This window comes from Ranitomeya imitator, chromosome 1 (genome assembly GCF_032444005.1).
Source record: "Ranitomeya imitator isolate aRanImi1 chromosome 1, aRanImi1.pri, whole genome shotgun sequence".
Classification (NCBI taxonomy): domain Eukaryota; kingdom Metazoa; phylum Chordata; class Amphibia; order Anura; family Dendrobatidae; genus Ranitomeya; species Ranitomeya imitator.
Window position 1 is genome coordinate 360,605,775 of NC_091282.1, and position 144,179 is coordinate 360,749,953.

General features: G+C 45.3%; 1 protein-coding gene across 2 annotated transcripts; it reads right to left on the reverse strand.

Annotated features, from left to right (window-relative positions):
• Nucleotides 1–25,834: 25,834 nt before the first annotated feature.
• LTB4R (leukotriene B4 receptor) lies at nucleotides 25,835–111,643 on the reverse strand. 2 transcript variants are annotated; one of them, XM_069761063.1, is made up of 3 exons: nucleotides 111,559–111,632; nucleotides 33,791–33,880; nucleotides 25,835–27,163 (listed from the first exon to the last, which is right to left on the reverse strand). In XM_069761063.1, exons 1-3 carry the CDS (start codon nucleotides 111,595–111,597, stop codon nucleotides 26,075–26,077), a joined length of 1,218 nt encoding a protein of 405 aa, XP_069617164.1. In that variant the 5' UTR covers nucleotides 111,598–111,632; the 3' UTR covers nucleotides 25,835–26,074. The 2 variants fall into 2 exon arrangements, with proteins under 2 accessions (XP_069617164.1, XP_069617174.1); XM_069761073.1 differs by lacking the exons at nucleotides 25,835–27,163; nucleotides 33,791–33,880 and adding an exon at nucleotides 106,521–109,107 and having other exon boundaries at nucleotides 111,559–111,643.
• Nucleotides 111,644–144,179: the final 32,536 nt, after the last annotated feature.

Below are 144,179 nucleotides of genomic sequence, written 5' to 3' on the forward strand. Positions count from 1 at the left end.
GGAAAGGCAGTAATACCATCAGACAAAGATTTTGTACCCAGGTGTTCTGCCCACCTATTGGGTTGCTTGGCTGCCATGTGCCTTTGCATGCTGATGGTGCCCAGGTTGGCAGTGTTCTTGCCTCTTTTTAGCTTGGTTTAGCAGATGATGCAAATTAAAGTTGTTTTGTCTGAAGGAATTTCAGAAAAAAACTGCAATACAGAGGAACAAAGTACCCTTGGCCTGTTATCTAGCCGAGTGGGGGGGTCTCTATGGAACAGTTGACCGAGTGGTCAAACCACTACCTCTTCATGCTTGTTGTTGTGCTACGGACTAATACTTGTCTGCACTGCTATGCTCGCTAGGTGTGCCACTGTGCCAGGATAGATCAGTGGCCTCATCATCAACCACGTCATCTTCCAATTACTCAATCTGATCCTCCTTCTGAATTGCAATTTTAGGCTGACTTGATGGCAACTGTGCAACATGATTATCCTCCACCTCTCTTGAGACATGAATTGACCTTACCCAATGTGGCTTTCTCCTGGCCATGGGTGCTCAAATGTTTGGGCATCACTGCACTCCACCTCCTCATGACCCTCTTTAATTATGCTTGTTGAGAGGCCTTACAAATTACAATGGAATGTAAACAGTTCCTCAGAGTGGCCAGCGTTGTGGTTATACGTCCCCTGAGACTCTTGATGGTGGGAGGAAGGAGGACCAGGTTGAGGATTCAGAGGCCCAGCCTCTTGGCTACTGAGACTGGATCGTGTGGAAGACTTCGTGGTGCTGCTTTTCAACACACTGGAGCCTTTGTCTGCCATCCAATCCACAACATCCTGTCAATTGTTTATCAGTGGTGTACCGCGCTGACCACATTTTGACAGGAAACTAGAACAATATCTAGTCACCTTCTGATCTGTAACATGGCCTTTGTGGACACCACCATACCCACATCCCTTAATGTCACCCTTTCTTATATTGACTGCAGTATGCTTATGAAAAAAAAATCCTGGCTTTATTTTTGACAAGTGATGGGGCTACCTCACAGAGGTGTTATGTACAAAATCAATATATCTAGCAATGGGTGGCAATTTTTTTAAAGATATCAGCTTAATTACACTCCATAACAGCAGACTTTTAAGAAAAATAGTCACGTTTGTGTATCTCTGCAGGCTTTGCGCCAGTCGCACAACTGCTACATAAAGATACACTATTAAACCAATTGAAAATGCGTAGGCTTCTGCAGTTTGGTCAATGGCACTGCTGTCTCTTTCCCTTGAGGAGGCTGCTTCCAAGTAAAATGAGGCTTGTACATGTTCCTGACATGGGTTTCAGACCTGACAGACACTAAAGTATTAGCCCTCGCTTGTATACATTCTATTCAGAATTTTATTCTAATGCTTTTGATGTCTGGTAAATCCAATTTCCTTACATTGATCATACAGCTCCTCCAACTCCTGTATTATATTCACCTTACAGCGGCTTCACCCGCTATGACAGTGGTTCCATTGGGATCTGGTGACAAAGATGAACTGTGGGCCTTACAAAACGTAGGTTTAACAGCACCTGGTGGCCCTCTGAAAACTAAAAGTGAGGGCCGTGTTATAACATGGCGGTGGATATGGTGGTGGTGGCGGGCAAAGTAAAAAATTCAAATAGGCATGTGTTAGCTGACATTGTAAAGTGATGAGCAATATGTATTCCACTATCTGGCTAACTATATGGCATGAGGTAGGGACCTCCTGAAAGTAGGAGTGAGAGCTCTCCCAAATGTATGATACTGGGCCACCTGCGGGCCCTTACCAAACTCAGGTTTCACCTGCTGGTGGAGCGCCCCCAGACCCAGGGCCACGGGTTACTCGGTACCGGTCCTCTCTGTCCTGATGCTGGGGTTGTCACAGTGGCTGGACCCGGTCCGTGACCCTGCTAAGGGGCGTCCAATAAAAGGGGTGATGATAGTTTGTCAAGGGTTTGTGACGCCACCTGTGGTCTTCGGTCTGGGTGACCGACGCTGCTTAGGGGTCCGCTGGGGTGATGGAATGGCAGCTAGATGGTATACCTTTCCACAGGTGAAGTATATCCCCAGGGCTTCCCAGTAGTGTAGGTGGCGATGATGCGAGGCGCAGTTAATAACGAGGACACAAGGTTGCAGTCTCTTTACCTTTTACTGAAGACTTCAGGATCCGCAATCCAGAGCACTGCTAACAGGGCTGGCTGAGTCCGGCCGGTCCGAAGGCACATCCAGAGTTCCCTTTGCAGGTGGAAATCAGTGCCTACCAACTTGCACCTGTGTGTTGTAGTTCTTCCCTGCTGAGCATTCGGGATAGTCCTCACAACTATCATATCTATTCTTTCTCTTTCTCTCCATCCCCCAAGTTATTGTCTGGATAGGACGCACCCGTTTGACGGGAAGGCTCGGAGCTATTCTGGGACCCTAGAGACGCCCCTCTCCAACTTTGCCCCCTATATCTGCTTAAGTGATGTAAGGTAGACAGCCAACCTAAAATCAACTGTCCTGCCGCTGTTTGAAGTAATGCTTGGAGTCTGTTACTTCCTCGGCGTTCAGGCCACCGCCTCAGTAGGATGTTGCCGATCACAGGGCACGACTCCTACTGGATATCTCCTTGTGCTGCGATTTCGTTTCTCACTTCTCCACAGTATCCTTTGCTTCGTGTCCTTCCTTAGGATGCCGCCGCAAGGTAGTGCAGGCGCGGCTCCGTACGTTCTGTCCTTTCTGCTAGGTACCTGCCAGGAACCCACCCCTGACAGGTCCTCCCTGGAGCTCTCCCAGGCTGCGTTCTGTGCCAACTTCCTATCCAACCCCCAGTTTTACCAAAGTGTGAGGAGTGGCCTAATACATAGTGCCTTTTGCTCGCCCTGGTGGCCGGAGTGTGAAGTGTAATGTGTGACTGTGATACCTGGTCAGGTGAACTCCTTTAGTGCTATTAGACATAACATCACTCCCCTTAGTGGCAGAGCAACATTACTGCAACGACCAGGACTCTGGGGCGCTGCACTGGCTAATTGTCAGCGATGGCCGCATAATCATAATAGTGGAGTAATGTATTCTACAATATGGCTAACAATTTGGCATGAGGGAGGGACCTCCCAAATGTAGGGGTGACAGCCCTCACAAATGTTAAAGTAAAAAATAAAGTCAAGTCTCTCCGTGTGAACATATGGTAAAGGGGAGGTATATATATTTTTTTCATTTTTATTGTGCATTATTTTGCAATATTATTTAACCATGCACCCAGAACTGTTTTTTGGGTCCAGCAGAAAAATATTCGGCTTTTCCATTGATTTGCATTGGATTCGGTATTTGTTACGAATACACAGATAAGGCTGGTTTCACATTTGCGTTTTTTGCCACTGCGTTTTAACGCATATAAACGCATGCGTCTTGTTTTCCTATGTTTAACATTAAAAACGCATGCGTTCTTTTTTACGCGTTTGGCCGCATTTGACGATGCATGCGTAGTTTCGATGCTTGCATTTTGGTGTGGAAATGCAACATGTAGTGATTTCTAGAGGTTTTTTTGCCGCAAAAAAACGCATGCGTTCGATTGCGTCAAAAAAAGTATTGCTGTCTATGTAAACGCATGCGTTTTTAAGCACATGCGTTTGGTTGCATTTTTGAACGCATGCGTTTCAATAGAGAAAAACAAGTGTAGACACTGATAAGCCACCCCCACCATCAAGGTGATAAAGGGATCCAAACCCTAACCCTAGCCCTAACCCTACCCCTAGCCCTACCCCTAACCCTACCCCTAACCCTACCCCTAACCCTAGCCCTAACCATAATGGGAAAATGGAAATAAATACAATGTTTTAATTTTTTAATTTTTCCCTAACTAAGGAGTTGATGAAGGGGGTTTGATTTCTATTTATAGTGGGTTTTCTAGTTGATTTTTATGATTGGCAGCTGTCACACACTAAAAGACGCTTTTTATTCCAAAAATATTTTTTGCGTTACCACATTTTGAGAGCTACAATTTTTCCATATTTTGGTCCACAGAATCATGTCACACGCCCTCTGTAGTCCCATTGGCGGTGTCTAGATCTTGATTTTTCTCTTGTGAAATTTCTCATCATGCGTACCAAAAGCGCAAACGCAGGAAAAAACGCATGTAAACGCGTACAAACGCGGCATTTTTTTTAAACGCATGCGTCTAAAAAACGCAGCGTTTTTACGCGTTTACATGCGTTTTTTTCACCACCTGCGGATGCGTTTTAAACGACGCGTTTTTAAACGCAAATGTGAAACTAGCCTAATAGAAATTATTTGTGCCGATTTTCCCGAATCCGAATATTTCACTATTCGATCATCACTACTCAGAATTAAGTGTTACAAATTATTATGCACAAAGAACTGAATTTTCAGCATTATGGGGTCATATTTACTGAAATAAAAAGCTTTTTCAATCAGAAACATCTTAACAGGGCCAAGATACATGTTAATATACGCTAGGATCACTTCTTTGATATCACCTTCACAAAACTTCACAATTCTTGCATCCATTGAACTTGTGAGTTTTTATATAGTGTTACGTGTATGAATTTCTTTGCAGAATATCAGAATAGCCTTCCAGAGCTGTTGTTTTGATTAGAGGTGAGCAAAATTTTAAGAAAATATTCGCCAATCTCAAATTCGGCACAAACGTAGCTCATTCGGATTCATTTTCAGATTCCAGAGCACTTTTCCTAAAAATCAGCAAAAGTGGGAAGAGCCGGGCAAAGATCCAGAATTGGTGTATCAAATAGATGCACCTTTTCTGGGGCAACTGTGGGCTGCTATTTTTAGGTTGGGAGTAATATCCATGGTCCCTTACCAGCCTGAGAATACCAGCCCCCAGCTGGCAGCTTTATCTTGGCTGGTTGTCAAAAATGGGGTGGACCCCTTGCCGATTTTTAAATTATTTATTTAAATAATTCAAAAAACAGCGTGGGGACCCCTATATACTTCATTACCAGCCTTGCTAATGCTGACAGCTGAGGGTTGCAGCCCGCAGCTGTCAGTTTTGCTGGGTTGGTTATTAAAAATACAGGGGAATCCACATCATTTTTGTATTATTTATTTATAGCGCAATTGATGGGTCAATTGATGCCACTTCTCCTGGTGTCTATCCCTTATTTTAGCTGTTTTGGCAGCTTTTTTGAACCCTGAAGGTATTGTCTATGCGCTTGATTTTGCTTCCCATTGAAGTCAGTGGGGTTCGAGTATGTTTGGTGATCGTCGGGACGTTAGCCTATCTGAACTGAACCTTGAAAAGTTCACTGATCTCAAGTTTTGATGTGATCTGCCTCCCACACTCATAGTTCTTTTGCCTGAGGTCAGGGGAGTATGGTGAACACACCATGAGTTTCTCTCCTTTATGACCATAGCAGTCAATGAGTCAGAGGTTCTTTGCAGGATGAGATGGTGCACTGTCATGAATGAAGTTTATTTTGTTCTTCTTTTTGTATCACGGAAGAAAGTGGTTAGTCAGAAACTTTGTATACTTTTTTTAGGTCATTTTTACATCTTCAAGGACCCTAAAGGGACCTACCCGCTCTCTCCCCATGATTCTGGCCCAAGACATGACTCTCCCACCTTGCTGATGTTGCAGCTTGGTTGGGACATGGCCATCCACCAACCATCGACTACTCCATACATCTGGACCATGCATGGCTGCATTGTACTCATCAGTAAACAAGACTGTTTGAAAATTAGTCTTCATGTCTTTGCTAACTGAAATTGTTTCTTCTTGTGAGCACTTTTTAAGAATCTACAAATATTAGGTTTATGCACAACTGCAAGTCTCTGCAAGAGACTCTGCAAGATGATCCTATACATTGAGGTTCGCGGGACTCCAGAGGCACCAGAAGCTTCAAATACCTGTTTGCTGTTTTGTTACTGTATTTTAGCAGCTGCTCTCTTAATCTGATGAATTTGTCTGGCAGAAACCTTCCTCATTATGCCTTTATTTGTGGTACGTGGCGCTTGGCTGTAGCTGTGGATGAGGTACTCGTGTTTCACACCCTAGCACGCAAGATGAAAATGTGGGTCCTGGCTATGTGTATGTGCTCTCTTGTTACCTGGGCGATGCGCCTTTGCAGACTGCATAGTGCTAATAGATAGGGAAGGTTACGACCAGATGTTAAAAAACAAATTGAGGGAGACAAAAGTCCAACATTAATCTTACTTTTACTGAACATTAACTTGAAATATATACTTCAGATAATAGGCATGTTTCTTCACAACGTTTTCTCTTGCTTTTAGCAGTCATGGGCACTTTTCAGCTACATTTAATAACACTTAATTTCTCTTGCATTTAACACTCTTGCATCTGATGAAAGTCCAGCAAATGATTATGAGAGACTTTGTCTTCCCCTGTGAGGACCGCTTGGGTCGAGGTGTACTGCTACAGCTGCTCCCAGCTACTCTCAGTTCCCAGATGACTAATGAGGACTTCACTGCTTGGGGTATGTCAGCATGACTCTTCACTAGAACCTTGAAAGTCCACTGTACTCCATAGGAGAGTTTAAGTCCCAATATGGTGACCATTGCTTGCTTTCAATGCACACAATTGAATTTCCTTTCATTGTAGATAACTGTTCACTAAAATCCTACAGTCCTAAGTGAGCCTTTCTGCTTTCCTTGGGTTAAGTTTCTTACCATTTAGGTGGCCTCTCTTGCCTGGGTTTCAATCCATCAAGTCTCTCCATCAAGTTTCTCGGTGATGTTTCCTTGGTCCTTAGAAAGTATTATTTGATACACTATGATCTTTGCTCTTCATACACAAAACACTATAGCATGTCAGTCTGCCAACTTGTTGGACCTTAATTTTGTCTTTGCTGTACACTAGGATCTAACTAACTCACTATCAGGAAGTCATCTTCTGTCTTCCTATACAGCCCTAGCCATTTTGGGCCTGTCCCAACTATTAACTCTTCCCAAACTTAGTTGTCCCCTAACTAAGTGCATGCAAATTGCTAAACAGAAAAAAAATCATATTTAAAAGTGACATGCATTATATGACAACACATATCCTCAAGGGGGGGGGGGGTAGCATCTCCACTCCCTTACATCTGCACAAAGCCGTATGTGCTCTGTATCAGCTACAGATATTGTATCTTCACAGAACGATGATCATGCTTAAGTTTTCATGAAATAGCAAATGTTTTCATAACCTGTTCAAGGCATTGCACTATTTCCTGCTTTTTGGCAGCAGAGAGATCCTTTTTCTTTTGCATATTGCTTGAAACTTGTGGCTTCTTAATAATGTGGAACATCCTTCTTAGGCATTACCCTTGCAGCACTTTCTGTGCACATCGCAGGCACCTAATACTGTGAGCTAACCAGCTCAAATTCCCTACATGCTGCGTGCAAGTGCGCTGCACCACGAATGCTTATACAAGTAAGTAACTATCAGTACCTACAAATTAACTTTATCATCACCACCTTGTACGCAGAGGTGTGATATTCAATTCTCAGCACCACCAGCATTCTTTTAGATTATAACTATTGTTTGTCTCACAATATGAGTTAAGTCCACTCACCCTAAATAGCCAGGTGACTGACATTCGTCTATGCATACAGTGTAGTGAGCATTACTTATTATCTCTACATTTGACTCCACACAGCAATTCTGGACAACAACTAATTCCGCAAGGGCAAACCGCTCCAACAGGGATCTATCTTTACTAGCAATTAGCCTAGTAAGTATTATTTCTTTGATATTTTCGTAAAAATACAACATACAGACCACTGGATATTGATCCCATTACTTCCAGCAGTACTAGGTGGGAGATGTTCTAAACCATTGAAATCTCCCTACAGACACCGAGCATCTCTTTTTATCATTAAAACTAAGTACACCTTTAACCCAACCAGGTGTCAGTTCAAGGTCCTACAGCACAATAACTGCTATTTCTCACATACCTTTTTAGCCACTCTACTTGCTCACTGAGCCATTCGATGTGTTTCTGGTTATACACGGACAGAGCAACATCATCAGTATGGGTATCTTACAGCTTTGCTTGCTTCAATCCTGTGTACAATATTTATATTTTTTCCACATACCGCAGCCTTATTTCAACTCAGTCTAGCGCGGTGTTTATAGAATATTTATTTCCACTTTTTACCATTTACAGGTAACAACACAGAACCTGTTTTAAAACATCAGCTTCTTTTGAGCTTCCTCTCCCTCTCCTTCTCGGGTGAGAAGCGCCAGTGTAAATCTTCTCTATCATATCCTTCTTAATTAGTTTTCCTTTAATTGGACTCACCTAGAAAACTAATTATCACAGGTGTTTAAGATTGATTTAAGTCATTCAAAGAGGCCTGAGACACAATACCATCTGTGGAGACATGAGGGTCAGTGGGTGCTCTCGTCCACTTGCCCAGCTGACTTTAGAAAGACCACATGGACCAGGGCTCATCCCTCTGAATATATAGTACAGTCCCAGCAAATACACAAGATGGTGCAAATTACAGAATCTCCCCTTCCCCTTGCTCGTAGGGATTAGAGCACCTGCAACTTCGGGGCTTCCATGGCCACCTACACTAACCAGTGGCACCCCAATTTTGGTAAGCATTCACAAAGAGGAGGTATCAGCAAAATTAGGAAGCTGACAGTTCATTGAGGTATGTGTCCAGGTGACCTGATTGTCCCAACCTGGGTGCTCCAAACATCTCCATGGGCTTAGTGATTGGCAGTGGATCCAATCTGTATTCCTCTGGTTGGAGCCATGGTGCCTGTCTGCTGTTCTGTAATGTCTCTGTGGAAACAGAGAAAGATCACCTTTTATAGTTCACAGCTGTCCTTCTGGCCAACATCCACAGGTCCGGGGAAGGTGGGATAAGGTCATCTCTCATTGTTCGAGTATTTAATCAATCTGCATAGTTTGTCCTTCACTGTTTGCAGATCAGCAAGCTGCATGGACTAATACAATAGGTATTTAACATATTAGCAAGCATCAATTGTTCAATTACTCTGTGTCCCTGTCTTCCAAGGATAGCAACACAATAAGTTGCAAGGAAATCAATTCAAGAGTCAACATTCAGGCTCATATGAACAACGGCGTAATCTGGCCTAATCAAGAACAAATGCTGTGTCATCACACCATCCATGAAATTATTTGAAAAACAAAACATTACATCTTTATGACATTTAAATCCAATTTCCATAATAATTTGGGATACGTTGTACAGTGCACATTTATGTGCATCTTCACATTAGGCACACCTACATAAAATAAATTCATGCATATTATTACAATATCTTATAATTTATAATGTATTATATTATAATGCATTACTGGCAAATTTTCACATTATCATGCATATACAGTGGGTATGGAAAGTATTCAGACTCCTTTAAATGTTTCACTCTTTGTTTCAATGCGGCCATTTGGTAATTCACAAAAGTTCATTTTTTCACATTAATGTACACTCTACACCCCATCTTGACTGAAAAAACCTCCAGAAATGTTTACAAATTTAATTAAAAAAAACTTAAATATCACATGGTCATAACTTCATAAGTATTCAGACCCTATGCTCAGGCACTCATATTTAAGTCACATGCTGTCCATTTCCTTGTGATCCTCCTTGAGATAGTTCTACTTCTTCATTGGAGGCCAGCTGTGTTTAATTAAACTGATAGGACTTGATTTCGAAATGTACACACCTGTCTATATAAGACCTCACAGCTTACAGTGCATGTCAGACCAAATGAGAATCATGAGGTCAAAGGAACTGGCCAAGGAGCTCAGAAACAGAATTGTGGCAAGGCACAGATCTGGCCAAGGTTACAACAGAATTTCTGCAGTACTCAAGGTTCCTAAGAGCACAGTGGCCTCCATAATCCTTAAAAGGAAGAAGCTTGGGACCACTAGAAGTCTTCCTAGATGTGGCTGTCCAGCCAAACTGAGCAATCGCGGAAGAAGAGCATTGGTGAGAGAGGTAGAGAAGAACCCCAAGATCACTGTGGCTGAGTTTCAGAGATGCAGCAGGGAGATGGGAGAAAGTTTCCCAAAGTCAACTATCAATGCAGCCCTCCACCAGTCGGGCCATTATGGCAGAGTGGCCAAACGGAAGCCTCTCCTCCGTGCAAGACATATGAAAGCCGGCATAGAGTTTGCTAAAAAACACATGAAGTACTCTGTTATGATCTGGTGGCCTAGGAGCAGCATGAGACGTACTCTGGAGAAGGTGGTACCTTTACTGACCGCAAACCCTGAACTAGCAGCGTGACTAGAAGTAGCCGTGGGGGGTACCTAACACTCCCTAGACCCCTCGACACCGCCTAAGAACTAACTACCCCTAAAGACAGAAACGGGAAAACTATCTTGCCTCAGAGAAAATCCCCAAAGGATAGACAGCCGCCCACAAATATTGACTGTGAAAGGAGAGGGAAATAACATACGCAGACATGAAATCAGGATTTAGCATAGGCGGCCATACTAGCTAAAAAGGAAGAATAGGACAGAGTACTATGCGGTCAGTATAAAAACACTAGAAAATATCCACCACAGAAAATACAAAACACCACATCTGACTAAAGACATGGAGGGTATATCTGCATCTCCAGAGACACAGCTAGGCTGCAAAAAATCCTTCACAGACAAAGCTGGACAAAACAAAACAAGAAAATGCACAGACTATAAGGTCCACAGCAGGTGGACAGAAAAAGCAAGGCCAGAACTTATCTTTGAAGAAATAAACAGCAGACCAGGAGAGACCAGGAATGGATGTGAATCCTCCAAAAACAATGAACAACTGGCACTGACAAAGGATAAAGCATGACTTAAATAGCCCAGCCCAAATTACAAAAAATGGATACACCTGATAAATGCTGCGATCCAACTACCACTCATAACCACCGGAGGGAGCCCAAGAGCAGAATTCACAACAGTACCCCCCCTTGAGGAGGGGTCACCGAACCCTCACCAGAGCCCCCAGGCCGATCAGGACGAGCCAAATGAAAGGCACAAACCAAATCATCAGCATGAACATCGGAGGCAACAACCCAAGAATTATCCTCCTGGCCATAACCCTTCCATTTGACCAGATACTGAAGCTTCCGCCTCGAAAAACGAGAATCCAAAATCTTCTCAACCACATATTCCAACTCCCCATCAATCAACACCGGGGCCGGAGGATCAGCAGAGGGAACAACGGGCACCACATACTTCCGCAACAAAGACCTATGGAATACATTATGGATGGAAAAAGAGGCTGGAAGCGCCAAACGAAAAGACACCGGTTTAATAATCTCAGAAATCCTATAAGGACCAATAAACCGAGGCTTGAACTTAGGGGAAGAAACCTTCATAGGAACATGACGTGAAGACAACCAAACCAAATCCCCAACCTGAAGCCGGGAACCAACACACTGACGACGGTTAGCAAAACGCTGAGCCTCCTCCTGAGACAACACCAAATTGTCCACCACATGAGCCCAAATCCGCTGCAGCCTGTCAACCACAGAATCCACACCAGGACAGTCAGAAGGCTCAACCTGTCCTGAAGAAAAACGAGGATGAAAACCAAAATTACAAAAAAAGGCGAAACCTTCTGAGAAAAGAAGGCACACGGTTTCATCAAGGAACCATCAGAATTCCTCTGAGACAAAACGGCCCCTGCCCCAATCTCAGACGCGTCAACCTCAACCTGAAATGGAAGAGAAACATCCAGCTGACGCAACACAGGGGCAGAAGTAAATCGGCGTTTAAGCTCCTGAAAGGCAGAAACAGCCGCAGAGGACCAATTCATCACATCAGCGCCTTTCTTCGTCAAATCGGTCAGAGGTTTAACCACACTGGAGAAGTTAGCAATGAAACGACGATAAAAATTAGCAAAGCCCAAGAATTTCTGAAGGCTCTTCACAGATGTGGGCTGAATCCAATCATGAATGGCCTGAACCTTAACTGGATCCATTTCTATAGATGAGGGAGAAAAAAATGAAGCCCAAAAAAGAAACCTTCTGCACTCCAAAGAGGCACTTCAACCCCTTCACAAATAAAGCATTATCACGGAGGATCTGAAATACCATCCTGACCTGTTTCACATGAGACTCCCAATCATCGGAAAAAATCAAAATATCATCCAAATATACAACCAAGAATTTATCAAGATAACTCCGAAAGATATCATGCATGAAAGACTGGAACACAGATGGGGCATTAGAGAGTCCGAATGGCATCACCAGGTATTCAAAATGGCCTTCGGGCGTATTAAATGCAGTTTTCCATTCGTCACCCTGTTTAATACGAATAAGATTATATGCCCCTCGAAGGTCAATCTTAGTAAACCAGCTAGCCCCCTTAATCCTAGCAAACAAATCAGTAAGCAAGGGCAAAGGGTATTGAAATTTGACCGTGATCTTATTCAAGAGGCGATAATCAATACACGGTCTCAAGGAGCCATCCTTCTTGGCAACAAAAAAAAAACCTACTCCCAATGGTGAAGAAGATGGCCGAATATGCCCCTTCTCCAAAGACTCCTTAATATAGCTCCACATGGCGGCATGTTCTGGCACAGACAGGTTGAAAAGTCGACCCTTAGGGAACTTACAACCTGGAATTAAGTCAATAGCACAATCATAGTCCCTATGTGGTGGAAGGGAACTAGATTTAGGCTCATCGAATACATCCTGGAAATCTGACAAAAACTCAGGAATTTCAGAAGAGGGGGAAGAGGAAATTGACATCAAAGGAACATGATCATGAACCCCCTGACAACCCCAACTAGTCACAGACATGGATTTCCAATCTAACACCGGATTATGTAGCTGTAACCATGGAAAACCCAGCACAATATCATCATGCAAATTATGCAACACCAGAAAATGACAATCTTCCTGATGGGCTGGCGCCATGCGCATGGTCAGCTGTGTCCAAAACTGAGGTTTATTTTTAGCTAACGGTGTAGCATCAATCCCCCTTAAAGGAATAGGGTTCTGCAAAGGCTGCAAGGGGAAACCACAACGTCTGGCAAATTCCAAGTCCATTAAATTCAGAGCGGCGCCTGAATTCACAAATGCCATGACAGAAAATGACAATAATGAGCAGATCAAGGTCACAGATAACAGAAATCTAGGCTAGGCTGCAAAAAATCCTTCACAGACAAAGCTGGACAAAACAAAACAAGAAAATGCACAGACTATAAGGTCCAGAGCAGGTGGACAGAAAAAACAAGGCCAGAACTTATCTTTGAAGAAATAAACAGCAGACCAGGAGAGACCAAGAATGGATGTGAATCCTCCAAAAACAATGGACAACTGGCACTGACAAAGGATAAAGCAGGACTTAAATAGCCCAGCCCAAATTACAAAAAATGGATACACCTGATAAATGCTGCGATCCAACTACCGCAGCACTACCACTCATAACCACCGGAGGGAGCCCAAGAGCAGAATTCACAACAGTACTCCCAGACAATGAGAAATCAGATTCTATGGTCTGATGAGATGAAGATAGACCTTTTTGGTGATAATTCTAAGCGCTATATGTGGAGAAAACCAAGCACTGCTCATCACCTGCCCAATACAATCCCAACAGTGAAACATGGTGGTGGCAGCAGCATGCTATGAGGGTGTTATTCAGATGCAGGGACAGGAAGACTGATTGTCAGTGAAGGAAACATGAATGCGGCCAAGTAGAGAGATATCCTGGATGAAAACCTCTTCCAGAGTGCTCTGAACCTCAGACTTGGCCGAAGGTTCACCTTCCAACAAGACAATGACCCTAAGCACACAGATAAAATAACAAAGGAGTGGCTTGAGAACAACTCTGTGACCATTCTTGACTGGCCCAGCCATAGTCCTGACCTAAATCCCATTGTGCATCTCTGCAGAGACCTGAAAATGGCTGTCCACCAATGTTCACCATCCAACTTGATGGAACTGGAGAGAATCTGTAAGGAAGAATGGCAGAGGATCCCCAAATCCAGGTGTGAAAAACTTGTTGCATCGTTCCCAAGAAGACTCACTGCTGTAATAGCTCAAAAGGTACTTCTACTCAATACTAAGCAAGCAAAGGGTCTGAATTATGACCATGTGATATTTCAGTTTTTCTTTTTTAATAAATTTGCAAAAAAAAAATACGTTTCTGTTTATTTCAGTCAAGATGGGGTGCAGAGTGCACAATAATGAGAAAAAAATGAACTTACTAAAATGGCTGCAATGAAACGAAGAGGGAAAAATTAATAGGGGTCTGAATACTTTGCGTACCCACTGTACAGTGAAGAAAATAATTATTTGATCCCTTGCTGATTTTGTAAGTTTGCTCACTGACAAGGACATGAACAGTCTATAATTTTAAGGGTAGGTTAATTTTAACATTGAGAGATAGAATACCAAAAATAAAATCCAGAAAATCACATTGTAAAAATTATATAAATGTATTTGCGTTTTGAAGTGAGAAATAAGTATTTGATCCCGTACCAACTATTAAGAGTTCTGGCTCCTACAGACCAGTTAGACACTCCTAATCAACTTCTTACCTGCATTAAAGACAGCTGTCTTACATAGTCACCGTTATAAAAGACTCCTGTCCATAGACTCAATCAGTCAGACTCTAACCTCAACAACATGAGCCAGACCAAAGAGCTTTAGAAAGATGTCAGGGACAAGTTCATAGACCTGCACAAAGCTGGAATGGGCTACAAAACCATAAATAAGACGCTGGGTGAGAAGTAGGCAACTGTTGGTGCAATAGTAAGAAAATGGAAGAAATACAAAATGACTGTCAATCGACATCGATTTGGGGCACCATGCAAAATCACACCTCGTGGGGTATCCTCGATCATGAGGAAGGTGAGAGATCAGCCTAAAACTACACTGGGAACTCGTTAATGATCTCAAGGCAGCTGGGATCACAGTCACCAACAAAACCATTGGTAACACATTATACCGTAAAGCTTTAATATCCTGCAGTGCCCACAAGGTCCCCCTGCTCAATAAAGCACATATGCAGGCCCATCTGAAGTTTGCCAATGAACACCTGAATGATTCTGTGAGTGATTGAGAGAAGGTGCTGTGGTCATATGAGACAAAATGGAGGTCTTTGGCATTAACTCAACTCGCTGTATTTGGAGGAAGAGAAATGCTGTCTATGACCCAAAAAACACCTTCCCCACTGTCAAGCATGGAGGTGGAACCATTATGATTTGGGGTGTTTCTCTGCTAAGGGCACAGGACTACTTCACCGTATCAATGAGAGAATGGATGGAGCCTAGTACCGTAAAATCCTGAGTGACAACCTCCTTCCCTACGCCAGGACATTAAAAGTGGGTCATGGCTGGTTCTTCCAACAAGACAATGACCCAAAATATACAGCCAAGGCAACAAAGGAGTGGCGCAAAAGGAAGCACATTATGGTAATGAAGTGGCCTAGCCAGTCTCCTGAGCTTAATCACATAGAAAACTTATGGAGGGTGTTGAAGCTTCGAGTTGCCAAGCGGCAGCCTCAAAATCTTAATGATTTAGAGATGATCTGCAAAGAGGAGTGGACCTTATTTCTCACTGCAAAATGAAAATATATTTATATAATTTATACAATGTGATTTTCTGGATTTTATTTTTGATATTCTATCTCTCAATGCTAAAATAACCTACAAATAAAATTATAGTCTGTTCATGTTTTTGTCGGAGGGTAAACTTACAAAATCAGCAAGGTACCAAATAATTATTTCCTTCACTGTACATGCTACATACTTTCACACAAACATATGGAAAATTCATGTCTACAGATAACACATGTATAAAAACAATTTCATTTTCAGACAGACACACATATTTTTTATTCACTCACTCATAGTGACAACAACCAAAACATTTATTTTTCTATCACATACTCTTTCTTGTAGTAGGTCTTGAATTTTACGAGACAAGCGTTAGTTTTTTAAGTGCCATTTTTCCAAACATGCATGTTACAGTAGTATACATTTTTATGGGTTTAGAAGGAGAAAAAGAAATTCAAGCAATTTTTTTTTAAACGATGTATCTTTAAATAATCTTTATCCTGTATTGTACAGGTTGGTTCAATCACAAAAACAGCTAAATACGTTTTTTGCTGAATTGTGATTATTTTTCAAAAGTATACTAAAGAGGTTATCTGGACGTTGCACAAATTTCTGAAGTCTCTCGATGTGCAAGCTGTCACGGTACCCCTGTATTTCCAGTACGAATAAGTGGACATGTGATTGCAAGTACCGTATATACTCGAGTATAAGCCGAGATTTTCAGCCCAAATTTTTGGGCTGAAAGTGCCCCCCTCGGCTTATACTCGAGTCACGGTAGCGGTGGGGTCGGCAGGTGAGGGGGTGAGGGCGCTGAGGTATACTTACCTAGTCCCAGCGATCCTCGCGCTGTCCCTGCCGTCCCACGGGCTTCGGCGCTGCAGTTTCTTCCTCTCTTCAGCGGTCACGTGGGACCGCTCATTACAGAAATGAATAAGCGGCTCCACCTCCCATAGGGGCGGAGCCGCTTATTCATTTCTCTAATCAGCGGTGCCGGTGACCGCTGATAGAGAATGAAGCTGCGGCACCGAAGACCAGGCAGAGGGACAGCGTGAGGATCGCCAGGACTAGGTAAGTATAGCATAGTCACCTGTCCTCGTTCCAGCCGCCGGGCGCCGATCCATCTTCCCGGCCGGCGCCTCCATCTTCCCGGCGTCTCTGCTCTCTGACTGTTCAGGTCAGAGGGCGCGATGACGCATACAGTGTGCGCGGCGCCCTCTGCCTGATCAGTCAGAGCAGAGACGCCGGGAAGATGGAGGCGCCGGAACGAGACGCCGGGAGCTGCAATCAAGGGAGGTGAGTATGTGTTTTTTTTTCTTTATTGCGGCAGCGGCGGCACAAATTTATGTGGAACATCTATGGGGCACAGTGAACGGTGCAGAGCACCGTATATGGCACAGCTAGGGGGCACAGTGAACGGTGCAGAGCACCGTATATGGCACAGCACAGCTATGGGGCACAGTGAACGGTGCAGAGCACCGTATATGGCACAGCACAGCTATGGGGCACAGTGAACGGTGCAGAGCACCGTATATGGCACAGCACAGCTATGGGGCACAGTGAACGGTGCAGAGCACCGTATATGGCACAGCACAGCTATGGGGCACAGTGAACGGTGCAGAGCACCGTATATGGCACAGCTATGGGGCACAGTGAACGGTGCAGAGCACTATATGGTTCACACCTATGGGGAAATATGAACGGTGCAGAGCACTATATGGCACAGCTATGGGGAAATAATGATCTATTTTTATTTTTGAAATTCACCGGTAAATGCTGCATTTCCACCCTAGGCTTATACTCGAGTCAATAAGTTTTCCCAGTTTTTTGTGGCAAAATTAGGGGGGTCGGCTTATACTCGGGTCGGCTTATACTCGAGTATATACGGTATGTAATATGTACATACGTTCAATCACATGCCAACTAGATTCTCATCCACTACTCTCAATAAAACATTTAGAGAAACAGAAGAGAATGTAGTCAGCACCTGACCAAAAATATGAAAATTGTCTTTAACTCAAGACTCTATAATACATGGTGTAGTATTTGAAAGAGCTTTATAAACTAAATTCAGTTCAATTTAGATAATATATTACAATACAAATAGCAAAACAAACAATCAATGCTTTACAGACATAATATTAATTTCCTTATTACTACTTATTGATAGAACAGAATTATTGCTGCCTCAAGATATCAATATCAACTTATTCTGAGAAACTTGGTTTGGAAAATATTTATAAATTTGTGATAGGAAATTAATGCAGTACTGAAAAAAGTTATAAAATACTGTATTTTTCGCTTTGTAAGACGCTCCGGATTATAAGACGCACCCCAAATTTTGAGAAGAAATATAGGAAAAAAAACTTTTTTTTAATAAATTGATGGGGCTTCTTATAATCCATGCGTCTTATTGCTTACCAGGGGTTGTGGCTGCGATGGATCAGGGTCCCAGGGTCGTTGCTGGAGGCAGGAGTGGAACATTGCTGCAGGCTGGGATGAGGGGGTCTGCAGGGGGGGCTCCTGTGCTGCAGGGGGACTCCTGTGCTGCAGGGGGGCTCCTGTGCTGCGGGGGTATCTCCGGTGCTGCACGGGTGTCTCCGATGCTGCGGGGATGTCTCCGGTGCTGCGGGGGTGTCTCTGGTGCTGCAGGGGGGGCTCCTGTGCTGCAGGGAGGCTCCTGTGCTCTGGGGGTGTCTCCGGTGCTGCGGGGGGCTCTGCCGACATTTTGTGAAAGGCCAGAGCCCCCGGCAGTTCGTCCATACTATCCTGTGCGGTGGACTCCGGGAAAATGGCTGCCCGGAGGCGGTGCATGCGCAGATGGAGATCTTGGGACCAAGATCTCGAGAGATGAGATCTCAGCGCTGAAATCTCATCTCCCGAGATTCCGGCGGTCATTTTCAGTCCATCACACAGGAAAGCATGGACGAACTGCCGGGGGGCTCTGGCCTTTCACAAAATGTCACCAGAGCCCCCCGCAGCACCGGAGCCTCCAGCATCACCCTGGGCAGCAGCGGACAACCGCAGCAGCGGTGGCGGGCGGCAGCGGTGGCGGACAACTGCGGTGGTGGGCAGCAGCGGTAGCAGACAACTGCGGTGGCGGACACCCCTCATCCCAGCCTGTAACAGTAACGGTATATCCGCTTTGTAAGATGCACCCCCATTTCCCCCCCAAATTTGGGGGAAATAAAGTGCGTCTTACAAAGCAAAAAATACGGTATATAGTTAATTTCATTTCATCCTCTCTAACAGTAACATAGTTAGCAAGGCCGAAAAAGACATTTGTCCATCCAGTTCAGCCTGTATTCCATCGGAATAAATCCCCAGATCTATATCCGTCTAAAGAACTTAATAACTTTAAGATACAATATTGTTACACTCCGGGAAGACATCCAGGCCTCTCTTGAACCCCTTGACTGAGTTCGCCATCACCATCTCCTCAAGCAAGGAATTCCAGATTCTCACTGCCCTAACAGTAAAGAATCCTCTTCTATGTTGGTGGAAAAACCTTCTCTCCTCCAGATGCAAAGAATGCCCCCTTGTGCCCGTCACCTTCCTTGGTATAAACAGATCCTCGGAGAGATATTAATAATAATAATAATAATAATCGTTATTTTTATATAACGCTAACATATTCCGCAGCGCTTTACAGTTTTGCACACATTATCATCGCTGTCCCCAATGGGGCTCACAATCTAAATTCCCTAACAGTATGTCTTTGAAATGTGGGAGGAAACCCATGCAAGCACGGAGAGAACATACAAACTCTTTGCAGATGTTGAACTTGGTGGGGTTTGAACCCAGGACTCCATGGCTGCAAGGCTATCCACTGAGCCACCGTGCTGCCCTATATTGCCCTTGCATTGTCCCCTTATACGTGGTTATTAGATTGCCCCTCAGTCGTCTTTTTCTAGACTGAATAATCCTAGTTTTGCTAATCTCTCTGGGTATTGTAGTTCCCCCATTCCCTTTATTAATTTTGTTGCCCTCCTTTGTGCTCTAGTTCCATTATATCCTTTCTGAGCACCGGTGCCCAAAACTGGACACAGTACTCCATGTGCGGTCTAACTAGGGATTTGTACAGAGGCAGTATAATGCTCTCATCATGTGTATCCAGACCTCTTTTAATGCACCCCATGATCCTGTTTGCCTTGCAAGCCGCTGCCTGGCACTGGCTGCTCCTGGTAAGTTTATCATTAACTAGGATCCCCAAGTCCTTCTCCATGTCAGATTTACCCAGTGGTTTCCAGTTCAGTGTGTAATGGTGATATTGATTCCTTCTTAACATGTGTATAACCTTACATTTATCATTGTTAAACCGCATCTGCCACCTCTGAGCCCAAGTTTTCAACTTATCCAGATCCATCTGTAGCAGAATACTATCTTCTCTTGTATTGACTGCTTTACATAGTTTTGTATCATCTGCAAATATCGATATTTATAGTGCTTTGGAACAAAGCACTATATTGTTATTCCCCCGTAGACAACTTCTTATTCTTCTTATTCTTATTATTATTAGGCTTTTTTCCGCAATTAATGCGGCCCAAACCGCTGCACGCACAGACTCCAGTGAGGTGTCATTTCGAAGCCAGCGTCCACGAGAGGTGTGCTAAGTATTTTTCGTGTCGATCGGATTTGTAGTTTTGGCGCAATTAACGTTTGAAAATTGTTTTTCTCTCATTGGAATGCATTGCCAATGCATTTCAATAGGGAAATTTTGCCATAAGGTATAATGGCTGATTACTGAGGCAATTTAAAAAATAACTGCCAACTGCCACCTGGCTGATCAGCTCATTGATATGCGAAGCCAGACCCAGTTACTATGCCAACGCCTACGAACTCTACATGACCCCACCAGGACACAGTTTTGCCAGATAATATTAGCTCTTAAAGTGACCCGCACACCAAATCTGACCCTGAGGTGCCCAGTGCACCCCCGATCCCGTCTGTGAAAAGTAAGTGCACCCCGATCCCGTGTGTGAAAAGTAAGTGCATCCCTGGTCCCGGGTGTGAAAAGTAAGTGCACCCCCGGTCCAGTGGGTGAAAAGTAAGTGCACCCCCGGTCCGGTGTGTGAAAAATAAGTGCACCCCAGTCCCGTGGGTGAAAAGTAAGTGCACCCCCTGTCCCGTGGGTGAAAAGTAAGTGCACCCCTGGTCCTGTGGGTGAAAACTAAGTGCACCCCCGGTCCCGTGGGTGAAAAGTAAGTGCACCCCGGGTCCCGTGTGTGAAAAGTAAGTGCACCCCCGGTCCTATGGGTGAAAAGTAAGTGCACCCCCGATCCCGTGGGTGAAAACTAAGTGCACCCCTGGTCCCGTGGGTGAAAAGTAAGTGCACCCCTGGTCCCGTGGGTGAAAAGTAAGTGCACCCAGGTCCCGTGTGTGAAAAAGTAAGTGCGCCCCCGCCCCCCAAATCGGACCCAGAGTGACCCCGCCCCCCAAATCGGACCCAGAGTGACCCCGCCCACCAAATCGGACCCAGAGTGACCCCGCCCACCAAATCGGACCCAGAGTGACCCCGCCCACCAAATCGGACCCAGAGTGACCCCGCCCACCAAATCGGACCCAGAGTGACCCCGCCCACCAAATCGGACCCAGAGTGACCCCGCCCACCAAATCGGACCCAGAGTGACCCCGCCCACCAAATCGGACCCAGAGTGGCCCCGCCCACCAAATCGGACCCAGAGGGGCCCCGCCCACCAAATCGGACCCTGAGGGGCCCCGCCCACCAAATCGGACCCTGAGGGGCCCCGCCCACCAAATCGGACCCTGAGGGGCCCCGCCCACCAAATCGGACCCTGAGGGGCCCCGCCCACCAAATCGGACCCTGAGGGGCCCCGCCCACCAAATCGGACCCTGAGGGGCCCCGCCCACCAAATCGGACCCTGAGGGGCCCCGCCCACCAAATCGGACCCTGAGGGGCCCCGCCCACCAAATCGGACCCTGAGGGGCACCCAAGTGTGAAAGTCTTGCAGGGGTAGCCCGGGCACCATTCCAAAGCACTATCTGTAGTTCCTTCAGGAAATACACATCTAGTTTACTGTGTAAACCTTCTACAAGATCGTTAATAAATATGTTGAAGAGAATAGGTCCCAACACCAACACCTGCGGTACCACACAGGTCACAGCATAACATACTTGGTAACTTTATTTTTTCCTAAGCGATCTCCATCATGGGGTGCAATTTTTAAGGGTGAAAGTAATGAAGTAAAAAAGCAAAGAACAGCTAATTTTGCTATTTAATAGAAGACTTTTCCTTCCATTTTTACAATATGGGAATATAAGCGAATGTCCACTGATAAGTACCATTATCTATATTTAACACTGATAAATACCATTAACTTCCCCTGTCACCAGTAAAAAAAACACTATTAGCCTGCAGATATAGGGTTAATCTGCAGGTTTATAGCGTTAGTAACCTGTCCGGCGCCTGCACGCAACCGAATACTCCAGAGAGAAAATTAACTTTATTCTACTCGACAGCATTCAGATTCAGTCATGAGAGTGCCACCAGCATTTGCTCCGTCACCTCTCTGAGAATACAGAGCTGCGGCTGTAACCGCGCCCCTGGCCCTGACTGACTCTGGCTATCCATTAGACTGGCTGTCAGTCAGGGCTGGGGTTTTGGTTACAACTGCCTCTATATTCTCAGACAAGTGACTTAACAAGCGCCGGCACGACCTCTGTGACTGCATTTCAAAAACCTGACCGTCACATCCAAACATAGACTAAGTGTGAACAGGTGCTGAACCTAGAGTTGCCAACTCGCATACAGTCAAGTAAATAAGGCAGCACACTGCAGCGCTAAAACATGCAAATATGAAACACGAAAATTGAACTGCATTACTGCACTAGAAATATGAAAAAAGAGAGCGTTTTGCGCATAAAAATGGCCAATTTTATGTGTACCTGGTAGCCACTTTACGGCATCTCTCTTATACCAGGTCCTACACTTGCCTTTCCTCGCTGAGAATAAACGTCTCCATCTGAATGGGTACCTGTGAAACCTCTTCTTAGACTAAAATTCTCTCTTTCTGTGGAGGGGTATTGGACCTGCTGTAATTAATACACCTGTGGCTAGGAGGTGGACCTCTGTGACTGAACCTGAATGCTGCCGGGGAGAATAAAATTAAAATTAATTTTCTCCACGGAGCATTTGCTTACATGTAGGCGCCGTATAGGATAGTGATGCTATTAACCTACGGAGTAACCCCATATCTGCAGGTAATAGCATTTTTAAATAGGTTTAAAAGTCTGTGCTGAATAATTCCTTTATATATTTTTCTGGAGATCTGAGCTTGTTTTTTTCTGAAGCACAACTCCAAATACCCTGCAAAGACATATATTACAATTGTATTTTGATTTATAAGACAGCATGCTGGCTTCCTGGTATTGCATATAAAGGGGTTTACTTCATACTGCTGTACATTGATGTCAGATATTGAGACACTGTGTGGTGACTTTCTTTCAGCACCCACTGCAGTGAACCAGCAAGTTAGGGTGTCTACATATTGTTTTCAGGGATTCGGACATATGTGCTGATGGGGCAATAAACTATATTGGTGCTGGCAGAATGAACGTGCTCTCTGACGTGCATCATTTTTGGGCGTGTACGCGTACTGGAGGCCGACACTCAGACGTAGTAAACTGCATCTGAGTGTCGGCCTCCAGTACGCGTACACGCCCAAAAATGATGCACGTCAGAGCCCATGTTCTCTTTGTTGGCACCATTATGGTTTATGGCCCCATCAGAGGATATGTCTGAATCCCATTTTGCTGGGGGTTTGGACGTAAAACCTGACGGGGCCACCGAACGGGTATCGGAATGCAATGAGAAAGCACGCTTAGATTTTAAAACTATGTCAGAAAAAAAAATCAAAGCTCCAAGTCTAAATGCTGTAGAATTATATAATGAAATGCATTTGGCAAGAATTTTGGACCTAAAATACCATTCGAAAAAAATATACGGTAAATATTCTGATCCAAAAACTAACTCCACTCCGAAATAAGGATACACTTTGAGATCCAACACTACATGTATGATATACTGTATTTTTCGGACTATAAGACGCACCGGACTATAAGGCGCACCCAGGTTTTAGAGGTGGAAAATAGGGAAAAAAATATTTGAAGCAAAAAAATGTGGTAAAATATCTAATAACATACTATTATATATAATAACACCACATATAATAGTATGTTATTATGTTGGAAGCTGCGGGACCAGTGTGGTGTCTGTAAAGTACTGTATGAAGATGCTGGAGGGTGAGTATAAGAATGGGGGCACAGGGCTTATATTTAAAGCACCACTCCAGCACTGCAAAATAACACTGGAGTGCTGCTTTAAAATCCAATGGGAGAACTATAACTCCCAACATGTCCTGCAGATCCTGCTGGGAGTTATAGTTCACTAAAGAAGTGGCAGAGCGCTTTATTTTATTTTGGAAAGACTAACCTCTTAATTGTGGCAGCCAGCCACACTGTGGTGAGGTAAAAGCATCCCATGACTGCACACAGAGCCCTCCCTCTTGTTGCCTTTCCACAGCACAGGTAATGGAATCCAGCAAATTCTAGTGTTGGAGTCTGAAGGACCTGTGATGATGTCAAGAAGAGGGAGGGCTCTGTGCTGCCATGTGATGCTCCAGTCCCCCACTTCTGACATCATCACAGGTCCTCCTTGTGCACACTGCACAGCACTCAGCTCCAGCCCTGGAAGGTAAGCTGCGATCTCCTCTCCCCCGGACCCTGCTGCAGCCTCCTCCTGCCCCGGACACACAGATCTCCCCAGCTGCTGCAGAAATCAGCGCTGGGGAAGCCATGTGTGTCCCTGCTTAAGTGCAGTATTCATTTGCCTCTCCTGGCTCACTGCTCAGCTGATAGGTGGGGGGGAGTAGCTAATGAATATTCACTGCACTTAATCATCGGGACCAAATGGTTTCCCCAGCACTGATTCTGGGCAGCGGGGACATCCTGAAGTGGGATAACAGTGTGATCCCACTCACTGCTGCCCCCCTCCCCACATGCAACATCCGTACCATAAGACACACCCACACTTTCCTCCCAAATTTGGAGGAAAAAATGTGAGTCTTATGGTCAGAAAAATACGGTAGGTTATATTTCATTAGTAAAGTTCTGGGCACAATCTACTTTGTCTACATAGTTGGCTGAATTAAGTAGCCAAATGTATTTAGCTTAAAAGCTTTGCCCACCATGTATCATCTTTTAAATGCTCCAATACATCTAAGATAGAAAAATGAGGCAAAATTGTGAATAACAAAGCCTTGGAATCTGATACTGTAAACCATACAACCTTCCATCATTCCTGAGTGCCGTGGCTTCTGGCACATGGCACTGCTGACACAAGCACCGATTCCACCAGTCTTCATCAAACACTATGTCACCTTTGTTGAGTGACATTAATTTATGAGCAATATATATATTGACTAGCTCTACCACCTTTAGCCTGGCCCATCTGAGGAAGTTAATGTGAAATGTTTGTTGGGGAACAGTCTGGCTTTACCTGGTGGTTTTGTAACTACGTGTTTTCTGTTGGTCACTTTTTTATATTTACTTGGATATTTGTCCCATTGTAGGTCAGAAGGTTTATTGAGACAAAAAAATAAGTGTTATTGCATCAATCCAAACAAAATCCTAATGGGACTCTTTGAGTCTTAGAGATAAGTCCTTCCATTTTAGCGGGTTAGGTACCTTGTCACCTGGATTCATCCACTTTTCTTCATCTGAATCATGATGTTTACAGGGATACCTGCTGTTTCACTATGGATTTTCTACTGGACTGATTACTTATAAACTTATAAACCAAGGACTCTGTTCACATTGTCCTTTATCTGTAATAGGTGGTGAGCTTTCTCCAATTTCTTCCCAAAGTTGTAGTGTAGTCTTTTTTATTTTTGAAATTTTACTTGAAAGGTTTATTGGACCACTATATTTATTAGTATTATATTTATTATTATATTTATTTGTTGTTACCTTTGTCCTTTTGATATTATGATGTTCTTGATTAATTTGCATGCGTTTTTGTATTTTTGGCTATTTTGACCAATATTGCATTTGGCTATAGTTTACTATTATTGTTTAGTTGATATATTGGGGCACAAGGCCAGAATTATCTGCTGCAGTCATAATATAAAGTATTGAAACTTGTGTGTTTTTGACAATGTCTGTCTACAATTAATTAATACGTATATATATATTTTTTAAACTAAATTAAGTACAGTCTGCCTTATCGTTTTTTGATTGGCTCCATATACTGTAGTTAGAATAGTTTTTTTAACTGTATTTTTCTGTGTTACAAAGATCTAGAGGGCAAAGAAGAGTGAGAGTCACTTCAAGATTAAACAACGCAAGATTTATTTGTGGATCATAATCATGGCGATGCATATGTCTACATATGAGCTGTATACACAAAATGGTAGGATTTCTTTTATCAACACTTTGCATATTTGCTTAATTTTTACTTGAGATACAGTGGAGCAAATAAAAAAATGCTTATTTGCCTGTAAGGGTAGACATAGGCTCAAAGATATTGTGGTTTAAGCATAAAAATCTTTACAGCATATTGTATTCTCATGATAACTCTTTTTCGTTAGTCAACATAGCCTTACTTGGTTCTGCTTGATCTAAACATTTTTCTAATTCGACAGATTCTGTATGACTTTTTTGGCGAAAAACCTGAGAAATCTTGCGGAAACTTGATGACTCTGAAGCTGTCCCTTCAAAGAGTTTGGCCATGAATCCCACCCCAGCTGTTCTAATGAAGTTGCCACCAGCAAAAACATATAAGATAGGGTTAGCGCTACTACTAAAATATGCAACAGCTATCACAGTAGGTCTGGCTTTTAGAGCTGTATTTCTAAGAGATTCTGATGAGAGCATTTCTCCTGATACTTGTAAAATGTTCACTACCTGATATGGAAGCCAGAAGAGGGCAAAAGTTACAATAATCATGATGACCAAACGACTTGTCTTTTGTTTTGCCTGAAACTTTGCCTTACATAACCGAATTCCAATATAGACATAGCAAAACACTATGATTGTGAATGGTATAGCAAATCCAGTCAAAGTCTCAAAAATATAATGAAAAATCGTGTGTTTTGGACTAATATGAAAAACTGTACATTGTGGCTTATCATCTTCGTATGTTACCGCACGATAAAAAAACATAGTGATAGCTAGCAGAGATGCTATTAGCCATATTGATGCAACTATGCCTCGGACTATCCGCTTTGTTCGCATCTTCTGAGAAGTAAAAGGAAATGCCACAGCCAGAAAGCGGTCCATGCTCATGAACATGATCAGGAATATACTGGCATACATGCTCAAACCACTAATGTAATGACACATCTTACACATGAAGTTCCCAAATGCCCAGTGACCAGTGGAAAGTAGATGCAGGAAAAATGGGGCTGTGAGGATGACAATGATGTCTGCCATGGCCAGATGTAATATCAGGAGGCAAGTCACTGTTTGTTTCTTCATTCGTGTCAAAATTGTCCAGATGATAAATGCATTTCCTGGAAATCCAATGATAAAGGCGATTGAAAGAATAGCCATTCCAAGACCGGCAGATTTTGCAGAAGGTGAATATGGAGGCTTGGTTGTTGATGCAAAAGAAGTGTTCATTCTGTACATTGTTGTCAGGGCAAACACTGTATTCTGTTGTAGGAAAAACATACTGTAAAACATGTATCCAAAAGCAAACTTAAGCTAACTTAATAAGATGACCAGTGTCTGCTATTATAAGATCATAGGTTATCATGGCTGTTTTGTCGGAAGCCAAACTGACTCCAAATCCCCAATTATTCCACACTCCAACTTCATATCTCCATAAATGAATGAAGTTTTATAATTGGTAGTAACACAGTTATACTGCATATATTTCTATTCTTAATATGTTTAAAAAATATTTCTACATTCTTATGAAACTATAAATGTAGTATCCTATGCATTTAGTAAATTATATATACACACTCCTCAGCACTGAGATTACAACACCAAGAGGTAAAAGTCATGGAGTTATTAACCATTTGAGACGATGCCTGTTTTCACCTAAATGACCCGGTCAAATTTTACAATTCTGACCATTGTCAATTTATGAGGTTATAATTCTGGAACGCTTCAACAGATCCCGGTGATTCTGACAGTTTTCTCGGGACATATTTTACTTTATGATAGTGGTAAAATTTCTTCGATATGACTTGTGTTTATTTGTGAAAAAAATGGAAATTTGGCGAAATTTTTGAACATTTTGCAATTTTCAAAATTTTCATTTTTATGCCCCTAAATTAGAGAGTCATATCACACAAAATAGTTAATAAATAATTTCACACATGTCTGCTTAACATCAGCACAATTTTGGAAACATAAGGTATTTTTGTTAGGACGTTATAAGGGTTAAAAGTTGACCAGCAATTTCTCATTTTTACAACAAAATTTGCAAAACCATTTTTTTAGGGTCCACATTTGAAATTTTGAGGGGCCTATATGATAGAAAATGCCCAAAACTGACACAATTCTAAAAACTGCACCCCTCAAGGTACTCAGAAACACATTCAAGAAGTTCATTAACCTTTCATCTGCTTCCCAGGAATTTTTGGACTGTTTAAAAAAAAATGAATGTTTAACTTTTTTTTCACCAAAAAATTATTCAGATCCAATTTCTTTTATTTTACTAAGGGTAACAGAAGAAATTGGACCCCAAAAGTTGTTGTGCAATTTGTCCTGAGTACGCTGATACTCCATATGTAGGGGTAAACCACTGTTTGGGTGCATGGCCGAGCTCGGAAGGGAAGGAGTGCCGTTTGACTTTTCAATGAAAAATTGGCTGGAATTGAGATCAGACACCATGTTGCATTTGGAGAGCCCCTGATGTGCCTAAACAGTGGAAACCCCCCACAAGTGACACCATTTTAGAAAGTAGACCCCTTAAGGAACTTATCTATATGTGTGGTGAGCACTTTGAACCACCAAGTGCTTCACAGAAGTTTATAATGTTGAGTTGTAAAAATAAAAAATCATGTTTTTTTCAAAAAATGATCTTTTCACCCCCAATTTTTTATTTTCCCATGGGTAACAGGAGAAATTGGACCCCAAACATTGTTGTGAAATTTGTCCTCAGTTTGCTGATGCCCCATATGTTGGGGTGAACCACCGTTTGGGCGTATGGTAGAGCTCGGAACGGAAGGAGCGCTGTTTTGGAATGCAGACTTTGATGGAATGGTCTGTGAGCACCATGTTGCATTTGGAGAGCCCCTGATGTGCCTAAACAGTGGAAACCCCACACAAGTGACACAATTTTAGAAAGTAGACCCCATAAGGAACTTATCTAGATGTGTTGTGAGAACTTTGAACCCCAAGTGTTTCACTAAAGTTTATAACGCAGAGCTGTGAAAATAAAAAATAATTTTTTCCCACAAAAATGATTTTTTAGCCCCCAAATTTTTATATTCCCAAGGGTAACAAGAGAAATTGGACCACAAAAGTTGTTGTCCAATTTGTCCTGAGTATGCTGATACCCCATATGTGAGGGTAAACCACTGTTTGTGTGCACAGCATAGCTCGGAAGGGAAGGAGCACCATTTTACTTTTTCAATGCAGAATTAGCTGGAATTGAGATCGGACGCGATGTCGCATTTGGAAAGCTCCTGGAAAAACCCCGAATTCTAACTCCAACCGTAACCCGAACACAACCTTAACCTTATTCCCAACCTTAACCATAACCCTAACGACACCTCTAACCCGAACATGCCCCTAACCCTAATCCCAACCCTAACCACACCCCTAACCCCAACGCACCCCTAACCCCAACACAACCCTAATCCCAACCCTAACCATAACCCTAACCACTCCCCAACTATGACACACCCCTAACCCTAGCCCCAACCATAAACGTAATCCAAACCATAACCCCAACTCTAGCCCCAACCCTAACCCTAACGTCTTCCGCGTCCTCTGCACTGACTGTTCAGGTCAGAGGGCGCGATGACGTATTAATGTGCGCGCCGCCCTCTGCCTGAACAGTCAGTGCAGAGAGACGGGACGCTGAGGAGCAGCGGGCAGCGGTGAGAGGTGAGTATGTAATTTTTTTTTTTAGTGCAGCAGCAGCATTACATGTGGCAGAATGTTATATGGAGCATCTATGGGGCCATTGTGAACTGCATGAAGCATTATATGGAGCATCTATGGGGCCATAATGAACTGCATGGAGCATTATATGGGGCATCTATGGGGCCATAAAGAACTGTATGGAGCATTATATGGGGCATTTATGGGGCCATAAAGAACTTCATGGAGCATTATATGGGGCATCTATGGGGCCATAAAGAACTGCATGGAGCATTATATGGGGCATATTTGTATATGAAGCATCTTATGGGGCCATAAAGAACTGTTTGGAGCATTATATGGGGCATACTTTAATGTGGAGCATCTTATGGGGCCCATCATAAACTGTATGGATAATTATATGGGGCTCCTGATTCAATATGGATATTCAAAAACACTTAAGCTACTGATGTCTCAATTAATTTTACTTTTATTGGTATCTATTTTTATTTTTGACATTTACCGGTAGCTGCTGCATTTCCCACCCTAGGCTTATACTCTAGTCAATAAGTTTTCCCAGGTTTTTTTTGCAAAATTAGGGGGGGTCGACTTATACTCGGGTCGGCTTATACTCAAGTATATACGGTATATATTTTTTTCTATATTTGGGGATTTTTTTTCACAAAATATTTTTACACATTATATATATTTTTTACTTTATAACATTGTCTTAGGGTGGGACATCACTATATTACATAAGATTCCTCCATCTCGCATATCTTTCATACCTGATCTATCTATCAAAAAAATGAAATCACACTTTCATATGTCACCAAAATCTGCTGCCTTGGAGTAACCCAGAACTCTGCCTTGTCTTTCAAACCACACATCCAAGCTCTCGCCACCTCCTGTCGCCTCCAGCTCAAAAATATTTCCAGAATCTGTCCTTTCCTCAACCCTCACTCTACCAAAATGCTTTTGCATGCCCTAATCATCTCCCGCCTCGACTACTGCAACATCCTCCTCTGTGGCCTACCTTCTAACACTCTCACACCCCTCCAGTCTGTCCTTAACTGTGCTGCCCGACTAATTAATCTCTCTTTGCAAATCCCTTCACTGGCTCCCAATTTCCCAGCGTATCCAGTTTAAATTACTAACACTGACCTACAAAGCCATCCCTAACATTTCTCCTCCATATATTTCCAAACTAATCTCTCATGTAATCTCTGGTCCTCCCAAGACCTCCTTCTCTCCTCCACACTTATTCGCTCCTCACCTAATCGCCTCCAAGACTTCTCCCGAATATCCCCCATCCTCTGGAATTCAGTGCCCCAACACATCCGGTTATCCACCACATTTGGATCCTTCAAAAGAAACATGAAAACCCACCTCTACAAGGAAGCTTACAGCCTGTAAAGACCACACGGCCACCTCAACACCATTGGAGCTACTGCAACCCTCAACCTACTGTCTCCTTCACCATAATCCTGTAGAATGTAAGCCTGCAAGGGCAAGGTCCTCGCCCCTCTGTATCAGTCTGTCATTGTTAGTTTTGTTTTCTGTAAGTGATATTTGTATTTTGATGTAACCCCTTCTCATGTACAGCACCATGGAATGGTGAAATGCAGTGCCCGCAGCGCAGTACTAGTACGGCGGAGGTCGCGAAGGGGTTAAACTCACAAGATTGATAAACATGTTCATGATATGCAAATGATGGAAACTAACTGAAGTCCAAAGTAATTTTCCTCCTTAATCCTTAGCTATTTAATGCCATAATCTAAACTATTTAGAAACTAAGCTTCTGCACCTTTCCTGAGGTGAAGCGTCATCAGTGATGCTCGTTTCAGGAGCTGGGCTAGCCGCTGCTCTGCCACTGTGCGATGTGTTGGAAGATTATCCTTATCACATATTTTTCTTATAATTGCGAATGCATGCGCATATATATGTCTTGTGATGATTTAATTATTATTTTTTATAACTATTATTACATTTTTATGTGTTAATATGTTAATTCTCTATATTCTTATCTTAATAATTTGACATTATTTTCCTGAATGGATAACTTATTGCCATTTATTGATATTGGTTGTTTGTTGTAGTCACTTAATAAAGTTTTTTGTGCTGAAACCTGATTCCAGTGAGGGCATATCCCCACAGTTATTATAAGGACTGTAGTGAGTGCTATTTTATTTATGTCAAGAAGTCAGAATATATCTATTTTGTTTTGAACTGGTTAATGAATCCTGTTTTAATAAACCAGTTGCTATTTAAGTAGAAAGCATTCCTGTGACTACCTCGTTAAGAAGCCAAGTGAGCCATCTACCACAATATATACTCTTTAAACGGGTTGTCTGCTACTAGGAAAACCCCTTCTTAAACTAGATGTTAAGCCCAATAAAATAATAATACCTATACTCACCTCCTGCGCCTGATCGATTCCAGTGGTGTCAGCACTCGTGGTCTCAGGGCTGTGATGCGGTGAAATGACACATGATGCCCGGAGACCAATCAGTGCTGGTGTCATTGTCTCCACCTTCGGACAAACTGAACAAGAAGAAGAAGTCTTCATGTTCAGGTAGTCCAAAGGTAGAGACAGTGACTCGAGCTCTGATAGGGTGCCAAGCATCACGTGGCACAACATCGCATCCCAGACCAGTGAAGAGCCGGACCAGTGCCGACACCACGAGAATGGGAGTGTAGTCTTTATTACTTTATCGGGGCTGAATATTTATCTTAAGAAGGGGTTGTCCTAGTAGTGGACAACTCCTTTAACTGAGAAATTGTAACCCCCAGAAGGAAAAGTTTTGTAAATGAAAATCACAAGATTGATAGACATGTTCATAATATGTGAATAATGAAAAATTGGAAACAAATTTTTCAGAACATCTCGATTCATTATTGAATGTAAGCACTATGCACAGAAATGTACATAATTACATGTCTTGGCAAGTTATCAATGTGGCTATTAATGATTGACTGAGGAATATTCTCCCATGCTTACTGCACTTGGGCATGAAAACCAGCAAGATCCACTGCTGGCAACTCCCTCTACAATACTTAACCAATAATGTCCCAGATGTGCTCTGGTCCGGATTTACTGTAGTCCATGGTAGCATACTTATTCCACTCAGGCCACTTTCTGTAGCACAAACATGTGAGGACATGGTGTTGTGTTGAAAAATGTAACCCCAAGCTGTTAGTGTACTGGGAATAAAGACTAGAGGTGTCCAGCTACTGTCCATTATGCCACCCTACACCATAATCCTGGGACTCGGTCCTGTGCAACTGGACCTCATAAAGGCCTCTTCATTACCCTATGCCACCACTCTTGAAGACTATCATGGTGCAGAGAAAGATGTTAATGGAGGTCTATCTATCTATCTATCTATCTATCTATCTATCTATCTATCTATCTATCTATCTATCTATCTATCTATCTATCCTATTCAGCTATGTGTCCTGCTTTTCTGTTGGATACAATAATAGCTGGAGATTCATTTGAAGACCATGTGGGTAACATGATGAAAAGACCTTTACGAAGCAACATCACGTAGGTATGGTTTATAACTGTTATTTGTACCACAAAGTGGTATAAAAAAAAAAAACATCAGTTTGTTCTGCAAAAAACAAGCCCTCACACAGCTCCATCACGTAAAAATAAAAGTTACAGGTCTTTTAAAGTGTCGACACAAGCAAAAAAATAAATGTACAACTTTTCAAAATTTCTTTCACCACTAAAATAATAAAAAAACGAACAAGTTTGGTATCATCATCATAATTATATTGACATGGTGAATCTTATTGCCTGGTAATTTTTACCACTCAAGGAATGCTGTAAAAAATAAAGCCCAATTCTGTTTTATTTTTCATCACAGTTTCACTACACTCGGAATTGTTTCCAGTTTTCCAGTACATTGTGTAGTAAAATGAATGGTGCCTTTCAAAAGTACAACTAGTCCTGTAAAAAAGTCTATCTAGATGTAAAAAAAAAGATGTGCCTTTAAAGAAGGGGAGGAGAAAATGAACCCAAAAAACAGTGAAAAGGGGATAAATAATATAAAATATGTCACACTATGTGACAGAAAATATTAAGTTACACGCTTGAAAATATTTTCTTTTGTCCTTGTAACAGTGATTTTTAAGTGTAGACATCTATTGACATCTCCACTCTGAGGTTTATGTTGAAGTAGTTTCTCCTACATTTTTTTTAAAATATATATTATTCAACGTATTACTTACCATCTCAACCATAATGGTGCAGAGTTGCTCAGGTTGGGATATACTTGTTCTTTCCAATATATTAGTCCATTTGTTATGCTTGAGGTGAAGCTTTGTAAATGACAAAGGATGTTACAAAAATCTAAGTACCATGGCAGTCAAGTTTCCTGTTGTCACAACACTTTTGTGCAAAAGATGATTGCAAAATTATTTGCTGGTATATTATGCAATGTGACAATGTTCTAATAAAGTGTTTACCCATCTTTGACACATTAAAATCATCTGTAATACCTTTTTACTAAACAATGGCTAAATCTGACCCCTTATTATAATTATTATGTATTTATATAGCACCATTGATTCCAAGATGCTGTACATGAGAAGGGGTTACATACAAATTACAGTTATCACTTACAGGAAGCAAACTAACAATACAGTATCTATTCATTGAAATGTACTACTAGTATTGAGATAGTAGTAATCTCACGTTTTACTTTGCTAAACATAGCAAGCTATTTCATAAGGTTCAGTAGTTTATAGTAAAAATAAGATTATAACAAAGTATAATAAAAGTAAAAAGATATAAGAAAAATGGTATAAGAAAGTAATAAAGTGTAATCATGAATACAATATACATACAGTACCTTTTTTTTATTTCCTGAAGATAACTGATAACTGTTACCAGATTTTCTGTAATCAGGTCAATCATGTTATGTCATGTGTAGTAGGGTTGAGCGACCTTGACTTTTTAAGAGTCGAGTTGGGTTTCGCAAAAACCGACTATCTCAAAAGTCGGGTCGAGTGAAATCGGCCGATTATGTCGTAAAATCGGGATCGACCGAAACACGAAACCCAATGCAAGTCAATGGGGTAGCATAGTCGGCAGTGAGTGGGGGCCAGGAAAACACCTAGAGTGCCCATTTTAATGGCAAAAACATCCATTCTTCTTAATGAAGCTTGTCAATCTTAATTTCCCTTAAAATAATAGTTAGGCATTGGAAATTGGGGGTCATTTGGCTAAAGTTGTTGGGGGTAGGGCTGGTTCAAGTATTTTGTGGGCCCAGGAAATCTGGACCACGTCACGGCAGTGGAGCAGGGCGAGGTAAGTATTTCAACTTTGCAAGTGCTGTGATCCTGAGCAAGCAGGGGGGGCCCACTGTTTTGCATTGGCACTGGCACAGGGCCCCTCAAAGTACGGCGGTGTGTTTGCATGGCAGGGGCGCCTCCCACCGGCAGCGACACTTTTGCGTACTATGAGGGGCCCTGTGCCAGTGACGTCGCCAAAGAAAATCCCCCCCCCACACCTGATGAAGGAACCTGCACATTCATCTGCACCTTCCTCTTTGTCCCCGTGTAAGGTGGTATGGTATGCGGGAAGGTGAACCTGACTTTCAGCAGGGTCACATTCTGGCTGTGTAGCGTGTATGGGGAATGTAGCGTTCTGGGTCAATGTACCAGCAGACTCATCTATCACTGGCTGGGCAATGGGCAGGATGAGGAGGAAACACAGATATAGGCTCAAATAATAAAGTGGGCTAAATGCAGTTCAAAATTGCTAACAGGACTAACCAGGGGGCATTGCTTTGTTCAGTGGAGTACAACTGTAATGAGAGGCTGACACAGTGAGTAGGCCCAAATCAGTAAGTAGGCTAAATGCAGTTCAAAATTGGTAACAGAAGTAAACAGGCAGCACTGGTTTGTTCAGTGGAGGAGAACATCAAGGAGCGGCAGACACCATTAGTAGGGCCAACAAAACAAGTAGGCCAAATGCAGTGTTATATTAAAAACAATTTAACAAGAGCCTAAAGATAGAATTTAGGGAGAGGCAACCTGGAGAAGACCTTGGAGCGGCAGACACTGGTAGTAGGCCCCAACCCAAGTACTAGCCCCACTGCAGTTTGATTAAAAAACTATTTAACAAGAGCCTGAAGATCGAAGCTCAGGAAAGGCAACCAGGAGAACACCTTGGAGCGGCAGACACTGGTAGTAGGCCCCAACCCTAGTACTAGCCCCACTGCAGTTTGATTAAAAAACTATTTAACAAGAGCCTGAAGATCGAAGCTCAGGAAAGGCAACCAGGAGAACACCTTGGAGCGGCAGACACTGGTAGTAGGCCCCAACCCTAGTACTAGCCCCACTGCAGTTTGATTAAAAAACTATTTAACAAGATCCTGAAGATCGAAGCTCAGGAAAGGCTACCAGGAGAACACCTTGGAGCGGCAGACACCATTAGTAGGCCCTACCGAAATAGTAGCCCCAATGCAGTTTTCAAATTCCTATAGGCTGAAAACCAGACAATTGACGCTCAGCTTTTTTCAGAGGAGGACAGCTGTATTGAGTGGCGCAGACAGACACAGGTAGTAGGCCTTAAACAAAAAATTGGGCTCAATGCAGTTTAAAAAAGGTTACAGGGGTACACAGGCAGCATTGTTGTGGTCAGCGGAGGACAATTTGAATTAGGGACTGCAGACAGACTTAGTAGGCTGTCCCCTGTGGACCATGCATCCACCATATTAACCCAGTGCGCCGTAATGGACACGTAAACTTCCGTGGACATGCCTACTGGTCCATGCGTCTGTTGTCAGGTGCACCTGTCTACTCTTAGATTGCCTGAGTGCATGGACAATGCGGACTTTTACATGCTGGTGGAGGGCTGGGATGGCTTTTCTCGCAAAAGAAGTGACGACTGGGTAGCTCGTACCGTGGTACAGCGTAGTCCATCTGGGCTTTATAAATATAAAATAAAGAAAAAAAGTAGGCTCTATGCACTTTCAACTAGGTTCCAGGGGTACACGGCCAGCATTGTTCTGGTCAGTGGAGGACAATTTCAATTATAGACCGCAGACAGAGTTAGTACGCCTACAATTAAAAAAAGGATGCTCTATGCAATTTAAAATGGGTTCCAGGGGTACACAGCCAGCATTGGTCTGGTCAGTGGAGGACTATTGGAAGGAGGGACCGCAGACAGACTTAGTAGGCCTAACATAAGAAAAGTAGGCAGTAGGCACTTTAAAATAGGTTCCAGGGGTACACGGGCAGCAGTGGTGTGGTCAGTGGAGGACATTTTCAATTATGGACCGCAGACAGAGTTAGTACGCCTACACTTAAAAAAAGGATGCTCTATGCAATTTAAAATGGGTTCCAGGGGTACACAGCCAGCATTGGTCTGGTCAGTGGAGGACTATTGGAAGGAGGGACCGCAGACAGACTTAGTAGGCCTAACATAAGAAAAGTAGGCTGTAGGCACTTTAAAATAGGTTCCAGGGGTACACGGGCAGCAGTGGTGTGGTCAGTGGAGGACAATTTCAATTATGGACCGCAGACAGAGTTAGTACGTTGTTATGACCTGGTGGTTAAGAGGCCACACTGATATGACCTGGTGGCTAAAACGCAACATGGAATGAGCTCTGAGAAAGTGGTATCTCTACTGACCGCAGTCCCTAATCCTAACAACACAACTAGAAATAGCCGTGGGATGTTCCTGACACTCCCTAGACACCTCGTCACAGCCTAAGATATAACTACCCCTAAAGAAGGAAATAGAAAGCTATCTTGCCTCAGAGAAACCCCCAAAAGGAAAGACAGCCCCCCACAAATATTGACTGTGAAAGGAGAGGGAAATGACGAACACAGAAATGAAATTAGAATTCAGCAAAGGGGAGGCCAATACTAAACTAGATAGACAGAGAGCAAAGGATACTGTGCGGTCAGTATTAAAAACTACAAAATCCACGCAGAGTTTACAAAAATGAACTCCACACCGACTCACGGTGTGGAGGGGCAAATCTGCTTTCCCAGAGCTTCCAGCTAGCCTAACTAAGACATAGTGACAAGCTGGACAAAAGAGACAAAATGCAAAACAATAGAGTCCAAACAAATGGACAAACAAACTAGCAAAACTTATCTTTTGCAGACAAGGACTGGCCATATGAGAAATCCAAGGGAAGAATCAAATCCAACCAAGAACATTGACAGCAGGCATGGACTAAAGCCCAGAGCAGGTTTAAATAACAAACCAGGCAAGGCGATTAGTGAAGGCAGCTGCTACAGCTACCTAACGGAGCAGCAGTTCCACTCGAAACCACCAGAGGAAGCCCAAGGGCAGAACTCGCAAACATACCATTAGCAACCACAGGAGGGAGCTCCAGAACGGAACTCACAACAGTACCCCCCCTTGAGGAGGGGTCACCGAACCCTCACCAGAGCTCCCAGGCCGATCAGGACGAGCCAAATGGAAAACATGAACCAAATCGGGAGCATGAACATCGGAGGCAACAACCCAAGAATTATCCTCCTGGCCATAACCCTTCCACTTGACCAGATACTGAAGCTTCCGCCTCGAAAAACGAGAATCCAAAATCTTCTCTACCACATATTCCAATTCCCCCTCAACCAACACCGGAGCAGGAGGATCAACGGAGGGAACCATAGGTACCACATATCTCCGCAACAAGGATCTATGGAACACATCATGAATGGAAAAGGAAGCTGGAAGGGCCAAACGAAAAGACACTGGATTGATAATTTCAGAAATCTTATAAGGCCCAATAAAGCGAGGCTTGAACTTAGGGGAAGAAACCTTCATAGGAACATGACGAGAGGACAACCAGACCAAATCCCCAACACGAAGTCGGCGACCAACACACCAACGACGGTTAGCAAAACGCTGAGCCTTCTCCTGAGACAACGTCAAATTGTCTACCACATGAGTCCAAATTTGCTGCAACCTGTCCACCACGGAATCCACACCAGGACAGTCAGAAGGCTCAAGCTGCCCTGAAGAAAAACGAGGATGAAAACCAAAGTTACAAAAAAAAGGCGAAACCAAGGTAGCCGAACTAGCCCGATTATTAAGGGCAAACTCGGCCAACGGCAAAAAGGTCACCCAATCATCCTGAACAGCAGACACGAAGCATCTCAAATAGGTTTCCAAGGTCTGATTGGTTCGCTCCGTTTGGCCATTTGTCTGAGGATGGAATGCAGAAGAAAAAGACAATTCAATGCCCATTCTAGCACAAAAGGACCGCCAAAACCTAGAAACGAACTGGGAACCTCTGTCAGACACAATATTCTCCGGAATACCATGCAAACGAACCACATGCTGAAAAAATAATGGAACCAAATCAGAAGAGGAAGGCAACTTAGGCAACGGCACCAAATGGACCATCTTAGAAAACCGGTCACAAACCACCCAGATGACAGACTTCTTCTGAGAAACAGGAAGATCAGAAATAAAATCCATGGAAATATGCGTCCAGGGCCTCTCAGGAATAGGCAAAGGCAAAAGCAACCCGCTGGCACGGGAACAGCAAGGCTTAGCCCGAGCACAGGTCCCACAGGACTACACAAACGAACGCACATCCCGCGACAAGGAAAGCCACCAAAAGGACCTAGCCACCAAATCTCTGGTACCGAAAATCCCAGGGTGACCAGCCAACACCGAACAATGAACCTCAGAGATTACCCTACTAGTCCATCTATCAGGAACAAACAATTTCCCCACAGGACAGCGGTCAGGTTTATCAGCCTGAAACTCCTGAAGTACCCGCCGTAAATCAGGGGAGATGGCAGAAAGAATCACCCCCTCCTTGAGGATCCCAGCCGGCTCAAGAACTCCCGGAGAATCAGGCAAAAAACTCCTAGAAAGGGCATCAGCCTTCACATTCTTAGATCCAGGAATATATGAGACCACAAAATTAAAACGTGAGAAAAACAAAGACCACCGAGCATGTCTAGGATTCAACCGCTTAGCAGACTCGAGGTAAATCAGATTTTTGTGATCAGTCAAGACCACCACGCGATGCTTGGCTCCCTCAAGCCAATGTCGCCACTCCTCAAATGCCCACTTCATAGCCAACAACTCCCGATTGCCGACATCATAATTACGCTCAGAAGACGAAAATTTTCTGGAGAAGAAGGCACATGGTTTCATCAAAGATCCATCAGAATTTCTCTGAGACAAAACGGCCCCTGCCCCAATCTCAGAAGCATCAACCTCAACCTGAAAAGGGAGAGAAACATCTGGCTGACGCAACACAGGGGCAGAAGTAAAACGACGTTTAAGCTCCTGAAAGGCCTCAACAGCCGCATAGGACCAATTCACAACATCAGCGCCCTTCCTCGTCAAATCGGTCAGAGGCTTCACCACACTAGAAAAATTAGCAATAAAGTGACAATAAAAATTGGCAAAGCCCAAAATTTTCTGCAGGCTCTTTACAGATGTAGGTTGAGTCCAATCATGAATGGCCTGGACTTTAACAGGGTCCATTTCAATAGCCAAGGGAGAAAAAATGAAACCCAAAAAAGAAACCCTCTGAACTCCAAAGAGGCACTTTGACCCCTTCACAAACAACGCATTAGTACGAAGGACCCGAAACACCATCCTAACCTGCTTCACATGAGACTCCCAATCATCGGAGAAAACCAAAATATCATCCAAATACACAATCATAAATTTATCCAGATAATTCCGGAAGATATCATGCATAAAGGACTGAAATACCGATGGAGCATTAGAGAGCCCGAATGGCATCACAAGATATTCAAAATGGCCTTCAGGTGTATTAAATGCTGTTTTCCATTCATCACCATGTTTAATACGCACAAGATTATACACCCCTCGGAGGTCGATTTTAGTAAACCAACTAGCACCCTTAATCCGAGCAAACAAATCAGAAAGCAAAGGTAACGGATACTGGAATTTGACAGTGATCTTATTGAGAAGGCGATAATCTATACAGGGTCTCAAGGAGCCATCCTTCTTGGCAACAAAAAAAATCCCGATCCCAACGGTGACGAAGACGGGCGAATATGCCCTTTCTCCAAGGACTCCTTTACATAACTCCGCATAGCGGCATGCTCTGGCACAGACAGATTGAAAAGTCGGCCCTTAGGGAACTTACAGCCAGGAATCAAATTAATGGCACAATCGCAGTCCCTATGAGGAGGCAGGGAACTGGACTTGGGCTCATCAAATACATCCTGGAAATCCGACAAAAACTTAGGAACTTCAGAAGAAGGGGACGAGGAAATGGACATCAAAGGAATATCACTATGTATCCCCTGACAACCCCAACCAGTCACAGACATAGATCTCCAATCCAGCACTGGATTATGTTCCTGTAACCATGGAAAACGCAGCACAACAACATCATGCAAATTATGCAACACCAAAAAACGAATATTTTCCTGATGTGCTGGAGCCATGCACATGGTTAACTGTGTCCAGTACTGAGGTTTATTCTTGGCCAATGGCGTAGCATCAATCCCCCTTAAGGGAACAGGACTCTGCAAAGGTTCCAAGGAAAAACCACAGCGCCTGGCAAACTCTAAGTCCATTAAGTTCAGGGCAGCGCCAGAATCCACAAATGCTATAACAGAAAAGGACGACAATGAGCAAATCAGGGTAACAGACAAGAGAAATTTAGGCTGCACAGTACTAATGGTAACAGGCCTAGTGACCCTCCTAGTACGCTTAGGGCAATCAGAAATAGCATGAGCTGAATCACCACAGTAAAAACACAGGCCATTCTGACGTCTGAATTTCTGCCTTTCTGCTCTAGTCAAAATCCTATCACATTGCATAGACTCAGGACTTCGCTCAGAGGACACTGCCATATGGTGCACCGCCTTGCGCTCACGCAAGCGCCGATCAATCTGAATGGCTAGAGAGATAGACTCGCTCAAACCGGCAGGCGCAGGAAAGCCCACCATAACATCTTTAATGGTTTCAGAAAGACCTTTTCTGAAAATAGCAGCCAGCGCCTCTTCATTCCATTTAGTGAGCACAGACCATTTTCTAAATTTCTGGCAATATAACTCTGCCGCTTCCTGACCCTGACACAGGGCCAACAGTGTTTTCTCAGCATGCTCTACAGAGTTAGGTTCGTCATACAACAATCCGAGCGCCTGGAAAAATGCATCTACATTCAATAATGCCGGATTCCCTGTTTCAAGAGCAAATGCCCAGTCTTGAGGATCACCACGCAGTAAGGATATGATGATTTTCACTTGCTGAATGGGATCACCAGAAGAACGGGGTTTCAAAGCAAAAAACAATTTGCAGCTATTCTTAAAGTTCAAAAACTTGGATCTGTCCCCAAAAAACAAATCAGGAGTAGGAATTCTTGGCTCTAGAGCCGGAGTCTGAACAATATAATCTTGGATACTCTGGACTCTTGCAGCAAGTTGATCCACACGAGAAAACAAACCCTGAACCTCCATACCAGAGCACATATCCAGCACCACCCAGATATCAAGAGGAAAAAAAAGACAGAACAGAGCACAGAAAAAAAAATGGTTCAGAACTCTTTTTTTTTCCTTCTTTTGAGATGCATTCAATTCATTCTTGGCCTGCTGTACTGTTATGACCTGGTGGTTAAGAGGCCACACTGATATGACCTGGTGGCTAAAACGCAACATGGAACGAGCTCTGAGAAAGTGGTATCTCTACTGACCGCAGTCCCTAATCCTAACAACACAACTAGAAATAGCCGTGGGATGTTCCTGACACTCCCTAGACACCTCATCACAGCCTAAGATATAACTACCCCTAAAGAAGGAAATAGAAAGCTATCTTGCCTCAGAGAAACCCCCAAAAGGAAAGACAGCCCCCCACAAATATTGACTGTGAAAGGAGAGGGAAATGACGAACACAGAAATGAAATTAGAATTCAGCAAAGGGGAGGCCAATACTAAACTAGATAGACAGAGAGCAAAGGATACTGTGCGGTCAGTATTAAAAACTACAAAATCCACGCAGATATAAGAAAAATGCACACTATACAAGCAATGTCAGGAGTAGGGTTGAGCGAAACAGATCGTTCATTTTTAAAAGTCGCCGACTTTTGGCAAAGTCGGGTTTCATGAAACCCGATCCGACCCTTGTGTGGGGTCGGCCATGCGGTACGCGACTTTCGCGCCAAAGTCGCATTTCATTGACGCGAAAAGTGCCATTTCTCAGCCAATGAAGGTGGACGCAGAGTATGGGCAGCGTGATGACATAGGTCCTGGTCCTCACCATCTTAGAGAAGGGCATTGCAGTGATTGGCTTGCTGTCTGCGGCGTCACAGGGGCTATAAAGGGGTGTTCCCGCCGACCGCCATCTTACTGCTGCTGATCTGAGCCCAGGGAGAGGTTGCTGCCGCTTCGTCAGAAGCAAGGATAGCGTTAGGCAGGGTCCATTAACCACCAAACCGCTTGTGCTGTAGCGATTTCCACTGTCCAACACCACCTTTTGTTTGCAGGGACAGTGGAAGCTACATTTTTTTTCCTCAGCGCTGTAGCTCATTGGGCTGCCCTAGAAGGCTCCCTGATAGCTGCATTGCTGTGTGTACGCCGCTGTGCAAACCAACTGCTTTTTTCAAAGCACAAATCCTGTTGTTCCTTCCTTTCTGCACAGCTATCTTGTTTGTTTGTCCACACTTTTTATTTCATTTGTGCATCAGTCCACTCCTTATTGCTGCCTGCCATACCTGGCTGAGATTACTGCAGGGAGATAGTAATTGTAGGACAGTCCCTGTTTTTTTTTGTGGGAGGTTAAGATTGGCATTTCTGCTAGAGTGCCATCCCTGTATGTGCCATCTCTCTCACATAGTGGGCCATAGAAAGCCTTTTCATTTTTCTGTTTTTTTTTGTGGGGTTTATAAATTCTCCCTGATAAAAAAAATACAGTGGGAGATTAATATTGGCCTTTGGGCTTCTGTGCCAGTCCTGAGTGTGCCATCTCTCTCTCAAATAGTGGGCCATAGAAGGCCTATTAATTTTTTTTTTTGGGGGGGGGTTTCTAAATACTCCCAGAAAAAATAAAAAAAAATCAGTGGGAGATTAATATTGCCCTTTCTGCTTGTGTGCCACCCCTGACTCCTGGGTGTGCCATCTCTCTCTCTCTCAACTAGTGGGCCATAGAAAGCCTATTTTTTTTTTATTGTGTTTCTAAATTCTCCCTGAAAAAATCAAAAAGAAATCAGTGGGAGATTAATATTGCCCTTTCTGCTTGTGTGCCACTCCTGACTCCTGGGTGTGCCATCTCTCTCTTTCAAATAGTGGGCACTGGGCCATAGAAAGCCTATTTTTTTTTATTGTGTTTCTAAATTCTCCCTGAAAAAATAAAAAAAAATCAGTGGGAGATTAATATTGCCCTTTCTGCTTGTGTGCCACCCCTGACTCCTGGGTGTGCCATCTCTCTCTCTCAACTAGTGGGCCATAGAAAGCCTATTTTTTTTTTTATTGTGTTTCTAAATTCTCCCTGAAAAAATAAAAAAAAAAATCAGTGGGAGATTAATATTGCCCTTTCTGCTTGTGTGCCAGTCTTGACTCCTGGGTGTGCCGTCTCTCTCTCTCAAATAGTGGGCACTGGGCCAAAAAAAGGCTATTTTTTTTTTATTTGGTTTCTAAATTCTCCCTGAAAAAATCATTTTATTTTATTTGGTTTCTAAATTCTTCCTGAAAAAATCATTTTATTTTATTTTGTTTCTAAAGTCTCCCTGAAAAAAAAAAAATCAGTGGGAGATTAATATTGCCCTTTCTGCTTGTGTGACAGTCTTGACTCCTGGGTGTGCCATCTCTCTGTTAGGACTGGCGGAACGCACCAAGACAGATGGTATAGATGCGTTCGCAGTCCGGGGTCCACCGTGCAGGTGAACACCTGCTGCTAGCAATTAGCAGACTATATGGTGGTACACTAAAGTATACACGCGTGGGTTAACCTCACCCAGCGTGAAAGAAGCAATCCTGTTAAGGCACAGGACCGCGGTACCGCAGCTAAAGCGTGAGCAAGTAGTCAGCGAACTCAACTCCAACTAGGATTAAAGTCCGATTAGACCCTTGCTGGCACAACACCGCAACTGGGTGTGTAAGGAAACTGAAGAGCAATATTAAGGCACAAGAGTGCATGCAGTGCTGCACTGACGAACGCCACTAACCACCCAGGCTTGGGTAAGGAAAGCACAGAGGAAGTGCACGGCGCCGTACTGGCGGTCACAGCAACTGGACGCTATAATGTGTGACTAGTGCTGTAGGATAAGTCGGGCGCTAGGTAGCAGCCATACACCTTCCGCGAACAGTCATTCAATAGGGTAGGGGTATCCAAGGACGACTTGCACTCACAACATACACACATTAGCGATTGAAAGACAATACTAGCGCATGGCCGTGCGGTCATGCGCAGTTTATATAGCAGCAGCACAGGAAGTGGCCACAGCAACTTTGCCCTTCCAAGACCTGCCAAGAGGACCAATGGAATGTGCTGCAGAGCCTGAGCACATGACCCTCGATCTCCAACGGGAGATCTTACCCTGGGCATGCTCAGTACGTGCAGACAAGGACTTAGTCCCAGAGAAGTCCGCTCGCTGCTGACCAGCACTGACTTTAATGGCAGAGACTGGAGAAGCAGCAGTAACTCTCAGAACAGAGTGAGAATGAGCAAGACGCTGAGACCGACGTCTTTGCTGAGCAGACTCCACTGCGGCTGGACAAGAATGGGAGACCGCAGCGGAGGTGGCTCGAGATTCCCCCTGTGCAGAAGCGGGAACTCGACCCCTAACATTCTCTCTCTCAAATAGTGGGCACTGGGCCATAGAAAGCCTATTTTTTTTATTGTGTTTCTAAATTCTCCCTGAAAAAATCAAAAAGAAATCAGTGGGAGATTAATATTGCCCTTTCTGCTTATGTGCCACTCCTGACTCCTGGGTGTGCAATCTCTCTCTCTCAAATAGTGGGCCATAGAAAGGCTATTTTTTTTTTATTTGGTTTCTAAATTCTCCCTGAAAAAATCAAAAAGAAATCAGTGGGAGATTAATATTGCCCTTTCTGCTTGTGTGCCACTCCTGACTCCTGGGTGTGCCAGCTCTCTCTTTCAAATAGTGGGCACTGGGCCATAGAAAGCCTATTTTTTTTTTATTGTGTTTCTAAATTCTCCCTGAAAAAATCAAAAAGAAATCAGTGGGAGACAAATATTGCCCTTTCTGCTTGTGTGCCACTCCTGACTCCTGGGTGTGCCATCTCTCTCTCTCAAATTGTGGGCCATAGAAAGCCTATTTTTTTTTTATTGTGTTTCTAAATTCTCCCTGAAAAAATAAAAAAAAAAATCAGTGGGAGATTAATATTGCCCTTTCTGCTTGTGTGCCAGTCTTGACTCCTGGGTGTGCCATCTCTCTCTCTCTCAAATAGTGGGCACTGGGCCATAGAAAGGCTATTTTTTTTATTTGGTTTCTAAATTCTCCCTGAAAAAATCATTTTATTTTATTTGGTTTCTAAATTCTTCCTGAAAAAATCATTTTATTTTATTTTGTTTCTAAAGTCTCCCTGAAAAAAAAATCAGTGGGAGATTAATATTGCCCTTTCTGCTTGTGTGCCAGTCTTGACTCCTGGGTGTGCCATCTCTCTCTCTCAAATAGTGGGCACTGGGCCATAGAAAGGCTATTTTTTTTTATTTGGTTTCTAAATTCTCCCTGAAAAAATCATTTTATTTTATTTGGTTTCTAAATTTTTCCTGAAAAAATCATTTTATTTTATTTTGTTTCTAAAGTCTCCCTGAAAAAAAAAAATCAGTGGGAGATTAATATTGCCCTTTCTGCTTGTGTGCCAGTCTTGACTCCTGGGTGTGCCATCTCTCTCTCTCTCAAATAGTGGGCACTGGGCCATAGAAAGGCTATTTTTTTTTTATTTGGTTTCTAAATTCTCCCTGAAAAAATCATTTTATTTTATTTGGTTTCTAAATTCTTCCTGAAAAAATCATTTTATTTTATTTTGTTTCTAAAGTCTCCCTGAAAAAAAAAAAAATCAGTGGGAGATTAATATTGCCCTTTCTGCTTGTGTGCCAGTCTTGACTCCTGGGTGTGCCATCTCTCTCTCTCAAATAGTGGGCACTGGGCCATAGAAAGGCTATTTTTTTTTTTATTTGGTTTCTAAATTCTCCCTGAAAAAATCATTTTATTTTATTTGGTTTCTAAATTCTTCCTGAAAAAATCATTTTATTTTATTTTGTTTCTAAAGTCTCCCTGAAAAAAAAAAAATCAGTGGGAGTTTAATATTGCCCTTTCTGCTTGTGTGACAGTCTTGACTCCTGGGTGTGCCATCTCTCTCTCTCAAATAGTGGGCACTGGGCCATAGAAAGCCTATTTTTTTTTATTGTGTTTCTAAATTCTCCCTGAAAAAATCAAAAAGAAATCAGTGGGAGATTAATATTGCCCTTTCTGCTTGTGTGCCACTCCTGACTCCTGGGTGTGCCATCTCTCTCTCTCAAATAGTGGGCCATAGAAAGCCTATTTTTTTTATTGTGTTTCTAAATTCTCCCTGAAAAAATCAAAAAGAAATCAGTGGGAGATTAATATTGCCCTTTCTGCTTGTGTGCCACTCCTGACTCCTGGGTGTGCCATCTCTCTCTTTCAAATAGTGGGCACTGGGCCATAGAAAGCCTATTTTTTTATTGTGTTTCTAAATTCTCCCTGAAAAAATCAAAAAGAAATCAGTGGGAGATTAATATTGCCCTTTCTGCTTGTGTGCCACTCCTGACTCCTGGGTGTGCCATCTCTCTCTCTCAAATAGTGGGCCATAGAAAGCCTATTTTTTTTTTATTGTGTTTCTAAATTCTCCCTGAAAAAATAAAAAAAAATCAGTGGGAGATTAATATTGCCCTTTCTGCTTGTGTGCCAGTCTTGACTCCTGGGAGTGCCATCTCTCTGTCAAATAGTGGGCACTGGGCCATAGAAAGGCTATTTTTTTTATTTGGTTTCTAAATTCTCCCTGAAAAAATCATTTTATTTTATTTGGTTTCTAAATTCTTCCTGAAAAAATCATTTTATTTCATTTTGTTTCTAAAGTCTCCCTGAAAAAAAAAATCAGTGGGAGATTAATATTGCCCTTTCTGCTTGTGTACCAGTCTTGACTCCTGGGTGTGCCATCTCTCTCTCTCAAATAGTGGGCAGTAGGCCATAGAAAGGCTATTTTTTTTTAAATTTGGTTTCTAAATTCTCCCTGAAAAAATCATTTTATTTTATTTGGTTTCTAAATTCTTCCTGAAAAAATCATTTTATTTTATTTTGTTTCTAAAGTCTCCCTGAAAAAAAAAAATAAATCAGTGGGAGATTAACATTGCCCTTTCTGCTTGTGTGCCAGTCTTGACTCCTGGGTGTGCCATCTCTCTCTCTCAAATAGTGGGCACTGGGCCATAGAAAGGCTATTTTTTTTTTATTTGGTTTCTAAATTCTCCCTGAAAAAAATCATTTTATTTTATTTGGTTTCTAAATTCTTCCTGAAAAAATCATTTTATTTTATTTTGTTTCTAAAGTCTCCCTGAAAAAAAAAAATCAGTGGGAGATTAATATTGCCCTTTCTGCTTGTGTACCAGTCTTGACTCCTGGGTGTGCCATCTCTCTCTCTCAAATAGTGGGCAGTAGGCCATAGAAAGGCTATTTTTTTTTAAATTTGGTTTCTAAATTCTCCCTGAAAAAATCATTTTATTTTATTTGGTTTCTAAATTCTTCCTGAAAAAATCATTTTATTTTATTTTGTTTCTAAAGTCTCCCTGAAAAAAAAAATAAATCAGTGGGAGATTAACATTGCCCTTTCTGCTTGTGTGCCAGTCTTGACTCCTGGGTGTGCCATCTCTCTCTCTCAAATAGTGGGCACTGGGCCATAGAAAGGCTATTTTTTTTTTATTTGGTTTCTAAATTCTCCCTGAAAAAAATCATTTTATTTTATTTGGTTTCTAAATTCTTCCTGAAAAAATCATTTTATTTTATTTTGTTTCTAAAGTCTCCCTGAAAAAAAAAAAATCAGTGGGAGATTAATATTGCCCTTTCTGCTTGTGTACCAGTCTTGACTCCTGGGTGTGCCATCTCTCTCTCTCAAATAGTGGGCAGTAGGCCATAGAAAGGCTATTTTTTTTTCTTTGGTTTCTAAATTCTCTCTGAAAAAATCATTTTATTTTATTTGGTTTCTAAATTCTTCCTGAAAAAATCATTTTATTTTATTTTGTTTCTAAAGTCTCCCTGAAAAAAAAAAATCAGTGGGAGATTAATATTGCCCTTTCTGCTTGTGTGCCAGTCTTGACTCCTGGGTGTGCCATCTCTCTCTCTCAAATAGTGGGCACTGGGCCATAGAAAGGCTATTTTTTTTAATTTGGTTTCTAAATTCTCCCTGAAAAAATCATTTTATTTTATTTGGTTTCTAAATTCTTCCTGAAAAAATCATTTTATTTTATTTGGTTTCTAAATTCTTCCTGAAAAAATCATTTTATTTTATTTTGTTTCTAAAGTCTCCCTGAAAAAAAAAATCAGTGGGAGATTAATATTGCCCTTTCTGCTTGTGTGCCAGTCTTGACTCCTGGGTGTGCCATCTCTCTCTCTCAAATAGTGGGCACTGGGCCATAGAAAGGGTATTTTTTTTTATTTGGTTTCTAAATTCTCCCTGAAAAAAATCATTTTATTTTATTTGGTTTCTAAATTCTTCCTGAAAAAATCATTTTATTTTATTTTGTTTCTAAAGTCTCCCTGAAAAAAAAAAAATCAGTGGGAGATTAACATTGCCCTTTCTGCTTGTGTGCCAGTCTTGACTCCTGGGTGTGCCATCTCTCTCTCTCTCAAATAGTGGGCACTGGGCCATAGAAAGGCTATTTTTTTTTATTTGGTTTCTAAATTCTCCCTGAAAAAATCATTTTATTTTATTTGGTTTCTAAATTCTTCCTGAAAAAATCATTTTATTTTATTTTGTTTCTAAAGTCTCCCTGAAAAAAAAAAAAAATCAGTGGGAGATTAATATTACCCTTTCTGCTTGTGTGCCAGTCTTGACTCCTGGGTGTGCCATCTCTCTCTCTCAAATAGTGGGCACTGGGCCATAGAAAGGCTATTTTTTTTTATTTGGTTTCTAAATTCTCCCTGAAAAAATCATTTTATTTTATTTGGTTTCTAAATTCTTCCTGAAAAAATCATTTTATTTTATTTTGTTTCTAAAGTCTCCCTGAAAAAAAAAAATCAGTGGGAGTTTAATATTGCCCTTTCTGCTTGTGTGACAGTCTTGACTCCTGGGTGTGCCATCTCTCTCTCTCAAATAGTGGGCACTGGGCCATAGAAAGCCTATTTTTTTTTATTGTGTTTCTAAATTCTCCCTGAAAAAATCAAAAAGAAATCAGTGGGAGATTAATATTGCCCTTTCTGCTTGTGTGCCACTCCTGACTCCTGGGTGTGCCATCTCTCTCTTTCAAATAGTGGGCACTGGGCCATAGAAAGCCTATTTTTTTTATTGTGTTTCTAAATTCTCCCTGAAAAAATCAAAAAGAAATCAGTGGGAGATTAATATTGCCCTTTCTGCTTGTGTGCCAGTCCTGACTCCTGGGTGTGCCATCTCTCTCTCTCAAATAGTGGGCCATAGAAAGCCTATTTTTTTTATTGTGTTTCTAAATTCTCCCTGAAAAAATCAAAAAGAAATCAGTGGGAGATTAATATTGCCCTTTCTGCTTGTGTGCCACTCCTGACTCCTGGGTGTGCCATCTCTCTCTTTCAAATAGTGGGCACTGGGCCATAGAAAGCCTATTTTTTTTATTGTGTTTCTAAATTCTCCCTGAAAAAATCAAAAAGAAATCAGTGGGAGATTAATATTACCCTTTCTGCTTGTGTGCCACTCCTGACTCCTGGGTGTGCCATCTCTCTCTCTCAAATAGTGGGCCATAGAAAGCCTATTTTTTTTTTATTGTGTTTCTAAATTCTCCCTGAAAAAATAAAAAAAAAATCAGTGGGAGATTAATATTGCCCTTTCTGCTTGTGTGCCAGTCTTGACTCCTGGGAGTGCCATCTCTCTGTCAAATAGTGGGCACTGGGCCATAGAAAGGCTATTTTTTTTATTTGGTTTCTAAATTCTCCCTGAAAAAATCATTTTATTTTATTTGGTTTCTAAATTCTTCCTGAAAAAATCATTTTATTTCATTTTGTTTCTAAAGTCTCCCTGAAAAAAAAAATCAGTGGGAGATTAATATTGCCCTTTCTGCTTGTGTACCAGTCTTGACTCCTGGGTGTGCCATCTCTCTCTCTCAAATAGTGGGCAGTAGGCCATAGAAAGGCTATTATTTTTTTAATTTGGTTTCTAAATTCTCCATGAAAAAAACATTTTATTTTATTTGGTTTCTAAATTCTTCCTGAAAAAATCATTTTATTTTATTTTGTTTCTAAAGTCTCCCTGAAAAAAAAAATAAATCAGTGGGAGATTAACATTGCCCTTTCTGCTTGTGTGCCAGTCTTGACTCCTGGGTGTGCCATCTCTCTCTCTCAAATAGTGGGCACTGGGCCATAGAAAGGCTATTTTTTTTTTATTTGGTTTCTAAATTCTCCCTGAAAAAATCATTTTATTTTATTTGGTTTCTAAATTCTTCCTGAAAAAATCATTTTATTTTATTTTGTTTCTAAAGTCTCCCTGACAAAAAAAAATCAGTGGGAGATTAATATTGCCCTTTCTGCTTGTGTACCAGTCTTGACTCCTGGGTGTGCCATCTCTCTCTCTCTCAAATAGTGGGCAGTAGGCCATAGAAAGGCTATTTTTTTTAAATTTGGTTTCTAAATTCTCTCTGAAAAAATCATTTTATTTTATTTGGTTTCTAAATTCTTCCTGAAAAAATCATTTTATTTTATTTTGTTTCTAAAGTCTCCCTGAAAAAAAAAAATCAGTGGGAGATTAATATTGCCCTTTCTGCTTGTGTGCCAGTCTTGACTCCTGGGTGTGCCATCTCTCTCTCTCAAATAGTGGGCACTGGGCCATAGAAAGGCTATTTTTTTTTATTTGGTTTCTAAATTCTCCCTGAAAAAATCATTTTATTTTATTTGGTTTCTAAATTCTTCCTGAAAAAATCATTTTATTTTATTTTGTTTCTAAAGTCTCCCTGAAAAAAAAAAATCAGTGGGAGATTAATATTGCCCTTTCTGCTTGTGTGCCAGTCTTGACTCCTGGGTGTGCCATCTCTCTCTCTCAAATAGTGGGCACTGGGCCATAGAAAGGCTATTTTTTTTAATTTGGTTTCTAAATTCTCCCTGAAAAAATCATTTTATTTTATTTGGTTTCTAAATTCTTCCTGAAAAAAATAATTTTATTTTATTTTGTTTCTAAAGTCTCCCTGAAAAAAAAAATAAAATTCAGTGGGAGATTAATATTGCCCTTTCTGCTTGTGTGAGAGTCTTGACTCCTGGGTGTGCCATCTCTCTCTCTCAAATAGTGGGCACTGGGCCATAGAAAGGCTATTTTTTTTTTTCTAAATTCTCCCTGAAAAAATAATTTTATTTTATTTGGTTTCTAAATTTTTCCTGAAAAAATAATTTTATTTTATTTTGTTTCTAAAGTCTCCCTGAAAAAAAAAAATAAAATTCAGTGGGAGATTAATATTGCCCTTTCTGCTTGTGTGACAGTCTTGACTCCTGGGTGTGCCATCTCTCTCTCTCAAATAGTGGGCCATAGAAAGCCTATTTTTTTATTTATTTTTTTTATTTGGTTTCTAAATTCTCCCTGAACAAATAAAAAAAAAAGTGGGAGATCAATATTGACATTTCTGCTTGAGTGACAGTCCTGCGTGTGTGGCATCTCTCTCATTTGGTGCCACCGAAAACAGAGTGTGTAACATTGTGCCTGATTTTCCTTGCGGTCTCACCCACCTGTAAAGGGATATCTAAATCATACTGAAGTTATAGCTCGCCGTGTAAGTTGTTTGACAGCAACAAATACTGTTACTTTGGTTACGTTTTTAAAACAATGAGGAAGTCTGGTGGAAGAGGTCGTGGCCGTGGGCGTTCATTGTCAGCTGGTAATGATGGTAGTAGAAGTGGAGCATCAGGTGGTCGTGGGAAAAAAAATATTGCACCTAAGCCTGGAGCTGTGGAGCCAGGTTCATCGTCTGGCTACAGAAGGCCTCGAACGCTCCCTTTTCTGGGAGTAGGAAAACCGCTTTTAAAGCCGGAGCAGCAAGAGCAAGTTTTGGCTTACCTTGCTGACTCAGCCTCTAGCTCTTTTGCCTCCTCTTTTGAAACTGGTAAATGTAAAAGCAGCGCGTCGTTAGTGGATGTTCACAGTCAGGGACAAGTCGCTTCCTTGTCCTCTTCAGCAAAAACAACAACAGAGAAGGATGCAGCAGGCGACACAACGGGTTACTCCATGGAGCTCTTTACACATACCGTCCCTGGCTTAGAAAGTGAAGCAGTTAACAGGCCATGCCCATTACAAGTTGAATCTGACATGGAGTGCACTGATGCACAGCCACAGCCAGAATACTATGCTGGTCCTTTGACTCAGACCACAACATTGCCCTCGCAGGGTACTGATCCAGAATCAGACCCTGATGAGACTATGTTGCCCCGTCACGAACGCTCTACCACCGACTTACACGGTGACACAGACGAAGTTGCGCACGAGCTAGAAGAGGAGGTTATAGATGACCCAGTTGTTGACCCCGATTGGCAGCCATTGGGGGAACAGGGTGCAGGCGGCAGTAGTTCTGAAGCGGAGGAGGAGGGGCCGCAGCAGGCATCAACATCGCAACAGGTTCCATCTGCCGGGCCTGTAGATGGGACAAAACGCGTGGCAAAGCCAAAAAACTGTTGGAGGACAGCGTGTCCATCCGGTTAAAGCTCAGTCTGCAATGCCTGAAAAGGGATCCGAGGCTCGAAAGAGTGGTCTGGCATTTTTTTAAACAACATCCAATTGATCCGCGCAAAGTCATCTGTCAAAAATCTTCAACTACCTTAAGCAGAGGTCAGAATCTGAAAAGTCTGAATACAAGTTGCATGCATAGACATTTAACCACCATGCATTTGCAAGCCTGGACTAACTACCAAACGTCCCTTAAGGTCGTAGCACCCTCGGCCAATGAAGCTACTCACCAACGCTACATCCCTGCCGTCACTGTAAGGCCACCATTTTCCGCACCACCTGCAGTATCTGTGCAGGTTTCTTTGCCAGGCCAAAGCAGTCAGGGTCAGGGAATCACCAGTTTCGTAGTAGGAAACACTGCATCTAGGGCACAGGTGGAAACAATACCGTCTCCAACCGTCTCTCAGTCTGCCATGTCCACCGGCACACCCGCTAGTTCCACGATCTCCAGCTCTCCAGTCCAGCTCACCCTACATGAGACTCTGGTTAGAAAAAGGAAGTACTTATCCTTGCATCCGCGTACACAGGGTTTGAACGCCCACATAGCTAGACTAATCTCGTTAGAGATGATGCCCTACCGGTTAGTTGAAAGTGAAGCTTTCAAAGTCCTGATGGACTACGCTGTACCACGCTACGAGCTACCCAGTCGACACGTCTTTTCGAGAAAAGCCATCCCAGCCCTCCACCAGCATGTTAAAGAGCGCATCGTCCATGCACTCAGGCAATCTGTGAGTACAAAGGTGCACCTGACAACAGATGCATGGACCATCACGGCACACTGGGTGAATGTGGTGGATGCAGGGTCCACAGGGGACAGCAATTTCGGGACAGTTCTGCCTAGCCCACGGTCTAGGAAACAGTTGGCTGTAGGCGTTCGCACCCCCTCCTCCTCCTCCTCGTCCTCCTGCAGAAGCGAGAGCTCGTCCACAGATCGCAGTCGTCCAATCACTCCATCCGCAGCTGCCACTGTTGCACACCAGTTGTCCCATTATGGGGCAGCTGCTGGCAAGCGTCAGCAGGCTGTATTGGCTATGAAGTGTTTGGGCGACAACAGACACACCGCGGAAGTTCTGTCCGAGTTCTTGCAGAAAGAAACGCAGTCGTGGCTGGGCACAGTAGATCTTGAGGCAGGCAAGGTAGTGAGTGATAACGGAAGGAATTTCATGGCTGCCATCTCCCTTTCCCAACTGAAACACATTCCTTGCCTGGCTCACACCTTAAACCTAGTGGTATAGTGCTTCCTGAAAACTTATCCGGGGTTATCCGACCTGCTCCTCAAAGTGCGCGGACTTTGCTCACATATCCGCCGTTCGCCCGTACACTCCAGCCGTATGCAGACCTATCAGCGGTCTTTGAACCTTCCCCAGCATCGCCTAATCATAGACGTTGCAACAAGGTGGAACTCAACACTGCACATGCTTCAGAGACTGTGCAAACAGAGGCAGGCTGTAATGTTTTTGTGGGAGGATATGCATACACGGGCAGGCAGTAGGATGGCAGACATGGAGTTGTCAGGTGTGCAGTGGTCGAAGATACAAGACATGTGTCAAGTCCTTCAGTGTTTTGAGGAATGCACACGGCTGGTTAGTGCAGACAACGCCATTATAAGCATGAGCATCCCCCTAATGCGTCTGCTGATGCAAAGTTTGACGCACATAAAAAATCAGGCGTCTGCAGCAGAGGAACAGGAAAGCCTTGATGACAGTCAGCCATTGTCTGGTCAGGGCAGTGTACAGGATGAGGTAGCGGGCGAAGAGGAGGAGGACGAGGAGGATGATGGGGATGAGTATATTTTTAATGAGGAAGCTTTTCCGGGGCCACTGGAAATTGGTGGCGTGGCAAGGCTGGGTTCTGGTTTTTTGAGGGACACAAGTGACGTAGATTTGTCTGAAACTGCCCCTCAACCAAGCACAACCGCTGATTTGACAACTGGAAGTTTGGCCCACATGGCGGATTATGCCTTACGTATCCTCAAAAGGGACACACGCATTACTAAAATGATGAACGATGATGATTACTGGTTGGCCTGCCTCCTTGATCCTCGCTATAAAGGCAAATTGCAAAATATTATGCCACATGAGAACTTGGAACTAATATTAGCAACCAAACAATCAACTCTTGTTGACCGTTTGCTTCAGGCATTCCCAGCACACAGCGCCTGTGATCGTTCTCACACGAGCAGCAGGGGGCAGCAGAACAGAAGTGTTAGAGGTGCAGAAATCCAAAGTGGCGTTGGACAGAGGGGTTTTCTGACCAGGTTGTGGAGTGATTTTGCTATGACCGCAGACAGGACAGGTACTGCTGCATCAATTCAAAGTGACAGGAGACAACATTTGTCCAGTATGGTTACTAACTATTTTTCATCACTTATCGATGTTCTACCTCAACCGTCATTCCCATTTGATTACTGGGCATCCAAATTAGACACCTGGCCAGAATTGGCAGAATATGCATTGCAGGAGCTTGCTTGCCCGGCAGCTAGTGTCCTATCAGAAAGAGTATTCACTGCTGCAGGTTCAATATTAACCGAAAAAAGGACTCGTCTGGCCACCCAAAATATTGATGATCTAACCTTCATTAAAATGAACCACAACTGGATTTCGAATTCTTTTGCCCCACCTTGCCCGGCCGACACCTAGCTTTCCTATGAAAAGGTATTGCCTGTGGACTACTCTGAATGACTTTACCAATCTCGTAATTTGCAGCAGCTGATTGTCCAGCATACGACATGTTTACACCTCCCTAAATGGCCAAACTCCCCACACGGGGCCGTGGTATCGCCACTTGGCGCAAGCACCCGTGAGAGTGCTGTTTGTCTGAAGAGGTGGGTGTGCCCGCTTTTGGTCTACGGCACTGCCACTGGGTCCCTCATAGTACAATAAAGTGTCTCTGGCGGTGGTGGTGCGCACCCAACGTCAGACACACTGTTGTAACATGAGGAGCCCTGGGCATGTACCGCCGGCCACAAGAGAGTTCACCCACCCCCAGCTCAAACATTGCTCTACCACTTGCACAATTATCTCTCACAGTTACACCTATGTTTAGTCTATGCGTTGACATCCGTAAATTACTGCCACTGACAATACCATTGTGTTGACATGTATGATGGTACTTAACATAGTCAGGGGCAGTGTCCTATATTTACCCAAGTAAATACTTTGTGCAAAATTACTAGGTCTGAAACTACGCAGAGGAGCCCAACCCTGTACCTAATGATTGCACCCTTTTGGTTTTTCTTTTTGTTGTATTGCGAGACATTAACATGTATTGATTTTTTGGGACTACTAACTGGCAGACACTCATTACAATCGTCCGCCGCTGACAACACCAATGGTGCCCACTGCCTGTGTACCCCTGCAAGAGAATTCAAAGTGCCTACAGCCCAATTTTTTATGTTAGGCCTTCGAAGCCTGTCTGCAGTCCCTCCTTCCACTAGGCCTCCACTGACCTGTCTACTGCTGCCCGTGTTCCCCTGGAACCAATGTTAAAGTGCCTACAGCCCTATTTTATTATGTTAGGCCTTCGAAGCCTGTCTGCGGTCCCTCCTTCCACTAGGCCTCCACTGACCAGTCTACTGCTGCCCGTGTACCCCTGGAACCAATGTTAAAGTGCCCACAGCCCTAATTTATTATGTTAGGCCTTCGAAGCCTGTCTGCGGTCCCTCCTTCCACTAGGCCACCACTGACCAGTCTACTGCTGCCCGTGTACCCCTGGAACCAATGTTAAAGTGCCTACAGCCCTAATTTATTATGTTAGGCCTTCGAAGCCTGTCTGCGGTCCCTCCTTCCACTAGGCCTCCACTGACCAGTCTACTGCTGCCCGTGTACCCCTGGAACCAATGTTAAAGTGCCCACAGCCCTAATTTATTATGTTAGGCCTTCGAAGCCTGTCTGCGGTCCCTCCTTCCACTAGGCCTTCACTGACCAGTCTACTGCTGCCCGTGTACCCCTGGAACCAATGTTAAAGTGCCTACAGCCCTAATTTATTATGTTAGGCCTTCGAAGCCTGTCTGCGGTCCCTCCTTCCACTAGGCCTCCATTGACCAGTCTACTGCTGCCCGTGTACCCCTGGAACCAATGTTAAAGTGCCTACAGCCCAAATTTATTATGTTAGGCCTTCGAAGCCTGTCTGCGGTCCCTCCTTCCACTAGGCCTCCACTGACCTGTCTACTGCTGCCCGTGCACCCCTGGAACCAATTCTAAAGTGCCTACAGCCATATTTTATTATGTTAGGCCTTCGAAGCCTGTCTGTGGTCCTTCCTTCCAATAGTTCTCCACTGACCAGACCAATGCTGGCCGTGTACCCCTGGAACCCAGCTGAAAGTGCATGGAGCCTCCTTTTTTTCTTTGCTTTATATTTAGAAAGCCCAGATGAACTACGCTGTACCACGGTTCAAGCTACCCAGTCGACATTTCTTTTGCGAGAAAAGCCATCCCAGCCCTCCACCGGCATGAAAAAGTCTGCATTGTCATAGCACTCAGGCAATCAAACAGTAGAAAGGTGCACCTGACAAGAGACGCATGGACCAGTAGGCATGTCCACAAAAAGTTACGTGTCCATTACGGTGCACTGGGTTAATGTGTTGGATGCATGGTCCACAGGGGACAGCCTACAAAGTCTGTCTGCAGTCCCTAATTCAAATTGTCCTCCGCTGACCACACCACTGCTGCACGTGTACCCCTGGAACCAATTTTAAAGTGCCTACAACCTAATTTTGTTATGTTAGGCCTACTACGCCTGTCTGCGGTCCCTCCTTCCAATACTCGTCCACTGACCACACCACTGCTGCCCGTGGACCCCTGGAACCTATTTTTAATTGCATAGAGCATCCTTTTTTTAATAGTAGGCATACAATGTCTGTCTGTGGTCCACTATTGAAATTGTCCTCCACTGCCCAGAGCAATGCTGCCTGTGTACCCCTGTAACATTTTTTAAACTGCAGTGAGCCACATTTTTGGTTTAAGGCCTACCACCTGTGTCTGTCTGCGCCACTCAATACAGCTGTCCTCCTTTGAAAAAAGCAGAGCGTCAATAGTCTTGTTTTCAGCCTCTAGGAATTTTAAAACTGCATTGGGGCTACTACTTTGGTAGGGCCTACTAACGGTGTCTGCCGCCCCAAGGTGTGCCCCAGGTTTCCTCTCCATTGCTTCGATCTTCCTACTCTCGTTTAGTAGTTGTTGCAAACTACACTGCATTAGGCCTACAAATTGGGTATGGGGTGTAGAGAGACGGTGTGTTACACTCCAAGGTGTTCCCCAGGTTTCGTCCACATTGCTTCGATCTTCCTACTCTCGTTTAGTAGTTGTTGAAAACTACACTGCATTAGGCCTACAAATTGGGTATGGGGTGTAGAGAGACGGTGTGTTACACTCCAAGGTGTTCCCCAGGTTTCCTCGCCATTGCTTCGGTCTTCCGACTCTCGTTTAGTAGTTGTTGCAAACTACACTGCATTAGGCCTACAAATTGGGTATGGGGTGTAGAGAGACTGTGTGTTACACTCCAAGGTGTTCCCCAGGTTTCGTCCACATTGCTTCGATCTTCCTACTCTCGTTTAGTAGTTGTTGCAAACTACACTGCATTAGGCCTACAAATTGGGTATGGGGTGTAGAGAGACGGTGTGTTACACTCCAAGGTGTTCCCCAGGTTTCGTCCACATTGCTTCGATCTTCCTACTCTCGTTTAGTAGTTGTTGAAAACTACACTGCATTAGGCCTACAAATTGGGTATGGGGTGTAGAGAGACGGTGTGTTACACTCCAAGGTGTTCCCCAGGTTTCCTCGCCATTGCTTCGGTCTTCCGACTCTCGTTTAGTAGTTGTTGCAAACTACACTGCATTAGGCCTACAAATTGGGTATGGGGTGTAGAGAGACTGTGTGTTACACTCCAAGGTGTTCCCCAGGTTTCGTCCACATTGCTTCGATCTTCCTACTCTCGTTTAGTAGTTGTTGCAAACTACACTGCATTAGGCCTACAAATTGGGTATGGGGTGTAGAGAGACGGTGTGTTACACTCCAAGATGTTCCCCAGGTTTCGTCCACATTGCTTCGATCTTCCTACTCTCGTTTAGTAGTTGTTGAAAACTACACTGCATTAGGCCTACAAATTGGGTATGGGGTGTAGAGACGGTGTGTTCCACTCCAAGGTGTTCCCCAGGTTTCCTCGCCATTGCTTCGGTCTTCCGACTCTCGTTTAGTAGTTGTTGCAAACTACACTGCATTAGGCCTACAAATTTGGTATGGGGTGTAGAGACGGTGTGTCCCACTCCAAGGTGTTCCCCGGGTTTCCTCGCCATTGCTTCGGTCTTCCGACACTCGTTTAGTAGTTGTTGCAAACTACACTGCATTAGGCCTACAAATTGGGTATGGGGTGTAGAGACGGTGTGTCCCACTCCAAGGTGTTCCCCGGGTTTCCTCGCCATTGCTTCGGTCTTCCGACTCTCGTTAAGTAGTTGTTGCAAACTACACTGCATTAGGCCTACAAATTGGGTATGGGGTGTAGAGACGGTGTGTCCCACTCCAAGGTGTTCCCCAGGTTTCCTTGCCATTGCTTCGGTCTTCCGACTCTCGTTTAGTAGTTGTTGCAAACTACACTGCATTAGGCCTACAAATTGGGTATGGGGTGTAGAGACGGTGTGTCCCACTCCAAGGTGTTCCCCAGGTTTCCTCGCCATTGCTTCAGTCTTCCGACTCTCGTTTAGTAGTTGTTGCAAACTACACTGCATTAGGCCTACAAATTGGGTATGGGGTGTAGAGACGGTGTGTCCCACTCCAAGGTGTTCCCCAGGTTTCCTCGCCATTGCTTCGGTCTTCCGACTCTCGTTTAGTAGTTGTTGCAAACTACACTGCATTAGGCCTACAAATTGGGTATGGGGTGTAGAGACGGTGTGTTCCATTCCAAGGTGTTCCCCAGGTTTCGTCCACATTGCTTCGATCTTCCTACTCTCGTTTAGTAGTTGTTGAAAACTACACTTCATTAGGCCTACAAATTGGGTGTGGGGTGTAGAGAGAGGGTGTGTTACACTCCAAGGTGTTCCCCAGGTTTCGTCCACATTGCTTCGGTCTTCCTACTCTCGTTTAGTAGTTGTTGAAAACTACACTGCATTAGGCCTACAAGTTGGGTCTGGGTTGTAGAGACGGTGTCCTCCGCTCCAAGGTGTTCTCCAGGTTGCCTCTCCATTGCTTCAATCTTCATGCTCGTGTTAAGTAGTTGTTGAAACAACACTACATTATGCCTACAAGTTGGGTCTGGGTCATAGAGACGGTGTCTTCCGCTCCAAGGTGTTCTCCAGGTTGCCTCTCCATAGCTTCGATCTTCTACCTCTCGTTAAGTAGTTGTTGAAACAACACTGCATTAGGCCTACAAGTTGGATCTGGGTTGTAGAGACGGTGTCTTCCGCTCCAAGGTGTTCTCCAGGTTGCCTTTCCTGAGCTTCTATCTTCAGGCTCTTGTTAAATAGTTGTTAAATGGAACAACTGCATTTGGCGTACTAGTTGGTTTGGGGCCTACTAACAGTGTCTGCCGCTCCTTGCTGTTCTCCTGGTTTCTTGTCCTGAAATTCCATTTTCAGGCTCTCGTTAAGTAGTTGTTAATGTTAGACTGCATTTGGCCTACTAGTTGGGTTGGGGCCTACTATCGGTGTCTGCCACTCCTTGCTGTTCTCCTCCACTGAACAAAGCTGTGCCGCCTGTTTACTACTGTTGCCAATTTTGAACTGCATTTCGACTACTTACTGATTTGGGCCTACTCTCTGTGTCAGCCTCTCATTCCAGTTGTCCTCCACTGCAATGCCCCCTGGTTAGTCCTGTGTTACCAATTTTGAACTGCATTTAGCCCACTTTATTCTTTGGGCCTATATCTGTGTTTCCTCATCATCATGCCCTTTGCCCAGCCAGTGATAGATGAGTCTGCTGGTACATTGACCCATAACGCAACATTCCCCGTGCACGCTACACAGCAAGATTGTGACCCTGCTGAAAGTCAGGTTCCTCTTCCCGCATACCATACCACCTTACACGGGGACAAAGAGGAAGGTGCAGATGAAGGTGCAGGTTCCTTCATCAGGTGGGGGGAGGAATACTCGTTGGCGACGTCACTGGCACAGGGCCCCTCATAGTACGCAAAAGTGTTACTGCCGGTGGGAGGCGCCCCCGCCGTGCAAACACACTGCTGTACTTTGAGGGGCCCTGTGCCAGTGCCAATGCCAACGAGTGGGCCCCCACTGCTTGCTCAGGATCACAGCACTTGCAAAGTTGAAATACTTACCTCTCCCTGCTCCACTGCCGTTACGTGGTCCAGATTTACTGGGCCCACTAATTACTTAAACCAGCCCTACCCCCCACAACTTTAGCCAAATGACCCCCAATTTCAAATGCCTTCCAATTATTATAAGCTAAATTACGATTGACAAGCTTCTGTAACAAGAATGGATGTTTTTGCCATTAAAATGGGCAGTGTAGGTGTTTTCCTGGCCTCCACTCACTGCCGACTATGCTCCCCCATTGACTTGCATTGGGTACCCGACTTTTCGCGATAATCGGCCGATTCCACTCGACTCGACTTTTAAGATAGTCGGGTTTCGCAAAACACGGCTCGACTCTAAAAAGGTCAAGGTCGCTCAACCCTAGTCAGGAGAAAGAAAACCTAAAAATAGTATTGTATCATAAAGCTTGATAAGGGGTAACAATATGAATGGCAGACCATTCGGCAATAAGAGAGCAAGAAAAAGAAAAAAACCGAACAACACAGGTCAAAAGGAAAAGATAAACATAAATGAGCATATAATAATACATAAAGTAGTCATAATACACCTGACAGGTAACCTCTCTTCCATGATCCACATGCTGTGACTGTTCATTTTTGCAGCTGCAGGTCACAGCGCTGCTGGGTCTTACATAGTGTAGATGGTATTATTTGTATATATCACCCACGCTTACTGACCACTACATTATGGTATGTACTCACTGATGTGAGTTAGCAGATACTATTCTGCCTTTTTCCTTTGTTGTTTTGGTTGCCTGTTCATTTATTTACATACCCATATTATCTCATGTTATATGGACATCTATATGGACATTTATATGCCCTTTTACTTTATACATATACATTTTCTTATGGGCTGTATTATTGATGGATGTCATCTTATCTCTATCATATACATGTAGTTCATATATTTTTGTGGTCTATTTGTGAGGTGTGTTTTTTGTGGGCTGATACACACTATGTGTGGTTGGTACCACATTGCCATATTTTTCTTTCTTTCTTTGTCCCTATTTATTACCAATAAAGGTTATATTTTGACTACTTTAATTATTATTATATGCTCATTTATGTTTATCTTTTCCTTTTGACCTGTGTTGTTCGTTTTTTTCTTTTTCTTAAAATCCACGCAGAGTTTACAAAAATGAACTCCACACCGACTCACGGTGTGGAGGGGCAAATCTGCTTTCCCAGAGCTTCCAGCTAGCCTAAATAAGACATAGTGACAAGCTGGACAAAAGAGACAAAATGCAAAACAATAGAGTCCAAACAAATGGACAAACAAACTAGCAAAACTTATCTTTTGCAGACAAGAACTGGCCATATGAGAAATCCAAGGGAAGAATCAAATCCAACCAAGAACATTGACAGCAGGCATGGACTAAAGCCCAGAGCAGGTTTAAATAACAAACCAGGCAAGGCGATTAGTGAAGGCAGCTGCTACAGCTACCTAACGGAGCAGCAGTTCCACTCGAAACCACCAGAGGGAGCCCAAGGGCAGAACTCGCAAACATACCATTAGCAACCACAGGAGGGAGCTCCAGAACGGAACTCACAACAGTATGCCTACACTTAAAAAAAGGATGCTCTATGCAATTTAAAATAGGTTCCAGGGGTACACAGCCAGCATTGGTCTGGTCAGTGGAGGACTATTGGAAGGAGGGACCGCAGACAGACTTAGTCGGCCTAACATAAAAAAAGTAGGCTGCAGGCACTTTAAAATAGGTTCCAGGGGTACACGGGCAGCAGCGGTGTGGTCAGTGGAGGACAATTTCAATTATGGACCGCAGACAGACTTAATACACCTACAATTAAAAAAAGGATGCTCTATGCAATTTAAAATAGGTTCCAGGGGTACACAGCCAGCATTGGTCTGGTCAGTGGAGGACTATTGGAAGGAGGGACCGCAGACAGACTTAGTAGGCCTAACATAACAAAAGTAGGCTTTAGGCACTTTAAAATAGGTTCCAGGGGTACACGGGCAGCAGTGGTGTGGTCAGTGGAGGACAATTTCAATTATGGACTGCAGACAGACTTAGTAGGCCTAACATAACAAAAGTAGGCTCTATGCACTTGGAATTATCTTGCAGGGGTACACAGGCAGCATTGGTGTTGTCAGCGGAGGCCGATTGTAAGGAGTGTCTGACAGTTAGTACTCCCAAAAAACAAATAGATGTTAATGTCTCGCAATACAACAAAACCCAAAAACAAAAGGGTGGCATACTTAGATACAGGGGTGGGCTCCTCTGCTGAGTTTCAGACCTAGTAATTTGGCGTTAAGTATTTACTGGCGTAAATATAGGACACTGCCCATGACTATTTTAAGTTGCATCATACATGTCAACACATTGGTATTGTCAGTGCCAGGCATTGAAGGATGTCAGCGCATAGACTAAACATTGGTGGAGCTGTGAGAGATAATTTTGCAAATCGTAGAGCACTGTTTGAGCTGGGGGGCGGGAAACTGTCTTGTGGCCGGCGGTACAGGCCCAGGGCCCCTCATGTTACAACAGTGTGTCTGACGTTGGTTGTGCACCACCACCGCCAGAGACACTTTATTGTACTATGAGGGACCCAGTGGCAGTGCCGTCGACCAAAAGCGTGCACACCCACCTCTTCAGACAAACGGCACTCTCACGGGTGCTTGCCCCAAGTGGCGAGACCACGGCCCCGTGGGGGGGGTTTGCCCATTTAGGGAGGTGTAAACATGTCGTATGCTGGACGAACAGCTGCTGCAAATTACCAGATTAGAAAACTCAGTCAGACCAGTCCACAAGCAAGACCTTTTAATAGGAAAGCTAGGTGTCAGCCAGGAAAGGTGGGGCAAAATAATTCGAAATCCAGGAGTGGTTCATTTTAATGAAGGTTAGATCATCAACATTTTGGGTAGCCAGACGAGTCCTTTTTTCGATTAATATTGAACCAGCAGCACTGAATACTCTTTCTGACAGCACACTAGCTGCTGGGCAAGCAAGCTCCTGCAATGCATATTCTGCCAATTCTGGCCAGGTGTCTAATTTGGATGCCCAGTAATCAAATGGGAATGACGGTTGAGGGAGAACATCGATAAGGGATGAAAAATAGTAAGTAACCATACTGGACAAATGTTGTCTCCTGTCACTTTGAATTGATGCTGCAGTACCTGTCCTGTCTGCGGTCATTGCAAAATCACTCCACAACCTGGTCAGAAAACCCCTCTGTCCAACGCCACTTCTGATTTGTGCACCTCTAACACCTCTGGCCTGCTGCCCCCTGCAGCTCGTGTGAGAACCATCACCGGCGCTGTGTGCTGGGAATGCCTGAATCAAACGGTCAACAAGAGTTGATTGTTTGGTTGCTAATATTTGTTCCAGGTTCTCATGTGGCATAATATTTTGCAATTTGCCTTTATAGCGAGGATCAAGGAGGCAGGCCAACCAGTAATCATCATCGGTCATCATTTTAATAATGCGTGGGTCCCTTTTGAGGATACGTAAGGCATAATCCGCCATGTGGGCCAAAGTTCCAGTTGTCAAATCTGCGGTTGTGCTGGGTTGAGGGGCAGTTACAGACAAATCTACGTCACTTGTGTCCCTCAAAAAACCAGAACCCGGCCTTGCCACGCCACCAATTTCCATTGGCCCCGGAGAAGCTTCCTCATTAAAAAAATACTCATCCCCATCATCCTCCTCGTCCTCCTCCTCCTGTTCGACCGCTACCTCATCCTGTACACTGCCCTGACCAGACAATGGCTGACTGTCATCAAGGCTTTCCTCTTCCTCTGCTGCAGAAGCCTGCTCCTTTATGTGCGTCAAACTTTGCATCAGCAGACGCATTAGGGGGATGCTCATGCTTATTATGGCGTTGTCTGCACTAACCAGCCGTGTGCATTCCTCAAAACACTGAAGGACTTGACACATGTCTTGTACCTTCGACCACTGCACACCTGACAACTCCATGTCTGCCATCCAACTGCCTGCCCGTGTATGTGTATCCTCCCACAAATACATAACAGCACGCCTCTGTTCGCACAGTCTCTGAAGCATGTGCAGTGTTGAGTTCCACCTTGTTGCAACATCGATGATTAGGCGATGCTGGGGAAGGTTCAAAGACCGCTGATAGTTCTGCATACGGCTGGAGTGCACGGGCGAACGGCGGATATGCGAGCAAAGTCTGCGCACTTTGAGGAGCAGGTCGGATAACCCCGGATAACTTTTCAGGAAGCACTGCACCACTAGGTTTAAGGTGTGAGCCAGGCAAGGAATGTGTTTCAGTTGGGAAAGGGCTATGGCAGCCATGAAATTCCTTCCGTTATCACTCACTACCTTGCCTGCCTCAAGATGTACAGTGCCCAGCCATGACTGAGTTTCGTTCTGCAAGAACTCGGACAGAACTTCCGCGGTGTGTCTGTTGTCGCCCAAACACTTTATTGCCAATACAGCCTGCTGACGCTTGCCAGTAGCTGCCCTATAATGGGACAACTGGTGTGCAACAGTGGCAGCTGCGGATGGAGTGGTTGTGCGACTGCAGTCTGTGGACGAGCTCTCGCTTCTGCAGGAGGATGAGGAGGAGGAGGAGGGGGGCGAACGGCTACAGCCAACTGTTTCCTGGACCGTGGGCTAGGCAGAACTGTCCCAATATTGCTGTCCCCTGTGGACCCTGCATCCACCACATTCACCCAGTGTGCCGTGATGGACACATAACGTCCCTGGCCATGCCTACTGGTCCATGTTGTCAGGTGCACCTTTGTACTCACAGATTGCCTGAGTGCATGGATGATGCGCTCTTTAACATGCTGGTGGAGGGCTGGGATGGCTTTTCTCGAAAAGACGTGTCGACTGGGTAGCTCGTAGCGTGGTACAGCGTAGTCCATCAGGGCTTTGAAAGCTTCGCTTTCAAATAACCGGTAGGGCATTATCTCTAACGAGATTAGTTTAGCTATGTGGGCGTTCAAACCCTGTGTACGCAGATGCGAGGATGAGTACTTCCTTTTTCTAACGAGAGTCTCATGTAGGGTGAGCTGGACTGGAGAGCTGGAGATCGTGGAACTAGCGGGGGTGCCGGTGGACATGGCAGACTGAGAGACGATTGGAGACGGTATTCTTGCCAGTGCCCTACATGCAGTGTTTCCTACTACGAAACTGGTGATTCCCTGACTGCTTTGGCCTGGCAATGAAACCTGCACAGATACTGCAGGTGGTGCGGGAAATGGTGGCCTTACAGTGACGGAAGGGATGTAGCGTTGCTGACTAGCTTCATTGGCCGAGGGTGCTACAACCTTAAGGGACGTTTGGTAGTTAGTCCAGGCTTCCAAATGCATGGTGGTTAAATGTCTATGCATGCAACTTGTATTTAGACTTTTCAGATTCTGACCTCTGCTTAAGGTAGTTGAACATTTTTGACAGATGACTTGGCGCTGATCATTTGGATGTTGTTTAAAAAAATGCCAGACTGCACTGTTTCTACCATCGGATACCTTTTCAGGCATTGCAGACTGAGCTTCTTTAACCGGATGGCCACGCTGTCCTCCAACTGGTTTTGGCTTTGCCACGCGTTTTGGGCCAGATACGGGCCAGGCAGATGGAACCTGTTGCGATGTTGATGCCTGCTGCGGCCCCTCCTCCTCCGCTTCAGAACTACTGCCGCCTGCACCCTGTTCCCCCAATGGCTGCCAATCGGGGTCAACAACTGGGTCATCTATGACCTCCTCTTCTATCTCGTGTGCAACTTCGTGTGTGTCACCGTGTAAGCCGGTGGTATAGCGTTCGTGACGGGGCACCATAGTCTCATCAGGGTCTGATTCTGGATCAGTACACTGCGAAGGCAATGTTCTGGTCTGAGTCAAAGGAACAGCATAGTAATCTGGCTGTGGCTGTGCATCTGTGCACTCCATGTCCGATTCAACTTCTAATGGGCATGGCCTGTTAACTGTTTCACTTTCTAACCCAGGAACGGTATGTGTAAAGAGCTCCATGGAGTAACCCGTTGTGTCGCCTGACGCATCCTTCTCTGTTGTTGTTTTTGCTTAAGAGGACAAGGAAGCGACTTGTCCCTGACCGTGAACATCCACTAACGACGCGCTGCTTTTACATTTACCAGTTCCAGAAGAGGAGGCAAAAGAGCTAGAGGCTGAGTCAGCAAGGAAAGCCAAAACTTGCTCTTGCTGCTCCGGCTTTAAAAGCGGTTTTCCTACTCGTTCGAGGCCTTGTGTAGCCAGACGACGAACCTGGCTCCACAACTCGAGACTTAGGTGCTATATTGCTTTTCTCATGACCACCTGATGCTCCACCTGATGCTCTACCATCATTACCAGCTGGCAATGACCGCCCATGGCCACGACCTCTTCCACCAGACTTCCTCATTGTTTGCAAAACGTAACCAAAGTAACGGTATTTGTTACTGTAAAACAACTTACAAGGTGAACTAAAACTTCTGTTGGATTTATATATCCCTTTATAGGTGGGTGAGACTGCAAGGAAAATCAGGCACAATGTTACACACTATGTTTTCTGTGGCACAAAATGAGAGAGATGCCACACACGCAGGACTGTCACTCAAGAACAAATGGCAATATTAATCTCCCACTAATTTTTTTTTTAAGGGAGAATTAAAAAAAATAAAACAGTATTATAGACACTAGGCTTTCTGTGCCCCACAATTTGAGAGAGATGGCACACATGACTGGCACTCAAGCACAAATGCCAATATTAATCTCCCACTTTTTTTTTAAAGGGAGAATTAACCCCCCCCCAAAAAAATACAACAGTATTATAGACACTAGGCTTTCTGTGCAGCACAATTTGAGAGAGATGGCCCACACGACTGGCACTCAAGCACAAATGCCAATATTAATCTCCGACTTTTTTTTAGGGAGAATTAACCCCCCCCAAAAAAAAAACAGTATTATAGATACTAGGCTTTCTGTGCCCCAAAATTTGAGAGAGATGGCACACACAGGACTGGCACTCAAGCAGAAATGCCAATATTAATCTCCCACTATTTTTTGGTTTCTGGGAGAATTATCAAGAAATCAGGCCCAGTATTACACACTAGGCTTTCTGTGCCCCAAAATTTGAGAGAGATGGCACACACAGGACTGGCACTCAAGCAGAAATGCCAATATTAATCTCCCACTATTTTTTGGTTTCTGGGAGAACTATCAAGAAATCAGGCCCAGTATTACACACTAGGCTTTCTGTGCCCCAAAATTTGAGAGAGATGGCACACACAGGACTGGCACTCAAGCAGAAATGCCAATATTAATCTCCCACTATTTTTTGGTTTCTGGGAGAATTATCAAGAAATCAGGCCCAGTATTACACACTAGGCATTCTGTGCCCCAAAATTTGAGAGAGATTGCACACACAGGACTGGCACTCAAACAGAAATGCCAATCTTAATCTCCCACTATTTTTTTTTTCTAGGGTGAATTAAAAAAAAAAAAACAGTATTATAGACACTAGGCTTTCTGTGCCCCACAATTTGAGAGAGATGGCACACACGACTGGCACTCAAGCACAAATGCCAATATTAATCTCCCACTTTTTTTTTTAAGGGAGAATTAAAAACCCCCCCAAAAATACAACAGGATTATAGACACTAGGCTTTCTGTGCAGCACAATTTGAGAGAGATGGCACACACCACTGGCACTCAAGCACAAATGCCAATTTTAATCTCCCACTTTTTTTTTTTTTTCAGGGAGAATTAAACCCCCCCCCAAAAAAAACAGTATTATATACACTAGGCTTTCTGTGCCCCAAAATTTTAGAGAGATGGCACACACAGGACTGGCACTCAAGCAGAAATGCCAATCTTAATCTCCCACAATTTTTCTTTTTAGGGAGAATTTAAATAAAAACAAAAAAACAGTATTATAGACACTAGGCTTTCTGTGCCCCACAATTTGAGAGAGATGGCACACACGACTAGCACTCAAGCACAAATGCCAATATTAATCTCCCACTATTTTTTTTTTTCAGGGAGAATTAAAAAAAAAAAAAAAACAACAGTATTAGACACTAGGCTTTCTGTGCCCCAAAATTTGAGAGAGATGGCACACACAGTACTGGCACTCAAGCAGAAATGCCAATATTAATCTCCCACTATTTTTTTGTTTCTGGGAGACTTGTCAAGAAATCAGGCCCAGTATTACACACTAGGCTTTCTGTGCCCCAAAATTTGAGAGCGATGGCACACACAGGACTGGCACTCAAGCAGAAATGCCAATCTTAATCTCCCACTATTTTTTTTTAGGGAGAATTAAAAAAAAAAACAAAAAAAACAGTATTATAGACACTAGGCTTTCTGTGCCCCACAATTTGAGAGAGATGGCACACACGACTGGCACTCAAGCACAAATGCCAATATTAATCTCCCACTATTTTTTTTTTTCAGGGAGAATTTAAAAAAAAAAAAAAAAGTTTTAGACACTAGGCTTTCTGTGCCCCACAATTTGAGAGAGATGGCACACACGACTGGCACTCAAGCACAAATGCCAATATTAATCTCCCACTATTTTTTTTTTTCAGGGAGAATTTAAAAAAAAAAAAAAAAGTTTTAGACACTAGGCTTTCTGTGCCCCACAATTTGAGAGAGATGGCACACACGACTGGCACTCAAGCACAAATGCCAATATTAATCTCCCACTATTTATTTTTTTTCAGGGAGAATTAAAAAAAAAACAAAAAGAAAGGAACTGTCCTACAATTACTATCTCTCTGCAGTAATCTCAGCAAGGTATGGCAGGCAGCAATAAAAAGGAGTGGACTGCTGCACAAATTAAATCAAAAGTGTGGACAAACAAACAAGATAGCTGTGCAGAAAGGAAGGAACAACAGGATTTGTGCTTTGAAAAAAGCAGTTGGTTTGCACAGCGGCGCACAAACAGCAATGCAGCTATCAGGGAGCCTTCTAGGGCAGCCCAATGAGCTACAGCGCTGAGGAAAAAAAAATGTAGCCTCCACTGTCCCTGCAAACAAAAGGTGGTGTTGGACAGTGGAAATCGCTACAGCACAAGTGGTTTCGGGGTTAATGGACCCTGCCTAACGCTATCCCTGCTTCTGACAAAGCGGCAGCAACCTCTCCCTATGCTCAGATCAGCAGCAGTAAGATGGCGGTCGGCGGGAATGCCCCTTTATAGCCCCTGTGACGCCGCAGACAGCAATCCAATCACTGCAATGCCCTTCTCTAAGATGGTGGGGACCAGGACCTATGTCATCACGCTGCCCACACTCTGTGTCCACCTTCATTGGCTGAGAAATGGCGCTTTTCGCGTCATTGAAATGCGACTTTGGCGCAAAAGTCGCGTACCGCATGGCTGACCCCACACAGGGATCGGGTCGGGTTTCATGAAACCCGAATTTGCCAAAAGTCGGCGACTTATGAAAATGAACGACCCGTTTCACTCAACCCTAATGTGTAGTGATGAGCAAGCATGTTGTGTTGCCTGCCTCCCGGGGAAGGTGATGCCATGCCTGTAAGCGAGAAGGAATCCCCTTGGCAGGTAACACTTACATAAAACACTTTCCTGAGTCCAGGCCAGAAGGGGGAGCTCTAAAGTCGGTTTCAGGGTAGCCTCCCTATAAGTTCTGGCTTTGAGGAGGAGTTAGATGTCAGTCAAGTGGGAGATAAACTGGGAGTCGAGTTGCAATTGAGCTCACCCCAAGGATGAAGCGCAAAAAAGGAAACCGGACACTGGAGTCCGAGGTTGTGTGGGAGCTGTAGGCCCCACATCTGAAATTGGAGGGCAGGAGATTGCAGGTCTCCTGGCCACAACAGACACCCGAAGACACAGCAGCAGACTAGAGCCCGGAGTCACCACGAGACAGGGACACCTGAAAAAGGCTCAAACTGCCTGCCATGCAGGTAGTGTTCCACCTGAGGGACAGATTGAGAGAGGAACTTGAGGAAAGCTAAGGAATCAAGAACCTAGAATTCAGCGCAGAGGGAATTCTGCCATCCCCACCTGGCTAGGGGGATTCCAAACCGCTTCCAGGCAGCCTGGATTTCAAAGATCACCTGTATCCTGCGCCCCAGACTGCACTGGCAATTAAAAGGTAAAGAGACTGCAAATCCTGTGTTCTCCAATTATTTCCTGCACCCCAACATCTACAACTCCTCATAGACTTTCCTGGTAGCCCTGGGGCCTCTGCTCCACCTGTGGGAGCAAAACCATCTAAGCTGCATCACCATCTGCCCCAGCGGATCCATTTAAGCAGTGTCGGCCATCCCTGGCCGAGTACCACAGGTGGCATCACAAACATTTCTCCATAGACTTTATTTTGACACTACACTTCAGACCGGGCCACTGGCGCCGTGACTTCCCAGTGCCGGGTGCCGACCCGGTACCGAGTATCCCACGGTCCTAGCGGGCGCTCCACTCGCCTGAGCATCACAGTGCTAGCATTATTATAGCACATGGCCTTCCCTGGCTCCAGCTTCAGTGGAGGCAGTCATTGTGCAAACTCGGCCAGGATAGCTGTCCACAACTCTTGAGCTTCATGACTGCAATCTCCAAGGCACATTAATTTAAACACTGCCTGATTGCGGTGAGCAATAGCTGCACAGTATGGGGCTGGGGGGTTCTCTCTTCAATGTTGGAACACGTCTCTCATTAAGGGAGAGGTTGAGGGCACAGGTGTAGGCCCTAGAGGAGGTGGAGGAGGCAGAAGCAGTGGAGGAAGAAGTTAAATACAGAAGTTTGTCCCGCAAGCCTTGGGGATGCTAAGACTTGTGGAGCAGCCCCTTGCCCGCCTGCCCCCACAGCCAATAGCCACAGCCACCAGAGTCTGGCTATGTTTGTTCATCCAGGTGTCAGTGGTGAAATGCACCCTGGCAGACATAGATTTTTTTCAAGGAATGGTTGATGTTGTCTGTGACATGCTGATGTAGTGCAGGTACAGCTTTCATAGAGAAGTAATGGTGATTGGGCAACTGGTACTGGGGGACTGCGATGGCCATCAGCTTTCAGAAACAGTCTGTGTCCACCAGGTGGAAAGGCAGCATTTCAATGGCCAACAGATTAGATATGGTGGAGGAAACATTATTTTACATGATCACAAAAAAACAGAGGGCTAGTTGCTGTGCTGAGAGAGGGTGGAGTAGGGTGAACACGACAAACTGCTGGACTGTGAGTGAGGTGCAGGCGGAGATGTTATGGTGGACTGAGGAAGATCGTTTGTGCTCCATGAAGCAAAAACAGCTGGCATCTCCACTTCCATAACAGCTGACAGGCTCTCATTCACCCCAACTGAAGCGTCCTCTTGTCCAGGTCCTGGGACCTCCACATACACAGCACTTTGAAGCAGCAACCACAGTTGCTTCACATGGATGCGTTGCACATAATATGATCTACATATACAGCAACCAGCACTTGGTCACAACAATAGTAATTACCTATAAAGGACATGCTGAACTGAATTCTGATTCCCCACGCAGCATCCAGTACTCTACCACAGCGACGGCAGTCACCATTTATTGACGCGCTACCTTTAAATTAGCCACATTTAATCTTGCCTCCCTAAATAGCATTCAGGCATTTTTCTCTTATCATCCTTCCAGCTTATTTGAAGCACACTGTCTTATCCATCTGAACCAGCAAGAAACCCTGATGAAGGTCCAATGTGAGACCCATTCAGTTATTTCTTCTGTTTTTGTCTCAATGCAAAATAAATAAAATTTCCTCATCTTTCATCAATTTGAGTGCCAAGTTTATATTTGCTTAGATTACAGGTTGGATACCCTACTTGAGCATCATCCACAATTTTTTTGTTGAGTGCCTTGTTTTTCTCCACTTTTCCACTTCCATAACAGCTGATGTGCTCTAATTTACCCCGACTGTAGGGGGTAAACAAGTGGAGGTTCGGTTCTGTAGCTGCAGACCTGTGCGAGAAGACTTGACATGGTGATGGAGGAGGAAGAAGCAGCAGATGCGGTTGATGGGATGGCCTGTGATTGGCCCACTAGTCCAGATTTTAGCACATTGAGAGTCCAAGACTAACGCATGTTGATTGTGCACATGCTGATTCATGCATGTAGTAGTCAATTTATTGCAATTTCTGCCTCTACTGAGTCGTTTTCTGCAAAGTTGGCAGATAATGTGAGTTCGGTCATCCTTTTGGTTCTCAAAAAAAACCCAGGCTAGGCAACCCTTGCTGCCCCTGCAAACTGAATACCTGCAACAGAGTTGTGGCTGAGGATGCAGTGCTTGTTGTGGTTGCATCACTTCATGTCTGTGCGACAAGCAACAACATAACCCTCCTATTTTCTTCCACCTCTTCTGCTGAGCTACTCAGCTGCGTGCCTCTGGTTTCCCATCAAGTGGGATCTACAACCTCATCATCATCCTCTCTGTTCTCCCACTCCTCATCCTGAGAGTCACCCTCCTCCTCTTCCTGCCCTGACACCACAGTACTGTACGCTTTCGCCTCAGGTATCTGAGTCACATCAGAATCACTTCCACCCCCGGGGGTTAACATCTGTTGATGAGGGTTTGGGTTCTGCTCAGACCATACTTTGGTTCCGGATCCAACTGAAAAAATATTTTTGGCATCGGTGCAGATTCTTACCTTCTCTTAATTCTGTGAATCTTTGGAGCAGACCTCTGATGCCATTGGAATAGAATATGTGAACAGCTCTGCAGACTCGCCCATCTATGGTTCCCCCAGTCAGTTGGGCGGTTGGAGAGTTGTGACGTGGGGGGAAACAAGAGTAACTGGAGCGCCACCTCTGAGTATTGCACTGTGTGTGATGTTAAGGTGGAGGAAGAGGAAGAGAGGCCACTTGATGCAGCGCTTGCCATCCACTGGAGCATATGCTCTTTCCGGCACTCATCTACAAGGCATACCGCTGTGCGGCTGCCAAAATAAGGAAATAAGGAAGTCGAGTAGTCCATCCAGTAACAGGTATTGTCAGTTGTCTTTGGATAGGACGAGACGGTGTTTGTTCAGTAGAGCTTTCAGTTTAATTTTCATCTAACCCACGTACACCTTGAACACCAAGTCTATTCCCCCTTCCACCACAACCTTGCTGTTTCCCAGTCATGTTGGATGACTCTTTTAACCAGCTGCTTCAAAACCCTGGGCCCAGACCTGTCAGTCAACTGTCACTAAATTAACAATCAGTATTAATTTGCTAAGATAGTGTTTCTGGACCACACTATTATCAGAAAGGATTCAGATTCTGAAATGTGGCCTGATGACTGGCCCACACTATTAGCACAAATGATTTAGATGCTGGAAGGTTGATTTCACATAGTATCCTATTTATCTGAACTATCTGAATAATTGTAGCAGCAGCAGGATCAGCCTTTCTGCACTGTTACACTGTCAAAATGGTGCTAAAAAACAACATGTCCGCTTTTTATATGGAGAAGGACATATAACTTTGGAAGCCAGTGATACAAGCCCTTGTGTAATGATGTTGTGGATGGTTTCTGTGTCCTGATTGGCTATTGGAAACTCCACACATTAAGTTAATAAAAAAATATATATGCAGTCCGCCGCTACTCTGACCTTTCCCCACCACCTCCCCTCATTAAACACGTCCCTACACTCATCATACAGCACCACTATCCTAGGCAAAGTCCTAACAAAAACATTTGGGCTCTTTCACATGTCCTGATATTTCTGGTACTGGAAAAAACTGTACCAGAGATACCAATGTCCGTGTGTTTAATATTTGTGGCATATGTGTGGCAACCATGTGCTACATCAGGATCACACATACCGTCGCTTGGGAATCAGCAGTACTCTTCATGCCGTTCGCAGGCGCTGTGAGCTGAGACACTGCTAACAACAAGAGCAGGTGGTGGCCAATGGGAGTATTCATCAGCCACCACCTGCGTTATAAATAAATAATTAAAAAAAAATTATATGGGTTCCCCTGTATTTTTGATAACCAGCAAGGCAAACTGACAGCTGTTGGCTGGAACCCTCAGCTGTCAGCTTCAGTAAGGTTGGTTATCAAGAATAGAGGGGTCCCCATGCATTTTTTTTGTAATTATTTAAATAAATAATTAAAAAAATGGCTTGAGGCCCCCCTATTTTTTGCCAACCAACCAAGCTAAAGCAGACAGCTGGAGGCTGGTATTCTCAAGCTGGTAAGGAACCATGAATATTGGCCCAAACCTAAAATTAGTAGCCTGCAGCAGCCCCAGAAAAGGCGCATTTATTAGATACTCCAATTCTGGATCTTCGCCCAGCTCTTCCCACTTGCCCTGGTGCGGTAGCAAGTGAGGTGATAGTTTTGGGGGTTGATATCACTTTTGTATTGCAAGGTGACATCAAGACCAGAGGTTAGAATAAAAAACACACACCCAGAATAAAGTTCTTCAGTTGAAAGAATGACACACACTCTCACCATCATTCTGATATATCTGCATTGGCTATTTCTGTGGTTCTGCTGTGTCATAAGAGCCGAACAAGAAAATAATGGAAGTACTGTACATGATACATATGATGATGGATATCAACAGCAACCAATGGACCCTGTTAACTAAAATTGAGTCCGTGTGCATAAATCTTTAATTACCGAATATACTCGAGTATAAGCCGAGTTTTTCAGCACATTTTTATGCTGAGAAAAGCCCCCCTTGGCTTATACTCAAGTAAGAGTCCCACAAGATAGAGGGGGATAGGCAGTGGCAGAGATGAAAAAAATGAAAAATCGCTGGTGGTCAGCTTTTAACCATTATAATTTCCTAACAAAAAAAATTGGGTTCCAAAATTGTACTAATGTAAAGTAGACGTGGGGAATTAGGGAAATATTAGAGGCCACTGGAATTGGCTGATGGGACTACTGCTCCCATCAGCCTACACCTGCTGCCGCTAATAACAGCGAGAGTAGGAACAACTGGGAGTATTCATCAGCTGCCGCCTGCACTCTAAATAAAGCATGGGTTCCCCTGTATTTTTGATAGACAGCCAGTCAAAACTCATAGCTGGGGGCTGCAACCCTCAGCTGTCAGCTTCAACAAGGCTGGTTATCAAGAATAGAAGGGTCCCCACTCCATTTTTTTTAACTTATTTAAATAAATAATTTTAAAAAATGATGTGCCCCCCCCCACATTTTTGACAACCAGCCAAGTTACAGCAGACAGCTGGGGGCTGGTGATCTCAGGCTGGTAAGGGGCCGTGGGCATTGTACCCCCAGCCTAAAACTAGCAGTCCACAGCTGCCCATAAAAGTATTTGCATGGTATCACAACAAATTAGACCAATATAACAGGTCTGCAAAATCTCAGCGCTTTGTGACATGCCCACTATGTGTAACATACATAGTTAGATTTGCTTTCTTTCAGGAATATTGGTGGCTTGCCTTCACAGGGAGAATGAAAAAATAATTAAATGTGTAATTAAAACGCAGCCACAGCAACACTATAACCACTGTAATTAATCACTGCTTCCTCTCCTTTTCAATAAATCTATTTGTCATTCTCTTATCTTCTTCTTCAGGCCACGTGCCCAAGTTGCGTAAAGTGGTGCAGATTTTTCCGGACTGATTTTGGTAAATCCGCAGGTAACCTGTGTTAGGGCTGGCGGAACACACCAAATAATTATAAAGATGGTATAAGGTGCGTTCGCAGCCTGGGGTCCACCGTGCAGAGATGACATCTGCTGCTCGGTAATGGCGGACAGTATATGGCGGTATAATGTGAACACACACGGGTTAGCTTCACCAGGTATGTAAGGAAGCGAACCCTGTTGCGTCACAGGGCCACAATACCTCAGAGTGAATGCTAGTATTGGGTCACAGGACTCTGCCGCAAGGACACGGGGTTAGAGTCCCTCTAGACCACTAGCACTCGGCGCCGCAACTACGGTTCCAGGGAAAAACCTATATAATGATTTACCGCCACTAACCTAACTAGGGCCAGGAAAGAGCACTAGTTGTGCAAGGAGCCGCACTGGCGATCGCTGCTAATTGACGCTGTGTACTCGTGCCTAGTGCTGGATGGCACAGTCTGGCGCTAGGTAGCTCAATCATATAAATACATTCAACAACACTAGGGATGGGTATGATTAAGGAGCTTTCACCAGATTCAGTCACACATACACACACACGATTTCTGATTTATACTAGCGCATGGCTGAGCGGCCATGCAAACCTTTTATATATGTAGCCTTCCAGGACCTTCCTAGTGCTCCAATCGGAGCTGCAACATGACCTGAGCATGTGACCCCCAACCACTAATGAGGGGTCATCCCGTAGGCATACTCAGTAGAAGAAAAGCAGGACTTAGTCCCTGGAATGACTGCTCGCTGCTGATCAATGCTGGTTACAAAGGCTGAGCCTGAAATGGCAGCTGTGACCAAGCGCACAGTATCTGCTTGAGCCAGACGCTGGGACTGACGTCTCTGCTGAGCAGGCTCCACTGCGGCTGAAGGAGAATGGGAGACCGCAGCGGACATTGTTTGAGATTCACCCTGTGCAACGGTGGGAACTCGACACCTAATAACCCGCACTATGGATTTACCAAAATTTTTTTGTGGATTCCACATGCGGTTTTACACCTGCGGATTCCTATTATGGAGCAGGTGTAAACTGCTGCGGAATCCGTACAAAGAATTGACATGCTGCGGAATAAACAACGCTATGTTTCCACGCATTTTTTTCCGCAGCATGTACACTGCGGATTTTGTTTTCCATAGGTTTACATGCTACTGTAAACTCAGGGAAAACTGCTGCAAATCCGCAGCTGCCAATCCGCTGCAGATCAGCAGCAAAATCCGCAATATGTGCAGATACCCTCAAACGACCAACACTCACATTCAAATCAGCCCTCACCTCTGCTAGACAGGCCTACTTCACAACCCTGGTATCTTCCTTATCCTACAACACCAAATAGTTGGTCAAAACTTTGAACTTCCTCCTCCACCCTCCACTGCCCCTATGACAGCCCTAATCTTCTGTTGAGGACTTTGCCACACAGTTCAAAAATAAGATCGACCATACAAGGCAAATCTTTATTGTTCAACCACCACAACTGGATCGCCCCCAAGGGCTGTGGGGAACTCGGTACCGGGCCCTTCTGTCCTCAGTGGGGATGTCACGGTGGCTGACCCGGTCCGTGGCCCTCGGGAGGTCCGTTGAAAATGTGTGGGGAAGGTCTTTAAAGGGATAATGTTCATGACGCCACCTGTGGTATTCGGTAAGGGTGACCGACGCTGCTTAGGGGTCCGCTGGGGTGATGTTATGGCAGCTAGATGGTATACCTTCCCACAGGTGAAGTATGTCCCCGGGGCTTCCCAGAGTGTAGATGGTGGATGATGCAAGGCGCAGTGAATAACGAGGACACAAGGTTGCAGTTTCTTTACCTTTACTGAAGGCTTCAGCATCCACAGTCCAGAGTAGGGATCACAGGGTAGGCAGAGTCCGGCCGGTCTGAAGGCAAATCAAGAGTCCCCTTATCCAGGTGGAATTCAATAGCCTTCCTCTAGCACCTGGGTGTTGTAGTACCTCCCTGCTGAGCAACTCGGTAAGGTCCTCAAAACTATTGTAGATGTTATGTCTTTTCTCTCTGTCCCCCTGACGGATAGGACAAACCCATATGACGGGTGGCCTGAGGCTTTTTATAGGGACCCTAGTGACGCTCCGGCCCCCACAAGTTGCCACCCTGCCTCCTGGGTAAATGGTCGGGCAGCTAACGTGGAATTAACTGTCCTGCCAGTCTCTGAAGTAACGGCATAGAGCTCTTTACTCCCTCGGTGTTCTGGCTACCGGTCCCGTGCTTCAGAAAGAGGCAGCTTGCTTCTAGCTGGTCTCCCTCTGATGTTTCACTCCTGTTGCTATGACTTTGTTGCTCACTCACTGCAACACAATTCCTTTCGTGTTCTTTCTTAGGATGCTGCCGCACGTGGGGCAGGCGCAGCTCTGTGTACGTTTCTCCCGTAGGCCGCAGTCTGGAGCTGGCTGGAATCCAACCCAGCCAGCTTCTGCCAAACTCGGTCAGGACCCACTGACCATCTCCTTCTCCCTCCAGTCAGCTTCTGTCCCCTTTCTCTGACTAACTTCCTCCCCAACCCACCAGTTTTACCCAAGTGTGAGGAGTGCCCTAATAGATAAAAGCATGGCTCCCCCTGGTGGACCGGAGTGTGAAGTGTGTGTAGTGGCTGTGATACCTGGACAGAAGATCTCCTTCATTGCCTTCAGACGTAACATCACTCGCCCTGGTGGAAGAATAACATTACTGCAACGAACCAGGACTCTGGGGTGCTGCACCCCTCCCTTTAAATCCAGTACTCCCGGACTGGAAAAAAGAAAACAACAATACATCAGCAAAAGACATGCAAAAATTTTGAAATGCTATAAAACAAGTTAATATATAATAAGCTTCCCTTTATGGGAGGTGAGAACACTTGAACGTTGCAAACAATAACATATTTACATTGTGCGTACAGCTTTCAAAGGCAAATAGAAAACAATTACTATCTAACTATGAAACACAATTACCCATACAGGTATTCTATCTTACTAAGTGCAAGTACCCTCTAAGGGTATACTATCATTAACCCTTAAAGTGCTAACCAACATTTTCCTTATTTTTCTTCTACATATGCAGGACTATCTGTTTACCCCCCCGGCCCACTACATTTTTTTACTAAAACCTATCATTTTATTTAAAGTACATCACTTTAACATTTTATTCTAAGCATTATAAAACATCCTATCACAATCTAACCTGCTACAAACTATCTGCTATGTAAACATTATTGCTATCTAACTTCTTAAGGCGACATTATCACTCTTTAGCAAGGTGCAACACGAACATTCCCTTTAAGAGGGAAACTCAAGTCTTTTCTGAGGTAGTGCAAACAATCAACAAGTCAGTTATCAACTTTTAAAATAGCAAAACTTTCACAAAGTCCTCAGGAACAGTTTCTTCGCAAAGGCTTCTTTTTGTAAAACCAGTAGAGAGCACCTTTAAGAAGGTGCAAACTATATACAATGGACAGTTTGTGATCATGCACAGTTCATGATTCCACAGTTCTTTGGTTATAACAGTAGAAAACTTGTGAAAAACAGGTGCATCTGAAACATAGGATCCCTTTCAACAGGGGACCACTTTAAGAAATAACCCTAGGTGGGTTCAGTACCTGGAAAAGCAGCAAAAAGGAAAAGTTTTTAGAAACAGTTTTTCAGGGCTTTGAGGTTTATTGGTGATGCCAGTCTGGGGGCAGTACCGGTGGGGGTAGTCCTGTTGGGGATCGGCTACCACCGGGTACTACATAGAGTGCGTCCTCAGTCTGGATTGGGGTCTGTGTACTCACAGTTCTCCGTGCCACTGAAGTCTGGGTGCACTTTGAGCACATGGTGACCGATGCAGGAGTCACCTGTTCGGGTGTAGAGTGGTAGGACGGTGAGACAGTGATGTCTGGCTTGTATTTACGGATGTGAAGGGCATACCACCCCTTGTCTCCCCAATGCCGCGTGTACCTGACACGGTCACCCAGGTACAAATCCCGGCCTGGGTGTCCCTCGATGAGGTGTGCTTCCACATCACGCCGATTAACAAATACTTCGAGGTCAAGGCCGGGATCGTTTATAAAGCCCCAACCTCCCTGCAGGCGGAAGGTTACAATGGTCCCATACTGCTGTGGGCCCCAGTCCTCCTCGGCCATCTGCCTAGCCTTAGCTTTGGCCTGCAGGTCCCTCTCACGGTCAGCCTGACACTGGAGCTACTTCTTCCTAGCCCCCCCCTAGCCTCCTGCCGACGCAGCTGCTGATGGTAGTCTCGTTGGGAGATGACTGCAATACTCTCCCCTTCTGGCTGGGCCTCCCCAGGGAACCCGATCAGGTTGGTGGTAGCGTGGGTCCATTTAAAGGTCACCCACTCTCCCTGGATGTCCACTTTCTGTCTGATGGGCTGCAATGGGATGTCTGAAGTCTCCACAGTCTCCCAGGGCCTCTCCCATGTCAGATGGCTACACGCCCGGCCTTGTATGTGATATTGGTCATTTTAAAAATTGAAAAAATAAATCAAAATATACCTAAATTGTATTGCATATTTTAACAAATATTTAATAGGTTACAGTAGAGTAGGGCCCGGCCATTTTTCTGGAATAATCTGGTTCAGGTATATCATGACCCCTGTCACATGACCCCCGTCACATGACCCCCGTCACATGACCGGGGGGGGCCACAGTGTCTGAACAGCCTGGGGCCCTGGCCACCCTAAATCCACCCCTGTCAGTATCCATGGATGAATGTCATCTGGGCTGGGGGATTTGTCAATATTTAAATTGCTCAGACATAGATGTACTTCTTTTTGTGTTAAACTAGGTGGTGAATTTAGATTTTTGCCTTTTTGATGATCCATGTAACAGACAATTCATTGGTGGACACGGATGAAAAGTGCCTGTTTAATATCTCAGCCTTCTCCTTATCCTCTGTGATTATCTTGTTATTCTCATCTTTTAATGGGCCATCTGGTTTTTTTTCTTTTTGGAATTGATGTATTTATAAAAAATTTGGTGAGTTATTTTAATGTCGTAGGCGATTTGTTTCTTATTTAGATCTTTATACTCCTGAAATGCTATTTCAGTATTCTCGGCTTTCACGATTTGAATGCCCTTTGTTTTTGTCTTATTAAACTTTGTACTGTCTTATTTATCCATAATGGTTTCCTTTTATTCCTTGATATTTTATAACCAGAGGGTATAGGTTTTATCACAAACGATTTGGAGCAGCTAATTTGGACTCGTGACTACACCACAATATTAGGCGTAACAATTTTTAAGTGGAAATCTGGTCTTCTGATTTGTCTCTGAACCACAGTTTTATCACAAATGATTTGAAGTAGCTAATTGGGCCTTGTGGCTGTACCACAATATTAGGCCTCATGATTTTTACATGGAAATCTGGCCTTCTGATTTGCCACTGAAACACAGCATTAGCACAAATGATTTGAAGTAGCTAATTGATTGGGACTCGTGGCGGCACCACTATATTAGTCCTAACAATTTTTAAGTGGAAATCTGGCGTTCTGATTTGTCTCTGAAACACAGTTTTATCACAAATGATTTGGAGTAGCTAATTGGCCCTCCAGGCTGCACCCCAGTATTCAGCCTATCGATTTTTAAGTGAAAATCTGGCCTTCTGATATGCCCCTGAAACACAGTTTTGCACAAAAGATTTGGAGTAACTAATGGGGCTTCCAGAGACTGCCACACAGTGTTTGCACAATCTAGTTCGATGCTGGAGGATTGATTTCACACAGGATAGGATCTTATCTAATTAACTGACAAGTTCACGTTCAGCTCCAGCACTAGAGCGACCTCTCTGCACTGTGACGCTGATCAAATGGCACCAGCAAAACAAGATGTCTGCTTTTTATATGGCCAGGGACATGTGAATTCGGCAGCTAATCAAAGAAGACCTTGTATCATGACATTGTGTATGGTTTCCGCGCCCAGATTGGTTGCCGGAATCAACACACATACAGTAAAGGGGAAAAAAATGTGCGCAGCTCCTATAATCTCTTCCCATGCTACTCTAACCTCTCCACAATCCCTCCCCTCATCAAACACGTCCCCCCTCTCATCATACATCACCATTATAGTAGCCAAAGTAATAACAAAAGCAATAGTGGAAACCTGATGATTTACCGAACTGTGACTGATTTTTGCCAACTTTGATTAAAAATGCTTGTGAAAGCGAACATAAATCCTAATATGCTACTTTCTTGCCCAATTTGAGATTGGTAGACATTGGTTTGGTCTGGTATACAAAGGGGTTGTGCAGCACCCCAGAGTCCTGGTTCGTTGCAGTAATGTTATTCTTCCACCAGGGGGAGTGATGTTACGTCTGAAGGCAATGAAGGAGATCTTCTGTTTAGGTATCACAACCACTACACACACTTCACACTCCAGTCCACCACGGGGAGCCATGCTTTTATCTATTAGGGCACTCCTCACACTTGGGTAAAACTGGTGGGTTGGGGAGGAAGTTAGTCAGAGAAAGGGGACAGAAGCTGACTGGAGGGAAAAGGAGATGGTCAGTGGGTCCTGACCGAGTTTGGCAGAGACTGGCTGGGTTGGATCCGAGCCAGCTCCAGACTGCGGCCTACGGGAGGAAGGCACACGGAGCTGCGCCTGCCCCACGTGCAGCAGCATCCTAAGAAAGGACACAAAAGGAATTGTGTTGCAGTGAGTGAGCAACAAAGTCATCAAAGTCATAGCAACAGGAGTGAAACATCAGAGGGAGACCAGCTTGAAGCAAGCTGCCTCTTTCCGAAGCGCGGGAACGGTAGCCAGAACATCGAGGGAGTAAAGAGGTCTATGCCGTTACTTCAGAGACTGGCAGGACAGTTAATTCTACGTTAGCTGCCCGACCATTTACCCAGGAGGTAGGGTGGCAACTTGTGGGGGCCGGGGCGTCACTAGGGTCCCTATAAAAAGCCTCAGGCCACCTGTCATACGGGTTTGTCCTATCCATCAGGGAGACAGAGAGAAGAGACATAACATCTACAATAGTTGTGAGGACCTTACCGAGTTGCTCAGCAGGGAGGTACTACCACACCCAGGTGCTAGAGGAAGGCTATTGAATTCCACCTGGATAAGGGGACTCTGGATTTCCCTTCAGACCGGCCGGACTCTGCCTACCCTGTGGTCCCTACTCTGGACTGTGGATGCTGAAGCCTTCAGTAAAGGTAAAGAGACTGCAACCTTGTGTCCTCGTTATTCACTGCACCTTGCATCATCCACCATCCACCATCTACATTCTGGGAAGCCCTTGGGACATACCTGTGAGAAGGTATACCATCTAGCTGCCATAACATTACCCCAGCGGACCCCTAAGCAGAATCGGTCACCCTGACCGAATACCACAGGTGGCGTCACAAACATTATCTCTTTAAAGACCTTCCCCACACATTTTCAACGGACCTCCCGAGGGCCACGGACCGGGTCAGCCACCATGACATCCCCACTGAGAACAGAAGGGCCCGGTAACGAGTTCCCCACAGCCCTTGGGGGCGATCCATCTTGGCGTCACGAACAGGATCTACTTGAGCCTGAAAATCGGGTCATGTGCGCCTAAGAACTGTGCCAGAATCGTATTTGAGCTGTGAATTGCTTAAAGACTGTGTACTGCTGTTTCCTGCCAAGATTCCCGCCAAAACCGCCGCCACTGCAACACCATGTGGCATGCTGGAGGAGTGGGGCTTGTCATCGTGGCCGTAGCATGGAAGAACGGCGCTAAAGTAAAACCAGCCCCTCACAGATACTACTATGTCCAGGAGATTTGCCCATCAATGAAAAAGGTCTGCCTCCTGGTCTGGGATGGTGGAGGACGAAGAAAGAACCGCTCTCCAGAGGAGGAGGAGCAAGAACCGCTGGACGCCATTCAGCAGAACCAGGTTGGCATCATGGCAAGTGGAGGCAGTCCGGAAGAGGGGGAGAACACCCGTTGCTGCTCCAGCCAATGGGAGCCGAGTGAGGATGCGCAAACCAGGAGGATCTGGGAGCGGAAGTCGACGAGCTGTGTCGGCAGCTCCGGAACCTTTGCCAGTGTGCGACCGCCGTCAGCGAGGAGCAACAATGCAACCAACCATCAGAGCCCCAGTCTGCGGTGGAGGAGACCGGCACTGGAGACGCCACGGAGGCAGGTAACGACACCGACCCTGCCCCGGTAGCCAAGGAATCCCTGCTGGTAGGTGTAGACTTACCCCCACCACGACCGCCCGGCCGGGTGTGTAGCCATCTGACATGGGAGAGGCCCTGGGAGACTGTGGAGACTTCAGACATCCCGTTGCAGCCCATCAGACAGAAAGTGGACATCCAGGGAGAGTGGGTGATTTTTAAATGGACCCACGCTACCACCAACCTGATCGGGTTCCCTGGGGAGGCCCAGCCAGAAGGGGAGAGTATTGCAGTCATCTCCCAACGAGACTACCGTCAGCAGCTGTGTTGGCAGGAGGCAGAGTGGGCTAGGAAGAAGTAGCTCCAGTGTCAGGCTGACCGTGAGAGGGACCTGCAGGCCAAAGCTAAGGCTAGGCAGATGGCCTAAGGCTGATTAGTTGTCTCGTGTTGCACTTCTTTTAATATTTTTGGTATATTTTTAATATTATTATTTTTTGTAATTTGACTTACTGCTACTTAAATAAAGATACATTTATATGAATTCCTTGTCTGTATCTTTCTCTCTCCTTGAGTTCCTTTCTCTGGGTTTTGGTTTTTACTCTGTAATTGAGTGGTCTCCACTTTCTATTAAACCACACTTCACAACTTATTTATTTTATTTATTTTATTTTTCTGTTCGGATTTATTGAATTATTAATACATTTACCATCTGTGAATTATTTTTGTGTGTGTGGTTTCCCCCCTTTTTGGCAAACAATTTGAGCATGTTGATGGCCATCGCAGTACCCCAGTATGAATTGCCCAGTTGCCCTTTCATCTCTAAGAAAGATGTGCCTGCATGTCGCCAACAAGATCACCAGTTGAAAAAATCTATGTCTGCCAGGGTGCATTTCTCTGCTAACACCTGGACGAGCAAACATGGGCAAGGTTGTAACATCTCGCTGACTGAGCACTAGGTGACTCTAGTAGTTGTGGGGGCAGGCTGCTCCACAAGCCTTGGAATCACCTAAGGTTACTGGACAAACCTGTGTAGCTAACAGGTCCTCCACTGCTTCTGCCTCCTCCACCTCCTCTAGGGCCTTCACCTGTGCCCTCAACTGCTCCCTTAATCAGACACGCGTTCCAACGATGTAGATATAATCTCCCCCACCACCGTACTGCACAGCCAGGGCTCACCGCAATCAGGCAGTGCTTAATTTAATATGCCTTAAAGATGACAGTCACGCAGCTCAAGAGTTGTGAACAGGAATCCAGGCTGAGTTAAAGCAATGGCTGTCTCTAAAACACCTGTAGCCGGAAATGGCTGTGTGCGATAACGGTGCAATCATGTTGGCGGCCCTATGCTGTGGCAACCTCACACATGTACCTTGCATGGCTCAGGTCCTCAAACTGGTGGTACAGCAATTTCTCCACCACTATCCCAGCCTGGCTGCGCTGCTGCCGAAAGCACAGTGGCTGTGTGCTCACTTCCGAACCCACAGGTCATCTACTTGCATCGCTACAGAGGTCTTTTGGCCTACTAATTAGTCGCTACATTAGCGATCTTCTGACACGGTGGAATTCCACTCTGCACATGTTGCAGCAGCGACGAGCACTGGTGCAGTATGTCCTTTTGCATAGCCTTAACATTGTCTGAACATGGTGCAAAGCACGCTTTTGAAATGGGCACAGGTGAAGGACCTCTGCACCCTTCTGCACAGTTTTGAAATGGCTACTAAGATGTTAGCGCTGACGATGCCATAATCAGCATTATTAAGCCGGTCATCCAAATGCTGGAGCACACATTGAATAGTCTGCGTGAAGAGGTGATGGTCCCAGAGAAAGAGTTGGAAGCAGAGGAGGATGCGAAAGGCATAACAATATCTCAAATTTGTGGACTGTCGTCACACAGGTGGGTGCAATGGGAGGGTGGCTTACAGCGATCAAGGGGGGTTCATGGTACCAGACAAATTGTTGGTGGAGAGGCAAGAGCCGAGGAATAAATAAAGGAGGAAGAGGTGATGCACGTGCAACAGTCAGAAAATGAAGAGGATAATGCTCAGCTCTCTGTTGTCTGTGATTGGCGGGAGGGGATGTAGGAAGCAACTTTGAGAACTACCTCGCCACCAACACAGCATGGATTTGGACCTCATGGAAGCACCTGACACATGAGTTCGTCTTTGCTGCACTATCTTCAACACGATGCCCGTATTCTTAGAGTTAGAAATAGTGCTGACTACAGGGTTTCCCCTCTGTTAGATCCATGTACAAGAGTAAATTTAGCCAGATGTTTCTGCCCCTGGAAATGGATGTGCGCATGCTAGAGTATCGAAACATGACAAGACAATCTTAAGAGCGGTTTTCCCCAAGACAGCAGTGAGGCACACAGTGTTCATCCCAGTTTTAGACGTCAAGCCCTGGGAACATCAAGGCGTTATCGCAAAAACATTAGCAGCAGCATCAGTGTAAGTGGCATAAGCAATTTATGTGAGTCGTTTAACACATTTTTTAGACCAGCCCATGCACCAGCAGAACAGAGTACAAGTCTGACACGTTGTGAGTGACTGGAGAGGATTGTGCAGGAGTATCTGGAGCTCAATATCAATGCCATCAGGTTGGGGGTTTGGACCCTTTTGCATTTTGGTCTTCAAAAATGGAAGAGTGGCCTGAGTTCACTTGCCATGTCTTGGAGGTTTTGTCAAGCTTGGCAGCCAACATTCTCTCAGGATGTGTCTTCAGCGCTGCTGGTGTAGTCCTGATGGATAAGCGCATCCGGCTGTCCCTTGAAAGTATAGACTGCTTAACTTTCATCAAAATCAACAAGTCATGCACCTCAGTCACAGGTTGGGCAGACTAGGTGATGCTGTAGTTTTTACTGTCAGGTAGTGATTTTGCGTTACTGCAGTCTATGCCATCTTTGTGGTGTCTTCTGTGCCTGCTGTTGCTACTGCTGCTGATGTTGCAAACATTTTTTTGAAATGTGGAAATTCCAAGTTGGGTCTCCATCTGGTGAGTTGCCTGTAGTGGAATGTGTGTCAGAGGCCTGTTATACTTTTTCTACTCTGTGGAAATTGATGCCACTTTAATGGTGTGTGACAATTATTTTTTTGAAATGTGGAGACTCCAAATTGGGTCTCCATCAGGTGGGTTGCCTGTGTAAGTAGGTCTCCCAGACAGACAGGCCTGCACTCACTTTCAGTCAGCTACTTGTGTTACTTTCCTTACTGTATGAAACTGATGTTTGGCCTATCTGAGTGCGTCTGGAATAAAAATAAATAAATTGGAGATGTTGCATGAGTTATCGGGTCCCCCAGCTAGGAAGGCTAACACTGATCTGTTAACCACCAGGTCCTCATTAAAACTTCAATTGTAACTGTAAACGCTGGGCCAGACCCTGAGACTTCATGCATGGCCCCTGCCTGACTGCTGCGCCATTATAAAATTTGTATTTTGGGAGAATTGATGACACTTTTGATGGTGACTGTCACTAATTTGAGCTTTTTGGGCAGCTATTTGCCCCCCCCCCCGGAAAGTGTTGTCTATGGGTTTGATTTTGCCTCCTATTGAATTCAGTGAGGTTCAGATCCTTTAAACAAATATCCATCCGTTCACCAAATCCGAACCGAGCCGAACCTTGAAAGGTTCACTCATCTCTACCCATAACCTCCCTCTCCAACATCACTGAAGGAGAACTTACTCATCTCCTCTCAAAATCACACCTCACCACTTTTGCACTTGACTCCATCCCATCCCCTGTTCAACCTCACCACCATGCTTATCCCATCCCTAACCCATATCTTCAACCTACACTAACTTCTAGTACCTTCCCTTCTGCTTTCAAACATGCCACAATCATGCCTATCCTCAAAAAAACCATCCCTCAACCCAACCGATATGTCCAGCTATATGCTCCATATCTCTGCTTTCATTAGCTTCCAAAGTCTTTGAGCAGCATGTTCACCCTGAACTTTCCTCCTGAGTCTCATCTAACTTTCTTTTCGACAGCCTATAATTTCGCCCCCACCATTCCACCGAAACTGACCTGACCAAATTACTAATGACTTATAGCCAAAGCAAACAAACAATTCTCTAAACTCCTCCTTCTAGACCTGTCATCTGCCCTCTGTGAGCAGGTTCCGGGATGCAGTTATGGACAGGAGACAGAGCAAGGGTTAAAGTTAACATTACTGTAACAGGGGTATACTCCAGGCAGGGAGAGGCAGGTGATATTAGCACAATCGGTGTTCTGGGGGAGGTAACGAGGGCAAAAGGTATAACAACTGTTCATTAAGAGTAAACTTATCAGTCCGACGGCTTCCTGCGTGCAGAGTCTTTGATGTTCACGGTGGAGCCGACATCGTCAGCACGTGCTGGGTCTGGTGTATACCTGCAGGCGTTGATGATCCAGTTCCTGGCGGTGACGATGAGTCCTCGATGTCTTGCACGGGGTCCTGGGTTGCAGAGAGGAGAGCAGTCTCTCACACTGTAGTAGTATGTGGTTAAGTAAGGGTAAGGTTCTCGGTAAGTCACCCGATATCTCTTAAGCGGCACACATGCATTATTCACTGACCCCTGCTGTTGCCATTTATTGCCCATTATATATACATATATTTTAATAAAGGCATTTTATTATATTGTACCTTGGTCTCCATATATTTTTTTAATTTGGTTATTTAAATTAATATATATATTTTTATTTATTTTTATTATTATTTTAATCATTATTATTTTTATTATTATTTATACATTTTTTTCAATTCAATTTTTCTTTTTCCATTTTTTCACATACGTATTGTTTTCCATACATAGGGTTCCATGTTGTACTAAAATACTGAATGGTCTGCCATTCATCTACTAAGTAGTGGTCTCTCTCTCATGTGTTTATTATTTTTCACTTGGGCACACACATTAATTTTGGTCTTTATTACTATTTTTATTTTGTCCATTTGATTTATTATTGTCCGCTACTTTTTCCTTTCCTGACCCGTGGCATTGTGTACCTTGAGTAGTAGGGGCTAACGGGTGGAATGCAGTTCTTTGGTCACAGTCTTTGTAAGAGGCAGCATGGACAATGTAGCGTGGACCTGCACTGTCACGGTGCTGAGGACGGAGCACCAAACTTCCCCTGCTGTGTTCTGCGTGTTCCCGCCAAGTCTCTGCCGTTTTGTGCGCTCTGCCCATTTTATCCTAGCTACGCTCCCTCCTGTCGAGTGCAGAGGTCGGTCCAGGTCTCTAAGCTTTCCCCCAGACAACAAAGGTGACAGTCCTGACAGTTCCGGCCCCAACACGAAAAAGGTACCCCGGTCTCTCTTCTTACACTTCGATACAGTTGACCATTGCCTCCATTATGCATTATGTATGCATTTCTAATGCTGTACTGCCATCTAGTGACATTCTGCAGCAAACTGCAGTTCAACTTGTAACTTTCTGCAGATTTTCATCTTGTGTGCGTGTGTATGTGTAGATGCATACATACAGTGCATACATATACAATTGAAACTAGAAGTTTACATGCACTACATAAAAAGACACATCTGCATGTTTTTCTCAAAATCTGACATGAAATCAGAATAAACCTTTCCCATTTAGGTCAATTTAGATTGCCATAATTATTATTTGCAAAATGCCAGAATAATGACAGATAGTATTTGGTACCATTGCCCTTAAACTGAATGACTTAAGTCATATGCAAATTGCCTCTTCTGAGAAAAAGAGGACTTAAACTCTATAGCGCCACATGTTGGAAGTACATTTGGGATATCCTGCCACAAGCTTCTCACAATAATTGGTCAGAATTTGGGCCCATTCCTCCTGACAAAACTGGTGTAACTGATCCAGGTTTGTAGGTCGCCTTGCTCACACCTGCCTTTTCAGCTTTGCCCACACATTTTCAATAGGATTGGGATCAGGGCTTTGCGATGGCCACTACAAAACATTGACTTTGTTATCCTTAAGCCACTTTGTTACCATTTTCGCAGTATGCTTTGGATCATCGTCCATTAGGCTTCCAAGCTTCTCCCTTTTTCCTCCAACGATGGTAACGATGATGGTCATTATGCCCAAAAAGTTAAATTTTTGTTTCATCTGATCACTGGACATGTCTCCAAAAATTAAGGTCTGTGTTCCTGTGTGCATTTAAAAACATTAATCTGGCATTTTGTTTCTTTTGGAGTAATGGCTTCTTCCTGGCAGAGTGACCTTTCAGCCCATGTTGATATAGTACTAGTTTCACTGTGGATATTGACACAATCTTACCAGTGTAAAATGGTGATTTTTTTTAACCCCTTAGTGACAGAGCTAATTTGGTACTTAATGACCGAGCCAATTTTTGCAATTCTGACCACTGTCACTTTATGAGGTTATAACTCTGGAACGCTTCAACGGATTCCGCTGATTCTGAGATTGTTTTTTCGTGACGTATTTTACTTCATGATAGTGGTAACATTTCATCTATATTACTTGCGATTATTTATGAAAAAAATGGAAATATGGCGAAAATTTTTAAAATTTTGCAATTTTCAAACTTTGTATTTTTATGCCCTTAAATCAGAAAGATATGTCACAAAAAATAGTTAATAAATAACATTTCCCACATGTCTACTTTACATCAGCACAATTTTGGAAACAAAATTTTTTTTTGTTAGGGAGTTATAAGGGTTAAAAGTTGACCAGCAATTTCTCATTTTTACAACACCTTTTTTGTTTAGGGACCACATCACATTTGAAGTCATTTTGAGGGGTCTATATAATAGAAAATAACCAAGTGTGACACCATTCTAAAAACTGCACCCCTCAAGGTGCTCAAAACCACATTCAAGAAGTTTATTAACCCTTTATGTGCTTCACAGGAACTGAAACAATGTGGAAGGAAAAAATGAACATTTAACTTTTTTTTGCAAACATTTTAATTCAGAACCATTTTTTTATTTTCACAAGTGTAAAAACAGAAATGTAACCATAAATTTTGTTATGCAATTTCTCCTGAATACGCCAATACCCCATATGTGGGGGTAAACCACTGGTTGGGCGCACCACAGAACTTGGAAGTGAAGGAGCGCCGTTTGACTTTTTCAATGCAGAATTGGCTGGAATTGAGATCGGACGCCATGTCACGTTTAGAGAGCCCCTGATGTGCCTAAACAGTAGAAACCCCCCACAAGTGACACCATTTTGTAAACTAGACCCCTTAAGGAACTTATCTAGATGTGTGGTGAGCACTTTGAACCCCCAAGAGCTTCACAGAAGTTTATAACGTAGAGCCGTGAAAATAAAAAATCGCATTTGTTTACACAAAAATGATCTTTTCGCCCACAAATTCTAATTTTCACAAGGGTAACAGGAGAAATTAGACCACAAAAGTTGTTGTACGATTTCTCCTGAATACGTCGATACCCCATATGTGAGGATAAACCACTGTTTGGGCGCACCGCAGAGCTTGGAAGTGAAGGAGCGCCGTTTTACTTTTTCAATGTAGAATTGGCAGGAATTGAGATTGGACGCCATGTCGATTTGGAGAGCCCCTGATGTGCCTAAACAGTGGAAACCCCCCACGAGTGACACCATTTTGGAAACTAGACCCCTTAAGGAACTTATCTAGATGTGTGGTGAGCACTTTGAACCCCCATGTGCTTCACAGAAGTTTATAATGTTGAGCCGTGAAAATAAAAAAATCGCATTTTTTCTACAAAAATGATCTTTTTGCCCCCAAATTTTTATTTTCACAAGGGTAACAGGAGAAATTAGACCACAAATGTTGTAGTGCAATTTCTCCTGAGTACGTCGATACCCAATATGTGGGGGCAAACCACTGTTTGGGCGCACCGCAGAGCATGGAAGAGAAGGAGTGCCGTTTTACTTTTTCAATGTAGAATTGTCTGGAATTGAGATTGGACGCCATGTCGCGTTTGGAGAGCCCCTGATGTGCCTAAACAGTGGAAATCCCCCACAAGTGACCCCATTTTGGAAACTAGACCCCCATGGAACTTATCTAGATGTGTGGTGAGAATTTTGAATGCCCAAGTGCTTCACAGAAGTTTAGAATGCAGAGTCGTGAAAATAAAAAAATATTTTTTTTTCCACAAAAAAGATTTTGTAGCCCCCAAGTTTTTATTTTCACAAGGGTAACAGGAGAAATTGGACACCAAAAGTTGTAGTGCAATTTCTCCTGAGTACGTCGATACCCAATATGTGGGGGTAAACCACTGTTTGGGCGCACCGTAGAGCTTGGAAGAGAAGGAGTGCCGTTTTACTTTTTCAATGTAGAATTGTCTGGAATTGAGATCGGACGCCATGTCGCGTTTGGAGAGCCCCTGATGTGCCTAAACAGTGGAAATCCCCCACAAGTGACAACATTTTGGAAACTAGACCCCTTAAGGAACTTATCTAGATGTGTGGTGAGCACTTTGAACCCCCATGTGCTTCACAGAAGTTTATAATGTTGAGCCGTGAAAATAAAAAAATCGCATTTTTTCTACAAAAATGATCTTTTTGCCCCCAAATTTTTATTTTCACAAGGGTAACAGGAGAAATTAGACCACAAATGTTGTAGTGCAATTTCTCCTGAGTACGTCGATACCCAATATGTGGGGGCAAACCACTGTTTGGGCGCACCGCAGAGCATGGAAGAGAAGGAGTGCCGTTTTACTTTTTCAATGTAGAATTGTCTGGAATTGAGATTGGACGCCATGTCGCGTCTGGAGAGCCCCTGATGTGCCTAAACAGTGGAAATCCCCCACAAGTGACCCCATTTTGGAAACTAGACCCCCATGGAACTTATCTAGATGTGTGGTGAGAATTTTGAATGCCCAAGTGCTTCACAGAAGTTTAGAATGCAGAGTCGTGAAAATAAAAAAATATTTTTTTTTCCACAAAAAAGATTTTGTAGCCCCCAAGTTTTTATTTTCACAAGGGTAACAGGAGAAATTGGACACCAAAAGTTGTTGTCCAATTTATCCCGAGTATGCTGATGCCCCATATGTGGGGGTAAACCACTGTTTGGGCGCACGGTAGAGCTCGGAAGGGAAGGAGCGCTGTTTTGGAATGCAGACTTAGATAGAATGGTCTGTGGGCGTTATGTTGCGTTTGCAGAGCCCCTGATGTACCTAAAAAGTGGTAACCCCCCACAAGTGACCCCATTTTGGAAACTAGACCGCCAAAGGAACTTATCTAGATGTGTGGTGAGAACTTTGAATGCCCAAGTGCTTCACAGAAGTTTAGAATGCAGAGTCGTGAAAATAAAAAAATGTTTTTTTCCACAAAAAAGATTTTGTAGCCCCCAAGTTTTTATTTTCACAAGGGTAACAGGAGAAATTGGACCCCAAAAGTTGTTGTCCAATTTATCCCGAGTACGCTGATGCCCCATATGTGGGGGTAACCCACTGTTTCGGTGCACGGCAGAGCTCAGAAGGGAGGGAGCACCATTTGACTTTTTGAGCACAAAATTGGCTGTCGTGTTTGGAGACCCCCTGATGTAACTAAACAGTGGAAACCCCCCAATTCTAGCTCCAGCCCTAACCCCAACACACCCCTAACCCTAATGTCAACCCTAACCATAACCCTAATCAAAACCCTAAATCCAACACACCCCTAATCCTAATCTCAACCCTAACCTCAAACCTAACCCTAATCCCAATACACCCCTAATCACAACCCTAACCTTAACCCTAATCCCAAACCTAGCCCTAGTCCCAAGCGTAACCCTAATGCCAACCCTAACCCTAATACCAACTCTAATCCAAACCCTAACCCCAAATCTAGCTCTACCTTTAGCCCCAACCCTAGCCCTAACTTTAGCCCCAACCCTAACCCTAGCCCAAAGGCTACTTTCACACTTGCGTCGTTTGGCATGCGTCGCAATCCGTCATTTTGGACAAAAAACAGATCCTCCAAATGTGCCCGCAGGATGCGTTCTTTTGCCCATAGACTTGTATTGCCGACGGATCGTGACTAATGGCCACACGTCGCGTCCGTCGTGCACTGGATCAGTTGTGTTTTGGCGGACCGTCGGCACAAAAAACGTTCAATGTAACATTTTTTTGTATGTCGCGTCCGCCATTTCTGACTGCGCATGCGTGGCCGTAACTCCTCCCCCTCCACCCCAGGACATAGATTGGGCAGCGGATGCGTTGAAAAACTACATCCGCTGCCCACGTTGTGCACAATTTTCACAACGTGCGTCAGTATGTCGGGCCGACGCATTGCGACAGCCCCGTACTGACGTAAGTGTGAAAGAACCCTAACCCTGAATTTAGCCCCAACTCTAACCCTAAATTTAGCCCCAACCCTAACCCTAGCCCTAACCCCAGCCCTAACTCTAACCCTAGCCCTAACCCTAGCCCTAACCCTAGCCCTAACCCTAACCCTAGCCCCAACCCTAACCCTAACCCTAGCCCTAACCCTAGCCCTAACCCCAGCCCTAACTCTAACCCTAGCCCTAACCCTAGCCCTAACCCTAGCCCTAACCCTAACCCTAGCCCCAACCCTAACCCTAACCCTAGCCCTAACCCTAGCCCTAACCCTAGCCCTAACCCTAACCCTAGCTCTAACCCTGGCCCTAACCCTAACCCTAGCCCTAACCCTAGCCCTAACCCTAGCCCTAACCCTAACCCTAATTTTAGCCCCAACTGCTCTTCTCCTGTCGGCCGGCAGATGGCGATAGATGGCGGGCGCACTGCGCATGCGCCCGCCATTTTTTTTCCCCGGCAGCCAGGAGGAGCAGCAGGAGGATCCAGGGACACCGGTAAGTATAATAGGGTCCCCGAATCCCCCTATTTCTCTGTCCTCTGATGTGCGATCACATCAGAGGACAGAGAATTACACTTTGATTTTTTTTTTGCGGTCGCCAGTAAACAGTTAATTACCGGCGATCGCAAAACAGGGTCGTTAAAACCGACCCCGATCATGTTCTTTGGGGTCTCGGCTACCCCCAGCAGCCGAGACCTCAAAGACTCTCCCGGTGCCGGCCGGCGCACTGCGCATGCGCCCGCCATTTTGAAGATGGTGGCGCCCATCGGGAGCCACGAGGAGCACCGGGGGAGATAGACGAGTATCGGGGGGCTATCTGGGACCCCTTTTCTCTGTCCTCTGATGTGCAATCACATCGGAGGACAGAGAAATTTAAAAGAGATCGCTTTTTTTTTTTGCGATCGCCGGTAAACGGTTAATTACCGGCGATCGCAAATGCGGGGTCAGTAAAAAAAAACCCGAATCATGTTCTCTGGGGTCTCGGCTACCCCCGGCAGCCGAGACCCCGGAGAAAATCCGACTCTGGGGGGCACTATTTACTTTTTCCACAGCGCCGTTAAGTTTAAGTACCCTTAGCGGCCGCCGTTAAAAGGCGTATCGGCGGTCGCTAAGGGATCAAATCATAAACAGTGTTGATACAGTAACTGTGGTCAGCCACCGGAGGTCACCCTTGAGTAATAGACAGGATAATTACAATGTTGTTGCAGTAATTTTGTTCAGCCACCGGAGGTCACCCATGAGTTAAAGACAAGAAGATTCTGGAAACAGGACAGTTACCTCAGAGAGAGTTTCTGGGTGTTTGAGAAGAAGCAGCGTGGTGATGGAGAGTGGGCAATCCTGATCTTGAGGCATTCCTGTTTTGGGACTGTGTGACTTCAAGAAAGCTATTCTTGTGAGTAAACAGAGAAGTGTGACCGGTAGTGTTGAGCATTCCGATACCGCAAGTATCGGGTATCGGCTGATACTTGCGGTATCGGAATTCCGATACCGAGATCCGATATTTTTGTGATATCGGGTATCGGTATCGGAAGTGTAAAATAAAGAATTAAAATAAAAAATATTGTTATATTCACCTCTCCGGCGGCCCCTGGACATCAGCGGGAGGATCCGGCGTCCGGCACGGCTTCTTTCTTCAAAATGCGCGCCTTTAGGACCTGTGGTATGACGTCCCGGCTTCTGATTGGTCGCGTGCCGCCCATGTGACCGCCACGCGACCAATCAGAAGCCGCGACGTCATTCCTCAGCTAAAGTCCTAGAATGAGCGCCTTTTAGGACCTGAGGAATGACGTTGCGGCTTCTGATTGGTCGCGTGGCGGTCACATGGGCGGCACGCGACCAATCAGAAGCCGGGACGTCATTCCACAGGTCCTGAAGGCGCGCATTTTGAAGAAAGAAGCCGTGCCGGACGCCGGATCCTCCTGCTGATGTCCAGGGGCTGCCGGAGAGGTGAATATAACAATATTTTTTATTTTAATTCTTTATTTTACACTTTAATATGGATCCCAGGGCCTGAAGGAGAGTTTCCTCTCCTTCAGACCCTGGGATCCATGAGGATACATTCCGATACTTGATGTCCCATTGACTTGTATTGGTATCGGATATCGGTATCGGCGATATCCGATATTTTTCGGGTATCGGCCGATACTATCCGATACCGATACTTTCAAGTATCGGACGGTATCGCTCAACACTAGTGACCGGTCATCGACTGTGTAGTTAGCTAGGGATAGCTAGATAGGAATCACAGCCTATTTAAGGACACTCTTGTATTAAGAATTGCCTGATAACTAATAGACACTGTGTGGATTCCTGCACTTCACGATTCTGGCTGTGGGATATTCCTGGAATTATTTGTGAACTTTATCTGGATCTGCATCAGAAGATTTGGTGGCTCAAATACCTATTTAATCCGCTGCTGGACATCTGTATAACAAATTCAGTTATTTACCGTTGAAGCATATATTGTGAAAGAGTACACTCTGAGCACTCAACAATAAGACGGTGCACTGCGTATACATTGAGTATATACGGTGATATATATATATGTTGGGAAAACCGGGTACCCGTGATCTATTGTAAATTAGGCGGGAGGCGGGTGTAAGATTGTATTCCTGAGAGGACCACGTGTCACAGGCACAGTATAACACCGTGTAGGCCCGTTACACATAAGGGAGGGAGTGGTATAGTTGTGGGGTAGTCTGATTCCTGCATGTGAGGCTGGCACTTGGGGTCTCTCAGGCTGCATAACTTGTATTCAATGAGTTGTGGCTGTTGTGGCCCATATTGTGTTGGGAGATAAAATTCTGTCATTTTTTGCAAAAGTTATAAAGAAAAGTTGGTTTAATATCATATTGTGCTCTGAGTCATTCATAGCAGCGCCGTATTCTGTTCTTGAGCAGCGACCGGCATAACGGTCGTTACACCAGCTTCCGCCATCATCTTCACAAGGACTTTTGCTTTTGTCCTTGGGTTGCACGTGTCGAACCAAAGCACGTTCATCTCTGGGACACAGAACCCATCCCCTTCCTTTCCATCTTGTTTGTACTTATGTATAATTGTTTGTACAGGTGAACAAGGCACCTTCAGTTATCTTGAAATTGTACCCAAGATGCGCCAGACTTGTGCAAGATATAAAAAGATGTTAATGAGGCGTCGCAGTAATAGCACTGATCTGAAGAATAAAGCTGCCTTATCAATTTTACCACAGGTGGAATGACATAACCCCCCACCAACAAAAAAAAATTGTGAATTGCTGGCTTTTGTTTATTCTGCCTCAAAAAAATCAGAATAGAAAGCGATAAAAAAAGTCATGTGTCTGAAAATGGTACCAATAAAAACATCAACTCCTTCCGCAAAAAACAAGCCCTCACATCACTCTATGGGCCAAAATATAGAAAAATTATAGTTCTCAAAATATGGTGATGAAAAAAACTAGTTTTTGCAATAAAAAGCATCTGTTTTTATGTGATAGCAGCCAAACATAAAAACCCAATATAAATCTGGTAGCACTGTAATCGCACCAACCTGGAGAAAAAAGTTGCCCAATTGTTTATGCCAAATGAGGAACAGTGTAAAAAATAAATAAAACCAATTCTTCACCTGCTGTTGATTTTTTCATTCTACCTCCCAAAGATTGCAGTAAGGCTTGGCGCACATTTATCCTGTGCTCTGCGCTGAGCCCTTATACTGTGGATCTCTATGTATGTCTCTGAAATAAGTGATTCAGTTAGAACTTCTGGCGAAAGATTCCCTATAATGAGGCAGATGGAGGCATTGTGGACGCCGTCTGACCTGTGATCCGGCGGTGTCCCTCTTTTTAGGATTTCACATATATGACGTCGGCAACAGTTTTGTGCACTTCTGAAAAGAAGGACACCACTGAACAGAGGCAAGATTGAGTCCAGAGTAACTCTGCTGCATCATTATAGTGATTGGACCCCAAGGGGTTTCATCTGAATCACGTCCCTTAGAAATTTAGATGGAAAACCCAAAGAAAGTGCTCAGCGTAGAGCTGATAAATGTGATCCCAAACATTATGTAAAATATTCTGAATAAAAACTTCAACTCAATCCACTGAAAAATCAAGTCCCCACTCAGGTCTGTCTGTTAACAGAAATATAGGGGGCTTCTATGTTACAGGTAGTACAAAGGCTCTGGAAAAGCAAAATGGCATCTCACCCTCCAAAAGAAATTCAGCAAATTCAAATGTCCCCTCCCTTCTGAGCCCCACAGTGTACCTAAACAACATATGACGTCCACATGTTTGGCATTTCAGAAGCAATGAGAGCCCACCCAACTTATGGGTGCATGTCTCCAGAAGCACGGGCTGGGCATAACATAGTGGTGACTGCAATGTACTGGTTACTACTACATACTAGTCACTACAATGGCAGTTTGCAATTTTCAGTCAGCAACATTCAATGCAACGTGTTTCTGTTAAGTACCCATGGAGTCAAAATCGGCACTACACCTGGAAATAAATTCCCAAAGGGGTATAATTTCCAAAATAGGGTCACTTGAGGGAGATTCTGCACTACTAGAAATTAGAGGCTCTGTATATGGAGTCCGCACACTGTTCTAGGAAAATCTGATCTCCAGGAGGCAAGTAGCGCCCCGTTCCTCCCGAGTGTTTCTGTATGGCTAACTAGTACTGTACAGCCACATATGGAGTATTGCCACATTTAGTAGAAATTGTGTGACAAATTATGGTGCCATTTTTACACACTTTGTGTGTGAAAATTTAAAATATGGGGCTAAAACAATTTTTGTGGTAAAAATGTAGTTATTTTTTCTTCACTGTACAATGATATAAAATTCTGTGACACTGATGGTGTCAAAATGATCACTGCACCCCCTAGATTAATTCATTGAGAGGTTTAGTTTGTGAAATGGGCTCCATTACGGGGGGTTCTGCTGTTCTGACACCTCAGGGGCTCTCCTAGTAAGTCATAACACCTGCAAACCATAACAGTAAAAGCTGGTGCCCCTTGGATTGTGAGCTTTGCCCTGTGCCTGAAAAATATTTCACGATTACATGTAGGATATTGGCACACTCAGGGAAAAATGGACCTCAGTTTGTTGTAAAAAAGTTCGTATTAGCCCTTAGAAAAATTTAAAACTTGGGGCTAAAACAACATTTTAATGGTAAAAATGTAATTTATTCTTTTTTCACCACTCAATGGTATAAAATTCTGTGAGGCACATGTAGTGACAGCATGATCACTGCACCCCTAGATGAATTCATTGGGGAGAGTAGTTTGTAAAATTAGTTCACATACAGGGGATTTCTGTTGTCCTGGCACCTCAGGGGCTCTGCCAATGTGACATGGCACCCTCAAACCATTCCAGCAAAATCTGAACTTCAATACTGTGCCTCTTGCCTTCTTAGCTTTGCAGTGTGCCTCAAAAGTAGTATTCCCCCACATATGAGGTAACAGGAGAAATTGCACAACAAATTATATGGTTCAATTTCTGCTGTTACCTTTATGAAAATGCAAAAAATTTGGGGCTAAAATATCATTTTTGTGGGGAAAATGTGATTTTATTATTTTCACGACTCAACGTTATAAACTTCTGTGAAGCACCTGGGGGTTCAAGGTGCTCACCTCACATCTAAGTACATTCCTTGGGGGGCCTAGTTTCCAAAATGGGGTCACTTGTGGTGGGTTTCCACTGTATAGGCACATCAGGGGCTCTCCAAACAGGACATGATGTCTGCTTATGATTCCAGGAAATTTTACATTCAAAAAGTCCTGCCATACGCCCAAACAGTAGTTTTCTCCCTCATATGGTGTATCAGCGTACTCAGGAAAAAATTGCACTACAAATTATATCGTGCCATTTCTCCTGTTACCCTTATGAAAATGCAACATTTGGGGCTAAAAACATATTTGTGAGGAAAATGTGATTGTCATGGTCCAGTCCGGAGTTTATTTTCATTTTTCCTCTTTTGAGACTGGTCATTGTCAGGATTCCCCTGACCGCTGCCACCAATTTGTCACAATTCACACAGTGACCGTCACCCCTACGTCACGGGTCGGGGTGACTTTGGGCCAACAGACGGCTATCACATGTGCAGGGGGGCTTATCTTAGTTATCCCTCCACTGCTAACAATGTGATGAGAAAACACACACAAGGCTATTGACCTCTTAGTTTACAGCAGGGGCTTATGCTAGGTATCCCACTGCTTTCAATATACCACAAACTGCAGGGATTTATGTATATCCCGCTTACAGTTCCACTTAACACTTGCAGCTCTCTGGTGCCCCCCTTACTCTCAGGTCAGATTAGGTACTGCACCCTGGGTAATTAGTCTCCAGAAAGGCTGCCTGCTATGTACTGGCTATTGGGCACGCTGCAGCGACGCGATAAACTACTCCCACTCAGGCAGGAGCAATAATTAGCAATGCCGCAGTCGCTTCAGCATAACCCAAAAGTCTGCACGGTATCACTGCCACCAGCTTCGATTAAACGGGTCCGAAGCTAACCCAACACAGTAGCGTAATTCTCTTCCAGAGACAGGGTACGTTTAGAGCATGGAGAATGAACTAACATATAATATTATATCCCATAAAAAAATTAGGCAGTGCTTTATCAAAAATATTTTATAAAGATGTTACAAATGAGACAATTGCAAATATGTACACGGGTAATTATAACATAAAGGGAATAAAGGAGAAAAGATAACACTCACATGTTCAAAGCATGGCTGGCACCCAGGCTAGTGCGGTTTTCCATACGTCCCAGTTCATGGGATGCGCTCAGCTCTTCCAGGGTAAAAAAGGACAAGAAGCAAGCTGGGGATGTGTGCAGACAGTTATAGCCAAGCCTGTAACATCCCAGAAAGGGGTTGGATCACCTCGTCCCTCCTACCTCTTCAGTTAACTCATTTTATTCTAATCTATATCTAATTTCGATAACTCCGCTACAAAACATGTCATAGTCCTAACAAACCCATTATTCATTTCGGATTAACGTGAGCATTCTAATGAGATCAAATATGTCCTATCTGGGATACATATGTACAGAGAAAACCCTACTTCTTTACCAGACGGAGTTAGAAGATCGAGTTTCAAGGGATGGGTAGATACACCGAGTGGGAATACGAATATATATTTTCATGTTCTTAACGTAAACATTGTGCATAATATCGTACAAAAACCAAACAAAGAATCTTTCATGAATTTTGGAGCCATTTTTCCAGTTCCAGCTGGAGGAAGATTCTAACCTGGTCGTAAATACCTTTCGGCCATAAAACTCCCCCCAGTACATTGGCAAAGCAGCTCTTGGCTGAGTGAAAGGAAAGGGGGGCTTGGGAGTTGAAAGTCAGGAATTTGAAACTACAAACTGTTGCAGCATCACTCCAAGAAGGGGGGCTTAGCCCACGCAGGCTAGCAAGAGAACTACTTACGATATTTCATACCATATCGTGACAGTCATGCAGGGGTTAATCTCATCAGCTTCACTTTTCATCTTCATCCAGCACAGACCGCCATCACGTTTTCCAGCCAGGACTCATCTCTGTAGGAAATAACACTGTTATGTAGAGCTCCGCTTGCAGAACACATTGCTTATTTTTTTCCCAACTTCTACACTACACCAGATGAAGAAAAATAGGTGACATAGTGTCGCTCTGCACAGTAACAGGACCGCCCCCATTTAAAAAGTATCCTCAAAAAATAAAATAAATACATCACTGTAGTAATAATATCCCTTAATTAGCCCTATGGTAATAATATCCCCCATCTCATGCCAGCTGTATCTCATTCCTGGCTCCAGCCATTTGTTCTCCCATCCTGCCCTCATGAGTATCCATTTTGCCCCCATATGATCTCCCCATCCTTCCCCATGATCCTGACCCATCTGTCTCATGATCCTGCCGCCCCATCTGTCTCCATGTTATCAATCCTGCTCCATGATCCTGCACCATGTGTCTCCATCCTGCACCATGATCCTGCCCCATCTATCTCCAATCTGCCTCATATTCCTGCCCCATACAGTATGTCTCTATCCTGCCCCATATGTCTCCATCCTGTCCCATGTCTCCATCCTGTCCCATGTCTCCCAGCCTGCCCCCTGTGTCTCACATCCTGCCCCCCTGTGTCTCACATTCTGCCCCCTGTTTCATATTCTGCCCCCATATCCCACACTGCCCGTGTCTCACATTCTGCCCCCTGTCTCACATCCTGCTCCTCGTGTCACACATTCTGCCCCCTGTGTCTCACATCCTGCCCCCTGTGTGTCACTGTTAGGTGTTGAGTTCCGGCCGCTGCACAGGTGGAATCTTGGACCATGTCCGCTGCGGTCTCCCATTCTCCTCCAGCCTCAGTGGAGCCTGCTCAGCGGAGACGTTGGTCCCAGCATATGGCTCAAGCTGATACTTTGCGCTTGGTTACTGCTGCCTTTCCAGGTCCTGCCTTTGTAGCCAGCACTGATCAGCAGCTAGCAGGCGTTTCAGGGACTAATTCCTGCTTTTCCCTTACTGAGCATGCCCACGGGTCGTCCTCCCATTGGAGGTTGGGGGGTCACATGCTCAGGTCCTGTTGCGACTCCTATTGGACCAACAGGAAGATCTCGGAGTGCTACTACTATAAAAGGTTCGCATGGCCGCTCGGCCATGCGCTAGTATAAACTTGCTAACATGTGTGTGGATGTATGCCTGTCGGATGAAAGCTCTGAATCATTCCCATCTCTAGAGTTGTTGACTGCTCACGAATGGTGGAAGCTACCTAGTGCCTGACAGTGCTTTCCCGCACATCTAGCACATGATGCTTCGTCTGTTAGCAGTGGCCGCCAGTGTGGCGCCATGTGCAATCAGTGCGCTTTCCTAGCCCTAGTTAGGGTGGTTAGTGGCGTCCACCAGAGCGGCGCTGTACGCACTCTGTGCGGTAATCTTTAATCAGTCCTGACAATGGGTCAGTGTAGGGTGGGAACTCCCGCTTGATCTCAGCATCTGACTCAGGGTGTCCTCAGGCGTGGGCTCAAAAGCTACCGAGGGTCAGAGCGAGATCAATCAACAGCCTAGTGGGGGTGAGTTTCAGGGATCCCACTAGCATACATCTACTGCACCCTGTGACTGCTAACAGGGCACAGCATTTCCTTTGTTTCCCTGTGATTCTGTGAAGCAACAGAGTTTGCATCAGTTCATACCGGGTGACGAAACCTATGTCTATTCTGGTGTAGTACTGCCACATAGTGCCACCATTACCTAGCAGCAGGTTCCATCTCTGCACGGTGGACCTCGGGCTGCAAACGCACCTTATTATTATCTTTCTGTCCTCTGTCTCACATTCTTGCCCCATGTCTCCAACCTGCCCCCTGTGTCTCACACACTGTCCCCTGTGTCTCACATATTGTCCTCTGTGTTGTTTCCATTCCTGCCCCCGTGTCTCATTCTGCCCCTGTGTCTCACATTCTGCCCCCTGTGTTGTTTCCATTCTTGCCCCCTGTGTCTCACATCCTGCCCCCTGTGCCTTACATTCTACCTCCGTGTCTCCATCCTGCCCCATGTGTCTCACATACTGCCCACGTGTTTCACATACTGTCCCGTCTTGTTTCCATTCCTTCCCCCTGTGTTGCTTCCATTCCTGCTCCCTGTGTCTCACATTCTGCCCGTGTCTCACATTCTGCCCCCTGTATCCCACATTCTGCCCCCCTGTGTTGTTTCCATTCCTGCCATCTGTGTTTCCATTCCTGCCCCCTGTATCACCATCATGCCCCCGTGTCTCCATTCTGCCCCAGGCTTGCCGCATTAAGGAAAATAAAAAAAACACCTTTCCCCTTACCTGGCAGCTGTCCAGCGCCAACGTCCATCCCAGGCATTTCAGCGCGGACTCGCTGGCGAATGACAATGACGTCATACGCCGGCGACGTGCACGCTGATGCCAGCCTTTGATTGGCTGGTGGCTTTAACTACTGCCTTGCGGGCCCACAAGGCAATAGAGTAACTGAACCTGGGTCTCAGATGCAGGTTCAGTGTACCGTCAGAAGCCTGCCGCTGGGGCCCGGTGTTCTGTCCCCACATGAGGCGAATGGAGGTGTGGTTGATTAATAAGCATTGTGAGAGAGAATCGTACCTTCCGTAGTTTCCTCCACGTGAGGCAGACAGGACCAATGCTGCTCAGCGTCCGAAGAGATGATGCACTCCAGGAATTGTGCAATCCAGACTTGTTTATTTTGTAGATCTGGACATACAGCGTATAACTGGTAATACAGTACTTTCTCCAGAAATGCAGGTGTAGACAAAGTACAGTATGATATAGCACCAAGTGTGAGCAACAAGAGGTCGAAAGAATGATGCCTTCCTAAGCCTGGTTCAAAAGCATATCCTCTCACAACAGAAAGCAAACTGAAAATGACTGCCAGAGGAAGAGAAGACTTGACCCCTGAACCGGAAGTGAAAGACATGCCCATAAGAAATAATGAATAACAAGCTGCCATACCGAAAAAGGCCATTGGGTGGCAGCAGAGTTAAATATAACAACATACATAGCATAGCATGAAGATGCATAAAACTAAAGAATACAACTTACACGGAGCAGCACACCCAGGCCCGATGGGCAAATGAGATGGGGCCCGATGCAGGCCCCCTCTGCCCACTGGTCCCCAGACGCCAGTTAGGGCAGTAATGCCCTGATGGCGGCCCTGCCCAAGGCAACCACCCAATCTGCCCCCTGGTAGCTACATTACTAGAAATGACAGTAAAAGGGACAGTGGCGAGTAAAACCTGCCTAGGACCTGGTAAGGTCTAGTCATCTGAGATTCTTGGTCCCCAGCTGGCTTTTTAAAGGGACACTGTCACCTGAATTTGGAGGGAACAATCTTCAGCCATGGAGGCGGGGTTTTCGATTGTTTGATTCACCCTTTCCTTACCCGCTGGCTGCATGCTGGCTGCAATATTGGATTGAAGTTCATTCTCTGTCCTCCATAGTACACACCTGCGCAAGGCAAGATTGCCTTGTGCAGGCATGTACTACGGAGGACAAAGAATGAACTTCAATCCAATATTGCAGCCAGCATGCAGCCAGCGGGTAAGGAAAGGGTGAATCAAACAACCGAAAACCCCGCCTCCATGGCTGAAGATTGTTCCCTCCAAATTCAGGTGACAGTGTCCCTTTAAAGAATGTGAAACAAACACTGCTACAATATTGCCGCAAGTTTTATTCATGCAGCCCATGGCTCAACATAGTAATAGCTGCTTTTTTCAAGGACGCTCTGCTATTGTTCTCTATAAGCCAATAAGTTTTGTGCTCTGTAAATTGCTAAAAATTCCACACCGTGCAGACAAGTTCGATAAGTTGTTATGAGGCTGCTCGAGCTTGAATTAGGTGCGCCTTCATCAAAATGAGATATTTCATACAGTACACAAGATTTTTATCACAAAGAATTGTCTGATTATTTGCACAGTTTTCATATTTCATCTGACTTAACAATACATTGTTTTATATTTCTTGACATATTCATTACGGGTAACTCATTTATGACTTAGACAAAAAAACAAATAAAAAATCATGAAAATATAGCCAGTTGACAAAAGAGAATTAAAGGGTTAGTCTGAAGTTTTGTGCTGAGCAGCGCACAGCTTTCAAGTCTCCTTTCTTTCTTGTTGGGGGCAGGTAGTATTCATTAAGTAACAGTTCTCATTCAGTAGCTTTGTCCTACTGCTACTTTGATAGCTTAATGGTCTGTCACTGCTTGCTATGGAATGTAGCTACTGCGCACGCTCTGCCAGGTTCTGGTGGCCGATCTCCTTGGCAACAAGCTGAACATTATGTAGGATAAAAGCTCTCACTAATTGTACCAATTTCATACTATGAGAATACCCTTTTAAAGATGAACTTGCTTAGGATTGTGCTACATGTAGATTCGCACCTACCTTAACTATAACTAACAACCATAACTAAGAGTTGACGATTACAATGAACCTCATCATAGCAAGAAGAATATTATGGTGATCTCCTTATAACCTAATAATAATTATGACAATTAAAAGGCTAAATATTACATGTTATCGGGAGTAATGGCTACTTGTTTCTATAGAAATTGTTGATATAATAATTATCTTTATTTGATTTATATGTGTTAGTTGTGTTTAAAAGATAGAGAAAACCTGAAGTGCTATCAATAGTATGTTCCAATATGCAGCTGGTGAGCCTAAAATAACAACTGTGAGATGGCATGGCAGAAAAACGCAGAGTGATATTATGAAATGTGATGTGTAGTGTCCGATGGATAGGTAGCATTTTATACTGAGTTCCTTAGACCGATGTAATTAGCAGATGAGAGAGGCAGTATAGCTTAGACATGCGAAGACACACGGATTAGAACTTAGATTACTTATTTAATTGTAGTGATCATCTGATTGCTGCAGGTCTAACTCTCAGCAGCCCTAGCAAAGAACTAATGACGCCAATTAATTTTTTGGACAGACAGGCCCTTCTGTGTGTACATGGATGGATCAAGTTTGGCACAATGGGAGCTTTTCTTATAATGCATCTCTCTTATTGTTCATATAAGGGCTCCTGCTCCTCTCACCTGGAGAGCTATAGACCCACAATTCGCTCATGTCATGAGGAGGTGGCACATCTACATTTTTAGCTCTTTGTATTTTTACTTCATGTCTTATTTAAGGGTCATTCCTCTATCGTTTTGTTTAACTTCCCCTGCTCCAATGAATGGTTTCGGCTTCTCTGCTGGAAAACTTGTGAAACTTTTCGTAAACTTCCTGCCTCAGAACCAGTTGCTTCAAATAGTTTGGCCATGAATCCCACGCCAGCAGTCCTAATGAAGTTGCCACCAGCAAACGCATATAGAATAGGATTAATGCTGCTACTGAAGAATACAAGGGCTGTAGCATTAGGCCTGAGGAAGTTGGTGGCCTCTTTGAGTTTTGTTGAAGAAGATAGTTCTCCTGCGACCTGAACTATATTCACCACATGGTATGGAATCCAGAAGAAAGCAAAAGTTACTATGATCATGATGACCAGACGGCTTGTCTTATGTTTGGTCTGAAACTTTACAGTCCTCAGCCTTAGCCCAATGAAGACATAGCAAAACACTATGATGGTGAAAGGTATAACAAATCCCATTATAGTTTCAAACATGTACTGGAAGACGATGTGCTGGGAATTCCCGTCTACTGCTTCAACGGTAATACATTTTATTACATCACCTCGACTTTCTGTGCGATTAATTGCAATGGGAATTGCAAGCAACGATGCTACTACCCATACTGCAAGAACTATAATCCTGGCTGCCATCTTTGTCCTGATTTTCTGAGACATGTAGGGTTTAGCAACAGCTAGAAAACGGTCCATGCTCATGAAGGTAATTAAGAAAATGCTGGCATACATACTTAAACAGCCAATGTAATGACACAGTTTACACATTGAGTTCCCAAAAATCCAGCTTCCAGAGGAAAGTAGATGGAGGAAAAACGGTGCCGTGAGAAGGACAATGATGTCTGCCATGGCCAGATGTAAAATAAGGATGCAAGTCACTGTGCGTTTCTTCATTCTTGTCACTATTGTCCAAATGACAAAGGCGTTTCCTGGGAATCCAAGGATGAAGGCAAATGAAAGAATTGCAATGCCAAGACTGGCGGATGACTTGGGTGGTGCTGAACTGGAATTTGAGGTAATAATGGAAACATTGACAGTGGTCATCTGTTCTGTCACAGTGTGCTAGAAAAGAAAGAAGCAATGAACTGTAATAATTATATTAATTGTGACCTTACTTAAAGTAGGCAGGTAAGAACATACTATATCTAGAAACTGTGCAGCGGCCCAGGGGCTCGGCAGGCAAAGGGGCCACTGATACTGAAAGGGAATTTCAGTTAGTGATGAGAAGGTGTTATCTGAGCATGTCTTCTGCGTGGTCTAATACTATTTTCGAGTCTCTGTGGCTGAATGTCTCTCTGCTGCTAGACAGATGCAACACAGGCGGGGATTGTCTGTTTATTAGGCAAGACACTCTAGTAACACTTGAGCATGCTCGGATAATACCTTATCTGAGCATGCTCATCACTATGAACCTGTCATCTCGCTTATCCTGCACTATTGGAGAGCAATGTAAAGTAGTGAGTAACATTCTGATTCAATTTCTGGGTCCCTCACATTTTTTCTTGTAGTACTTTTCATGAAATCACTGTGTATTAGCTGCACAGTCCTCCTTACTAGTGAGTGACAAGTTAGCCCCACTTTCCTGATGCCAACTGACATCTTTGCCCTAATATATGCCGATGGAGGGGAGAGCCAGCAACTCGTGAATATCAGGGGCCCCTTCATGATTTTATGGAAAGTACTGCTAGAAATAATGGAAGTGATCCAGCAATGGAATCAGGGTCTCGGCCACTACTTTATGCTTCCCTCGGATAAACATGGCAGCCTAAACTTGGTGAAACATTCCCCCCAAGAATCCACACATTGCACCTGTCATCTGAGCTTCATGCTGTGATTTTATTCTGAAAACTCTTCTGGTAAAAAAAAAATCACATTAAACACTTTGCAGCCCCTGAATAACTTTATTCACGTGCATTAGCCGCAAAGTGCGACCGTAACATTCTTTTATATAATAAATATCGGTACATGACTAATATTGGCTGTGTGGGTAGAGACTCCTAAATCGAAATATTTCATTTATATCTTCATTACAGATCTTTTTTGCTTTTTTTTCCCTAGTTTACTAATTCTCTGGTAGAAAAAAATTGTTACTGTCTGCAAACTGTTCACATGCTGAACAATCTATGACTGTAAGTTTTCTAAAGGTTTTTCTTTTATTTCATTCATATGACGTGGTTACTTTATGTAAATCAGATAAGTAACATAATCGTCCAAGTAACCTAATTAAGCAGTATTGCACATGATGTAATTATGGGTCCAATATGTAGAGAGCTGTAATAATGCTCCAATAGAGGAGTATTGGTCTTTACTCTGCTTCCATATGCCAATGATTTCCTACCAAATACTGCGATATTGTTACAGTACAATAGCTCTGTACATGGCGCTAGCTGGTGCCCGTATGGCAGCACACGGAGGCATTGCGCTATACGCGTCACACATTGGCCCTGCTGTGTGCACTAAATGTAATATAAACCTGCATTGTGTATGTATGTGCTACATGCAGGGATATAGGGGGCTTACAAGCCACTCAGACCCACAGTTTATTTGTATATGGGCTTGCTCATATGACTGTAGATTCTTTCATCCAAGAAAATCAGGTCGATCATACTAATGACACTCATAAACTTATATCAGAGTTTGATCTGAGTGTCGACGTGATACGTTTCTCTCGGATGAGTGAACCGGGGCACAGTGTGATGAGACAATGGAGAACTAGATTCTCCATCTTCTCCTTCGTGTGAGTCTGCGGAAAGCAAACTGCACACATATGTCATCTGAGTGCAGTCCGATGTTTTACACTTGCCAATAAACTTGAATGAGTGAGTGACAGCAGTGTGCTGAGATTGTCTTCACTGACAGATCCTGTAAGGGTTAGAATCACGCATCGCCCTGCCTCATTGATGCGAGTCCTATCCGATAAAAAATCAGATAGCCCTCGTCTGATGTATACGCTCGTGTGAGCGAGCCCTATGAGACATAAAATAACAGATCCATCAACAGCAACTTGTTTCCATTTAGTGTATTTTTCTATCATATAAAAATGAAAATTAACTACATATAAGTGAAACATCGAGCAAACAGCTATATTCCACATAACTAAATAGCCAAAGTCATCTTTAGCAATCAAATATTGACGCTGTACTTCAGCGTCGGACTGGAGCACCTTGGGCTCACCAGAGAAAATCATTCTTAGGGCCCACTATGTAGCTACATAGAAATAGATACAAGACCACCAATTGTGCAGTAAAAAGCGCTAATATCAGGGTATAATATAAGGTAGTACACGTCTTAATTATGTAGCAAGGGTTGGGGTAGCCCCCTCGCAGAATATAATTTAGCCCCCTCATAAAATATAACGCAGTCCCCTCTAATAGAATATAATGCAGCACCCCACAAAATATAATGCAACCCCTCAGGTATAACGCAGTCCCCACCATAGAATATAATGTAGCACCCTCATAGGGTATAATGCAGCCCCCTCATATAGTATAATGCAGCCACCAGTGTACTTACATTTTCAGCCATCATGTACAAATCTTTAAGAGTCGACATTGATCAGCTCAAGTAAAAGGCTGCAGACACCACTTCTCCAAAGTGTGCAGATGAGGATCTATGTGGTATATTTCAACTGCATCCTTCAAGTATTGCGAGTAAAGCTTCCTGTTGTCACAATCTTCTCTGCTAGAATACGATAGTGCCACCTAGTACAGGTAGCATTTCTATCATTTTAGAATCCATATCCATAGTGAGACACTTCCTATATATGTGCTGATTATTATGTAAGTTCATTTAGAAGCACTATTCATTGAAATGTCCCTCGATAGTCCCTTCAGTGCAGGGCATATTCAGGAATATACTGTAAAGATCAAAATAATGTCATGAAATCAGCATTAACAATTATTTGGTTTATTACAATGAAAGTTTTCGGTTTTACAGAATTAATTTTCGAATACTATCATGTGGACAGACAAACAGAAATCTGCCATGAATTAATTGATTTAAAGCAATGAAGGAACAACTTAAAGGGGTTGTCCTCTACTTCAGGGGTGTCAAACTGCATTCCTCGAGGGCTGCAAACAGGTCATGTTTTCAGGATTTCCTTGTACTGCACAGGTGATAATTTAATCACCTACACAAATAATGAGTTGGTGATTAAATTATCACCTGTGCAGTACAAGGAAATCCTGAAAACATGACCTGTTTGCAGCCCTCGAGGAATGCAGTTTGACACCCCTGCTCTACTTAACCTAAATGTTCGGCAAATGTTCACCCCCCCTATAAAACAATAAAGCCTATACTCACCTCCTGTCCCGACACCGTTCCCGTGTTGTAGACACTTGCTCTCACTCACTTGTTATGCGGTATTGTGATACGTGATGCCGACGCCCAATCAGCGCTGGCGTCACTGTCCCCACCTTCGGACAAACTGAACATGAAGAGAAAGTGAGTCGCCCAAACAGGGTAGCGGGGTGCTCGGTACTTAAAGGGGATATCACAGTGGCTGCGACCCGGTCCTCTGGGGTGATGGTATGCAGCAAGATAGTGATGCTTCCCACAGGTGAAGCGGGGTCCCCAGGGCTTCCCAAGTGTAGGGCACCGATTGTGTGATGGATGGTATAGCAAAGAACGAGGACACAGGTTTGCAGTCTTTCCTAGTTTACTGATGGTAGTAGTAGTCCTCTGTCCAGGGTACCAAGTGCAGAGTAGCTGTGGTCCGGCCGGCTTGGAGGCAATAGGAGAGCCCTCTCCCAGGTGAGGTCCGTAAGCCTTTCCTACTAGCTCTGTTTAGTTGGTTAGGTCCCTGCCGCTTGATGCTTAGTGCATGTCCCCTCTCTCCTGTCCTAAGACAGATGTCTGTACGATAGGCAGTTCGAGCCTGTTTATAGGGTCTCTATCATGACCCGGGCTCTAAGGTTACTGCTTCACCTCAGACTTGATGCAGGCAATTGACATACAGTCCTATGCCCTCCAGTTCTGCCGTGCGTCCTGGAAAACAACACGACCTCGGGCTCACGGTACCCGGCTTCTGTGCTCTGGCTCCTAGGGTGTCCTTCTGCTGTTCCCCTCCTGAGCCTCTTCCTCCACTGTGCTTCTTCCCTCTAAGCTCCTCCACAATTCAACTCTCCTTCTGCTTTTCACTCTTTCCAGGGGTAGCAGCTCCCTCGTGGCTGCTCTGCTCCTACGTCTGCTCCAGACGTTCTTGTGCTCTCCTCTCCTCTCTCAGACTGGCTAACTCCTCCTCCAGACCAGGATACATAAAGTGTAAGGAAGCTTCCCTGAATCCGGGTCCTGAGCTCCCCCTCCTGGCCTAGATTCAGATGCGTTGAATGTGAATGCCTTACCTGATAGAGAAAATTTCCCTTGCCTCCAAGAGTGACATCACCCTCCCCGAAAAGAAGGCAACATCACTGCAACAACCGATTCCCTGGGGTGTTGCAAAAGCCAGGGATCAGCTGCAGCCCAGATGCCCGCCTCATGTTCGATTTTTCTGAAGGCAGAGACAGTGACGCCAGCCCTGATTTGGCGCCAGGCATCACGTGTCATTTCACTGTATCACAGCCCTGGGACCGCGAGTGCCAACACCGCTGGAATGGAGCCGGCACGGAAGGTAAGTATAGGCTTTATTATTTTATTGGGGAAGAACATTCAGTTTAAGAAGGGGTTTTCCTAGTAGTGGACAACCCCTTTAAATCAACCCTCCACCGCCCATAATACTATTCTTTTCAAATGTTCACATTAAATATGGATGTGGAGGATTGCTTTCATGAAATAAGTTACAATCACAAGGGAAATGAAAACCAGGTATAATTTTTCAAGAAAAAAACATTCTTTAGGTAAAATCCAGTGTCTGGTATCTTATCCCACACACACATTAGATCATTAGATCAAAACCAGCCAAAACTGCCTATTTCAGCAGGATTAGTCACATTTTAATGTGTTTGGGGGCCATCTGATTGTCTCCCGACAGATTATTTCAAAGGATGTAAAGAGTGGGTAGTTGGACTTCAGTCCTTTTGTCTGTCTTCAGTGCTTTTGCCTGTCTTCAGTTCATTTGTCTTTCTGGCATTGGCTCTCCCATAGATAATACAGGAGCTCCAGCCTGAGCTAAGCCCTTGTGTATATGTAGGAGTGGAGAAAAATAGCTGTCGGTCCACCTATGCAATGTGTATGTCCAACTTTAGATGAAATATGGAGAACAGCCATCTATGTGGAAGCAAGGTGACTACCATCTCTGTAGACATGGCTGCCCACTGTTGCAACCTCCCTAATTCACACAGCACTATGGAAGGAAACAGTAGCTGGCCTTTTCCTGGCCTTAGCTGCATGATTTACAGCTGCTAGCCAGTCTGAGTAAATGTGGGGGTTGCCTGGTTGCTAGGAAATTCCCACATGTTATCAAACTGTCTAGTAGCCGCAAATCATTCAGCTGCGGCAAGGAAAACTATATCTCCGAGCAGTCACAAATACTCGGAGACCACCCGAGCGTGCTCGGGAAAACCCGAACAACTAGTATACTCACTCATCACTAGTCGGCACCTTCACATCTCACTTTTATGTGTGGAACATTAAAATACATTTTAATCAATATCTCAATCATCGGGTTGTTCCGTGTAGGATTCTAGATGAGAGTCAAAAATACGGGAGTTATTAGCTAGAATTCCCTAACCGACAATTTTGGATGGGTTTTCGAAGCCAGACTAAGGCTACGTTTACAAATCCGTGTGAAAAGGGACGATTTGTTTTTTCACAGGTGTCATTCTAGTTGCTTCTTTTTTTTTCTTCACTAAATCGCTATGCTTGTTTAAAAGGCAATAAAAAGCCTCTTGGAAGGTGGCATGTTTTTACTAAAATTTACCCCTAAGGCTACTTTCACACTAGCGTCATTTTGAATACGTCGCAATGCGTCGTTTAGGGTAAAAAACGCATCCTGCAAAGCTGTCTGTAGGATGCGTTTTTTTCCCCAAAGACTAACATTAGCGACGCATTGCGACGCATTGACACACGTCGCAACCATCGTGCGACGGTTGTGTCGTGTTGTGGCGGACCGTAGGCAGCAAAAAACATTACATGTAACGTTTTTTGCTGCGTTGTGTCCGCCATTTCCGACCGCGCATGCGCGGCCGGAACTCCTCCACCCACCTCCCCGCAACACACAATGGGGCAGCGGATGCGCTGGAAAAATGCATCCGCTGCTCCCGTTGTGTGGCGCTTGCACAGTATGCATCGGTACGTCGGGCCAACGCAGCGCGACGGCCCCGTACCGACGCTAGTTTGAAAGTAGCCTAAGGGCTCATCTCCACTTGTGTGAGAAAAAAATGGTCCGATTTACGGACCGAAAAAACTGATGTAACGTCTGCGAGTGCCATGCGAGTGTCATGCGAGTGTCATGCGATTTTTTTATCGCAACATCCGTATGACATCCGTATTGCTGTCCGATTTTTACGCACGGGTCTCCTTAGAAAAGCCGGCAATTCAGCGCAGAGTACAGTAAAATCACACTGACATGTTAGATTAGAGTAGATATATACACATAGAATAGGTATATATACATATATATATGTCAGGGAGACACCTATATATATATATTTATATTTAATGCAGCGTGAGAGAGCTTTAAAGCTGGTAATTCAATTACTGGCTTTTGCTTTCTCCTTCCTAAACCCGACATGATATGAGACCTGGTTTACATACAGTAAACCATCTCATATCACCATTTTTTTTGCATATTCCACACTACTAATGTCAGTAGTATAAAAAACATACCAGGAACACAATAAATGAACTATTGTGATCCGCAAAAGTGCAGCAACAATATATTAAAAACATATTCTTTTATTAACAATAAATACAATACATAACATACATAAAATATTAAGGTGCCTCTATACAACCTAAACCACAAGAGGCGGACAGCTAGAGTAAGACACTAAAAATAAAGAGCAAAACAAATGGGCACACGGGTATATGTAGATCTTACAAAACAAATATCACAATTCACAGGAGCAAATAATAATAATGATTTAGTAATATATCCAAATGACTACGTAATGTCCAGTTGAAAAAACTACCCAGCCATGCCGATAATTCCATATTCAGTGTAGATGTCACCGTAATATACACTTAATTCCATATGCATAGCTGGCAGGATAATATCCCCTGTATTTCAGCTGGATCACTCTAAATCACCGACTTTTATCCTCTTGTAATAATCGATATAGATAACAGTTGCTATATGCCTCTGACAGGGCAGTGCGCTTACATAACATACGCACCGCTTACAATAGAACCGCGGCTTGAATTAGCCCGCAATTTGCCAAAGTGCAATGTCCGCTGTAGCTGAATGCTACTGTATATGTCTGACAAACCAGCGCAATAAATTTATGACATATATCCTCCTATACTAATCGATATAGATAAAAAATTACTATGTGCCCCTGATACAGCAGTGCGCTTGCATATCATGCGCACCGCTTACAATAGAACCGCGGCTTAAATTAGCCCGCATTTGCCAAAGTGCAATGTCCGCTGTAGCTGGCTGCTACTATATGTATCTAACAAACCAGCGCAATAAACTTGTGATCTAATACATATTACCTGTACAAGCTGCCATGCGCCTTCACAAATGAAGCCATAATAAGCCCCCTGTCCCACACATATTACCTGCTCCGTGTCTCCTCGTGGAATCCCTAGCCAGAGTGGCGTGCTGCCTCTGCCTGCCCCGACGCGCGTTTCGCGTGATGCTTCTTCCTGCTGGCTGTTCATAGATCGTGGGAACTTTCCTAGAATGCCTGGGAGCTTTCAAGGAAAGCTCCCACGATCTATGAACAGCCAGCAGAGGGCGCCTCACCGCAAATGCAGGTAAATATAGGTCATTGACCTACTTTACCTTCATTCCCTGGGGTTTTGCAGGGAGGAGTAGCGTTGCATTAGCAGAACTCCTTGCTGCAAAATGTTTTAACCCCTTCAGAAGGATTTACATCGTTGGACTTTACAGATCCTCGGAAGGTATGTATATTGTTGGTTTATTATGTTTTTTTATTTACAGATCGAGGGTCTTCAGTGATTGGATTGGGCGTTAAATAAAATATTACAACAACCTTTGTTTTTATTTCATTAAAATAATTTTTAATAATGTGTGTGTGTTTTTTTTAACCCTTTCATTCAATTGGATTAATAATGGATAGGTGTCATAATTGACGCCTCTCCATTATTAATTAGGCTTAATGTCACCTTACAATAGCAAGGTGGCATTAACCCTTCATTACCCCATATCCCACCGCTACACGGGAATGGGAAGAGAGTGGCCAAGTGCCAGAATAGGCGCATCTTCCAGATGTGCCTGTTCTGGGGTGGCTGGGGGCAGGTATTTTTAGCCAGGGGGGGCCAATAACCGTGGACCCTCTCCAGGCTATTAATATCTGCCCTCAGTCACTGGCTTTACTACTCTGGCGGAGAAAATTGCGCGGGAGCCCACGCCAATTTTTTCCGCCATTTAACCCTTAAATATAATAGCTAGAACGGCCAAATTTTGCATATACACACTACTGACATTAGTAGTGTGGAATATGCAAAAAAAATGGTGATATGAGATGGTTTACTGTATGTAAACCAGATCTCATATCATGTCGGGTTTAGGAAGGAGAAAGCAAAAGCCGGTAATTGAATTACCAGCTTTAAAGCTCTCTCACGCTGCATTAAATATAAATATATATATAGGTGTCTCCCTGACATATATATATATGTATATATACCTATTCTATGTGTATATATCTACTCTAATCTAGCATGTCAGTGTGATTTTACTGTACTCTGCGCTGAAATGCCGGCTTTTCTAAGGACATGGGTGCGTAAAAATCAGACAGCACTCGCATGGTGCGAGTGCTGTGCGTTTTTTTTCTCCCATTGACTTGCATTGGCAAGTCTCGTCCGAGAATCTCAGCAATACGCAGCATGCTGCGATTTTTTTCTCAGCCGACACAGATTTTTCTCAGTCCGATTTCGGCTGGGAAAAAAATCGCAAATGGAGTGTCACCTATTGATTAACATTGGTCCGAGTGCAATCCGATTTTTTATCGGATTGCACTCGTCCGTTTTCCTCACAAGTGGAGATGAGCCCTAAGTCACAGATCTGTGAGACACACAAGTGAATAGGAGGCCTGTTTTCTCTTGCCATCTAGTGACGTTGTGAAGCACTACTACTTTTTAGGACTTTTTTCTGTGTCATACTGCGATTATCCATCCTTCTTGTGTGAACAGATGCTATTTAGGTTTTCATCTACTTTACCTCTGATTTATTTTGGCTCCTCATCGTGCGCTCTCCTCCAGCTTATTGTGCCTCATTCTCTGTTCCATATAATCATGTGGACAAATTGCATCCTCTGTTTCGTTCTCCTCGGATGCTTCCTACCAAGTCATCAATTTCTGTTGGTTATAATATCATGTGTATGGCTCAATAAAGATACATTTCTGCTTTTTTTTCAGTCAAGATGGGGTGAAGAGTGCACATTAATGAGAAAAAAAAATTAAAAAATTAAAAAATTTTTCAATTACCAAATGGCTGCAATGGAAGAAAGAGTGAAAAATCTGAAGGGGTCTGAATACTTTCCGTACTGTAAGTCTATGAGAGCCTCGTTCTGGCCTTGTTTTAACTCTCATAGACTTACATTAAGATGTGACCTTCCGGATCACCCAGCAAACACTGAAGCAATCTGGTAGGTCAAAATCTTCAGGAGACTGACCAGAGCAGCTCTGATAAAAGATGAAGATGGTGGCTGATAAATATGAGACTAAGTGCAGGGAACTTAGATTGGTAGCACCACTCCAGCACCAATATAAAAATAAACCGCTGGAGTGGTGCTTTAATACAGTAATACAATAGCTAAATACAGTAAAACTACACTGAAGAAAACTATCATCAGTTCAGATCATGTAAAATAGCTGACAGGATTGATAGGAGTCCTGGAGACCGGCCAGATCTGTGTATTGGATTTTAGTCACAGTATGACTCTTGGAATAAAGTTCCACTCCGATGCCCTCCACTGCCGAGAGTCAAGCACATAAAGTTATTACACATGTTTGAGGAGGTCAATGACCGTTTCCATTTATTGTAAAACGTGAGGGTCCAGAATTATGTTTAGTTTGGGCTTTCACAAAGTTGTTTCATTGTTGGATTTTCAGGTTTTTACTAGATGCCTTCATTCACTGTCCGTGGATTACAGTGAAATGGAAATAGGTATTGTGCAATATACAGTATGAGTTTCATAATGTCTATTAAAGTGTATCTGTGATTCTGGTGAAATTTGACATTTCTCACCACATTGTCAGTGTTTTTTTGTTTTTCAGCAGTGTTCCTCCTCTCCACACCACTTCTCTGTCCTAGAGTAGGACAATTATTACATTACCTACTATGAGATTGTCCCATACTCAGGATCTCACAATCCTGCGCTTTCATAAGACAGGACTGACAGCCTGTCCGCAGATTCTCCTCACACAGAGACAGCAACAGAGTGTTTAGTGTTCAAAGTTTCCAGGAAGGGGCTAGGTTTTCATTTGTGGTCAACTTCATCAATAGTCCCTTGGCGATGAATAAAGTAAAAGAATATCTCTACCTATCTCCCAGGCTAGCGCCAATGCTCCCCTCTTAACCCTGTATTTTTCATTGATTTTGTGACATAAACAATGTCACATGACTAGTGTTGAGCATTCCGATACCGCAAGTATCGGGTATCGGCCGATACTTGCGGTATCGGAATTCCGATACCGAATTCCGATACTTCCCGCGTATCGGATACCGGAATCGGAAGTTCCCAGAATTCAAACTGAACGCAGCAGCCAATGAGGAATGAATGGAAGTGTGGGCACATCCTGTTTAGCATGGTGGGCATGTAAGTACTGGCAAGGCTGTGATTGGCTGCTGAAATGATGTCACTCTGCACTATAAAAAACGCTGCCGCCATTTTGCACTCACTCTGCTGTGATTTCAGTTAGGGACAGTACGCTGTGTTCTAACTGAGGGCCAGTTGAGATAGCTAATTGCTTTATTTTGCTTTTCCAAGGCTAATTTAGCAAACATAGTAACATAGTAACATAGTAACATAGTTAGTAAGGCCGAAAAAAGACATTTGTCCATCCAGTTCAGCCTATATTCCATCATAATAAATACCCAGATCTACGTCCTTCTACAGAACCTAATAATTGTATGATACAATATTGTTCTGCTCCAGGAAGACATCCAGGCCTCTCTTGAACCCCTCGACTGAGTTCGCCATCACCACCTCCTCAGGCAAGCAATTCCAGATTCTCACTGCCCTAACAGTAAAGAATCCTCTTCTATGTTGGTGGAAAAACCTTCTCTCCTCCAGACGCAAAGAATGCCCCCTTGTGCCCGTCACCTTCCTTGGTATAAACAGATCCTCAGCGAGATATTTGTATTGTCCCCTTATATACTTATACATGGTTATTAGATCGCCCCTCAGTCGTCTTTTTTCTAGACTAAATAATCCTAATTTCGCTAATCTATCTGGGTATTGTAGTTCTCCCATCCCCTTTATTAATTTTGTTGCCCTCCTTTGTACTCTCTCTAGTTCCATTATATCCTTCCTGAGCACCGGTGCCCAAAACTGGACACAGTACTCCATGTGCGGTCTAACTAGGGATTTGTACAGAGGCAGTATAATGCTCTCATCATGTGTATCCAGACCTCTTTTAATGCACCCCATGATCCTGTTTGCCTTGACAGCTGCTGCCTGGCACTGGCTGCTCCAGGTAAGTTTATCATTAACTAGGATCCCCAAGTCCTTCTCCCTGTCAGATTTACCCAGTGGTTTCCCGTTCAGTGTGTAATGGTGATATTGATTCCCTCTTCCCATGTGTATAACCTTACATTTATCATTGTTAAACCTCATCTGCCACCTTTCAGCCCAAGTTTCCAACTTATCCAGATCCATCTGTAGCAGAATACTATCTTCTCTTGTATTAACTGCTTTACATAGTTTTGTATCATCTGCAAATATCGATATTTTACTGTGTAAACCTTCTACCAGATCATTAATGAATATGTTGAAGAGAACAGGTCCCAATACTGACCCCTGCGGTACCCCACTGGTCACAGCGACCCAGTTAGAGACTATACCATTTATAACCACCCTCTGCTTTCTATCACTAAGCCAGTAACTAACCCATTTACACACATTTTCCCCCAGACCAAGCATTCTCATTTTGTGTACCAACCTCTTGTGCGGCACGGTATCAAATGCTTTGGAAAAATCGAGATATACCACGTCCAATGACTCACCGTGGTCCAGTCTATAGCTTACCTCTTCATAAAAACTGATTAGATTGGTTTGACAGGAGCGATTTCTCATAAACCCATGCTGATATGGAGTTAAACAGTTATTCTCATTGAGATAATCCAGAATAACATCCCTCAGAAACCCTTCAAATATTTTACCAACAATAGAGGTTAGACTTACTGGCCTATAATTTCCAGGTTCACTTTTAGAGCCCTTTTTGAATATTGGCACCACATTTGCTATGCGCCAGTCCTGCGGAACAGACCCTGTCGCTATAGAGTCACTAAAAATAAGAAATAATGGTTTATCTATTACATTACTTAGTTCTCTTAGTACTCGTGGGTGTATGCCATCCGGACCCGGACCCGGACCCGGATCTTATTTAGCCGGTTTCGCACCTCTTCTTGGGTTAGATTGGTGACCCTTAATATAGGGTTTTCACTGTTTCTTGGGATTTCACCTAGCATTTCATTTTCCACCGTGAATACCGTGGAGAAGAAGGTGTTTAATATGTTAGCTTTTTCCTCGTCATCTACAACCATTCTTTCCTCACTATTTTTTAAGGGGCCTACATTTTCAGTTTTTATTCTTTTACTATTGATATAGTTGAAGAACAGTTTGGGATTAGTTTTACTCTCCTTAGCAATGTGCTTCTCTGTTTCCTTTTTGGCAGCTTTAATTAGTTTTTTAGATAAAGTATTTTTCTCCCTATAGTTTTTTAGAGCTTCAATGGTGCCATCCTGCTTTAGTAGTGCAAATGCTTTCTTTTTACTGTTAATTGCCTGTCTTACTTCTTTGTTTAGCCACATTGGGTTTTTCCTATTTCTAGTCCTTTTATTCCCACAAGGTATAAACCGCTTACACTGCCTATTTAGGATGTTCTTAAACATTTCCCATTTATTATCTGTATTCTCATTTCTGAGGATATTGTCCCAGTCTACCAGATTAAGGGCATCTCTAAGCTGTTCAAACTTTACCTTCCTAAAGTTCAATGTTTTTGTGACTCCCTGACAAGTCCCCCTAGTGAAAGACAGGTGAAACTGCACAATATTGTGGTCGCTATTTCCTAAATGCCCAACCACCTGCAGATTTGTTATTCTGTCAGGTCTATTAGATAGTATTAGGTCTAAAAGTGCTGCTCCTCTGGTTGGATTCTGCACCAATTGTGAAAGATAATTTTTCTTGGTTATTAGCAGAAACCTGTTGCCTTTATGGGTTTCACAGGTTTCTGTTTCCCAGTTAATATCCGGGTAGTTAAAGTCCCCCATAACCAGGACCTCATTATGGGTTGCAGCTTCATCTATCTGCTTTAGAAGTAGACTTTCCATGCTTTCTGTTATATTTGGGGGTTTGTAACAGACCCCAATGAGAATTTTGTTACCATTTTTCCCTCCATGAATTTCAACCCATATGGACTCGACATCCTCATTCCCTTCGCTAATATCCTCCCTTAAAGTGGACTTTAGACAAGACTTTACATAGAGACAAACCCCTCCTCCTCTCCGATTTTTACGATCCTTTCTAAACAGACTGTAACCCTGTAAGTTAACTGCCCAGTCATAGCTTTCATCTAACCATGTCTCGGTTATTCCCACTATGTCAAAGTTACCTGTAGATATTTCTGCTTCTAGTTCTTCCATCTTGTTTGTCAGGCTTCTGGCGTTTGCGAGCATGCAGTTTAGAGGATTTTGTTTTGTTCCAATCTCCTCACTGTGGATTGTTTTAGAAATGTTCTTACCTCCCTTCTGAGTATGTTTTCCTGGGTCGTCTTTGTTCGAGTCTAATGTTTTTCTTCCCGTCCCCTCTTCTTCTAGTTTAACGCCCTCCTGATGAGTGTAGCGAGTCTTCTGGCCAATGTGTGTTTCCCAGGTTTGTTGAGGTGTAGTCCGTCTCTGGCGAGGAGTCCATCATACCAGTAATTCACACCGTGGTCCAGGAATCCAAATCCTTGTTGTCTGCACCATCGTCTTAGCCAGTTGTTTGCATCAAGGATCCTGTTCCATCTCCTGGTGCCATGCCCGTCTACTGGAAGGATAGAAGAAAAAACTACCTGTGCATCCAGTTCCTTTACTTTCTTCCCCAACTCTTCAAAGTCCTTGCAGATTGTCGGTAGGTCCTTCCTTGACGTGTCATTGGTGCCAACATGTATCAGAAGAAATGGGTGGACGTCCTTGGAGCTGAAGAGCTTTGGTATCCTATCGGTCACATCCTTGATCATCGCACCTGGAAGGCAGCATACTTCTCTTGCAGTTATGTCCGGTCTGCAGATGGCTGCTTCGGTGCCTCTCAGTAGTGAGTCTCCCACCACCACCACTCTTCGTTGCTTCTTGGCTGTACTTTTTGCTGTCACTTGTTGCTGTGTGCCCTTTTCTTTTTTGCTTGCTGGTATTGCTTCATTCTTAGGTGTGCCATCTTCATCCTCTACAAAGATTTGATATCGGTTCTTCAGTTGTGTGGTTGGTGATTTCTCCATGGTCTTCTTGCTTCTTTTGGTCACATGCTTCCACTCATCTGCTTTTGGAGGTTCTCTGACACTTTTTGCTCCTTCTGTGACCAGTAGAGATGCTTCTGTTCTGTCTAGAAAGTCTTCATTCTCTTTGATGAGTTTCAAAGTTGCTATTCTTTCTTCCAGACCCCGCACCTTTTCTTCTAAAAGGGCCACTAGTCTACACTTCTGACAGGTGAAATTGGATTCTTCTTCTGGTCGATCTGTGAACATGTAGCACATGCTGCAGCTCACCATGTAGGTTGTCACATCTGCCATGTTGCTCCTAGATCCTGCTGACTTGCTGTGTGTTTTCCTTCTTGTGTAATCTACTCAGCCAAGCTCTCTTGCAATAATGTCCTACAGGCAAAAATTCGGTTTGGTGATGCTTTCGAAGCAGCTGGTCCCGGCTGTACCCAACGATCTTCTAGCTTAGGGAGACTTCGCTTCTCCCAGAAGGCACCTGGAATATGCAAATTAGCCTCCTGAAGCTTGAATCCCTGGTTCACTGTTCAGTTCACCTTGCTCTTGCCTTGCAGCGCTGTTTTAACAGCGTTCTGCAAGGTCTCTGTGTGTGTGTGTGCAGCTCACTCTGTAGTCTGTGTGCAGCCATATACCAGGTTGTATTCAGCTCAGGGGGGGTTCACACTGCCTCACACAGTTCTATCCATTGTCCTTTTTTGCTCATAGTGCAGCCTGCTGCACATTTTTTCTAAAATTTCCTATTAGTGTCTTTCCACCAGTCTCCAGCAAAATAGTGGAAAAACACTAGATAGGATAACCTAGAGGGGTTTTTGGGCCTTGCAGCGCAGTTTACGGCTGTCTGCACGGTCTCCGTGTGAGCACAGCTCGCCCTGTAGTCTGAGTGCAGCCACAGCCGGTTGTATTCAGCTCAGGGTTTGTCACTGCCTCATACTGTAAAATAACTTGTCCTTTTTTCAAATAGTGCAGCCTGTTGAAAATTTTTTTAAAAATTTCCTATTAGTGTCTTTCCACCCGTCTCCAGCTAAATAGTGGAAAAACACTAGATAGGATAACCTAGAGGAGGGTTTTTGGGCCTTGCAGCGCCGTTTACGGCTGTCTGCACAGTCTCCGTGTGAGCGCAGCTCGCCCTGTAGTCTGTGTGCAGCCACAGCCCGTTGTATTCAGCTCAGGGTTTGTCACTGCCTCATACCGTTAAATAACTTGTCCTTTTTTTCAACTAGTGCAGCCTGTTGAAAATTTTGTAAACAATTTCCTATTAGTGTCTTTCCACTCGTCTCTAGCAAAATAGTGAAAAAACACTAGATAGGATAACCTAGAGGAGGGTTTTTGGGCCTTGCAGCGCCGTTTACGGCTGTCTGCACGGTCTCCGTGTGAGTTAAACTCGCTCTGTAGCCCGATCTGCTCAAAAAATAAAAAGTTAAGTTCACCAAACACCACTTAACACTTGTGTAGGCCACATTTTATCAATAATAAAGTCTAGTCCACACTTTACAACATTAGTGTTTCTTACACCTGTTAGGAGGAGCATTTCAGGAATAAGCACACTAAGGCCTTAGTACGTTTCTGCTTATCTTTATCTGTCAACCAAGATGAAGAGGGCAGGGAGTAAGGGTCGTGGGCGTGGGCGTGGAGCAGGGAGAGGACGTGGTGATTCTGTGCCTGCTACGGGCACCGGTGACTCATCATCACCCAGTTTCAGCAGGGAACAGTCCTTCATGCGCAGCTTTGTCGGAGAGCGCCGTGCACCGCTGCTGCGTGAAGATCAAATTGAAGCCGTTGTCGGATGGATGGCAGCTAACGCATCGACTTCAATTAGTGCCACATCCTCTCAGGCACAGACCACTGGAGAGCAGCCATCTGTCTCTTCACCACCTGCCAAATTGGCCAGGCAGTCAGAGAGCCCAGGACAGGAGCCGTCTCTACTTCTGTTCTCTGAATCTCTTGGCTTGGAAACAGGGGGCCAGCCAAGCAGTATTGGAGAAATGGAAGAAGAGGCAGTGTGCAGTGATGCCCAACAGCTTTGTCTCTCTGACTCTGAAGAGGCGGGTGGGTCAGTGCCTGCGGTGACCACAGCGCAGTACGCATCTGATGATGAAACTCAGGTGCCGCTTTCTGGTGCATACTGTGCTGCCGAGACTACCCAGGAGGAGCAGTTGGTGGCAGAGGGTAGTGGAGATGATGAGGTCCTTGACCCATTGTGGCGTGAGGAACAGGAAGGTGGTGGGAGCAGCTCAGAGGAAGAGATTCCCCTAACGGGCCAAAGAGGGAGAGGGAGGGGGAAGACTGCGGAGCCTGTAGCCTCCACTTTGGCACCAGTTAGGAGCCTGTCTCTTTCAAAAGCCAAAAAGGGCGCTCCCAAGACTTGCAGTGCCTGGTCCTTTTTTTACACAGTTGCAGATGACATTTGTTTTGTCAAATGCAAGCTGTGTCATCAGAAAGTAAAAAGAGGTAAAAGTGTCAGCAACCTCAATACCACAAATATGTGGAAACATGTGCGGACCAGGCACGCGGTGGAGTTCCAAAAACACACTGAAGACCTAGGCCAACCAACAGCGGCAGCTACCACCTCTTCAGCTCGTGTTGCTTCTTCCTCCAGCTCACGCACAGCTGGTTCGGCTTCCTCCTTGGATCGCCATGGAAGAACCTCTGGCACTGTTGTCCAGAGACCTAGTGTAATTCCACCCACAGTACCACGTTCCCAGTCATCCTCACACTCCCAGCCTAGTCTACAGCCATCGGTAGTACAGGCATGGGAGAAAAGGCGGGCATTCTCGGCAAACCACCCCCGAGCACAGACTCTGAATGCAGGCATTGCCAAACTTCTGTCACTGGAAATGCTCTCATTCAGGCTGGTGGAGACTGACAGCTTCCGTGACTTGATGGCATTGGCAGTCCCACAGTACAAGGTGCCCAGCCGCTTTTACTTCAGCAGACAAGCTGTCCCTGCCCTGCACAAGCATGTGGAGGGACAAATAAAACACGCGCTACTGAACGCCATCAGTAGCAAGGTCCACCTCACCACCGATGCGTGGACCAGTCAACATGGACAGGGGCGATACCTTTCCGTCACTGCCCATTGGGTTAATGTTGTTGAGCCGGGTACAGACCGTGCGAGTGGCGCAGGACGTGTCCTGCCCACTCCAAGGATTGCAGGAATCCAGTCTGTACGCATTGACTCCTCCTCTTACACCAGTTCCTCAGATTCATCGCTGCAGGATCCATCACAGTCCACCTCCACATGGACCCGTGAACGTTTACCTGTTACGACTGACATGAGCACAGCCGTGGCCAACCGTCAGCAGGCCATCTTGAAATTAGTTTCTTTGGGGAATCGAAGCCACACAGCGCAGGAGCTCTGGAATGCCCTAAAGCAGGAGAGCGATGTGTGGTTTGTGCCAGCGAATCTCCAGCCAGGCATGGTAGTGTGTGATAATGGCCGAAATCTGGTGGCCGCTTTAGGCCTTGGCAACCTCACTCACATCCCATATCTGGCACATGTGCTCAATTTGGTTGTGCAGAGTTTTCTGAGGGACTATCCGGATCTTGATGCACTTCTGCACAAGGCCCGCCTAGAGTGTGCTCACTTGCGGCGTTCCAGCTTGGCAAGATCCCGCATTGCTGCTCTGCAGCGTCGGTTTCGCCTTCCTGAACATCGCATCATATGTGACCTACCTACCAGGTGGAATTCCACGTTACATATGTTGGAGCGGTTGTGTGAGCAGCAGCAAGCAGTAATGGAGTACCAGCTGCATCAGGCGCAAAAAAGTCGCAGTCAGCGCCGCTGAGACTTCACAACCACAGAGTGGGCCACTATGAAGGACGTCTGCCAGGTTTTGCGTCCTTTCGATTATTCCACGCGGATGGCAAGTGCAGATGATGCACTAGTCAGCATGACTGTCCCCCTTATCTGCTTGCTTCAAGAAACCCTGCAAGGGATAAGGGATGATGTGGAAGAGGTGGAGGATGAGGAGTCACCTTTTCCATCAGCTTCTGGACAGTCAGCGCCACGTGGTTCCTCACAAAGGGGTCGGCAGGGGACCCTTTGTGAGGAGGATGAGGAGGAGTCAATGGACGAGGAAGAGCTACGTCCAGAGGAGGGAGTTACACCATTGTCCAGTGGTCAGTGTGTACAGCGAGGGTGGGGTGATGAAGAGCGGGCAGAGATCATGTCTCAAGCAGGGGACAGCGTTTCTGGGCCAGTTGGCAGTCTGCAGCACATGGTTGATTTCATGTTGCAGTGCCTGAGGGACGACCGCCGCATCGACCACATTCTCAACGTGCCTGATTATTGGGTGTACGCCCTCCTCGATCCTTGCTACCGTGACCATGTCCAAAACCTCATCCCGGCATTGACACGGGAGCGTAAAATGCGGGAGTACCACGACACACTGGTGAATTCCATCATCTTCTCCAGTCCAACTGAGAGAAGTGCTGCTAGTGCTTTACAAAGCAGCTCAGTGCGTCGAGGCAGTGGAGGAGGAGGCTCTGCACAAAGAGGGAGCAGAAGCAGTGCCTCTGCCCAAGGCAAGCCCAGTATGGCACAACTGTGGAAAACTTTTGTGTGCCCGCCCCAAATGTCTACACCATCACCGGCGGCTCCAGTCAGCAGGAGGCAACGGTTCCGTCAGATGGTGACAGACTACATGGCTTGCCCTCTTAGTGTACTCCCAGACGGCTCTTCCCCGTTGAAGTTTTGGGTCTCTAAGCTGGATACATGGCCAGAGCTAAGCCAGTATGCATTGGAGGTGCTGGCTTGCCCTGCGGCTAGTGTCTTATCGGAACGTGTCTTTAGTGCCGCAGGTGGTGTACTAACAGACCGTCGCATGCGACTATCCTCCGATAACGTTGACCGGCTTACTTTCCTGAAAATGAACCAGGCCTGGATCTCGCAGGAATTTGCCACTCCTCTGCCTGATTAAGTAATTGGGTGTCATCCAGGTCTCCTGATGTGTTCATCTTTCTACCACCTGAACTGCTATTCCTGGGCTCCAACACCGCCAGTTGCGGCTCAGAAGTGCAGGCTGCACAGTCAAAACATACGACGCAGTGTTATTGGGTTTCAGTAACGCCAGCTGATCCCCAGCTGTGTAGCCGGCAATGTGTCCTGCGACCGCCACGCTGGCACAACAACCTAAATGTAAGGGAACCTGTCCCCCCCCCTCGGCGTTTGTTACTGAAAGAGCCATCTTGTGCAGCAGTAATGTTGCACAAGGAAAAGGTAGCTCTTTTATTTTAGCTCCTTGCACACGCAGAACTTAACACTTATAAAATGTGTTCACTGATACCGTTATACTGTCCCGGAGCTGGGACTTTCCTTCATAATGTGACGCAGCACAGCTGTCATTCCTACCCCCTTGGTGCCATGCGCTGCCTCCTCAGCGTTGTTTTAAGCTGTCACGGAGCCTGCGCTGTTCTGTTATCCCTTGGCCATGGCCAGTTTGCGCTGCCTGTCTTCTGACATAATTTGGTGTCAGGATGGCTGCGCCTGTGCGCCCGCGCTGCCCGAGAACCCGCCTCGCAGTGTCTTCTGATTGAATCACACTGCGAGCCTGGGATCCAAGGGCATGCGCAGTGCATATCTTCCCCTCGGGCTCTTGCCCATCTCCCTCCGCCTTCTTTAGACTGTGCGCTGTCAGCTGATCCCTAATAGCATGCCACGGCCGTGACGCCGCACAGTCTGAAGAAGAGGGAAGGAGGGGAGTGAGAGTCGAGGATATGCACTGTGCATGCCCATGGATCCAAGGCCCGCAGTGGGATTACATTAGACGACACTGCGAGGTGAGATCTGGAGCAGCGTGGACACACAGGCACTGACAGCCTGACACCAAATTATGTCAGAAGACAGGCAGCGCTAATTGGGCATGGCCAAGGGATAACAGAACAGCGCAGGCTCCATGACAGCTTAAAACAACGCTGAAGAGGCAGCGCACGGCACCAAGGGGATAGGAATGACAGCTGTGCTGCGTCACATTACGAAGGAAATTCCCACCTCCGGGACGGTTTTACGGTATAAGGTGACACATTTTTAGTGTTTACTTCTGTGTTTGCAAGGAGCATAATTAAAAGAGCAACCTTTTCCTTTTGCATCCTTAGTGCTGCACAAGATGGCTCTTTCAGCTACAAACGTCTTGGGGGGGGGTTAAAGGTTCCCTTTCAACTTGCTCCAATCAGGCTTCGGCCTACACTCTGTTCCTCTGCTCCTCCTGCTGTCCCTGGGCTTTAACACCGCCAGTTGGTGCCTGGAAGTGCTGTCTGCACAGTCAACAGTCGCTCCTCTGTTATTGGGGTTCAGTAACGTCAGCTGATCCCCAGCTGTGTGTGCGGCAATACCTCCAATCTGCTCCTCCTGCTGTCCCTGGTCTCTAACACTGCCAGTTGGTGCCTGGAAGTGCTGTCTGCACAGTCAACAGTCGCTCCTCTGCTATTGGGGTTCAGTAACGTCAGCTGATCCCCAGCTGTGTGTGCGGCAATACCTCCAATCTGCTCCTCCTGCTGTCCCTGGGCTCTAACACCACCAGTTGGTGCCTGGAAGTGCTGTCTGCACAGTCAACAGTCGCTCCTCTGTTATTGGGGTTCAGTAACGTCAGCTGATCCCCAGCTGTGTATCCGGCAACGTGTCATGCGACCGCCATGCTTTCACAACTAAAATGTAAGGGGACCTGTCCCCCCCCCTAGGCGTTTGTTACTGAAAGAGCCACCTTGTGCAGCACTAATACTGCACAAGGAAAAGGTCGCTCTTGAAATTATGCTCCTTGCAAACGCTGAACTACACACTCATGTAATGTGTCCCCTCACACCGTCCAACCGTCCCGGAGGTGGGACTTTCCTTTGTAATGTGACGCAGCACAGCCGTCATTCCAACCCCCTTGGCGCCGTGCGCTGCCTCCTTAGCGTTGTTTGATTCCGTCATGGACCCTGCGCTGTTATGTTATCCCTTGGCCATGCACAGTTTGCGCTGCCCGTCCTCTGACATCATTTGTTGTCGTCCTGGCTGCGCCTGTGCGTCCACGCTCCCCAAAATGCCACCTCGCAGTGTCGTCTAATGTGATCCCACAGTGGGCCTGGTATCCATGGCCATGCGCAGTGCATATACTAGCCTCTCACTCCCCTTTTTCACGCTTCTTCAGACTAGGCGGCGTCAGCTGATCCCTAATAGCATGCCACGGCCGTGACGCCGCACAGTCTGAAGAAGCAGGAAGGAGGTGAGTGAGAGGCGATGATATGCACTGCGCATGCCCATGGATCCCTGGCCCGCAGTGGGATTACATTAGATGACACTGCGAGGTTGTATCTCGGGCTGCTTTGACGCACAGCCACTGCCAGCCTGACACCTAAATGATGTCAGAAGACGGGCACCGCTAACTGTGCATGGCCAAGGGATAACATTACAGCGCGGGCTCCGTGACAGAACCAAACAACGTTGAGGAGGTGGCGCACGGCACCAAGGCGGTTGGAATGATGGCTGTGCTGTGTCACATTACAAAGGAAAGTCCCACTTCCGTGACGGTTTGACGGTGTGAGGGGACACATTATATGAGTGGGTACTTCAGCGTTTGCAAGGAGCATAATTTTAGGAGCCACCATTTTCCATGTGCAGTATTACTGCTGTACAAGATGGCTCTTTCAGCAACAAATGCCTGGGGGGGGGGGTTAAAGGTTCCCTTTCAACTTGCTCCACTGCAGGCTTCGGCCTACACTCTGCTCCTCTTTGATTCCCTGGGTTTCAACACTGTCAGTTGCCACCTGGAAGTGTTGTCTACACAGAAAAAACACTAGCTGATGTGTCAGTGGGGTTCAGCACCGCCAGCTGTTCCCCTGCTGTGTAGTCGGCAATGTGTCCAGCACAAGCCACGCTGGCACAACAGAACAAAAGCTGCCACCAGTGCAGGCTTCGGCCTACACTCTGCTCCTCTCCTCCTCCTGCTGACCCTGGGCTCTAACACCGCCAGTTTTTGCCCAGAACTGCTAGCTGCACAGAGAAAAACACCAGCCAATGTGTTAGTGGGGTTCAGCACCGCCAGCTGTTCCCCTGCTGTGTAGCCGGCAACGTGACCTGCAAACGCCACGCAGGCACATGAACTGAAATTAAAGGGACCCTGCCACCCACCCCAAGATGTTTCTATGTATAACAGCCACCTTGTACAGCAGTAATGCTGCATTTGTACAGGGTGGCTGACTTTTTCTCCTTGCTAACGTGGAACTCAACACGTACAAAATGTGTCTCATTGAGACCATTCCACTGTCCCTGAGGTGTGACTTTCCTTTCTAATGGTACGCAGCAACACCCTAGGTAGCGCTGCCCGTCTTCTGACATCATTGGTTGGCTGCCTGTGCCTGTGCGTCCGCCCTGCCCGACACAATCCCCCTCGTTGTCTCATATATTTTCGCTGCGAGGGTGTGATTGATGGGCATGTGCAGTGCATATGTTCGCCTGTCTTCACTCATCTCCTTCCGCCTTCTTCAGACTGTGAGGCCTCATGGCCGTGGTAGGCGATAAGGGATCAGCAGAGGCCACCCAGTCTGAAGCAGGTGTAAGGACATGTGTGAGCGGCAAACATATTTACTGCACAAGGCCACGAATCCCAGCCACGCAGTGTGAATTTTTGAAAACACACTGCGGGTCTGGGATTTATGGCCATTGCTAACCGCACCGGCCAACATGAAATGAGGTGAGAAGACAGGCAGCGCTCACAGCGCATGGCCAAGGGATCACAATAGCGCAGACTCCTGTACAGCAAATAACAACGCTCAGGAGGCTGCGCCCAGCACCAAGGCGTTATGTATGTGCACCTGTGCTGCGTCTCCTTAAAAAGAAAAGTCACGCCTCCAATACAGTTCTACTCTTCAATGGGCTAAATTGTGTACGTATTTCAATCTGCGTGTGCAATGAGCAAAACTTAAAGAGCAACCTTTCACTTGTGGAGCTTTACTGCTGCACAAGGTGTGGCTCTTCAACATTGTAACACCTGAGGGTGGGTTAAAGGTTACCTTTGAAATTGGTTCAATTAGGCTTCGGCCTAAACTCTGCTCCTCCTGCAGACCCTGTGCTCTAACTACGCCAGTTGGGGCACGGAAGTGCTGGCTGCACAGAGAAAAACACCCACCATTGTGTCAGTGCGGTCCAGCACCGCCAGCTGTTCCCCTGCTGTGTAGCCGGCATCGTGTACAGCACAAGCCACGCTGGCACAACAGACCAAAAGCTGCCACCAGTGCAGGCTTCTGCCTACACTCTGCTCCTCTCCTCCTCCTGCTGCCCCTGGGCTATAACACCGCCAGTTGTAGCCTGGAAGTGCTAGCTGCACAGAGAAAAACACCAGCCAATGTGTTAGTTGGGTTCAGCACCGCCAGCTGTTCCCCTGCTGTGTAGCCGGCATCGTGTCCAGCACAAGCCACGCTGGCACAACAGACCAAAAGCTGCCACCAGTGCAGGCTTCGGCCTACACTCTGCTCCTCTCCTCCTCCTGCTGACCCTGGGCTCTAACACCGCCAGTTTTTGCCCGGACGTGCTAGCTGCACAGAGAAAAACACCAGTCAATGTGTCAGTGGGGTTCAGCACCGCCAGCTGTTCCCCTGCTGTGTAGCTGGCAACGTGTCCTGCAAACGCCATGCAGGCACCTGAACTGAAATTAAAGGGAACCTGCCCCCACCCCCCCAGGTGTTTCTATGTATAACAGCCACCTTGTACAGCAGTACTGCTGCATTTGTACAAGGTGGCTGACTTTTTCTCCTTGCCCACGTGGAACTCAACACGTACAAAATGTGTCTCATTGAGACCATTCCAGTGTCCCTGAGGTGTGACTTTCCTTTCTAATGATACGCAGCACCACCCTTTGCAGCGCTGCCCGTCTTTTGACATCATTGGTTTGCTGGCTGCGCCTGTGCGTCTGCCCTGCTCGAAACAACGCCCCTCGGTGTCTTATTTATTTTGACAGCGAGGGTGTGGTTTATGGGCACGAGCAGTGCATATGTTCGCCTGTCGTCACTCATCTCCTTCCGCCTTCTTCAGACTGTGCAGCCTCATGGCCGCGGCATGCGAGAAGGGATCAGCAGAGGCCGCCCAGTCTGAAGCAGGTGTAAGGACGTGTGTGAGCGGCGAAAATATTTACTGCTCAAGGCCACGAATCCCAGCACCGCAGTGTGACTTTATGAAAAGGCACTGTGGGTCTGGGATTCATGGCCATCGTTAACCGCACCAGCCAACATGAAATGAGGTCATAAGACGGGCTGCGCTAACAGGGTATTGCCAAGGGATAACACAAGAGCGCAGACTCCTGTACTGCAAATAACAACGCTCAGGAATCTGCGCCCAGCACCTAGGTGTAAATTTTGACACCTGTGCTGCGTCTTCTTAAAAAGACAAGTCACGCCTCCACTACTGTTTGACAGTATAATGGGCTAAATAGTGTACGTGTTTTATTCAGCGTGTGCAAGGAGCAAAATTAATAGAGCAACCTTTTACTTGTGCAGCATTAATGTTGCACAAGGTGTGGCTCTTGTACCTTGCAACACCTGAGGGGGGGTTAAAGGTTACCTTTGAAATTGGTTCAACTAGGCTTCAGCCTACACTCTGCTCCTCTCCTCCTCCTGCTGCCCCTGGGCTCTAACACCGCTAGTTTTTGCCCGGAAGTGCTAGCTGCACAGAGAAAAACACCAGCCAATGTGTTAGTGGGGTTCAGCACCGTCAGCTGTTCCCCTGCTGTGTAGCCGGCATCGTGTCCAGCACAAGCCACGCTGGCACAACTGACCAAAAGCTGCCACCAGTGCAGGCTTCGGCCTACACTCTGCTCCTCTCCTCCTCCTGCTGACCCTGGGCTCTAACAACGCCAGTTTTTGCCCGGAACTGCTAGCTGCACAGAGAAAAACACCAGACAATGTGTTAGTGGGGTTCAGCACCGCCAGCTGTTCCCCTGCTGTGTAGCCGGCAACGTGACCTGCAAACGCCACGCAGGCACATGAACTGAAATTGAAGGGAGCCTGCCCCCCACCCCCAGGTGTTTCTATGTATAACAGCCACCTTGTACAGCAGTACTGCTGCATTTGTACAAGGTGGCTGACTTTTTCTACTTGGCCACGTGGAACCTAACACGTACAAAATGTGTCTCATTGAGACCATTCCACTGTCCCTGAGGTGTGACTTTCCTTTCTAATGATACGCAGCACCCCCCTTGGTAGCGCTTCCCGTCTTTTGACATCATTGGTTAGCTGGCTGCGCCTGTGCGTCCGCCCTGCTAGAAACAACGCCCCTCGGTGTCTTATTTATTTTGTCAGCGAGGGTGTGGTTTATGGGCACGAGCAGTGCATATGTTCGCCTGTCGTCACTCATCTCCTTCCGCCTTCTTCATACTGTGCGGCCTCATGGCCGCGGCATGTGGGAAGGGATCAGCAGAGGCCGCCCAGTCTGAAGCAGGTGTAAGGACGTGTGTGAGCGGCAAAAATATTTACTGCTCAAGGCCACGAATCCCAGCACCGCAGTGTGACTTTATGAAAAGGCACTGTGGGTCTGGGATTCATGGCCATCGTTAACCGCAGCGGCCAACATGAAATTAGGTCATAAGACGGGCAGCGCTAACAGGCCATTGCCAAGGGATAACACAAGAGCGCAAACTCCTGTACAGCAAATAACAACGCTCAGGAAGCTGCGCCAAGCACCAAGGCGTTATTTGGGACACCTGTGCTGCGTCTCCTTAAAAAGACAAGTCACGCCTCCACTACAGTTTGACTGTAGAATGGGCTAAATTGTGTACGTCTTTCATTCACCGTGTGCAAGTAGACAAATTAATAGAGCAACCTTTGACTTGTGCAGCATTAATGCTGCACAAGGTGTGGCTCTTGTACTTTGTAACACCTGAGGTTAAAGGTTTCCTTTGAAATTGGTTCAACTAGGCTTCGGCCTACACTCTGCTCCTCTCCTCCTCCTGCTGCCCCTGGGCTCTAACACCGCTAGTTTTTGCCCGGAAGTGCTAGCTGCACAGAGAAAAACATCCGCCATTGAGTCAGTGGGGTTCAGCAACGCCAGCTGTTCCCCCACTGTGTAGCCGGCAAAGTGTCCTGCAAACGCAACGCAGACACAAAGCTGCCTCCAGTGCAGGCTTCGGCCTACACTCTGCTCCCCCTGCTTACCCTTTGCTCCAACACCGCTAGTTGGGGCTGTAGGAAGACAATCTTTAATAGGCAACGCATCCTGGTTCCAGCACCGTCAGCTGTTTCCGGGTAGTGTCAAGGTCACTGAGACGCCTATGCGTTGCCCCGTTGTGTTGCGGTCGAGTTAGCCAACTCCAGGGTGCCTCCAGTTTAGGAGCTTCCTATGTGGGCTGCGTGAATTGGTAGTCAAGGCTGGTTCTGTAGTGCCAGTAGGCCAAGCTCACCCTGTAGGACTGTTGGGGTTCGGTAACTGCGTCTGCCTCGCGGCCTAGCTGATCTCTCCTCTCCTGTGGACCTTGTGGTCCACCACCTGGTTCCAGCACCGTCAGCTGGTTCCGGACCGAGCCTTTGGCTTAGGTGCCTCCTCCTGGGTATCCGAGTTCCACCAACGTCAGGCGGTCCTTGGTAGTGCTTTTAAGCGCAGGCACCTACAGCTTAGTAACCGGGTTCCAGCACCGTCAGCTGGTCCTCGGTCGTGCCATTGGCTCTTGCACACTGGAGTGACGCATCCGGGTTCCAGCAACGCCAGCTGGTTCTCGGCAGTGTTTTTGTCACGGGTACTCTCTCGTGCCCAGCCTGGTTCCAGCACCGTCAGCTGTTTCCGGGTAGTGTCAAGCTCACTGTGACGCCTATGCGTTGCCCCGTCGTGTTGCGGTCGGGTTAGCCAACTCCAGGGTGCCTCCAGTTTAGGAGCTTCCTATGTGGGCTGCGTGAATTGGTAGTCAAGGCTGGTTCTGTAGTGCCAGTAGGCCAAGCTCCCCCTGTAGGACTGTTGGGGTTCGGTAACTGCGGCTGCCTCACGGCCTAGCTGTTCTCTCCTCTCCTGTGGACCTTGTGGTCCACCACCTGGTTCCAGCACCGTCAGCTGGTTCCGGGCCGAGCCTTTGGCTTAGGTGCCTCCTCCTGAGTATCCGAGTTCCGCCAACGTCAGGCGGTCCTTGGTAGTGCTTTTAAGCGCAGGCACCTACAGCTTAGTAACCGGGTTCCAGCACCGTCAGCTGGTCCTCGGTCGTGCCATTGGCTCTTGCACACTGGGGCGACGCATCCGGGTTCCAGCAACGCCAGCTGGTTGTCGGCAGTGTTTTTGTCACGGGTACTCCCTCGTGCCCAGCCTGGTTCCAGCACCGTCAGCTGTTTCCGGGTAGTGTCAAGGTCACTGAGACACCTGTGCATTGCCCCGTCGTGTTGCGGTCGAGTTAGCCAACTCCAGGGTGCCTCCAGTTTAGGAGCTTCCTATGTGGGCTGCGTGAATTGGTAGTCAAGGCTGGTTCAGTAGTGCCAGTAGGCCAAGCTCCCCCTGTAGGACTGTTGGGGTTCGGTAACTGCGGCTGCCTCACGGCCTAGCTGTTCTCTCCTCTCCCGTGGACCTTGTGGTCCACCACCTGGTTCCAGCACCGTCAGCTGGTTCCGGGCCGAGCCTTTGGCTTAGGTGCCTCCTCCTGGGTATCCGAGTTCCGCCAACGTCAGGCGGTCCTTGGTAGTGCTTTTAAGCGCAGGCACCTACAGCTTAGTAACTGGGTTCCAGCACCGTCAGCTGGTCCTCGGTCGTGCCATTGGCTCTTGCACACTGGGGCGAGGCATCCGGGTTCCAGCAACACCAGCTGGTTCTCGGAAGTGTTTTTGTCACGGGTACTCCCTCGTGCCCAGCCTGGTTCCAGCACCGTCAGCTGTTTCTGGGTAGTGTCAAGGTCACTGAGACACCTGTGCGTTGCCCCGTCGTGTTGCAGTCGAGTTAGCCAACTCCAGGGTGCCTCCAGTTTAGGAGCTTCCTATGTGGGCTGCGTGAATTGGTAGTCAAGGCTGGTTCTGTAGTGCCAGTAGGCCAAGCTCCCCCTGTAGGACTGTTGGGGTTCGGTAACTGCGGCTGCCTCGCGGCCTAGCTGTTCTCTCCTCTCCTGTGGACCTTGTGGTCCACCACCTGGTTCCAGCACCGTCAGCTGATTCCGGGCCGAGCCTTTGGCTTAGGTGCCTCCTCCTGGGTATCCGAGTTCTGCCAACGTCAGGCGGTCCTTGGTAGTGCTTTTAAGCGCAGGCACCTACAGCTTAGTAACCGGGTTCCAGCACCGTCAGCTGGTCCTCGGTCGTGCCATTGGCTCTTGCACACTGGGGCGACGCATCCGGGTTCCAGCAACGCCAGCTGGTTCTCGGCAGTGTTTTTGTCACGGGTACTCCCTCGTGCCCAGCCTGGTTCCAGCACCGTCAGCTGTTTCCGGGTAGTGTCAAGGTCACTGAGACACCTATGCGTTGCCCCGTCGTGTTGCGGTCGAGTTAGCCAACTCCAGGGTGCCTCCAGTTTAGGAGCTTCCTATGTGGGCTGCGTGAATTGGTAGTCAAAGCTGGTTCTGTAGTGCCAGTAGGCCAAGCTCCCCCTGTAGGACTGATGGGGTTCGGTAACTGCGGCTGCCTCGCGGCCTAGCTGTTCTCTCCTCTCCTGTGGACCTTGTGGTCCACCACCTGGTTCCAGCACCGTCAGCTGGTTCCGGGCCGAGCCTTTGGCTTAGGTGCCTCCTCCTGGGTATCCGAGTTCTGCCAACGTCAGGCGGTCCTTGGTAGTGCTTTTAAGCGCAGGCACCTACAGCTTAGTAAACGGGTTCCAGCACCGTCAGCTGGTCCTCGGTCGTGCCATTGGCTCTTGCACACTGGGGCGACGCATCCGGGTTCCAGCAACGCCAGCTGGTTCTCGGCAGTGTTTTTGTCACGGGTACTCCTTCGTGCCCAGCCTGGTTCCAGCACCGTCAGCTGTTTCCGGGTAGTGTCAAGGTCACTGAGACACCTATGCGTTGCCCCGTCGTGTTGCGGTCGAGTTAGCCAACTCCAGGGTGCCTCCAGTTTAGGAGCTTCCTATGTGGGCTGTGTGAATTGGTAGTCAAGGCTGGTTCTGTAGTGCCAGTAGGCCAAGCTCCCCCTGTAGGACTGTTAGGGTTCGGTAACTGCGGCTGCCTCGCGGCCTAGCTGTTCTCTCCTCTCCTGTGGACCTTGTGGTCCACCACCTGGTTCCAGCACCGTCAGCTGGTTCCGGGCCGAGCCTTTGGCTTAGGTGCCTCCTCCTGGGTATCCGAGTTCCGCCAATGTCAGGCGGTTCTTGGTAGTGCTTTTAAGCGCAGGCACCTACAGCTTAGTTACCGGGTTCCAGCACCGTCAGCTGGTCCTCAGTCGTGCCATTGGCTCTTGCACACTGGGGCGACGCATCCGGGTTCCAGCAACGCCAGCTGGTTCTCGGCAGTGTTTTTGTCACGGGTACTCCCTCGTGCCCAGCCTGGTTCCAGCACCGTCAGCTGTTTCCGGGTAGTGTCAAGCTCACTGAGACGCCTATGCGTTGCCCCGTCGTGTTGCGGTCGAGTTAGCCAACTCCAGGGTGCCTGTTATGAAAGGTAATTCAGTACCACAATGGACATAGAGGTCAGAGCACATACAGTGACCTGACAATAACCCAAAAACAAAGAACGAGCTCTGAGACGTGGGAACTCTGCTGACCGCAATCCCTAATCCTCTCCAACCACACTAGAGGCAGCCGTGGATTGCGCCTAATGCTCCCTATGCAACTCGGCACAGCCTGAGAAACTAGCTAGCCTGAAGATAGAAAATAAGCCTACCTTGCCTCAGAGAAATACCCCAAAGGAAAAGGCAGCCCCCACATATAATGACTGTGAGTTAAGATGAAAAGACAAACGTAGAGATGAAATAGATTTAGCAAAGTGAGGCCCGACTTTCTGAACAGAGCGAGGATAGGAAAGGTAACTTTGCGGTCAACACAAAACCCTACAAAAACCACGCAAAGGGGGCAAAAAGACCCTCCGTACCGAACTAACGGCACGGAGGTACACCCTCTGCGTCCCAGAGCTTCCAGCAAGCAGGAAAAAACAAATAGACAAGCTGGACAGAAAAATACAGCAAACAAAATAGCAAAGCGGAACTTAGCTATGCAGAGCAGCAGGCCACAGGAACGATCCAGGAGGAAACAGGTCCAATACTAGAACATTGACTGGAGGCCAGGATCAAAGCATTAGGTGGAGTTAAATAGAGCAGCACCTAACGACTTCACCACATCACCTGAGGAAGGAAACTCAGAAGCCGCAGTACCACTTTCCTCCACCAACGGAAGCTCACAGAGAGAATCAGCCGAAGTACCACTTGTGACCACAGGAGGGAGCTCTGCCACAGAATTCACAACAGTACCCCCTCCTTGAGGAGGGGTCACCGAACCCTCACCAGAGCCCCCAGGACGACCAGGATGAGCCATATGAAAGGCACGAACAAGATCGGGAGCATGGACATCAGAGGCAAAGACCCAGGAATTATCTTCCTGAGCATAACCCTTCCACTTAACCAGATACTGGAGTTTCCGTCTTGAAACACGAGAATCCAAAATCTTCTCCACAATATACTCCAACTCCCCCTCCACCAAAACCGGGGCAGGAGGATCAACAGATGGAACCATAGGTACCACGTATCTCCGCAACAATGACCTATGGAATACGTTATGTATGGAAAAATAATCTGGAAGGGTCGGACGAAAAGACACAGGATTAAGAACCTCAGAAATCCTATACGGACCAATGAAACGAGGTTTAAACTTAGGAGAGGAAACCTTCATAGGAATATGACGAGAAGATAACCAAACCAAATCCCCAACACGAAGTCGGGGACCCACACAGCGTCTGCGATTAGCGAAACGTTGAGCCTTCTCCTGGGACAAGGTCAAATTGTCCACTACATGAGTCCAAATCTGCTGCAACCTGTCCACCACAGTATCCACACCAGGACAGTCCGAAGACTCAACCTGCCCTGAAGAGAAACGAGGATGGAACCCAGAGTTGCAGAAAAACGGCGAAACCAAGGTAGCCGAGCTGGCCCGATTATTAAGGGCGAACTCAGCCAAAGGCAAAAAGGACACCCAGTCATCCTGATCAGCAGAAACAAAGCATCTCAGATATGTTTCCAAGGTCTGATTGGTTCGTTCGGTCTGGCCATTAGTCTGAGGATGGAAAGCCGAGGAAAAAGACAAGTCAATGCCCATCCTACCACAAAAGGCTCGCCAAAAACCTCGAAACAAACTGGGAACCTCTGTCAGAAACGATATTCTCTGGAATGCCATGCAAACGAACCACATGCTGGAAGAACAATGGCACCAAATCAGAGGAGGAAGGTAATTTAGACAAGGGTACCAAATGGACCATTTTAGAGAAGCGATCACAGACCACCCAAATGACTGACATCTTTTGAGAGACGGGAAGATCTGAAATAAAATCCATAGAGATATGTGTCCAAGGCCTCTTCGGGACCGGCAAGGACAAAAGCAACCCACTGGCACGAGAACAGCAGGGCTTAGCCCGAGCACAAATCCCACAGGACTGCACAAAAGTACGCACATCCCGCGACAGAGATGGCCACCAAAAGGATCTAGCCACTAACTCTCTGGTACCAAAGATTCCAGGATGACCAGCCAACACAGAACAATGAACCTCAGAGATAACTTTATTCGTCCACCTATCAGGGACAAACAGTTTCTCCGCTGGGCAACGATCAGGTTTATTAGCCTGAAATTTTTGCAGCACCCGCCGCAAATCAGGGGAGATGGCAGACACAATTACTCCCTCTTTGAGGATACCCGCCGGCTCAGATAAACCCGGAGAGTCGGGCACAAAACTCCTAGACAGAGCATCCGCCTTCACATTTTTAGAGCCCGGAAGGTACGAAATCACAAAGTCAAAACGGGCAAAAAACAGCGACCAACGAGCCTGTCTAGGATTCAACCGCTTGGCAGACTCGAGATAAGTCAAGTTCTTATGATCAGTCAAGACCACCACGCGATGCTTAGCTCCTTCAAGCCAATGACGCCACTCCTCAAATGCCCACTTCATGGCCAGCAACTCTCGATTGCCCACATCATAATTTCGCTCAGCAGGCGAAAACTTCCTGGAAAAGAAGGCGCATGGTTTCATCACCGAGCCATCAGAACTTCTCTGCGACAAAACAGCCCCTGCTCCAATCTCAGAAGCATCAACCTCGACCTGGAACGGAAGCGAAACATCTGGTTGACACAACACAGGGGCAGAAGAAAAACGACGCTTCAACTCTTGAAAAGCTTCCACAGCAGCAGAAGACCAATTGACCACATCAGCACCCTTCTTGGTCAAATCGGTCAATGGTTTAGCAATACTAGAAAAATTGCAGATGAAGCGACGATAAAAATTAGCAAAGCCCAGGAACTTTTGCAGACTTTTCAGAGATGTCGGCTGAGTCCAATCATGGATGGCTTGGACCTTAACAGGGTCCATCTCGATAGTAGAAGGGGAAAAGATGAACCCCAAAATGAAACCTTCTGAACACCAAAGAGACACTTTGATCCCTTCACAAACAAAGAATTAGCACGCAGGACCTGAAACACCGTTCTGACCTGCTTCACATGAGACTCCCAATCATCCGAGAAGATCAAAATGTCATCCAAGTACACAATCAGGAATTTATCCAGGTACTCTCGGAAGATGTCATGCATAAAGGACTGAAACACTGATGGAGCATTGGCAAGTCCGAATGGCATTACTAGATACTCAAAATGGTCCTCGGGCGTATTAAATGCAGTTTTCCATTCATCGCCTCCCTTAATACGCACAAGATTATACGCACCACGAAGATCTATCTTGGTGAACGAACTAGCCCCCTTAATCCGAGCAAACAAACCAGATAACAACGGCAAGGGGTACTGAAATTTAACCGTGATCTTATTTAGAAGGCGGTAATCTATACAAGGTCTCAGTGAACCATCCTTCTTGGCTACAAAAAAGAACCCTGCTCCTAATGGCGACGATGACGGGCGAATATGCCCCTTCTCCAAGGACTCCTTCACATAACTCCGCATAGCGGCGTGCTCAGGCACAGATAAATTAAACAGTCGACCTTTTGGGAATTTACTACCAGGAATCAAATCGATAGCACAATCACAATCCCTATGCGGAGGTAGGGTATCGGACTTGGGCTCATCAAATACATCCCGGTAATCAGACAAGAACTCTGGAACCTCAGAAGGGGTGGATGACGAAATAGTCAGAAATGGGACATCACCATGTACCCCCTGACAACCCCAGCTGGACACAGACATGGATTTCCAATCTAATACTGGATTATGGACTTGTAGCCATGGCGACCCCAACACGACCACATCATGCAGATTATGCAACACCAGAAAGCGAATAACCTCCTGATGTGCAGGAGCCGTGCACATGGTCAGCTGGGTCCAGTACTGAGGCTTATTCTTGGCCAAAGGCGTAGCATCAATTCCTCTCAATGGAATAGGACACTGCAAGGGCTCCAAGAAAAACCCACAACGCCTAGCATACTCCAAGTCCATCAAATTCAGGGCAGCGCCTGAATCCACAAATGCCATGACAGAATACGATGACAAAGAGCAGATCAAGGTAACGGACAGAAGAAATTTTGACTGTACCGTACCAATGGTGGCAGACCTAGCGAACCGCTTAGTGCGCTTAGGACAATCAGAGATAGCATGAGTGGAATCACCACAGTAGAAACACAGCCCATTCAGACGTCTGTGTTCTTGCCGTTCAACTCTGGTCAAAGTCCTATCGCACTGCATAGGCTCAGGTTTAAGCTCAGGTAATACCGCCAAATGGTGCACAGATTTACGCTCACGCAAGCGTCGACCGATCTGAATGGCCAAAGACATAGACTCATTCAGACCAGCAGGCATAGGAAATCCCACCATGACATCCTTAAGGGCTTCAGAGAGACCTTTTCTGAAAATAGCTGCGAGCGCACCTTCATTCCATTGAGTGAGTACGGACCACTTTCTAAATTTCTGACAATATACCTCTATCTCATCCTGACCCTGACACAGAGCCAGCAAATTTTTCTCTGCCTGATCCACTGAATTAGGTTCATCGTACAGCAATCCGAGCGCCAGGAAAAACGCATCGATATTACTTAATGCAGGATCTCCTGACGCAAGAGAAAATGCCCAGTCCTGAGGGTCGCCACGTAAAAAAGAAATAATGATCCTAACTTGTTGAACTGGGTCACCAGAGGAGCGAGGTTTCAAAGCCAGAAATAGTTTACAATTATTTTTGAAACTCAGAAATTTAGTTCTATCTCCAAAAAACAAATCAGGAATAGGAATTCTCGGTTCTAACATAGAATTCTGAACCACAAAGTCTTGAATATTTTGTACTCTTGCCGTGAGCTGATCCACACATGAAGACAGACCTTTAATGTCC

Bases quoted from the DNA above. Each gene is read 5' to 3' on its own strand.
- LTB4R (XM_069761063.1), bottom strand. From the start codon at position 111,597: ATGTCGACTCTTAAAGATTTGTACATGATGGCTGAAAAT. The intron at 33,881-111,558 runs GTAAGTACACTG...TCATTTACAAAG, and splicing joins TGTACATGATGGCTGAAAAT to CTTCACCTCAAGCATAACAA. The intron at 27,164-33,790 runs GTAAGTAATACG...TTCCTACAACAG, and splicing joins GCACCATTATGGTTGAGATG to AATACAGTGTTTGCCCTGAC.